The 127,118-nt window shown below is 30.4% G+C and overlaps 7 protein-coding genes and 2 pseudogenes across 12 annotated transcripts in view; 5 read left to right on the forward strand and 4 right to left on the reverse strand.

Moving 5' to 3' along the window:
- Window positions 1-1,589, forward strand: part of LOC126849129 (uncharacterized) — a 2,928-nt gene extending 1,339 nt beyond the window's left edge. The window contains exons 2-3 of the mRNA XM_050590709.1: window positions 131-301; window positions 431-1,589. Coding sequence (XP_050446666.1) covers window positions 131-301; window positions 431-540 — 281 coding nt within the window. The 3' untranslated portion in view covers window positions 541-1,589. The remainder of the gene's footprint in view (window positions 1-130; window positions 302-430) is intronic.
- Window positions 1,590-18,818: 17,229 nt separating this feature from the next.
- LOC126849294 (protein PFC0760c-like) lies at window positions 18,819-24,015 on the forward strand (annotated as a pseudogene).
- Window positions 24,016-24,492: 477 nt separating this feature from the next.
- LOC126848868 (uncharacterized) lies at window positions 24,493-28,439 on the reverse strand (annotated as a pseudogene).
- A 312-nt stretch (window positions 28,440-28,751) lies between these two features.
- LOC126849201 (actin-like protein 6B) lies at window positions 28,752-31,333 on the forward strand. Of its 5 annotated transcripts, none has more exons than XM_050590835.1 (7): window positions 28,752-28,810; window positions 29,214-29,344; window positions 29,498-29,843; window positions 29,943-30,272; window positions 30,377-30,628; window positions 30,718-30,915; window positions 30,999-31,333. In XM_050590835.1, the coding sequence occupies exons 3-7, from the start codon at window positions 29,517-29,519 to the stop codon at window positions 31,212-31,214; spliced, it is 1,323 nt and encodes a 440-aa protein (XP_050446792.1). In that variant the 5' UTR covers window positions 28,752-28,810; window positions 29,214-29,344; window positions 29,498-29,516; the 3' UTR covers window positions 31,215-31,333. The 5 variants fall into 5 exon arrangements, with proteins under 5 accessions (XP_050446792.1, XP_050446791.1, XP_050446793.1 ...); XM_050590834.1 differs by lacking the exon at window positions 28,752-28,810 and adding an exon at window positions 28,829-28,965; XM_050590836.1 differs by lacking the exon at window positions 28,752-28,810 and adding an exon at window positions 28,829-28,965 and having other exon boundaries at window positions 29,214-29,328.
- A 142-nt stretch (window positions 31,334-31,475) lies between these two features.
- LOC126849272 (odorant receptor 13a-like) lies at window positions 31,476-34,225 on the forward strand. Its single transcript, XM_050590958.1, is given in 7 exon segments — window positions 31,476-32,631; window positions 32,764-32,916; window positions 33,029-33,224; window positions 33,306-33,458; window positions 33,554-33,700; window positions 33,703-33,939; window positions 34,015-34,225. Coding segments are annotated over 7 exon segments (1,266 nt in total). The 5' UTR covers window positions 31,476-32,449; the 3' UTR covers window positions 34,213-34,225.
- A 9-nt stretch (window positions 34,226-34,234) lies between these two features.
- Window positions 34,235-47,350, reverse strand: LOC126849131 (serine/threonine-protein kinase ATR). Its single transcript, XM_050590711.1, has 41 exons — window positions 47,219-47,350; window positions 46,816-46,983; window positions 46,212-46,408; window positions 45,967-46,137; window positions 45,704-45,855; window positions 45,461-45,607; window positions 45,185-45,380; window positions 44,958-45,097; window positions 44,297-44,868; window positions 44,055-44,219; window positions 43,488-43,976; window positions 43,090-43,267; window positions 42,780-43,025; window positions 42,592-42,705; window positions 42,372-42,494; window positions 42,028-42,275; window positions 41,709-41,930; window positions 41,440-41,611; window positions 41,236-41,362; window positions 41,020-41,144; window positions 40,772-40,932; window positions 40,502-40,662; window positions 40,227-40,420; window positions 40,053-40,137; window positions 39,817-39,962; window positions 39,616-39,732; window positions 39,378-39,517; window positions 39,074-39,298; window positions 38,626-38,886; window positions 37,728-37,953; window positions 37,218-37,402; window positions 36,941-37,131; window positions 36,704-36,876; window positions 36,471-36,614; window positions 36,188-36,345; window positions 35,878-36,109; window positions 35,677-35,815; window positions 35,465-35,579; window positions 35,216-35,369; window positions 34,829-35,065; window positions 34,235-34,756 (listed from the first exon to the last, which is right to left on the reverse strand). The coding sequence occupies exons 2-41, from the start codon at window positions 46,854-46,856 to the stop codon at window positions 34,574-34,576; spliced, it is 7,452 nt and encodes a 2,483-aa protein (XP_050446668.1). The 5' UTR covers window positions 46,857-46,983; window positions 47,219-47,350; the 3' UTR covers window positions 34,235-34,573.
- Window positions 47,351-47,647: 297 nt separating this feature from the next.
- Window positions 47,648-83,551, forward strand: LOC126849137 (SUN domain-containing ossification factor). Of its 2 annotated transcripts, XM_050590716.1 has the most exons (6): window positions 47,648-47,788; window positions 48,467-48,671; window positions 48,864-48,982; window positions 78,725-79,350; window positions 79,510-81,428; window positions 81,597-83,551. In XM_050590716.1, the coding sequence occupies exons 1-6, from the start codon at window positions 47,730-47,732 to the stop codon at window positions 82,884-82,886; spliced, it is 4,218 nt and encodes a 1,405-aa protein (XP_050446673.1). In that variant the 5' UTR covers window positions 47,648-47,729; the 3' UTR covers window positions 82,887-83,551. The 2 variants fall into 2 exon arrangements, with proteins under 2 accessions (XP_050446673.1, XP_050446674.1); XM_050590717.1 differs by lacking the exons at window positions 47,648-47,788; window positions 48,467-48,671; window positions 48,864-48,982 and adding an exon at window positions 77,127-77,535.
- On the reverse strand, window positions 62,507-64,519 carry LOC126849261 (uncharacterized). Its single transcript, XM_050590942.1, has 3 exons — window positions 64,252-64,519; window positions 63,756-63,929; window positions 62,507-63,129 (listed from the first exon to the last, which is right to left on the reverse strand). The coding sequence occupies exons 1-3, from the start codon at window positions 64,339-64,341 to the stop codon at window positions 62,926-62,928; spliced, it is 468 nt and encodes a 155-aa protein (XP_050446899.1). The 5' UTR covers window positions 64,342-64,519; the 3' UTR covers window positions 62,507-62,925.
- A 4,581-nt stretch (window positions 83,552-88,132) lies between the features above and the next one.
- Window positions 88,133-90,943, reverse strand: LOC126849167 (eEF1A lysine and N-terminal methyltransferase homolog). The gene is made up of 8 exons (XM_050590774.1): window positions 90,785-90,943; window positions 90,563-90,685; window positions 90,226-90,442; window positions 89,939-90,157; window positions 89,575-89,834; window positions 89,125-89,489; window positions 88,835-89,016; window positions 88,133-88,727 (listed from the first exon to the last, which is right to left on the reverse strand). The coding sequence occupies exons 1-8, from the start codon at window positions 90,874-90,876 to the stop codon at window positions 88,179-88,181; spliced, it is 2,007 nt and encodes a 668-aa protein (XP_050446731.1). The 5' UTR covers window positions 90,877-90,943; the 3' UTR covers window positions 88,133-88,178.
- Between the last annotated feature and the right edge of the window lie 36,175 nt (window positions 90,944-127,118).

The raw sequence follows: 127,118 nt of genomic DNA on the forward strand, positions 1-127,118 counted from the left end.
GGGATAAACATGAGCTAATTGCTCGTCGAACGGGTTCGCTATGTAACCACGATCGGTTCGCAATTGGTCGCTTCGGTACGTTAGAGCCTTCCGACATTCACGCAATTATAATTGTTTTACGGATTTACAGTAATAAGATGGCTCGCATGGTCGCTCGCAGATACTGCTATACTTCGCTCGGCGGTTGGTACGACTGACGGCTCGGGGCTCGTTGTACGGGATCGTTGCTCGAGAACGATGCGTTGTCTGTTGAGGTGTCGTGGATCTGCGCTGGTCCTTGGACGCTGGAGATCCTATTCAGGTTTCAACTGCTTGGCTCTCGTCTGACTGCTTATCGTCCGTCTATGTTGCTTCCGCTGTTGTCCGTCAGTTTTATTTTATTGTTTACTGACATGCCTTGTTGTAACCCTTTTACTTTGGATTTTTTCAGATCTTCTCGGCTGTTCCTTACGGTCCTGTGGCGATCCCACCGCTGCCACCAATTTGTTGTGCCTCGCGGGGAGGCACTGGAAATTTGGGATTTCGCCACCAAGGGATTAGGAGCCGAGGACCGGGTCGGGAGCCGGTGTATTGAAAGTTCTATGACTTTTCGTACAAATAAATCAGTTTTATTCTTATATATTGAATCACTTTCTTTTCGTTCCCCTTCACAGTTGTGCGGTGTAGGGTTACGTCGGTGCGAATCGGATATCGCGGTCACGGTTGCAAGATCAGCTGTGGCTTCGTTCGCGTAATAGTTCGAGTCGCGACTAGACTTGAGTTGATCGCGGTAACTGTTCGATATTAATCGGTGATAAAACTGCCCAATATGATTTGATAGTAATGATTGTCCGAAATGAATTGATAGTTACGACTGCCCTATATGAATTGATTGGAATGACTCCCCGCCGCGTATTCGCGGTGGTATCTTTTATTGCCTCCTGTTTGGCTGATTTTTTGGAGGGGATCACTTACACGACCATATGTGGTTGTGTCGCTCGAATCGTTAGGTCGAAAATGCAATTTGAGATCGTCCGAAATTCCTTGCATTTCCGGGTGATTCGATTCTTTTCGCAATCGCTTAGCCTCGGCGCGTGGCTTGCTTCGTCAGCGTTTCATACAGCGCTGGTAATCTTACACGCCTTTCGCAATATCTTGTTACTCGTGTTAAGAAATATCTCTTTAAGCTATTTAATATTAATAATAATTCGGTTATAGCTATTTGGGCTATAACATCGTCTTGCAAATGCAGCGTGTTGCATCGTTGCGCGCTTGCACCACATTACATCTTCGGAAACACATTCATCGATAACGTTATATTTTATTTCTTTTTTTCTGTAAGGACATTCTTTCTTGCGATAGAACTGTTTATGATTCATAGAATCACTATCTCACAATGAGCTCGATTTTTGCGCGTTTTATCGATCATCATCGTTTACTTTGCATCGACTGCTGTGCCAATGTTACAAGACATACAATATCTAATTCACACATGGGTTTGGCAGTGTATTTGCAGAAGATAGGACTTGTGTTGTAATTACTTATTGATTTTTTTAATGATACAAATAGATATCGTAATATGTAAGTGTTTTCCAGTAATATTATATAGAAGTAAACAAATATTATTACAAGATATATTGAATAGAGAGAACGAGAGAGAGATTCATACAATCTTGCAGAAGAAATACTTGTGAGTGATTCTACGCAGATAAAAGTACATTAAATGTAATATGTGATATTCTTGTGCAATTCTTGCAACAAATAAGCTTATCATTTATGCAAAAAAGAAATTCCTGGTATAAACTCTTTAGATGACTAAATTGACAAAGATATTCTATTATTAAAGACATAAAAAATTTATTTTGATTTGAAAATATAATAAAATAAAATAAAAATAAATTATAAAAGTGAGATCATTTATCTCTTTAAACGATAGATATATTTTGGTTATAAATGACAAAAAAAATAAAAATAATATCATTATTCAAATAGATCAATAGAAGAAAAATAGTGTTATATTGACTATATTTTGGATTGGAATAGATTCAAAATTATACATAATGATCTTCTTGATATATACTTTGTTGATATATATTATTACATTCATATCTTGTATCTGCTAGACTCGTAAAGTTATCAAACCCAAACATTGATTTCAAAAGCAAACGCAGTTACTAACTTTTTATTCCGCGGTATGGGAGATGCACTGTATTACATCAATGAAATTGATACTAACACTAACACTAGACATTAACACGAGTGAGATGCCGCTCTATTGACAAAACAGTGAGGAATATTTGATAGCAACCGTGCAGCCGGTCGTAATTCTCTTTTATAATTCTAAACTTTTATACACTAATAAATTCTGTACACAAAGTACGTCTCTATGTTTTGAATTATTCGAATTAGATTCGCAAATCTTTATTTTGCAAGTCTCACCATCGATAATGTTCAATTTCTTTTTTCTTTTTCTCAAAAACCGGTTTTTTATGTTTCCCTAATTAATTTTTTTTTATTTTCCCATTTATTATTCCGTGCAATATACAAAACGAAACAAAGAATGCAGTTAAAAAAGAAATAAATTGTATCTACTAATTATTTATTATGCACCATTGAATATGATTTATTTTGACATTTAATCTTTTCACACACACGACTAACTATCTTAAAACAAACTGTATTTAAAAAACTTATATTCCCTCGAAAATAATACTCACTATTTCCTTTACACATAAAACTTTTCTTTATATGTAATTATATCATGAAATCGAGATAGAAATCGAAACGCCTTTGTCGCACTCGCTAGGAAATACTTTGTTCATTCATCGACATCGTTGATGAATAAGATACATCGATTCAACGAGAAAGACGTGCCTTTCGGAAGGACAGCCCTTTCGGAACGAAATACCGCTCGACTGACAGACCTGTGTTGTACCCCCATCATAAAAAAGTGACTCAGACCCTCTCAGAGGGATCGGTTAATATAAATGCGCGTATTTGGATTTCATCGACCGCAATAATAATAGTTTATAAACATATCATCGACTGCGTGCGTGAGATACCGTTTAAAAGGCATCGAGGAATCGTGTCCGGCAAGAGGGACCTTATCGATATCGCGAAGCTGCAATCTATAGGAGCCAAGGGACGGAAACAGAGTCTGTTTATTGTGTTCCAAACCCGAGACGAGTGTCGAAGAATGCGTTATCGTTCGCGCGACAACGAACGGTCGTTCAAACCTTCTTGCCGATAAAGCTAACACAATGGAATCGACAAAAATGTAATTTTTCTCAGAATTATTTGTACAATTGTTTGCTTCTTGCTCAAAAATTTTTTTTTAATAAAAATATTTAACATACAAATTTTTCATTAAAATTATTTGGATAATAGCGCAAATTTTCGAGTCGGAGATGAAAAAAAATAATATTTTTAATAATATTTTTATTTGGATAATAGCGCAAATTTTCGAGTCGGAGATGAAAAAAAATAATATTTTTTTTTATAACAAAGCTGATATGTGAATATTATTGTCTGCAACGATATAAGAAAAGAACAAGCATGCTCTTTTATATTCTGTGTGCGCTTAAGGAGATTTCCGGTAGATAGAACAATTCCGTCATTGCGAGGAACGCGGATACGCGCTGATCATACGGGAATATCGGAAGATGCTAATCATTGAATAGCTGAAACGTCGTGGTTCGAATGGATAATTGTCGCGTGCGCTAAACGATCGTAATCGACTGGTCTCTTTGATAACGTAAGAATCTTTGATGAAGAAAGACACTAATGATATTCAGGACGACCGTGAATCCGTTTGAAAAATCAAGATCTCAAGTTCGTTACAGCTTATGCGGTGTAAAAATACAAAACATTGTCATCCATATACGTTCGTTCGTGAAATAACAACGGCTCCGTGATACTCCGTGATGTAAGTTCTTTTCCATACGCACGGAAAATTTGTCGAACAGAGTAATTAAATAAATATCGCTCATATAATGGAATATTAAAAAGAAATAATTATATTGCAAATTCAAAAGAAAAAAAGATCAGTGGGAGCATTTTCGATATCGAGAAATATGCAAACGATTGTATGAATCAATACGCACTATTAAACCGTGTTATTGTAAATATCTTGAAGCAAGTCAATAAAAATTCATATTTTGTAGATCTACATTCGTGCATCACGCGTGTCACATATCACTTCGTATTAACGTGGCAATAAATTATGACAAAGCGGGAGCATCAGTGTGCCCCATTATTAATCATCGCACCGCTATAAGAATTTCAATGTACGCGCGTGTTATGAGTTGAGGAGTGGCTCATTGAAACAGGCATCACGGATACATATATACTCGTAAACATTATTGATTATATATATAACTGTGTTAAATGTTGCAAAGAAAAATCGTATGTAAGTTACATGTTCGATATCAAGTGACAAAGATAAAAATAAAATTATTAAAACATTGACAGCGACGTAATAGTTGATATGTATGATAGTTTGTTTTTTTCAATATATTATTCTGTTATATCTTTTATTTTAAATCATAATGTATAACATAATGTATAACATTGTATAACATGTTAAAATTAATTTAGAATATTACTTTAGCATACACGTAATCTTAAAGCTAATGTATGTTATTTTTTCTAATATAAAATTTATTGAATTATTTATTCAAATATTGCAAGTTTTTTTGCTATTGTATATTTATTTGTATATTAATAAATTAAAAAATTAAATTACATTCAAATACATCGTTTATAATTTTTAAGTAAGATATTATTAGACTTATTTACATTATAAAAATATAGTTGATTTTTTCAGCACGAAATATTATCATGGAACATGATTTTAGCGCGACCGGATCCCCCGCCTTATAGTATAAAACAGCGAAATCCGCGGATTTCTGTTTAGTGAATCACAGTTTTGCTAAAATTAGAATCACGAAATTCCATACACGAGTGCTGAATGTCGAGGAGAGAAAATCGATGAGATGAAACAGAGTATAATGAAAGAAAAAGATTTTTATCAAAAGAAATGACTAAGAATTTCATAGAAAAACAATGAATAAAACGTAATTATATATTTGTGTATGATGCATGTGGGCCCCTATTCTCTACAAGCTATAGTTGACGAAGTTTGTCCCACAATAGAGATGGAGCGGCTGCGAAGGGGAATTTAATAGAATTTAGCGCAACTACAATGGTTGCAAACTGACAGCTACGCAAGTAATTAAGTAAAAATAAAAAAAAACAATAACGAATATCCGCTCGACCTTAAGCGCGGAACACACACTTTTGCATAAGCGCGTAGTCATAAGCATAAAGAAATTGATTGGTCCACAAACATATGCCTAACGAAATGAACCAATCAATTTCCTTATATGGCTATGCGCTTATGCAAAAGTGTGTGTCCTTCGCTTTAATCCAATTAATACCTTCATTCTATGCGCCCGTATTTCAGCAAAAGATGCAATATCGAAACAATAAAGAAAAGAAAGAAAGACCAAAAATTCCGAACGTTATTTTTGAGACACTCGACACTACCGACTATATTTTCGCACAATATTTTCCGATTTGCATCTGCTGAAATTTTTAATCACGAAATAATACTGAATGTTAAAAACTAGAAGGGAAAAAATTGCATTGTTATTATCTAAAAATCGATTTTCTATTATAATTAAAACAATGATAATTTTCGATATTAATTAGTCTCCCTCTTATTTTTTATGAATTTCGGAAAATCAAGTGTCAAAACTATAATATAATATATATATATATAATATAAATGTAATATTATTGGGATAAACGGGCTAATTGAGAGTTTGGCGCGGAAATCAGTGCGCGAATGTAATTTTGTTTGATATATTTATTGATTGGCAATCAATAAACATATCAAACAAAATTAATATTACATATATACAAGAGCTTTACATCACCAAAATAATATAAATATTTACTATTACTTGCAATTTTGTATCATGATAATAGATTATTATAGCAATCCTAAAATATGAAACGGACCGTAAGTAGCCAAAGAAAATAAATAATTATATATTAACAATAATATAGGCCATTTATCACAATTATCTATAAATGTGATCATCGGGGTGCGTTAATTGATTCAGTCAAGCAGATGTCGAAGATCCCTTTACTCAATAGCCCGCATATATCATGTAATTGTTTTTTTTTTCGGACGAATGTAAAATTAAACGTGATTGTTATTACTATCATCTTCAAAAATACTTATTATTACTTAATATTAATCTATGTTAATTAAAACTTATACAATACTTTTTATTTAGTTTAACAAATACTATTTAAAATCTCAAGAATTCCTTCTTTTAACTCTCTGTATATTAATATTGCATGTACTCTAATTCTTTAATTTGACTCTTGTTTGTCCTTATTTATTTATTCAAGCTCTAATAGTTTGGATAGTAAACGTATAATAGAAAAGAGACGAGGAACGAGATATTAAATGGACGCACATATAAAATTACGTAAATGTCTTAAATGTTTGATCCGACTTTTTGTCTTCTTTCCTTCGTCAAGCACTAATAATTTCAACAGTAAATGTAATCCAGCGTGTGGAAATGAAAGACGAGAAACAAAGAAACGAGCAGACAAGCAAAAAAACGGCGAAATGAAACGGCAAATTGATTGAACATATCCGTGACGAAGCCTTGAAATCCGATTTCTTCGTTCAATCGATTTTGTCAAAAATCGGAATCCTTACCGCAATGCGTCTCGCACTTTTTTTGATATCCAGTGTTTCGAAATTAATAGGAAATTCTAAATTTAAAGGAATTCGAAATTTATTCTTTCTTTGTGAGAATTCCATTTCTTGTCTAAGTAAGGGTATTTAAATTAGTCATTAAATGAGTCATTAAGTTTTTATGGAAACTATTATAAAGTATACTTTTTTAATTTTACTTTCTGTAATGAAAATAATTGCAATCTTAGATCCTTAGTCAAAGATTTGCAACTCATATCTCGAATGATCTGCAAATGAAATCACATACATAAACAAAATTTATGCTTTCTACAATCAGTTGCACGAGAAATCACTGACCACTTTCGGGAGTCTTGATGTTAACATCATAAAGGGTTGTACATCACAAAGTACTATTACGTGCTTTAGGAGATCTGGGATTTTTTATCTAATTGATCCAGCTCTTATTTCTTCTAAAAAAATTGAGCTAGAATTAATTTTTTATCATATATTTTATATTTTTTATCATATATTTGCAACGATGGATGAATCGCCTAATTGATACAATGGATGTATGTAAAATTCTCATACAACACCGTATCCGCGACAAACAATCGAGCTGAAACCTTGAAGGTTCTCCACAATTAAGCATGCAAGAAGAGAACGCTGTAAAGGCGACATTTACGAGTATATATTCAGTACACGCGTATACGCAAACGTCTATTAATAATTCGATCTCACGTCAACGATGTGCGATTGTTGCGATGATCGATTGTTGCATCGCGAGAATGACGAGAGGACAGAAACGGATGACGGGAACAATGTAGAAACGTGCGAATTGAATCGCCACACGTGGCACAGCTGCAGCCCTCACAATGTGCGAATGTGCGAAAAAATGTGTGTCGCGCGCGCGTTTCGCGGAAACCTTGACGCAATCGTCGGTGCTGTAAATGTGGCGAACGATGTTGCTGAATTGAACAAGAAACATATCACGTCTGATATTCGCATGAATAATCGTGCGTACGTCGAAGCTTTTAGCGACCGCAAGGTCTCCGCGATTGAGACAGGATTCCGCTAAGCGGATGAAAAATTAAATGTCAATAGAGAGACGTACTCGTGAAGAGTTAGATAAAAGGTACATCTTGCGAATAACATTCGAGAGCTGGTCACACTCGATGCTAGAAGCTCAACGAATTTTGAATGACAAAACGCAAAAATAGCTACGGATTTTAATTTCTTTACGTAAAAAAAATTCTAGTTCCAGAATTCAAAATTGTGCAATTATTGATTTATATTAAATTTGATAAATATCTTGTTTTATTATATTTCAAAAGATATAAAAGATTGGTGCACATATATAATTTTTAGAAATTTTTTGTATTAATATCAAGTTTATATTATAAATATTAGGAAACATAAATAAATATTAATTTTTTTATATACAATTTTTAAAGAATTTATTTTTGTCGCATTGATAAGATTTCTAACAAGTGAAAAAGAAAAAAATGTTTATAAGATCGGAGATCGAGAATGTCTCTAATTAATCTTCTTTAATTGTCTTTTCTAGATGATGGATTAATTTTTTTCAGTTTCTCGCTATCATAATGAAAACATTAATTATTTATAATTCTTCGCGCGCATATCACATATAAAGAGATAGCCGAATTTAATTGAATAAAAGTGATAGATTCGCCTCACCTGATGCACAATTCACCCCGTTTTCTGCCCTATTCATCAACAAAGATGTTGCATCGCGATCATTTCGCATCGTGTATTTCTTGAAAAGGATGAACTTGTTTAACTTCTTCATCGTTTACATCGTTTATATATAATTGATTGACTCTCGCCCGAACCAAATCGATCGTTCTGATCGATCACACTATGATCCGCGTGTTATTGTGCGCAACTGTGCGAACTTCGTTTCTCGACGAGATATCTTAAGAAAGACGAAATCGACGAAACCATGCCGGTCGAACAATGATCGACAAATGAACTGATCGCGGATTAAACATCGCGTTACACGTTACACGTCTTTGCCCTCCCAAAATCACCATATCCGCACTACTTGGATCCTGAACTTTTTACACAGTGTTTGATTGGTCAACCAACACAAAAAAAACCTTTCCCCTTCAATCCTAATTGATCAACCGAACGACTTGAAGCGGAGTACGTTTCCAGTGTATGTACGAGATAAAATGAAACCGCGTGAATCATTATCTTACCGGTATACTGTAACTTCTCTCCCTCCTACCTCGCGAGGAGAAAACCTGCGCGTTTGACCTAGAAAAACATGCAGACGAATATGTAATTCTTGAATAATCACTTATCGACTGTTCTCTTTTTTCCTTATCGTCTGGACAGGAAGTGTGACAAGAGATGCAGTGAACAGCGAGAAGAAGAGGGATAGAGAATAAAAAAGCATGAGAGAGTGAAATGGGAATGCCAGAAATGGAAGAAAACCGAAGTGAGCGGATATGCTTCCGTGATAATCTTCCGCGAAAATCGTTGCGCAAATTTTTCCATTTGTAGCGATTAATTCGATTTAAAAACATGTATTACGCATCAACGACGTTTTAATTATTTTAATGGCTATAGCGATTTGTATTACAGCGGCGTAGAATTTAAGCACTTATATCTTAATGCAATCAAAACGTAAGTTCTTTGTAAAAAATTATAAAAAATTTATATTATAAAGCAAAATTATTCAATTTTATGTAATTAAAGTAACAATAAGACAGTAAATGTTAATGAAAAGATTAAAGTTTCAATTTAAAAACTCAGCGCATTTTAATTGACTATGCGACAATTTCATTAATTTCGCATAATTTTATTCAATTATTCTCTATAATGGAATTAAGTTTCATCTTTTATTTTAATCATTCATATTTCAAAGATTTCCACTCATAATAACTTAGTTGTTAATCTTCAGCTGAACAAAATTGAGATCAAAATTAGTATTGCTACAGAGAGCAATTCATTAATTCATTCGAATATTAATCGAGCTTGACTTTCGCGGCTTGCACAAATTGTTTTACTTTTTGACTATTTATATTATTGAGAAACATTTGAATATTTAAGAACCGAATACGTTGCAATTATGAGAACAAAATAAAATAAGAGCACAGGCAACATTATAAATTTTAATTTACGAAAGAGAAATAAGATTCTCTCTCTCTCTCTCTCTCTCTCTCTCTCTGTCTTGTTTTACGCAATAGTTAGTAGTACCAATGCTCACGTTCGTTAGCTGATGAAAATTATCGCAGCTTTATCAGCAATGATAATTACGCGAGGCCACGAATAATTACCAGATGCATCGAGAAACGGCACATCCGCTCTATTAATCGTTATTATAACTGTAAAATAAATATTTAAGAAAATAATATAAAATAGTATTTTAATATGAAATAATAGCATTTTAATATGAAATAATAGCAAATTTTAAATCTTTGATACACATTATTATTTATCGTTTATTTTACTTCATAACATTTTTCTTTTAACATCAATTCTTCAATAATTAATAATGAGATGTGACATGTCAATATGCAGGTATCTCAGCAATCTTTTATTAGGCATTAAATATTTTAATAAAGTAGAAATATCCTAAACAATTCCAATAATTGATATCAAATTTGATTCGATAAATAAGTAGTAAGTAAAAAAAAATCATTAAGAAATTATCTTTTTCATAATTTTTAAATTATATTCATCATTTTTTCAATCGTAATACAAAATACGTCTTGTCTAAATAGCAATTGCTAATACACAATATTTTAAGCAAAGATCAAAACAAGGTTGACATTACAATGTCAAAATATAATACAGAAATCTATACTATTTGCGTTAAGAGTTTCGCAACGCGAGAGCGCCATACCAATGTTTACATTTGTCGAATGCATTAGATGAAAGTGTTTTTATACTGAATCATAAAGTAATCGAGATTTTGTTGTATGTCATAGATGGATGAATCAAGTTGCCAAAGCGGCTCGTATGTCCCGCTCGGGCACGCAACGCCCGGTGCATAAACTTATTACTCACGCGCATGCACGTGTCCGCGGAATACATTATCGAGCATTTGTTATAATACATACTCGCGAATTTAAATCGACATATATCAGACACGGCCGAACTGATAGCCGCGTTATTCTTACTCAATATTGAGAAATCATGGATAATAGCGAATACTGTTATCGCTTCTCGCGAAAAAAAGGAAATATGCGAATATATCATGGATATTTATATAAATTACAGAATCTCATCTTTCTATCGAAAATATTTACTCGCGCATTAAATTCATTTGTGAAAGATTAGAGGATGAAAGAGATTTTGCAAGATACACACTTATTCTCGCTACGAAACATGTGTGTAACGATACGATCGCGCATTACTGATAGCGGAGCGTGTTTAAATGTGTTATCGATGCGATGAGACAGAGATTCGCGAGATGCATAATAGATCGTTTCGAAGAAAGATTTACGTTCATCATCGTTCGAGATTCATTCATCTGTACGAGAGTATGATCGCTATGCCACGAGGAGACAGCTATACACTGTCTGCGTCGAACCGTGTATAATTGCACGATAATATATACCGCCGAGTCTGACACACTCATGACTCCGTTTCTGTCCGAGTTGATTTATCTCAAACATGTCGTTAGCGTTTTTCAACACTCCTTAAACGCTCTGCGCTCGATACATTTTCATAATCTGACTCACACCTTTAGCGGGAGATCGTGCGTGACAATCTGAGAAAATACTATACACCGTACACGATCTACACGCGTGTCGGGTTACTCGAGTCTGTTTTCTAGGACTTGAGCGATTTCCGCGCTTGATATACCGTCGACGAGCGAGATAGATATATTCGGAAAAAATGTGAAACACAGATTGCTGTAATCAAAAACTAATTTCTTAAGATCCTCTTTATAAAAAGATATGAGTTCGATGAAATTAGACAAAAAATACGGAATAAGTAAAGTTTTTGGTTCATAGTAAATGAGATGTGTGGGGATGCAAAAATCTTATAAAAATGACAATTTTCATTTTTCATTTTTTGAAAAATAAATGACAAAAGTTATATAATATTATTAATGTGAACAATTTTTCTATATGTGAATCTACAAGTAGATGAATATGTTTAAAAATTTATATAAAAGTTTATTTAAAAAATTAACAATTTAAATTAGAAAAAGATATTTCTCATTTTTATTTTTATTTCAATTTAGTTATTTGACAAGTGGATTCGTAAGACATGCGTTACTTTTTGAGTTTATCATCATTATCCTAGCAAAGAGACGCGTCTTCGTGGCCTCGGAAAATTTTCACGTACTATTCGACGTGTCAGGAGAAAAGTGCGCGTCAATTTTACGAATGATTTCCTCTTTCCTCTAAAGATGGCCGCTCCAGAACGTCGCGCCGACGACGTGATCAATACTCGCAACTCGTGTACAATTTGGGGCCAGGTATGTACATTCTCTGCTACTCGCCCTCACTCGGAGGAGGGAAAGAGGGTTTGTGCACCGGGATCAGGCAAATCTATCCCGTGATATTATCGGAAAGCTTGCTAATGATTTTATCACTACTACGCAAGCATCACGCGGGTTTTCGACTAGCTTCATCGTATTATTCGCGAAACAATCGTTCGCATTATATTTATATGACAGTCCCTCACGAAATGTCTCATTATCGCCATTTCGAGATCTCCGTAGAATATTATTGAATAAAATATTCGACGCAAGAATCCGTAATTTGCAAATTTCATATTTTATATTTAAAACATAACTTATATTAAGTATGAATTCATTTCAGTTTTAACTCTTTAATGCTATGTGCCGATTCTATTTAAAAGAAAAAAAATATATATAAATTTGAATACATTTGAGTACATACAGAGCTACAAGTTTAAAAAAAAATCTGTTATAAAAAATTGTGTTCGTAGAAAAATTTTTTTGTGAAAAAGAATTAAAATAAAATTAAAATTTATGAAATGTCAAGCGGTTTTACAGAATTCGAAAAGCGCTATTGATTGCACTTTGATTTCTGAGAATGCGAAATAATCGATATTTCACGTCTCTCTGACAACGGAAATTATCGCATAAATTGTGATGCGATTTTCTGCGTAACATCAACATTGAAATCAATAGTATTGGTAAACTCGAGGGAAAAAAGGAATGTCGTCAATCAAAAAAAAATTTTTAAGACCACGTGCGTCTTTATACATGTATACGATTAATAATCGACGAATCATTAAAAGGTTCTCATATTTTTTACTTAACGTTATTTTTAAATATAAATTTAAAATTATTATTTACATAGTTTACTTATAAAAAAAATTTTCTACATTTATATTGTTCAATTATTTATTTATTTTTTAATTATTTTTATCGATATGTATGATCTATCATTTTTTAACTTCTTCGTTTAATAAAAAGCTTAATTTTTAAATTTTTCACGGAAAATTATTTATTCCTTACTTTTTTCCTTTTTCTTTTAATTGTTTATTGTTAAAATTAGTTTTCTTGACTATTTTTCTAATTTACTTGACGTTGACATTGTCGGTACAACAATGAAAATACGGCAAACAATTAACATAGGCCTTAAGGATAATTATCTACGATTAAACAATCTGTGTTTTCTCGGTCGCCAGTCCGTGAAGATAATCGGCGCGAAAAACAAATGTTTATTCGCACCATCACTGTAAACAGGCTCTCGCTGCTGCCGTTTCATGTATGCCGAAATTTATAATTTTTCTGCGTGCAAACAATCACGCGACATTTTTAACTCGATAAATGTAGCTTTCAATAGCATCATGCGGCGAATCTCTACAAGTCAAAATCGTGACCAACGAAGAACTCATGAAAATTGTTAAAAATGATAATGCTTTGTATATTCAAGTCCGAGCACACATATCTCAATCTACAAGCATAGCATTTAGTTAAAAAATAAAGTGCGTTTAGCTAGGTAAAAATTCTACTTTTGTTTTACTAAGAAAGTGAAACAGTTGGTTATATAATCGTATTAATAATTAATAATTAATAATTAATATAAAATTTTTGACATTTTCAGTTTTAAAGCGCCGAACAGCGCTTAATTTTAATGATAGATAAATTCTAAGTCAATTTTAGCATGTGATCATTTTTCATACATAAAATTGTTATTTTTAATATTTAATTTAAATTATTTTAGTAACACACTTTTTAAAAATCTACATTGCAATCAACCGTATATTGAAGAGATCTTTTATATAATTTGTAGATTTGAGATTACCTTTTATTATTTGCACTGTTGTAAAACTATTGCCGATCCCAAGCACAATCCTTTCTCAAACTTGTTAATCGCGTTCATTGAAAAATACTTCTAAATTTATTTGACAACCGATAAACAGCTGATGAGGAAACTGCACTTTTTCATTAAACATTCACATTCAAATTTCACTCACGACGAATTCTTGCAAAAGTTTCCTACATTCTTCTTCATTATAAAGACGTTTCGCTTCCGATTTATCTCAAGTAACCGGATTGTGTAATCTTCAAAAGAAAAACGCGCCAATAAAAGCGTACACTACTGACGTGAGAGAATTACAAATTTCTTCTGGCGAATCGAATGTTCGTCTTCGATTGCGCGCTCGCATCGATTTTCGAGAATGAGACGTTTTTTTAATGATGTTCCCGCACCCGAGAAAGCGGCTCGATGCGCTTTGGCCGATGACCGACCCTGCAATGAACATACAATTCGCACGAAGGAACCGATGCCCCAGGCGTATCACTGTCTATACATAGCGCGCCTCGCGCGATGCGCAGACGCCTGGTATGTCCCGACGCTTTTACACACTATGGCGGGATAAAAAAAATATTAAATGTTTTCTCCTTTTTCTTTCTCTCTCTCTCTCTCATTCTTTGTCTTTCTCTAAATAATATATAAACGAGAAATGTTTAAAAAATCACGTCTTAAAAAGTCGTTGCTCGACATTTTTCTCTCGTTTCATTCGAAGCTTCAATGACTCAAGTTAAAATCCCGTACACGAGAAGAAAGAACAGGCTCTTCTATCCAAATGCTCGTGAACTAGATAAATAAGACTCACAAAAATAGTTAAGGTGGGCTTTCCAAAATAAAGTACGACTGACTCTGACCTGCCTAATAAGCACTATACCTTCATAAAGTTAGTTTTATCGATATAGTTTCTAAATCGCAATAATAATTATAAATCTCTATTTCTGTTCCCTTGTATAATCAGATAATTATAATATTTTGCAGAAAATATAATATATATAATATTTAAAATAATTAAAATGTATATATATTTTGGAATAAAAAATTATCGTAAAATATAAATGTATTATAAAAAGATTAAATTTAAATATATATATATATATATATATATATATATAGAAATTTTATATTGTCTTGTTTCGCTTTCTAATTGTTGGAAGGTACATTGACCCGAATTATAATATCGGTGCGGGGTTGAAGGCCAATCAATTCAACGCAAATTCGCGTACCATTTTCGGTTGAACAATTGATTCATGATATCACGAACGGATCTAATAATTTGCAACACTAGCACTTTAGATCACGACAGATAACAGTATGATGTATATAAGAAGTGTTCGATAATAACGTTTGCTATTTTTCGTTGATAGTTATTAAAATTATTTTGCGAATTAAAAAATAAACAAACTTCTTTTTAAACTTTTCAGGATTTATAATTGAATTGACTCATTCGTCGCGACATTTTAAGATCCTAAGCTGATTTTAATAAAACGGATGTCGTTACATAATCACACTCGGCTTCTCAAAATGAACTTGTACGGTATTCAGAGGCACATCCGCTGCATGATAGATAAGGAAATATACGATCCAATCCGAGAAGCAATAAGAGGAGGTCAAGGGACACATAGCTTTCTAAGAAGAAACTGATAAAGTAAGGCATTATCTTCCTAACAACTTGTCGTGATTCATTCTATAAGGTATGCATATATGCTGATTACATATTTTAATGAATAGCAAAGAAAAATATCAATAACAAAGTTTAATATCTCATAAATAATATTAATATTCTATTTAATTTATTTATAATAATTTATAAACGTGATCAATGTATATAACACGTAAACTTAAATATAATAGATTAATAAAAAGAATAAGAAATAAAAAAAAGGATGATTAATCTTATTATACAAAATTCATATATTTTTAATTCAATATTTTAAAAATTATATTAATAAAAAAAACATAATTAGAAACTTCTTTTCCATCCAATCTACAAAAATATATTGTCGAATCTGCTGTCGCCTACCAACCGGGATAATATCGATTCGACAACACGCAAGCGTACAGCCCTAACAAAATTAGGTCAAGCTACGTTATCCGGTTATAGATATGGAGTCGATAATAGCCGAAAATATGAATCGCGAAAGTAGGTTGCTGGTAAAACTTCAAGCTTTGTAGGATCCAGGAATGTCTAAGAATTGCAATTTAAGGATTCATATATTGATATCGATTTAATCAAGCATTCCTCGAGAGATATAAATGTGAAACGCTAAAAATATGTATTATTGAAATATATACTTATCAAAATATTACAGCTATAATCAATCGTTGCCCAAAAACTGTACATCGCGAATGAATCCGGGCAAGTACCAAGCGAATCAAAGCGGCAAGTAGTAAGCGCCCGGCTTAATCAGACACGGCGAAAGATTTCGTCTCACCGCGATCGTTGACTCCTTATCTTACTTCTTGCGCGCGTACGCATCGATTCGTATTACATCAACAAGGTTGCTTGTACGTGACCTGATCCCTCTCGTTCATCAACCAATGGATCATGTTTCATATTAAATCCTGTTAGCAAAATCGTTATAAATATAACCAGAACTGTAACGAAACGAATGCACATGTAGACACATTGATCCGTGAGTTATCAAAGTGCAAACGCATGATTTAGAAAGGTTTAAGCACGTTAAGATGGACGATAAATAAGACAGAATATGTTCTGATTCTTTGCTAACACAAACTCTCTTTTTATCTATTGATTTATCGCAGAAGAAAGAAAAGAACTTTTGATTTATTGTACAAACACAAAAGGTATTTATTTATTTGTTTATTTTATTTATTTAGTGAGAAAGAGAGAGAAGCACATTACAATTATAATTATATATCAAACTCGAGTTTTGCTCTTTAGCTGAATGATATAATGTCGAAAGCAAAAACAATACACATATTTTTATATGGGGCTACTGTTCGCGGGGTATGCGAAATGATTCGAGACTAAACTTAATGATACGTTAGAATCTCTCGCATGTAATTGAGATGAATCGTGCTTGGTTCGACGTAATTGAATACAGCAAACGTTTAAATAATCTAGATTTTAATTATTAAATCTAAAATTATTAAGACTAAAATTACTTCTACTAAATTATTTTGACTGCTTATCATATTTTTTTATCTCTATTAAATAATATGTAATCCAAAGCACTCAAAATTCGATTATTGCATTAGAATAAACAATCTAATTGCCCGAAACAATCTAACAGACAACGCATGTTTTTTCTTAATAGAAACAAAAGCATGTAATGTAATGCATCTTATTATTTAATAATAATTAATTAATTGTATTATATTTTCTACATTTAATCTAACGATTGTTATAAAAAATGATTTTTAACAAATGCGATAATTATTTATCTAGAATATTATTAAAGAATATTATTAAATCTTAAAAAAAATAATAAGTTGCAATGTTGAAAATTATTTCACATCATACTCATTTTAATGTAAATATTATTTTTCTGAAACTTTTATTCAATCTCTCATATCGATCACTATTGCCAATCATCACTGTACACGATATTAAGTATATTGTAATTTCTAAATACTTTTCTAATAAATAGCTGCACGAAATTAGAGTCTTCTCATCATTCGAGTTTTTCGTGAACTACACGCGTATTCTTTAGCTTCGGCAGAAAACACACGCGCGTCCGCTGATAAATCAGCCAAGAAAGAAACAAATTCCTTACCTGATCAGGGACGGCCTTTCACCTTATGCAGTTACCTTATATCGCGTTTGTCTCTAATTCGTAGACGGATGATTAATGTTGATAAAAAATTACTATAATGAAGAATACAGTGTAAGATATTCCTTCTTGTTTTGCGCTTTCCCTGTAAAAAAAAAAAATAAATTAGAAGAGGAAGTTGTTTCATAATATTATACAATTCTTATAGACATATATACATATATACATATGTACATATATCTTTCAATTCTTAAAAGTATTCCACGATTTCATAAAAGTAAAATGAAAACTTTTTGAAATGAGTTGTTTTTTTCGCTAGATAACGAGTAACGATGTGATAAAAAAAAATCGCACAACGTGGGGGGCGATCGAACCCACGACCCTGGGATTAAGAGTCCCTGCTCTACCGACTGAGCTAGCCGGACTTGACGAAATATTTCTCCAAGAAAGTCTTTTGAAATCCGTAGAAATTAGTTAGATATTAATTATGAATATTACTGTATAAAATTTTCGTATATTAAATAGATTTTAATCAATGATATTCGATAAAATTCAAGACAGTACCTTATTTACAATCTCATATATCGCATTTGCTAATATATATTTGTACATATTTCAGTATATTATTTTGTATATGTAAATATGTATATAGTTTTTATTTCTTAAAATATATTTTCTGTTTAATATAACACACAAAGTTGTAAATTGAATTCTGAGTCCTGAGTTGCGAATTAAAAATCATCTAATATCGATCTTAATATCAATGATCATATCTTAATTAATACGATTATGAAAATTTACAGAGAAATTATACAGAGAAAAATCATGCAACAATATGCCTCTTATTGACATCAATTTTATTTATATTATAATGTTGGAGTATTTTAATAACTCACCGATATATTCCAATAGAAAGAGAAAATTTGCTCAAATTCTCCCATCTTTGAGTATCTTTGAGTATGTCAGCTCTGTCGCTTTTAAACTTTCGAAATTCGTGTCGGCAATAAAACACGTGGTTTCTGATAACCTTTCTTCATCGGCGCCCGCTACGTGCATATCTTTCTTACTTTCTGCGAAAGAGATTATTTTATTAGCGCGATATATATAATTACAAGGATGCCGCGCTCTACCAAAGATTCGGACGATGATGCAGAGCATAAAACAGGTTTGTATGGTTCGTTTTTTCGCACGTGCATGAGACGCGCGAGACGGTTAATTGTAATGGTCGATTCAATATCATTTCGCGCCTATCATCATTGTCATCGATCGGGATATAAACGTGATACAACTCAATTTTCTCTCCTTATTCTTCTTTTTTTTCTCTTTTAACAATTTTCCTGAATTTCTCTGCAGTTTTCCCAGAATCGCTATCATTGCTTGCTAAAATATCTTGTCGCTTTTATTGATATCGATGGCTTGTATATTTTCCCCTTTGACCTGTAACAATCATTTTATTTAATATTTGTGTGCTATCTGTTTGGATAAGCATGTAGCTTCTATATTTTAGTCTTTTTACTGATTCATTAGTGTTTTTTTTTTACATTTACAATAGTTGAAGAATCCAAATCTGAGGAAAATTTACCATCTAGTAATAGTACAACTGAAATGTCCACACAGGACAGTTTTTCAAATCTTTCAAATTCTGAAGAAGAAAAACTGGAAATAAATAAAAATTTATCAGGAATAGAAATATCATTAAAACAATCACTCACAAGGAGTTAATGATTAAGGTTGAAAACTTGAATACTTCTGTTAAAGAGCAAAAAGAAAGTCCGAGTAATAAGGAAAATCAAACTCTGAATATTATTAATGACACATTAGAAAGCAACATACATTCTAGTATTAATGTGATATCATTAAGTACGAAATTTCCGACTCCAATATTTGCGAATAAATCATCAAATGAAAAGGAAACTAAATTTACGAAAAATAAGTCAAATTTAAACAAACGACGTCACTCAAAAGAATCCACAGAAGCTACAATGAAACAATGTATTCTATCCAAAGAAGTTATTGATGATATTGAGGAAAAGATGAATATTTCTATAGACTCAAGTTCAGATTTAACATGTAAGCAAAAGTGTTTAGATAATCTTTCGGTAAATGATACGACTAAAAGACAGAGCTTGGTACATGAAGCAGAATGTAAATCAATTTTATCACGAGAGGAAAATGTAGGATCAATTAATGAAATTATTGTTAAAGATAAAATACCTGTTAAACATACAAGTAAATCTACTGACAACATAATGGAAGAGATCACTAAATCAAATAAAACAGAGCATACTATTATGGATACTGATTCTGATGTCAACAAAGATTCTAATAAGATAGAATTGAATAAAATTTCGTGTTTATCTAAGAATCAAAATAAAACAAAACAGGAAAGTGATAACAAGAAAAGTTTGAGTTCTATTTCTATAATTGATGATAATAAAATGAAATTAATGTTAGAAGAACAAAGTCTGTATCAGAATGAAAATGAAGCTTCCTCAAACATGTCTCACTTTAATTCTGATTCAACAGATTTAATAGTTATGTCATCAGTTAAAATTCAATCTAATATAATGGAGAAACAGTCAGTTATAATTCAGGATAATATTATTGATAATATTGATTTTACAGAACAAGAACGAAGAAACTCTAAGCATGCAATAGAATCAGTTCTAGAATCCTCAAATGCTGCGCTAAAGACAAGTAATTCCAAATTCAATGAATCAAATGAAGATAATGCAATAATTCAAGTTACTCAATCTTCTAATGTAACAGAAACTTCTGGAAAATTCGTAATAAATATGCCATGCGAAAAAGCAGAAACAAAAAGTAATTACAAAAATACTGTAAAACAAGAATTAAAACGGAAAAGTACAGATAATATACATTTAGAGAAAAAAAAAGAGAATTTGAAATTTGAGAATCAGAACGACACAAATATAAATATCGATCGTGATGTTATTGTTGATATTAATGTATTTCATGATATTACAACTCAAATAAAAAAAACGTTGAGGAAGAACTTGATATTGAAACCAATTCGATATACTCTAATTTATTGAAAGAACCAGAAAATGAAAGCGAAGTTGAATGTGATCTTGTTTTGGTGGATAAGAAGGCATGGTTGGATACTGAAAACATGAAAACGGCAAAAGAAACAGAATCTTTCAAATATGATCCCGATGATACCATGTTATTAAAGAACCGATATTAGATGCGAAGACAACAGATCATGAACAAATAATTGCTAAAAAATTGTCCACGATAAATGAAAATCTATTAGAGAATCGCGTAGATGCAAAGGTGGGGAATCATAATAAAAAATTCTTGATAGAAGAAGAAGAAATAGATTGTGATAATAAAATAATTAATTCAATTTCAAGAATGAAGAAGATGATAAAAAACTATAAGGATTCACTTAGCTCTACGGAAGATGAAAACGATTTAATCGCGGCTGTAAATAAATCTATAAATGAGTTTAAAACAGTTTCAAATCAAAATAATGACCGACCTGTTCCCAGATTAAATAAATCAAGGCAAACTTTTGCGAAAGATGGGGAACGATCATTTAAAATACATGATGAATCAGATGAACCAATTCAATCAGATGATATAAATGAATTAAACAAAAGCTTACAAGTAAATAAGAAAAATAAATCTTTATCAAAATCGATGGAAAGAAGAAAATCATTAAATAAATCTTTAATAAAAGATATGTCTTCAAGATAAGAAACTAAAGCTACGAAAAATATTTCTATAAATAAATCTCGAGAGGACTACTCAGAAAAAGAATCAGATAACATAGATGCAAAAAAAAACACCAAAGAAAAAGCATTCTTTGAATAAGTCACAAAATAAAGCTGCAAATACAAGCGAATCTGAAGAAAAGAACTTGTCAAACCTCAATGCCAAAACATATTTAAATGATGAAAGCGATAATGATGATAATAGCGAAATAGTTATACCAGCTATGGATTTTGAATATAGAAGTTATTCTATAATAGCATGTATGGCATCAGATCCTAACAAGGAATCGAGTGATGATGAAAATAAAAATAGCATTGGAATTCCAAGTTTTCTGTTTGCAGCAAACAGTGATAGTAATACTGATAGTAGTACTGATGTCAATACATCAATACACTCTGATATCAAGAGGGAATATAATCTAGATGGAAAAGAACAAAAATTTTCTGATGATAATGTACTCGGTGATGAGTGCCGAGCTTCAGAATCAGAAGTATCAGATCCTGATGACGACGATTCAGATCTCGAAGATTTTATAGTTAATGATGATGAAATAGAAGAAGTTAATGATGATGAAATAGAAGAAGAAGATAATAAAGATGATGATTATGACGAAGAAAAAGATGAAAGGAATAGCAAAGAAGAAAATGAGCAAAATATGGAAGAAGCTGAAGATGCAAAAGAAGAGGAAGTAGACAATGAAAGCGAAATTAAGCAAAGCGTAAGGGAAGAAAATAAAGTTGCGAAAAAGAAAGAAGTAAAAGATAAAAGTTATACACCTAACTCGTCAATTAAGAAGAAAAGGAAATCGAATGTACAATTTTCTCCGAAAGATGTAATAGAACAATTAAATAAGTCTGAAATAACATCTACAAGAAAGTTATCAAAATCGCGTCTATCAATGGTATGTAGTACTCCAAAGCTTGATACTTATATATGGAAATATGAAAAATTTAATGAAACACTTACAACACCCGAAAGAATTTCGGAAATTCAGGATATCAAGATACATAATACAAAAACAGCACAAGATACTTCGCTTAAGAAAAAGAAAAAGAAAGATTCTATATTAAAAGAAGATATTAGTTTATGGGAGTTTAATCAAAGATATGATTACAATAGATAATGAAAAAAAAAACTATTAAATAGCAGTCTTCCATCCGATCTAGCAGAAGCTGTAAAGAAAGCAGGATTCTCAAAACCGAAATTTTCCAAGATGGGTGAATTACAGAAAACAATAAATATTACTCATATTGAATCACCTACAATAAGATATCTTATAAAAGATAAATTAAGTGAAAGTATGCCAGCATTAAAATTGAACACAGAAATCGATTCAGAAAAGAAAAAATTGTCACCCATTAAAAAGGCAAAAGATATTGCGCAAACTAAAATAGAGTTGGAAAATGATGAAAAGGAAATACCTAATCTGATAACTCCGTCTAGTGATGATACCATACAGAAGCGTAGAAAGAAACAGAAGAAACGTAAGGCGTAAACAGAAGATATTTCAAGCGAAAACACCGATAAAGTCCTCTCTCAAGACATGATGGAGTCAGATGCTCCTAAAAAGAAGAAACGTATTAAATTTGCACACCTATCAATTATAGAAAATGATACTTGTAAAGATAATCAAATTAATGAAAAAGAAACGAAACAGAAGAAGAAGCAACTTAGCGTAATTGAACAAGATAAAAATGTAAACGAAGAGAATGTACCGCAAAAGAATATTCGCAAAAACAAAACGGAGTTAGCGCAACGCAAGAAAAGAAATTATGAAATTGTAGATAGTTCAGAGTTTAATTTATCCGCGGACATAGCTGTCGAAAACAAATCTAAACGGCAAAAGATAGCAGAAAGTAAAGAAATTGTGTCGGAAAAATTAATAAAGAAAAAGAAGAGAGAAGAGAAAACTTCACCGTTACAAATTGGAATTTCGAAATTAAAATCCGATAAGAGTCTAGCATCTAATAAACTAACAAAATGTTGGATCAGACACAATTAAATCCAAAAATGCTTTTGCTAAAGCACGGGATGAAGCACTAGAAGCTATTCATGCTGCAGAGATGCGCATTAGGGCTAAGAAAGAATTAAAGATGAAAAAGCGAAAAAATGAAAATACGATTCAGGAACAAAAAATTTTAAAGATTCCTGACAGAAAACAAAGAAAAAAAGTTGTCGAAAAGAACGACTTTTTATCATCGTCTACAAGTAGACTGAAACGACTTTCGGACGACGTGGTCGAAAATCTTATGGATCTCCTAACGAAAGCAAAAAAAAGACAGAAACTTTTACGAAACCAGGAACAGATTATGCCATTGTCGCACGGTTCGAAATCGAAGGCGACGATTGCGAAGGCCGATGGCTTCCTTATATCTGGTAGCACCACACACAATTCACTGTTATAAACATGCGGAAGGCTAAGAAAGAATCGTTAAAAAGTGATTCCGCAGCAGTTTCGTTCAAGCAACGTATGCTTGATAGAAACAATCGGGAATCAGTTTCGGCTTATAAGATATATCTTGAAAAGCAGCGAGCCACATCGAAAAGCTGATTTTTTAATAATGCGTTTTGAATTGTATCATTTAAGTTTCATTTCAATATTTCATATATTCAATACACACTTTTGTAATAAATTAATATAAAAATAAATTACTATATTTATGTATACTATATTATGATTTTTATCACTATTTAACATGTTTTGGGCAGTCAGTGCTATCTAGAATAAAATAATATATATGTTATCAAGAAGTAACATTGAAAATGATGCTGTATCTTTCGTTTAATTATGTTAATATAATTTTGTAATGTTCAATGTATTTATATATATGCAATAAGTATGCTTATTGCATATATTTAAATACATTGAATATATTTCTGGTTCATTTTTTCTATTTTTAACAAAAAATTCATCTTCTATATATATATATATAAGGTATATTATATAAATAAATATATTCTGCAAATAATTTCATAATTTTTTTACCAAACATCAAAATACATAAGAATACAAAATACAAAAGAAATCAAGAATATACAATAGCTATCAACGATACTTATTTGTACAATTGTATCTAAATTGATACATAACGGATTTCTTTGCATTTTTGTATCCCATATTGATAAGATCAGTTTCTTTCTTGTTTGCACAGGTTATTCAATAGAGATATATCCAAAGCAACAAAATCGTTGAGTTTTCTAAGCTCGTATAACAAGATCTTCTGTCTTGATATTCAAGAAACAGGTGCCATTCGCATTATTCTGTCCTCCAAATATCACACATACAAGGCTGTTTATCGCATTATGTTGCCAAAGTTTATAGCTCCATTTATTTACAGCGTGCAACGTTTTAGCTATCTGCTCGTCTTTCAATTGTTCTTCCTTAATTCTCACGTGACATAACACGAAAGAATGTTCCATTGCAATTTCTGTAGTTCGATCAACGGCGTTTTTATCATTATCCACTATTACGAGACGTACCTGTAGTCATTGTAATATCAATGTTAAACATATAAATAATTGACTATATGATTCTTGGTTATTTCTATCTTTTTTTAATTTGTTTTATATTTGTTTGGTACGAATACATTTGTTCTAGATAGAAATATTTAATATCATATACTAACTTGATCATTCTTTGTGAAATTTTCATCATCCATAACATTAAGAGACGAATTCGTCAGATATTTGGAATAATTCGATATTATTTCATTGCTACCTATGATGGCGGCGGTATTTTTATTTTTTGTTATATGAGTAAATATCGACGTGGCGTATTTTTTCATTTCCGTTTTCTCCAATGTCCGTTGCGATTTCTCCTTATCCATTTCTTCTTCCATTCTTATATTGCGATCACCGAGCAATACCGCGTCCCCATAATCAACACTATTCGCTAATTTTAACTGGACCAATTTCATAGAAGCCTTTGAATCTTCTGCCGAGCAATGTCCAGCTTTACTATCTTGAATACTCTCTCCAAGAAACTCGCACGCCAAAATCTGTAATTTAGTTTTCCTATACCTGTATAAAAAAAAAAAAACGAAATCAAACAAATGCACAAGAGGATATAACATTAATATTTATGATAATCCACATAGAATACCTGTCTCCTGTGAGATTAAATATTACAGAAGTATCAATGATATAAGGATGCATCATTTTTAATGTGTGCAAATCAGAATTCAAGCTTTGTCCTACAAGAATCGCATCTGCAGGAAGTATCGTTCTTAATGTTTGCTGAACATTGTGCAATGTAATTGTGACATTGTTCAACATCTCTTGGGTAATACCGCTGTACCGGGTTAAATAATTCGTTATCACGTTCTCTGGTTTTACTAAACTGTCATAAATAATCTGTGGCAAAGATTCAAACGCAAATTTATTTAATTTATATGTTTCCTTTTAATGCGCAAACATGTAATGGTACTTACTTTCATACTTTCATCCACGATGGTAATTCTAGTGAGTTCCAGATTACCGCTTGTTGTCAGACACATTTCGCAATCTAAACCGAACATTGGCGAGGTTACTGTGGTTTCTTCATAAACATCTTTTGTCAATAGATATGAACCATATCTTAAATCAAATTGTAATTATATTACAATTTTGTACAATAAAACTGTGTGTTTAATGAAAAAATCTTATTTTTCTGCTAATGTTCCTTTCAAAGAAACAGGATAATTTTCTTCCATCATCTGTGATAATGACAAAAGCAGCTTTGTTCTACAAAATTTATCAGTAAATGGTAAATTTATATTGTGTTCAAGTGCGTTCTTGACATCGTTACTTGCTGAATGCATTGGAAAAACACTTCTCAACAATTTTATGACATTTCCATTTGTTTGCAAAGCAGTTTCTACAGAGCCATATCCTGAAAAATGAGAATTATCTATTTTATTCACAAAATAAATAATATACTTTATTATATCTTATAACTTATAACTATTGTATTCTAGAAATATTTAATTAAAATTTTGTACTTTGTAGATAAAATAAATTTAAAAAGTATATAATGCAATTATACATATACACACGTTTTATTAATTTATCACTTTGAGTTCCTGTCAAAGGAACAGCCACGAGTTCTTCTGTTATGGATAAACAGCAGGTGTTATTACTTCTAAACGGTGCTTCAAATTATTTATTATGTGTGGAAACATGCTTTCATAAGCCATGAAATGATATGAAGATAATCCTTCAATTACAAAAACTACAGTATAGGTTACCTTTAAGAAAAATTATTTTGAATTACTCAAATGTATACACAATTTAGATTATCTCTAAAATAAAATACTACTTTTGGAAATATAATACTGTGATTATTACTCTGTTATAATTCAATTTTTCAAATTGACATCATCTGGCTGGTAGGTAGGGAGAATGATGTCCAAGCAATGAATACAGCAGAAGATGTTGCACATCACTGAGAAATATTGGTATTCTCCTCTTCATATTTCCAATATCTAGAGTAACATTCTCACCAACTGCTTTAAGTATAATTCTTGGAATTGCTTGAAGCTTTTTTTTATAGTTCTATAGTATTTTCTAAGTTCTTCCTTTAGTTTTATATATTCATCGCAATTGCTTAATCTGTATAAAAAACAATAAATTATTCCCAATATATATAAATACTTTGTTCATAAATTAACTAAAATACCTAAGCTTTTTATTGTTAGCCTGTGACTCTGATTCACAACAATCTTTCTTTTCCTTATAAGTTTTTGAGGATGTAGCATCTAAATCTTTATAAGATCGTTTATGATTAGAATTTTCTACCATAACATTATTATTATTTAGATTGCTAATCCTATCAGTAATGGTTGATGTCTGAAAATTATTTCAAAATATTAGTTACAAATTTTTATTTTAAATTATTTTAGATTCAGATATAAACCTGTCTCAAAGCTTGTAATTTTGCTTCCTTGTCTTTATCATTGAGTTTTGCAATTTCCAAAAACACTGCCATCTTTGCTTTTTTCTTTTCCATTCTCTGTAATTGTTTTGTGATGAGTTCCTTCATAATCATTTAGTACTTGGTTATTGAGACAATGTATAATCTGCAACAAATATATAATTAAATTTTATATTTATTTAATGATATATATTTGATATACTATCTTTTCAGAGAGAGAGAGAGAGAGAGAGAGAAATAACAGAAATATTTATATTCATATAGTGATTTTCCAATACTATGTTTAATAAATAATTTTTAGATTTTGAACAATTTTCTCAATAGATCCAATGTACCTCTATATTGTGATTTAATTTTGAATAAACTTTAAATTTGAAATAATTCATGGTTTTGCTAAAGAAATTTCATGCAATGTTGATTTGTGAGAAAAGCAATAAAATTTGTAAATCATGACAGCTGTATTAAAAAATATTGCTTCATTATTCTTTTTACAATCACTTAATAATAATAGAAATAATTTATTATTCATTAAATATTACAACAATTGCTGTACAGATTGTCATGTAATTTATAATTCTAATAAACAATTTATAGACTCATACTTTGTAAAAAAAAAAATCTAAATTTATATATATAATTATATTATTGCTATTATAATAGTTTACTGTATTAATTAAAAATAAAACAGATTATTTATCGTGAAAGAATATTTTACAATAAATGAAGTATTATATATATTGTAAAACACATTGTAATAATATTATGATTACAGAATCTCTTACATATATTGATATATTGATTTCAGTACATTAACATCACCTGTTTGAGAAGAATTCAGCATTTTTTACTCCGATTTAATAATGTATTACGTTAATAACAATATTACTATATAAACATATCTCACACGTGTAAATGCACAAAAATGAGAAACGCGAGTAAATTTGAACTAGATGTTCAGGTTAAAAAACGGTAATGTCGCATAAATATTTTGTATCAACTGAATGATAAAAATGTACCAGATTAAATTTAAATCTATTCATTTTTTATACGTTTAGATTGAGGATGCGAACCCATGCAGCGGAATAGCATAACGCGGAATGAGAGCCGAACCAATCACGAGCGTTCCGCAATTTTTGCTACGTGGATTCTAAATCCTTACATCCCCATGAAGCTTAACGAGCGCATCGCGCGGACCAATTCGCAACCAATCACAAGTCATTATTTCAAAAGGGTTAAAACCGCGTTGAAACTTATTTAATTTATTTAACATTTTTAATCAATATTTCTAATAAGAACGCATTTATTTCAATATTTATGTACATGATGATAAAAAATTATTGATAAAATCAATATTTAAAAGTCATTTTAAAGATGTTCTGTTCGTTCTGCTTGCGCTCATTCCGCTCCATGGGGATGTAGGGATTTGAAATCCACGTAACAAATAGGACGGAACTGAGTATGTATATACACATATACTTCATTAAATTTATGGCAGCGTAGGCATAGACGCCGTAGACCAACGTGGTCAGTGTATAAAAGTTAATAAAGTTAATATTGCTCATGTTGTTCATGTTACTGATATTGCCACTCGAGGTTAGCTTTTATATACGGGTATGTATATAGATATAGATGTATATATAGAGATGTGTATATGACTTTACGCGATCTGCGAAGATCCTCCGCTAAGAAATACTGAAAACAGAACGAAACTGCGGAACGCTCGTGATTGGTTCCGCTCTCGTTCCGCGTTATGCTATTCCGCTGCATGGGTTCGCACCCTCAGGCTTCTCTCTGCTGACAGTAAATTTTGAAACATAGCCAATGGAGTGTAGCTATACCGCCATTATGATTTCTTGCAGGCGGCATTGAAAGCGTCTTAGCCAAATAGAGGTTATGGTTGATACGTAAAAGTCAAGAATAAATATTCATGTAGCCGTTAAATAGACATATACTCACTTTCCTTGAGTTATTTTTGTAAGGAAATCACGGGGTGAGTATTTGCTCATTTATTGATGATGTATTTAAGATAGAAGATTTGCTGTATTAGTACTAGTTGCTGTTACAATTATCGAATAATAGTATTTAATAATATCTAGAGAAGTCATATTATAAGTTAACGCTTATAAGTGTCATTCTTTTAAAGAAATCCTACAATCTTCAAGATGTCTGGAGGTATGCTTTATGGTGGAGATGAAATAGGAGCATTAGTCTTCGATTTGGGCCATCATTCCTTAAGAGTAGGTTATGCTCAGGAAGATACCCCAAAGGCAGAAATCCCAGCTGTTGTTGGTATTGGAGAAGATGCCAATGGTACAGTCACTAAGAACGAACCTATGGATATCGATGATAAGAAGCCTGATAGTAATATCACGCAAAGCGGGACCAAATATTACATTGATACCACAATTCTTCATGTTCCACGAAAAAATATGGAGATTGCTAGTTATATGAAAGATGGTATGATTGAAGATTGGGATCATTTTGAAAAGGTAGGAAATGAATAATACTTGATGAAAAATTTAAGTGTTGTATGCATTAAATTTTTCATATTGGAGATACTTAACTGTATATATTTATCTCATTTTTAGGTTTTAGATTATACATATTCCAAAATAATCCAATCTGATGCTGAATATCATCCTGTATTGTTTTCTGAATCACCGTGGAATATGCGCAGCAAGAGGGAGAAGCTAACCGAATTAATGTTTGAAAAATATAATGTACCAGCTTATTTTCTTGTGAAAAATGCAGTTTTAGCTGCATTTGCAAATGGTAGAGCAACTGGTATTGTTGTTGATAGTGGTGCTACACATACTTCTGCAGTACCTGTGCAAGATGGATTTGTATTGACACAAGCTATTGTTAAATCTCCCCTTGGAGGAGATTACATAAGTATGCAATGCAGACAGTACTTACAGGTACATGAATATATGTAAATATATATTTAAATATGTAAATATGAATGTATGTAAATTTCAAGTTTTATTCATTTTATTTACTCATTTTATCTGATTAAATGCAGGACAATGATATTGATTTATCTCCTCCTTATATGGTGGGTAGCAAAGAGGTAGTCAAGGACCATGATAAACCACGATGGGTTAAAAAGAAAGGTTTACCTGAAGTCACTAAGTCTTGGCATAATTATATGGTGAAGAAGATAATTCAAGATTTCCAAGCCACAGTTCTCCAAGTATCAGAAACGCCATATGATGAGAAAATTGTTTCTACAATTCCTGCAGTACAATATGAATTTCCTACTGGATATCATCAGGTATATATCTTAAGTAATGTTTCTCCAACTTTATTTAAAATTATTCCTGATTAATAAAACATGAGATGACCAAAATAAAAATTTTGAAGGACTTTGGAAGTGAAAGATTTCGAATACCAGAAGCGTTATTTGATCCTAGTATGGTACAAATGCGTGGAGGTATGGTTGGTAATACTATGTTGGGAGTGGGACACATCGTCACGACGAGTGTTGGCATGTGCGACGTTGATGTACGACCGGCGCTTTATGGGAGTGTTGTGGTAACTGGTGGCAATTCGTTTATTCAGGTACAATTTTATTTTAATAAATAGCATATTATAAAAGTTATAAGTAACTTTTTGTCTTTGTATATACCAATAGATTATTGTAGGGTTTTCCGGAGCGCTTGAATAGAGACTTGTCCATGAGAATACCTTCTAGCATGCGTCTCAAATTGATTAGCGCGAATGGATGCGCGGAAAGAAGATTCGGAGCTTGGATAGGAGGTTCAATTTTAGCGTCGATCGGTACTTTCCAACAAATGTGGATCTCCAATCAGGAATATGAAGAGAGTGGAAAAAGTCAAGTAGAAAGAAAATGCCCTTAAACCGTGATACTTTGTTGTACATTTTCATCGAGTCATATTAGAGTGTCAGGTTTGTACAGACAAAGCATAGCAAAGAGAGTGAATACAATTTTCGGGACATATAAACCTACATTTTATGATATTGTGTATGCATTATTTGATTATTCATAAAGAATATGAGATCATAAAACATTTTTTTACATAAAATCACTTTTTATAATGTTATAATAATAAATATACTTGTGATGTTATATCAAATTATAATATTTAGCATTTGCGCACACAATACATATAGGTAAGTACATTATAAATGATATTACATTCTTTGTTCCAAATTATGCTATAATGAAATGGAAGAATTATTATTTACTATTTATTATCGATATGAAAAAAACGATGAAATTTTGTAAATTCTATTAAGATTTTTTTATAAAACTTACCATAGCAAAGGCTTGTCTAAACTTGTTATCTATAGTTCCATCAATTTCACCATATTTGTACAATGTTCTGTTAGTCTCACTGCCAGTAATGTTATATATGTCACATTGAAATTGTAGACATTTGATCCTGCTATAACATTATTACAAGAAAGGAAGTAAAGAGCATATGTTCACCTGAAATGCGCAACTTCCCTTCTATAATATGTACTTGTATTTTACATGAAATGTTAAATAGGTATAAGATGGAAGTACAAAGGATAAGGAATTTGTCTCTTTTCACATCCCTTAATTAGTAATTGATCAAAGAAACAGCATTATTCACTAAACTGTATAAATAAAAAGACAGACTGAATGAAAGGTCTCAAAGTACAATTTGTCTTTGTGTGTCTACACTAATGACTGATGTTGATCTGGCAAATTAGCTATTATTAGGTTTGAAGTATTAATGAACATAGGGTAGTTATAAAGCCTACATTTCATGTCTTGCATCTCTGTGTAGATCTTTAATACAGTCACCTAATAATTGACTCAGTACTAATCACTAATGCTTGTTAATTGCTTCAATAGAATGAACAATCAATTAAGAAAGCTAAATAAAATATAGAATTGCAAACTGTGAAAGCTAAATAAAATATAGAACTGCAAATTGTGAAAGGCCGATAATACATTTTCAAACATCAAAAAATTTATAATGTTTATTTGTAGATCTCTCTAATATTGTTTTTATCTATATTAGTTAGCGTAGATCTTTGATATATAAAGTTCGTGAATATTAGTGTCTGCCAAAACTTTATTTCTGATTATATATCAAGTAAAATGGAAAGAAATATCAATAATTATATATTTATTAATAGAAAGGTTTTAAAGTTTGTTGGCCTTTATCCAACGAGTATTGTAAGATATATCATGTGTTGTGTGTGTATGTTTGCCATTGTTGTACCACAAGTAATGCAAATTTATCAAAATTGGAACGATTTGGCCATAGTATTGGAAACGAGGTATGATGTGTTCACGATTTTCTATTATTGACATAAACCAAATTCTACACACAAATCACTATATTGCGATTTGATTATGGTTTGAAGAGGAAGATTCAAATCATTTTATTTAATTCATGTACATTTTTACAGTTCAGTATTGCTCACTATCTTACTTACTATATTAAAATCGCTGGTTTGGGTAAGCAACAGAAGGAAAATGGATTTTTTTATAGAATATATGTTAACAGATTATTGGGAAATAATGACGGCACATGTTTCGAAACATGCAAATGTATATGCAATGTAAATAAAATTTTTTCCAAATTATATATATAACAGATGTATTTAAGTACAAAATATGTATTATTTATACATGCGCGCATACTAGTTATTCGTTATTATTTATTATTGATAGATATGTGAAAAAAGGATCTTTATATACTAAAGGATATTTATTCTTAATTTGTAATTCTTTAGTATTCTTCTTCAGTCTACCTATAATTGAAATATTTATTACTATGATCAAAAATACCAATGATAATAATAGTACAAAGCATTTTCCATTCATAGCTTTATATCCAGAAAATTATTATAATTTTCCAATATATGAGGTAAGAGTTTTACTTTTCCGTTTTTTATCGAACTATTCAAAATGTATGATAATATCTTGTGCACATATCTTGTTTACATAGATTATTTATCTTTCACAAATGGTAGCAACAAGCTTATGTGGCCTTGTTATTCTGGGAACTGATACTTTAATTGCAACAGCCATATTTCACACATGTGGACATTTTAAAATAATTCATGAAAAAATAGAAAATATAGACACTGAAATTGATCTTGTTAGTATCTATTTTAAAAACCTTTCACATCATTATATTATAAATAAACATGTTAGGAACAGTTATGAATTAATAGCTTTTTCTTTTATTTCCAGATGCAACATGTATATATAGAAAATAGTATTGTACAAAAAATTAAATTACAAATAATAGACTTGATTAAACATCATCACGTAGTCCTTTGGTATGATAATTTTAAACGAACCATAAATGTTTTCCTGATATGCAATATGATTAAAAAGTAAAATATCTTAATGCTATATCTAGGTTTTGTGATTATATGGAAACAATTTTTAGTCCAATGTTATTTCTACAAACACTAGCTAGCAGTCTCATAATTTGTTTAGTAGGTCTTCAAATTGCAACTGCAAATATAACTGCAAGTATAATTTCTAAATCGATTAAATATATCTCGTATTTAATCATGGCACTTTTTCAATTGCTGCTTTTTTGTATTCCTGGTGATGCTTTGATATATGAGGTATGGTGGTGAGTGAAATAAAATTAGTATTTTATAAAAATGATATATGTAGATATTTTTTTTTATTTACCACAGAGTTCGATGGTCAGTAGAACTATATATACAATAGCTTGGTATGAATTGCCGATTTCATTTATAACTGAAATATGTTTACTTATGTTGCGTAGTCAAAAATCTAGTAAGATTACTGCAGGAAAATTTTATGTGATGCATTTAGAAAATTTTAATGCGGTAAATAGAAATTACCACATTGTTATATTAAGAAATGTATGAGAATTGTGCGATTTCTATGTAATAAACTTCTATAAACAAAAAAATATTTTAATTCTTTCTCTGATTTATAGGTGTTGAGCACTGCTGTCTCATACTTTATGCTGCTTCGAAGTTTTAGTGCAGATGAAACTAATGTCAAATTATAATTGAATAAAATTGAATAAAATAGATTATTGATTAAGAATTAAAATATTTAGAAAGATAGCAATAATAATAATTTAAAATTGTATGTAAAAGTTCTGACAATGTAGCACGTGACTAGTACAATACTGTACATTATTATATTATTGTATATTATTCTATCCTATTTGTATAAAATGCTGTAAGTATTTTTGTCATTCTTGATATTCTATATTACTTGTTATAAGTATGCACCCCAGCCAATATACATTTGGCATAGATTATCTATATTTGTTGCTTCCAAAATCAAATGATTAGTTTGGCCTTCAACACTAAGGTGTAATGCAATATTTTCTGCCTTCCTTCCAGGATAACGAATCAAGCCTTTTAAGCGTTGTTCGATGTTTTTTATATGTTCTACAGCCTAAAACACAAAAATAATTGTATTGTTCTTATTCCTTACACGATTTGACATAAGAGAATAGTATTTTTATACTTTTTCATTTGTTTTTTCAGCCGCATCACCAGGTTGATTCTTATTCCAACTAACAAGAGGATCATAGACGAAAGGTGTAAGTACACTCAGTAATGTGCTCGATTCTTGCCGAAGTACTCGCATGGTAATTTGGCAAGCGCGTCTGAATGGTCCTTCAATTTTAAGGGGACCCATAGCGTTTACCATATTATGTGTCAAGCGAAATGGTACACGTTCAGGCCATTCGAAAAGTTCGCCCTAAGAATAATAATGTGTTACTTGATAGGACGAAATGCAAAGTCACATATTGATATATGTAATAATAGAAATATAATATATGAGAGACTTATAAGTTGAACATATCATGATTTGTTCTCCAAATTTCTATTAATTATGAGAACTATTTACCCTATTGAATAAGCAGTTGAAATCAACATGTACGCAATCTCCGCATTTAGAATCGAATAATATATTTTCTCCGTGACGATCTCCAAGTCCAAGTATGTAACCCACCATGGACATAACAGCGGTTGTCCTAATATAAGCAGTACGCGCTTCGTACCTTTTTTAAAAGTGATATAATTAATATTTACATATGTAAAAAATTACAAGAGCAAAATGTATTAGGTAGTAATAGAATATATTTTATTGATGTACCATCCATATGGATCAGGAAACATTATGCGAAACCAATCAGCAAACACAGGAGGATGCCGCAACAAAAGTTTGTCTAGAAATATTTGCTTTTTCTTCTCTAATGGATCTTTCAAAGCTAATAAAAAGGTTTAGATACGAGATAAGATATTGTTTTTGAAATTGAATTTTAAATGCTCTTAGTAATTAAAGGGATCCATCATATTACCACTTACAGCATAACATCGTTTTATATTCCTTATTTGTATATACAATGCCTCTTTCCCTATACAAATTCATAATAGTAGGTCGAAGACCAACTAAATTTGGCACCCATTCTATTAAACCACATTCTTCGTTTAATGGCACCACGCTCTGCAATTCGAGAATAATTAATGATTTATTGAAATCGAATATGTATCAGGGACAGGTCTTACATATGTTCGTATGTAGAGCCTCCTTTGTCGCGATTCTCGGTCATTTTGAAGATACTTATTTACGATATCATTGAATTCCATCAATCTGAAATCTTTGCGTAAATCGTCTTTTGGTTTGCACATAAACAGATATTCTTTACCATCCGATCCTTTCAACGTAATTCGTCGCGGCCGTTGAAGCGACGGCATTATTAGCACGTTTTCTTCTATTTTCGTGATATGTACCCATCTCCTATACATGATGATTATAAAAAAATGTAAAATATAGCGTATTATAAAATAAAAGTAATATTTTGATTGTGATATATACAATAGGAATGGATTATGATTTTCAATTGAAGTATTCTTAGATGGAAGATGTAGTTGCCTAAACTTTGTTGTTGGCATCATGATTGGACTGAAATCTTTACTTGCGAGTAACCTCGGCAAATTTTTTGATAAGTTATTCACCGTAGTATTTAACATTCCCTATTGTAAAATAATAAGAAGTATATTAGTAGATTATACATTATTAATTCATGACACATCCTATCGTATTTTACTACTTTCATTATGATTCTTGCACATATTACAATCGAATTAACGAAACTTACGTCTGGTATTGTTTTATTAGATAATTCGATCAATCTTTCCCAAAGTCTGTGAAAGTCTTTGATAAGTTTAGACATTGCCAGTGTTTTCAATTGTGCATGATTTAAGATTTCCTGACATCGTTTCTGTCGCGCTGGATACGAAGACTACAAAATTAGCAGAGCAGATTCTATATATTTCTATTTATCTTATAAAATAGTATTTATGTAATATTACTAATATTTATAAAATATACATTAAAAACTGATGCCATCATCCATAAGCAATGCTGAGGATATGCAGAAATTAATTTCACCAGAATTGTGCAAAGAGTATTTTGCACTTGCAAACATGGATGACAAATTCGTGATACAAGCTGGCTGAATGCTGTCAGCCACATGAACGTCGGTAATCTATGATGATAGACATCTGTAGAATAAAAACGAATTATTATCGTAAATCGATCTTTTATTATTAATCCTTAAATAGATACCCATAATCTGAGTCATCTTTATTAGACGATCTTGACGGAGTCTAACAATATCTGCTGGGTCGGAAGTAATCGTAGCACGAGAAGCATGATCCAACCAGATGGTCAACATCTTAGGCATTGAATGATGAATGTACTTGCAACCATATTGAAGCGATTTGCCATAAAAGTTCATCATGTGCACTTGCAGATCTCTGTTAATAATAAGTATAATTTCAATCATAATTCTAATTTTAATCATATTATTAGACAAAATGAAATTATATTGAAACAAACTTACTGTCTGTTTCTATCTTTGTCTTCTTCAGACATTCTTTCAACAATAGTGTCGTAATATTGAGCGCATGATACCCAACTTTTTTCCCATCCTCTCCATACTTCTATCGCTTCTTTGTAATTAATGATACAACCATCTGTATCAACATTGAGAGTTTCATCATTATATTTTGCAAAAAGAAGTTTTGCCTGTGAAACACACAAACATAAATATAAAATAATTATAAATACAAAAGCCAGTTCATAATGCACATTGTGATAATGTCGCGGACTGGTGCAATCTCAATGAAATTTTTGAACAGTTGTAGTGGAGAACATGAGAAATATGTGGTTTTATAAACTTCCATAGTATGTGTCATTGTGAGTTGATGAGTTACAATCATTACAACTGTCCAAAAATTTCGTTGAAATTGCGCCATCCGTGGCATTACCACAATATGCATTATTTATGAAGTGGCCCACATATTGGCACACTTCTTGATAATTAATAATTTTGTGTTTTAGCATTACAAACTTTTGCATATTGTTTTCTTTCTTCATTACAATCCCCTAAAGATAATTGCTTGTAATATTGTGCTGGTTTGAAATAATTTAAGAAACTACGATTTAAAGTAATGAAAGCATCCTCTTGACAACCCTTTTGCCAATATAATTGAGCTTGTTCTATATACAATGGCTGTGGTGGACATGTATCACTAGCTGATAAAATATGCATATATGCTTGTTGATGCAAGCCAGCCCTAATATAAAAAAATTTATTTAATATAAACATTATATTTAAAGCTGATAATAATACCTATACATATACATATATACATATATGCATATCTATATTTATATACGAGGGTTATTGGAAAAGTTTATGGCCTGGCCAGTAGAGATTAGTACTGTGCTTAAAATTTTTATCAAATAGTATTTGTCTTATGAACAACTGCAAAGTTTAAAGTTTTATTCTGTAGCCCATCCCGGAAATACGATCCTCATATCCATTACAGGGATCATCTCACGAACTTGTATGACCACATCTAAATTGTGCAGCATATTTTTTTACTATTGCGAATGAAGGAATAGTATCACCCAATACATTTTTCATCTCATTAAAAATTTCTGTTGTTATTAAGTCTTTTTTAACGAAAAACTTTATTAAGGCATGATATTCAATTTTATTCATTTTTAAAAATACAGTAAAATAATTTTATTTAAATAACTATTTACCAAAAGATTGTTTGACAGATTGTTTTAAAACTTTACAATTATTCATAAAAAAAATGTGACTTCATCATCTGACAAAAATTTTAAACGCATCACTTTTCTCTACTGATCAGGTCGCGAACATTTTAAATGACCCTCGTATAAAATATATATATATATATATATATATATATATATATATATATATATAAAATACATACTTTCTAGCAATTTTGGCACTTTTCAACCAAATTTTACCAATTTCTTGTTTAAGCATCGAATTTTCTGTATTGTGAATTTTTTGTTGTAACTGCACAGCTAAATCCAAAGTAGCTCTACGCATACTCAGGACAAACTCTAGACCACGAGATGCTCTCAATAATTGTCCACGTTTTTCCCACTCCTCCAGTATTGCTGGAAGACCTTCTGCATTATTTAGCATCATTGAAACTGCTTTGTCAAATTCATTTAGTATATGTAATCTGAAAATAGTAACACATATATTTTGGAAAATTATAACATATGCATGTGTATGTGTGTGTAAAAAAGAAATAATAATAACAATAATAAAAACAATAACAAAAACAATAACAAAAACAATAGCAAAAAACAAAACAATTATATATATATATATATATATATATATATATATATATATATATGACTTACTTCATGATATATGAGTAACTCTGTTGATAAACTCCAGGTCGGGAAGCATCTTCCAATAGCGACACTAAATTTTGTTTTAATGATAGCAAATCCGGTTTGATTCCTTTTATAAGATCATCTAGTAGTACATATTTTATATTTTTTTGTGAAGTTTCCTCAAATCGAGAAAAATGACCAAGCCTCCAAAAAAGTTCATGTTCAGTTATGAGAGGCTCAAGTTCTGGTCTATTATAACGTAATTTAAAAAATATTTGAGTTAATTTATTATTTAATTGTACATTTAGTTTTATTGTGGTAGTATTACCTGTTGCTCAATAGACCCTCAGATATATGTTTGGCAGTAAATGGATGATCTAAATCAAGATAACATTGAATCATACCTTGCAAGTATGTATGTTTTAAGTCTTTTTTCTGCGCGAGTCTTTCATAACATGTAGCTGCATCCTAAATAAATTGACATAGTATTTATGATGTAAGCTAATAGAGTAAAAATTAATGTAATTTTAACAAAATATAAAATTACTTAAATTTTTTAAAATTACCTGAAGTTGTCCATTGACTTCATGAGCTAGAACTAGTTGTTGCAATGTAGGAAATTGTTCTTGAGTCGCTAGAATACCAGATACTCCATCTGGATCATCAAGTTGTGCATAAATTTTCTGTAATAAAGCATATCTTGTTGAGAACAAAAGAATATGAAAAAAGAAATATATATATTAAATTACACAAAGAGTATTACTTACAGCAAGTAAACCACCTTCTGTTAATTCTGATAAACCTTTGTTAGAAAAATCCATATGTTGCTCTAGATACATTAATGCCCGATGATATTCCCGTGATTCATAACAACCTTTTGCTACAATTAGGCTATCCAATCCATCGCAAAACTCTAAAAATATTAATAAAACAATAATCATATTACAATTAACTTATATAGAAATTAAAATAATATGTAAAATAGACACTTTTAATTACGCACTTTTTATCGCTTTATATCTGTCATCTTGTAGTGATCTTCGTTCTCTAAGCCATCTTTGCAAATGATCTAATACACAAAAAACTACCTGTTCCAATCATATAACAACATTAAATGATAGTAAGTCAAGTTAATGTAGCTAAAGATGTAAAAAAAAAGAAAAAAAAATTTGCCAACCCGTGAGCAGCGTGTACGTCTAGTTTCTTCCGAGATTCTTTTATCATCGGCTTTTACACTCTGTCCATACCGGAGTGGTAAATGACGCATAAGTTCAGAATCTAGTATAGGTTTCTCTCCAACGTTAATCACGGCCATCATCTCTTGTTTAAGCTTAACATGTATCTCTTCTTCATTACTTGCAATTATATATGCTAATAAAAGAAAATGTAATATATACACATATAGTAAATACATATATTATCATTGCTTTTTAAATTTGTGCTTGAACCTACATATGACATATGGTAGACAAAATATCAATGTTTTTATATCTCGCTTGAATGCCAATTTGCATGTTTGTAATATATTCCTGAGCATTGTATCATGTACAGTATTCGATATACTGCAAAGCCAATTATAAGCCCAGCTTTCGACTGAAGAACCAGCTTCAGAACTATGAAAGTGTTTACAATCAATTACCATGTTGAAATAGTAGCACAAATATGAAAAAATTGAAAACATAAAATGCATCCACTCATACTAATCTCTTTTACAAAACATACCCATAAATAGGATGTGGTAATTCATTATCATCACTAACAGTTGCTATCTTGTAATGTGATGTCAAAAAAGGGATAATAATCTGTTGTGCTGTGAATGGCAAATTATTCCATAATTCATTATTTCGACCTTGTGGAGAAATATCGTATGCTCTTAATATTTCCTGGAGATATTGATTATATTTAAAAAAGATTTTTTTGTAAACTTATAAATGTATATGTGTGTAAAATGTATGCAGGGAATTACATACTTGTATAGCAAGCGAAAAACAATCCATACTTTGACTATTTTTTTGCATTTGAAAAGCCCGTACAAGTTCAACAAGTAATACACAGGCAAATTCTTCATTCATATCTGATATAAATTTACTGTCTTCTGTAATACAACAAAATTTTTTAATATGGATTTCAAAAAAGTTTGCTTAAGAATAAAAAAATAAGAACTATGCATTAAAAAAATTAAATACCTCTAGAAATAATTCTTCGTGGAATAAGACTCGGTTCAATAGCTCCCAATTCTCCAAGGCATTCTCCATAACATAAACGAATAGATTCATCTTTCTCTTGACATCCAATTAGCAAAGTATCTAACAGCTTTAAAATAAATACCAAATATTCTAATAAATAATTAATATACATGTAATATTTATATATAATAATAATAAACATACTTCAACTATTAATGGATGAATATCAGTTTCGCTTAATATCATTTTGTTAAGCTCGCTGCGATGCTTTTCTAAAAACGTTTGTAAATGTTTCAAAGCTCTAATTCGTACCTCATCAGTTTCGTGTGTAATTCGTTTTAACCATAATTCTAAATTAGCATTAAACCCTTCGGGTCTAGAATTAAGAATTTTTATAATTTTTATAAATTTTTATAAATTTTTATAAAATCTCGTTAAAAAAATAAATTATAAATTTAAATTGTTAAAATTACTTTGCTTGCAAAATATGTGCCTTGACTATATTAGATATGTGGGTGGGAACTTCCATGTCGTTTATAAAAAATAATTCTGCAATATGATTGTTATGTTCTTCACTATTTTGAACAATCAGAAACTCTAACATACTATTGACTTTTTCTGGAAATATTTTCTGCAACGACATTAATGATACGCATATTGTTGGAAATAGCGATCCTAAATCTTCGATAGCTATACTGAAAATTGTTTTTATGAAAATTATTAATTAAAAACATAATTATTATTTAAAATATTATACATTGTATTAATTTTTTCGATATTTTTTTAACGTACTTGTGAATAAACGCGTCCCATGCATCGCAAACTAAGCGTGGAAAACCAGGTCTTTTAAATCCAAGTGAAGTTCTTAATGTGGCTAAAATTTTGTATCTAAGTGGAGTTAGGTATGTAGCACCCATATACCGAATTAAAACAGCTAATGAAGCAAGTGCGGATTGCTGTGTATATTCATCTGACTTGGGACCCAGTTTTATATCAAAGTTCACCAGTATGCCATGTAATCGAAGATTCAAATAAGATGCCTGTGTGTATATGTATATATATATGCTATTTAGAATATATTTTTGACATTGTGCTTTGTGTTAAAAAAGTAATATACTTATTAAACAAATACTTACAACTTGTTCTTGTGTACCAAAATTTCCTTTTTGATTACTATCATATTCTGAAATAATTTCTAAAAAGCCTATTATTCCATTGGGGGATTCATGAAAATTTAACATAAGTTCCTCAAAAATTCCCTATAAAAGGATATATATATATATATATATATGCATATTTTTAATATTGTATAATAAAAATTAAATCTATTGAATAATAAAAGATTTTGGTCTTTACCATAAATGATTGTTTTGTAAGGAGTTCAAGATTAGTTTTTGTTATACTCATTACTAGTCTCAAACATTCTGCTATTCGTAGAGGTATATTTAAAAACACATAACTATAAATATACTAAAAAGAAGGAAAAAAAGATCGATTAAATTATACATTATATTATTTCGATTAAATTATATCATTTTACATACTGGAAAATATTCTTCAAGCATTTGCTTTATATCCATATTTATTAATTCAGCTATATCGTCTAAAAGTGCTCTTGCTTTTGGAACTTCAACAATAAGAGCAATCAGAAAGCAGATCGCATAGTGACCATCCTTGCGCAGCAATTGACGTGATCCTTCATAGCCAATACATTTAGCGAGGCGATGTACCGTAGTTGCCATATTATATGAGTAATATATATAATTATTTACTGCACTTTTCATTATAAGCTGCAAGAAGATAAAATGCAAAAATTTCAAAAAAAAAATAATGCTATTTATAAAAAGTAATTACCTCCAAAAAGTCCTTTCGATATCGAATATACAAAGTCTTTGGAGAAACATTTAGAAAATTAGCAACATCCTGATATGTGACTATAGCAGATGCTATAACTGTAGGTAACGAATTTGGATGTAATATTGTGATTAAGAACACATCCAGAATTCTTCTTTCTGTCAGATGTAATGGGACACTGAAATTTTTGTCATTATATTAATAGGAAGGTAGTATAACATTTATGCAAATTTTACTATCAAATGTGTATGTAAATGTAATAATCTTTCCCTCTCTCTCTCTCTCTCTCTCTCTCTCTCTATATATATATATATATATATATGTCAAATGTAATAATTTCTTTTCTCTCTCTCTCTCTCTCTCTCTCATATATATATATATATATATATATATATTACCATACAAAATTCCTCGCAGTATCGAGTAATGTATCATGTAAAGAATGATTGGAGGTATTCAATGCAGTCATAAGGGCATTGGTTATAACATTGATTACTAAATCAACATATTTCTCCAAATCATCTGGTACAGTATCCGGCAAACATTCATTGTTACGCTTCACTATAGAGATTTTATTACTCAATAATCGCCCGATTACTGATGCAATATTCGATCGGATTTCAACATTATCGTCATGTATATAAGAAAGCCACTTCTTTGTTATTTCATTTGAGTTAAATAATTCTATATGATTCGAAAAAGAAAGAATACTTTTAGAAATTTGCAAACGTATAAAAATGTTAGTTGACGAAAGTAGATCAAAGTATGTATTAAAAATATGATTATAGGTTCTTGGTAGATAGTTCATATTAGATTCGATATTTTCTTTCATATTCTCTGTGCAGCATTTACAATATATTGTCCATTTTCTGCTGTTCGATGATTCACTAAAAATAAATGTGGTAGTTTATTATTGCAATATTTCACAAATGTTATTATATTCAACCAAAATATCAATAAAATACCTGATAATTCTTCCCTTTCCTGATGAAACACAAACTACCAGGCCTAAAACATTTGCAAAAGCCTCTTGTATTTCTATTTTCGTCGAAGACAAAGCAGTATTTAGAACATGTTTGCAAATGTCTTCCAGTTTTATGTCTGCATCATTCAGTAATAATACACTGTTCCTAAATTGCAATATAATTTTTGTTGTTAATAAATAGATATATACAAAAATTTATGAAAAGTATGTAAAAATACTTACAACACTGCTGTAACAGCTATTTGTGTCTCACCATTTAATATACATACACGTAATAATTTTAATCTTTCTTTTCCAGTGCCATGTGTACATAAAGTTTCAAGACACTCTGACATTATTTTAATATCAAGAGATTTCGCTCTCTGTACCATTTTTTGACTAATGTCCATAGAACCTTTGAAAGTTTGAGTAAATGGCAATGCTAATATTGATTGTAATAAAACTTTATTTGATTCATTGTGAGCCATTAAATTTATTAAAATTTGAAAGCTAATTTGCTCATTTTGACATTTATCAGAATTTAAGTTCTGTATAAGAATTTTTAATATAATGTTCAAGTAATTTTCATATAATTTTATTTGAAATTTCTGTTCTTCCAGCCACAATTGTAATAAAGATGAAGCTTTGATAATGTATAGTACTTCTGTGAATTTCTCAGCTTGTACAAAACTTATCAACTCTTGTCTTAATAATTTCCATTTCTCACTTATTTCTGTTGCAAGAATAACTTCATTTGGTATAGCAGCTCGTTTAATATCGATAAAAACAAATCGCATAAAAATATCGATAATAGCCTAAAATAGACACAAATTATTTTAAAATATAGAAAATATATAAACATTATATAAATATATTAATTATATATGTTGATAATTATATAAACCGGGCAATGTACGAAGTAAGCCAATAACTTCTTAGCTTTTAAAATAGTACAGGGCTTTGGTTCTTTAATTAAATATTGTTTAATTTTACAACAGGCTGCTTCCATCAATTTTTTTATTGCCTTAGTTTTTGCGTTGTATGCTGAAAAACAGATGTAATAACAGTTTATAATAATCTATTTAAATATGTGTAAATATAAATTTAAATAAAATAGAAGAAAATACTCACTAACAAATTCAGAAGCTATAAAATCAATAATTTGAAAACACAATTCCATAACATTAAATGAAACAGGTAATAATTTTATCAAATGAACCCATGTTTCTACCAATTGAGACAAGTGTATTACTAATTGATTTGAATTAATCCAAGTTGGAAGACTTTTCACTATTTCTAAGCTATATGTAATTTTAGCCATAAGTTCCTATATATAAAAAATAAAAAGCCTCAATATAATATTTCAACATATAATACAAATTTTATTTTTAAATTTTATTTACTTGCCCAATCATGAACAGTACAATTCTTCATTATTTCTATGCATAGCCGTAAAATTTCCACCTGTAAATCTGGAGATTTAACAATCATTGATGTAGTTTTGTCCCACAGTTTTACTTGATCCCAAACTGATACACCAGTCTTCATAATTATCTATCAATACAAATATTGTTATTATTAAAAATTATCAAAAACAATTTCATCAGAGAAATGTTTAATTAGAAAAGTGAAGAATTAAAAAAATAAAACCTGCAATAAAGATATATATATTGATGGCACATTTGACAATTTAATTTTTGCAGGAAATGGTGTCAAGTCCAAATCTTGTATAATATCCTTTTCTGTATAAAACATTGAAAGAGTTATTTCTTCCGTTTCTCTGGTATAAAACTCTGATATCTCTATAAAAAAAGTATATTCATAATTATCAATAAATATTTATATTATGTCAATATAATTATATCTGCATCATATATTTAACTATCTCTTATTCTACTTTCACTATTACATACCATCAAATATATTTAAATATTCTGAACTAATAGTCTGAAACATTGTTCTGTGATGCCTTGATAATATTCTAAGCATACAAGCTTGTACTTCAATACTATTTGAAAGCACAACAGTGCTTGATGGCATACATGTCAAATAAAACATTGTACCGAACAACCATGTTGTAAATGCTAAAAATATATAATTAACATTATGGAATATAATTTTTTATGTATCATATATTGCTCAAATGCAAAAATATTACCTGCATATTTCTCTAGAATTTCATTTGTTGTATCATTGCTGAATGGTGGAATTAATACAGGTATTAAGGTAGAGGATCTTTTCAATAAAGATTCCAAAAGAGAACAAAGCATCTGCTCTGTTACAGGATTTTCCAGGTCAGAAAAAATTGCTATTATTGGACGATTGATAAATTGTCGCAACGATTCCACTGCTATCCTATAACAAAAAATATTAATCATCAAAAGCTATGTATTACATATTTAAGATATTATATATTTATATCATATAAAGAGAATGTACAAAATCCTTTAAATTCAAAATTAATAAATTATTTTGATATATAAAATATCTTATTGTTACAATAATGCTAGCATATTTATCTAAAAGCATAATATAATGATAGCATATTTATCTATAAGCATAATATATAAAATATTTATCTATAAGCATAATATATAAAATATTTATCGATAAGCATAATAAATCTTTTCTCATTATAGTACAAAATTATTTTTATTATTATTCAGAGATTGTTATGCTTTATATTTCAATCACACAATGTGCCAACAATATTGTTCATAATTTAACATGCAATAATCAATAAATTTAATTGAAATATTTACGCATTATCTGTGGAAGTCGCCAAATCATTATTCACTTCCATTATTGCGTATAAATTGTTGTAAATAAACAAAATGTAACTCTGTCATCCAATTTGCGGTTAAAAGCCCGCGTAGCAAAAATGGATAAATTTGTACTTTTGTACTTTAAGCTGGTACTTTGAAGCAGAACTAAAATGAAATAAAATGAAATAGATATATATTTTGACGTTAGAGAGAAAAAGAGAAAAAAAAGTGCAAGAAGTTCAACTAGAAAGAACAAATCTTATGTAAAAAAAAAAAAAGAATGCAAATAAAGGTGCGTTCAAAATTTCATTTGTAAGGTAGAGTAACTTTTAATCGATCAATCAAGATAAAAGGAGCAAAGATTTTTTTGTTCTGGTTGGTTAATTAAACGCTATTTTACCCTCCGGGTAAAATTTCCGAATGTCTTCGAAAGCAAGCAGTTCAGACGATTCGCGACGCTCATGCGCTAAAGCTATCAGCTGTTCTTGTCTAGTCACGAGCAGTTACGACTCTTTTTGCGTGTGGAGCGCGTATCTTGCTAAGTCCGTAATGTCGTTTTTTCACGTGAAAATTTGCATGTATATCTGTAAAGATCTGCATAAACGTAACGCATTTTCGATTCGTTAAACTTTTTCATTCGCGCCTTCGATAAGCGAATTGCAATTTCGTTGGGTGTCGGAAGTTTTCCGTTAATACACCACGTCAGTTTTTCGCGGTACCGGTGGTGGTAGTGATGATGGTAATAGTGGTGATTGGTAGCGATGGTGGTGTTGGTCGTCAATGGTGTTCAGGGCATCGGCGGTAATAAGTTTCGTGTTCGTTTCCGCGCGTTTAATAACAACGACGTGTGTGAAAAAAAAGTCACTCCTAATGCGGTGGATAATAACGTCGGTGTGCCATAAAAGAAGAGAATGAAGTCGCACATGTTGTACGTTTACTGGGCGCTGCTCCTAATATCGATGGTGTCCAGGTGAATATACATCTTTATGTTTAAACGTAACTAGAGTTTCGTAGATTGAATTTCGATTACATAGAATAATAAATTGCGAGTCACGATAAATTTTAGTTTATGATCTCGTTTATGATCGTGATCGGAATGTGAAAATAATTTTTTGCACATCTCTTTAATTCTTCTTTATATGTTACACAGTTTGCAGAGTTTTAAATTTCAAATTTCTTATAGACGTCCGCTAAATTAATCGTTAATATTTCGTAAGCGTTTTCTAAAATATTTTTCAATAAGAAATCATGATATTAACGCGATAATACAAAATTAATTATATAAATTTATATAGGATGTATTAAAGAATTTTTTTGATAATTTTGTTTTGATATTTTGACAAAATTAGAATTGAGTTTTATTTATCACAAATACATTGAGTATAGTCTTTTAAATAAATTAATATTAAATATATATGTTGACAATTTAATCAACTCTTGTGCGAATTAGATTTCTGTCGTAACTTAATTTTAATTAATTAATATCAATTTTGATTAAATTATAATAAAAATTTATAATTTATAATAGAATTAATTACCTTTACAAAATGAAATATTTTATAAAAGATAGTGATTTATATTGGAATTACATAAAATTAATATTTAAATAAAACAATTTTAATAATAAAGTAACTTCTTTTTGTTACAGTGGACTTTTGTTCTTGATAGTAGCTTCGGAAGGCGCACAAACCAAAGATTCTTCTTTTCATCCTGAAAAGAATGAGACTTACGAGACATACAGTAATATTACACTTAATTATGATAACCATGAAAGTTTTGAGTCATCTATATTGGATATCAAAACTCGAACTACAATGACATTCAAGACTAATCAGAATGATCAATATCATCAGGTAAGATAATTACATGATTTAATTTTAAAAAAAGGAAAATATCCATTATCAGACATATACAATAAATAATATATGTACTATTGTCAAATGATAATAATAAAATATACTACATAAAATGATAATAATAAAATATAATACATAAAATATATATACATGCAAAATCTACTTTATGTATTTTACATTATATTACAGGAAAAAGCTACTACAGTCTCTGCTAGCATTAAAAAAGTCACCAATGACAATGCGCAGATGGGAAAGGATGTGGACATTTTAGCAGAGATCCTTACGCAGCAACCTAATCTCTCCCAAGAGTGAGTTTACATATAAATCATTATTTTACTTTATCTTATTGTATAAATTATAATATAAATTCTAACACTTTCAAAAATAACAGATATGTAGGAATATGCACATGAATTATAGCAACTTATCAATGTTATGAGCTTATATTATTGTTATTTTTAGATAGAAAATTGATTTAAATTGCTACATACTACATACTACATACAATATAAATTATATGTTTATTATACTGTTTTATATATACGCATAATATCTTTTCTTTTCCATTGCTCCAAAGTATTTGTTTAACCGTAGATTTATTTTTGTGCACGATAAATATGATAGTTATTATTACAATATAATGACTTAAATATCTTTGAAAATATTAAGATATACTTAATAAAAGAAACTTCTTTATTTTATTATTATTGTATTAATATGAATTATTTTATTTATTATTGTATTAATATGGTAAAAAAAATTATTCTCTTGATAGTTAATATATATTTACTATAAAAAATTTAACAATAAGTCTCTTGAGATTGTAATAAAAGGGACGATTAAAAAATACATGTGATCTTATCTTATCTTGAAAAAAATTGACATCAATTTTACAGAAATTGAAAAACTGAGTTTTATATCAAATATATATACATTACGATATTAGAATGATATTGCAATTATTTGAAAAGCTCAGCAATCTTTTGATAAAAGCTTATTGATGTTTACATGATAATATAAATCATATAACTGCTATCTGTTATTGTGTCTTGCAAAATCTGGCAAGATACGATATAATATGAAACTTGTCAATTAATAGCAGACACGTGTAACTGCTTGAATATCTGACTTGGTGACGTTTTAGGACGCGATAACATGCGATGGATATGCGCCAAGCTGGCGACAAGAATGACGCAAAATGTTAATCATAGATTATCGCGACAAGTTTCTGACCTATATTATCTTTTCATTATGTATATACATTTGTTTTTTACTTGACATTGCTATAAGATTATCAAGATCGTTAAAAGAACAATGGTATAAACATATTATAATGAACATTAACAATAATGCCGCAAATTTTTTTATTAAACAAAATTATTTTTCAATAAAATGAAAGACCTAATTAAACTGTATAATTAGAATTTTAATCTATAATTTTTTTATCTATAATTTAATTACCTTTTTTAATTATAAATTTTACAAATCTTTCTTACGAACACTTATTTATATATTGATCGTGATATTTCAGAGAAAATACTTACAATTCTGTTTTGACTTTTAATGAATCTCGCATTATATCGAGTAATAACAAACACTATGTGTTTGTTTTGATATGATATCACGCACACGGGGACTGATTCTATTGTGACTTCTATTGTGATTTTCGTTAACATTATCTATACATATGTATATATGTATAGATAATGTATATATGTATATATGTATAATACAACATGGTAAACTTTTTTATTCTAAGATTATATCATTATTATCGTCGAGAAATGCTATCATAATCATAAACGACTTCTACAAACGTTTGCATATTAACTGTCATTTTTCTATCATTTTTTGGTGTTACATCTTTTTATCATTTCCATCAATATCATTTTTTGTAGATTTTAACACAATTAAAATTTTAATTTGCGATTATTTTTCTGAAACGTTGGTATGATAATAATCTATTTTAATTTTAGATAATTATTCAGCTTTTTATACATGCAATTATATAATAAAAAGTAAATTTTGCACATATTTTCACACGAATACATACACATATATTTTTTCAAGTATTTCTAAAAATTTTATTTCTAATGACTGTGGGAAAAAGTAATTTATTTATCTCATCATGCTATATCTCGAATCAATATCTTATACATTGAGAAACTACTTTTTCAAAATATAATATGTCTCTTAATATTCACGAATAGTAATTATGTGAACGACAGACAATTAATTTTATATTGGGCAATTAAGTACATAATACGTGAAATTTTATATATATATATATATATATATATATATATATATATATATATTTCTTTCATTAAAATTGTTATGTCTGTATTCAATTTTATCATTTCTTTTGGTCATTGTGATTGTGTTTTGTATCTTGTTAGGTATGCTTTTGTACTAATGAGGCAATACGAGCTGCATTATATTGTAACCTGAGCTTTTAGCTGAAGGTTTATGTTTAGAATATTTTCCTCTTTGTTTCATGTTTGGATAATTTGCAAGAAGTCTTTTTACATAAAATTACGCACTAGTTTGCAAGAAGATTTTTTACATAAAGTCATTAATTAGTTTACAAGAAGACTTTTTAAATAAAGCTATGCATTATAATGAAAACCCATTGCATTATAATAATGAAAACGTCTATATGACGGATATACTTTGACACATTCTTTTATATTATTATACAAAGAAATATCACGAAATTTATATTTTATCACGAAAATACAAAGAATAAATAAATATTTTTGTATTGCCGTGCAATTTTATACAGTTTACATTTTATGTATCATAATTTGCTTAGATATATAAATTTCTACAAAATGTTCATATATGAGATATAAAATCTAATGAAATATATATAATACTGAAATAATGAAATATTCCTGGGATTATTTGGAATATTTTATATTATTTCGAGCTTTTAATTACTCGAATGCTCATATTTATTCTCTTAACTATTATCACTGGCGCCTGTGATACGGAAATCTCGTCACGACAACTTGATTCATTGTATGACAATTTGTCTGTTGATAAATTGCTTCATACCGATTACATTGCGAGCATTTACATCAAGACGATCCATATCAAATTATCATGACTATTGTTATTATAGTTCTATGTACATACGCATATACATTGCAGAAAGCGATTTTCTTTGACTTAATCATATAGACAATGCTCCATTATCGATGCATTTTGCCACACATCATTGTATTTATTTGACAATGGCTTTAACGAATCTTATGTGGAAAAATATATTAGTTATGTCGGGAATATTACAAAGAGAGTTTAAGAATTATTGTTATCTTCAAGGAACAACATCGCACAAAGATTTTACACATAAATTAAAATTTATTATTTTTTTAATGATGTTTTTATTATGGCCAATACGGTAATCACTTTTTTCGCATTAACAAAGCAGGCTATTTATATAATAGCATTGTAATAGATTCAACATTATATCATTTTTGTTGTCACATTTATGTAGTAACCTCAAAGATTAAATAAATTTTATTTATTATGAATTTTTGTATGCTTCTTTGCATGCAATATAAGGTTTATAATAATAAGTAGTGTAATTTTCCGATAATTACATTTTGCGAGTATAAAATTTTTGAAGTGCCATAAATGCATATATGCACTCAATTAAAACAATTTTATATTAGTTTACATTTTATGTATTATTTAAATACATAAATTTCTACAACATATATATATATATATATATATATATATATATATATATATATATGATATGCTCTGCGCTGATTAATTATGTTTATTATATCTACCAAATTCTATAGTGAAATTTATTAAACATAATGTGATATTTACTATACTGAAATTTAAATATAACTGTGATAATAACTTTATGAAGAATATAAAACTTTGCATAAATAATTTTATAAAATTATTTTCAAAAAAACATATTTACATTCTTTTCTTATACATCGAAATATTTGCATCTATCTGCCATATTCGCATGTGTGTAATAAAAGAATATTTTAGTAGATAATATTTATTGGCACTTTGTTTTACATTCAATTTGTGAAACTTATACTTTTTTAACATGTTACATAACTAATGCATTAAATAAAGAAAACCTATTAGATAAATCTAAATATATGTAAGATATATAACGTATAGGATTTATATAACGATTCTAAATATTTGTTTATTGCTATTTTAAGATAAGTTAATTCTACAATTGAAATAAAATCAATTATCTGTGTGATAAATTAATCGGTATAAGAATGACAGCAATATTTATAAAATAAAACTTTGGAAAAATAATCAAAGATTTCTGTTCGTTTAAGTTTAAATGCAAATTGCAAAGAACTATTTAAATGTGCGAAGATTAATAAGTGTCGTGATTTCATGCGTTGTCATGTACGTCATTTTGCACGCCCACTTTCGCATGTTTGAAAATTTAAAATTGTTGGGTGTAGTTCACGGAATACCTAAACACCTTTTATCAACTTATACTCTAATCGAGCACCTGGTATTCGTTCTGACATTTTCTCACATCTTACTTTTTATTCATTATCTGCGATCATTGCCTAACTGATTTGGAATATAAGCGATGTGATTTTAAGACACCCGGTACAAGTCATACTTATGTACACGGACATCGTATTAGAATGCGTGTATGTTTATATAAATAAAATGTTTGCTTTATGTATACATTGTATATACACACACATACATATTTCTGTATGTATGTATCTATATGTATCTATATGACGGTAGGGCTTCTCGACTTAGACATTAAAATATATATATATACAACTTTTTACTTAATCATCGTCAAAAGGCTTCCCGACGGTATTTTTATATATATGACAATATTTTAGCGAAACATAAAGCGTCCACGCATGCATATGGTATATAAGTGATTTAAGTACTTTTTAAGTACTTTAATAACAAATTCGATGGCTCATACATATTAAAAGTAGATTGATTTTAGAGATACCGGGATAAAAGATGCGCAGTCATAAAGCATTTATTTCGTTTTTTATCGAGGAAATCTATTGAGCACGAGGGATGGTGTTGCATGGGGGATACTTTTGGCGAACATCCAACTCGACCATGTAACTGATCTCGATCGGGTGGAGTTTCATGCAAATCCTCTTGCCATCGGGTTACTTCCTTGCCCACTTTGAGAAAAGCTCGTGCATTCATTACTCGCGTGTCACTGGAGTCACGAAAATGTCGTTTGCCGGAAGCAACTTGCGCGGGATCAGGAATCGTTCTATGTGTGTCTGTGTGCTACAATTGCAGTTGCATCGTGTCCTCTTTAATGATCGCATCCACATTCCTCTTCACGAATTGTCTTATCGATAAATATGCAGAAATGTATTTTGCAACTATAAAATAGTTTAATATGCGCTAAGATATTATGTGATAGATGCTGAGAATGTTATAATTAAACAAATTTAATGTATCGTAAAAGTCGAACATATTTTTTAACAAAAGCTTAAGTTTTTATAAAATTTAAATTATGTGTATGTATGTGTTTTATTTTATTTATGTTTTTTAGCTTTTGAATGGCAAATGAGGAGAGTTTCCTGTTTTATACGAAAACTAAATAATCATATGTTTATAAATGCCGTGTGATTGCGCGTACTACAGTTGCAGTTATTGCAACAGTATTTTTTGGCATTCTTTTTCCCGCATGAGTTACATTATTTGCATGTATACAAAAAAAAATAAATACATATGTTTAACACATGAAACATGATAAGATAGTTTAATTTTATACATATATTTTTCAATGCACTTGAATATACAATAGTAGTTATCATTAGCTTATCACACATTTCAATGTTTCTTAAAAGTCTTTATTTGTACGGGAATCAGAAAATATTTTATATATTTCATTTTGTGTATGTATATTGTTTTTGTATTCTATATTTGATATAATTTTTATCGTTTTTATATCATATCTAATTCTTAAGGGTTAGTTATATCGCAAAGTTTATTTCAGGAGTTTATTATTTTCTTAAAAAATATAATTGTGTGTTTTTAATCTTACGATACATTGATCGTGCGACTTTTTTTCGCGATACATCATAGCAGTCATTTATTTCTAGCAGAGAGAGATTTGAAAAAATGTTTTGTGCTAAAAAGATTAACAATAAGATTCTAATAATTTTCTTAAAATTTAAAAAAGTAGAGCTACCTATAGGTCAATCGATATCATAAATATTTTTTTTTTTTTTTTTAATATTACTGCGTGTATCAGAAAACGAATAAAACGTAAAATTTCCATTATCGGTATAGGCAAGTATTTTTGCAACAAAAAAGGCACGATAAACTTGAAAAATTATTATTGAAAGTACGTGAGAAGAGAGCTTTTCTGCCTTGGTCTCCATTTAAATTTCAAGATGTACAAGATCGATAAATCACTGCGCTTTCTAACTGCAACGACCAGCGAACGATCTTGAATTCTACGTATGGAGCATTGAAATTTATCTTCGATCGTCTTATGCATGCAATTTTTTTTATCCAAATAAATTTTAACATCTCGAGGACATGCATATGCTTTTAAAGTTACATATTCCAGGAATTTTAAATAATGTGAACATGAAACAAAATGCACAGATTATACTATATTTTGCTACAGAATTTTTAATCGATAATCGAATAATTTATACAGATAATATAAAAAGTAGGCTATTATAAAGATTATATGTGAAACTGTTGTGCACAATAAAAAAATTAAATGAAGTGTTATAGAAATGTATTAGTGAATAACTTATATTTTGAATAATTATGCCAATAATTTCTAATTTCGCAACTTTAATTACTGTCACTTAGTGTCACTATGCTGTTATGTGCACACAGAGTACTTTGTATTACTTGATTTTTTTGGATAGTTTTTTCTTCACTTATAGACACCGTAAAAGTTTAATATAGATCATTTTTTCTCTCTCATGTTTTTTATTTTATTACATATTGAATATCTTTACAACTAAATTTTGAAATAAACAAATTTTAAAGAATCAGAAAGAGAGATATCCTGATTAATGTTTCGAAAAGAGATTACTTATCACGAGGATTCTCTCATGCATCGCGATCTGGAAAATGCAAAACGTTAAAAATTTACGAATATTTTTTATTCGAAGCGCACGAGCCACTCTTTTACACGCGCGCGTGAATACTTTATAGGGCATAAAAAGTACCGCAGTGCACTTGGTTGCAAATCGTTGAAATCGTATGAGGTAAGTGGGTCCCCTTCCAGGCGGATGAGGCAAGAGGGGACTCCTGGAGAAAAAGGGCGGATTAGAAAGGATGCGAAGAAGAGGAAAGTCACGGTTCTCGAGCGACGTGACACTAGGGGAAACACGAAGGAAAGGAAGGGTGCTAAAGAGGAAGTGGGCGATGGTGCGGTGGGGGTCGGGGTGGTGGCGCGGAAGGGTCGCGCTGCGACGTCGCACGAGGGCGGATCATCAGTTCGCGTTCGAGCGGCCGCCGATATGGGTGTATGGATGGATGATCGGTCGATCGAACCGCATTATTTCATCATTCTCCGCGATTCCGCGGTCTCGCGATAGAAACCGTGTTGAAGAGACGCGTGTCGCGAAGTGATCGAAAGGAAGGGAGTGCGGTATGTGTGTGCGTGCGTGCGTGATATGACGTGCAAAGTTGCCGGTCGGCCAACAGGATGATCATTGATGCAATATACGCGAAATGTAGCTAAGAACTTGAACATCAATCAATATTTATTGCAATGCCGATCTTTTTCGTTATATATGTTATATTGACAGACTGTGATATCCATTGTGTAAAACTAATTTTATATTTAGCTCATATATAATTTCGAATGTGAAAGAAGATTAGTTAATAGTCTTTATATATAAATACAGCGGCTAAATTCACCGTCATATTATATTAATTAAAATTTATCGGTGAAAGTACAAATATGACAAGTAATAAATATTTTTCAAATATTCAATGATATTAAAAATTTTTATTAATATTATTGGGGGGAGAGAGCATGGTTAATAAATATTGATTATTTGAGGGTTTCTTAAAGGGTGAGTATGTGATAACTAATCTGTTAATGTGTATATTTATTTTGCGTTTGAATTGAAATATTGTGATAAGGAAGTTTTTAGAAATGTGCATAGTTTACTAAATATCGTGATTAATTCTTATTATGAAAGAAGTAAGAAAGTATTTTACAAATTTGTTTTCAATTTTATATAGCATGTATATAATGTTTAGAATGATTTCATGCATTTAAAGTTGTTCTTGTTAAGCTTACATGTTGGTATATGATATTCCGTGATCGTGGTTTCTTTGCAGTATTTTAACCTTGGTCTTTTAAATATATTCATGCTTCGATAATATATCTGATTGTGAAATTGTGAAAAATCAAATTGTATGCGAGTTATTTTTTCTTTTTTCTTATCTTTTATCTATTTGAAAATAAAGTTTTCTTTTGTGAAGTATACACTCACATACAGAACTCATTAGAATTTATGCAGAATAAAATGTAGAATAATTTTCCAAAAAATTTTAATGATAGAATTTAAATAAAAAAATAGTAAATTATTTTAATTTAAGTTAAATCATTTAAAAAGAGTACAAACTATCAGTCATTTATTACTGATAAATGCTTGAAAATTAACAGATTTTTGTCAATGATATTTAAAAAAAATATATACATGAATATATATTGTATATGATTTTTCATCTAAAATTACTGTATTTCAACAGAATTCTTATTTGTAATTCAGACAAATATTGATTTTTTTCTAACTTTTTCTCACGAAGAAAACAATTCCAAATTTATCAAAGAATTTATTCTTTAGCGATGATATTCTTTAGCTATTTTCAGTTAATTTCTTGAAATTATTACGGCTGAAGTATAAACGAAATCATGCTAATGATAGTAAGTAAATGATCTAAATTATAAACAGTTTAGATTAACTGAGAGAACATTATTTAGTAATTGTACTTTCTTTCAATATTAGTAGAGACAGAAAATTTAAACTAACAAGATCAACTAGAAATTACATTAATACTATTAAATGTAGCATTCATAGAAATAAACTTACTTAGTATATCGCATAACATTGCGATATTTACAGCATTTTCTACTAAAAAAAATTCATGTACGCAATGCTTGCACGTGCCAAGTTTGCCTTTGTTTCTAGATAATTATTTTGAAATTAATCGGACAATTATTATTCAATTCTTTTATTCAATTCATGATTCTTTCCGGTCAATTTGCTGATATTGAACTATTGTTGATATATTTTATTAGAAATTGAAGGTATAATTGCGTAAAATATATAAAAGCAAAATACTCATATATTTTTAATTTGATGCCTTGTAGTTTATAAACAATGATTTTGTTAAACTTTATTTTATTTCGCTGCCATATTACATGCGTAAAATGTTACTTACCCATATATTCGCAATGTCATGCTATTTAATTTTAGAATCTTCTTTGCAATTCTAAGCCATTCAATGAACTTTTATTCATTTTGATTTATTACATACAATTTAAATAATGAGGAGCTAAAAAAATTCAGCAGTTTAAACGAATAATTGCGATGGAAGTCGAGAAAAGAGCAATCGAGTAATAAAATAACAAAATTTATTTTATTGAAAATTTATTTGAACAGATATCCATAGCGAATATACATGTATTTGCATATATACAATATATTTGCAATAGCAGTATATTGAATAAATTGTAATACATGTATGGATACGATGTAACAAAATTACAAATATTAGTGTCCATGATATAAACGAATATATCGCGCTTTAATATAATATAGGATAATATAAATATATTCTAGACGGAATTTATGTGCTCAAATATTTTCACACATTAAATAAAAGAAAGAAAAACATTTATAAATTTAACGGATATATCTTAGCGGAATAAAATGTACTCGTGATTCATGAAATTCTTTCGAAATTATGCTATTTCGGTTATAATTTTAATGGGACGTTAATTGCCGTTATTTCGACGTGCAAAGTCAAAGTTAATTCTTTTGGTCTTTTCTGCTCTATTCATTGTTTTTGCAAACAGCTATTCGCTCTCCTTGACAAACCGACACGTTCGTCCCGATATAAAACACTCGTTGTTGACCCGAAAATGTACTATTTTAATTGCATTTTAATCTGCGCTACCCGTGTTGGACGTTCCGTACTTTTCGCAACTAATTACCAGCGCGGGCATAATAGTATGAATGCTAAGGCGCTCACCTAATTATAACAGTCGGTCATATGCACGTATATATGTATACATGAGGCAAGTACTTATCAAGAATGGATTAGAAAGAAACTTTTTTTCATTTATAAAATAGGTTATTTGAAATTATTTACTATAGAATTAATATACATTGATTGTGCACTCGTACTAAAGTTTGTTATTGATCAACTTATTTAATTTTTTTTTTATTTTACATAAAACACTGTTTTATCTCCTTAAATACTCAAATTAATGAAGATACCATTATGCATATATTTATATACTTCTCCATTTCCGATCATACTCAGATTTTTTCTACTGTCAGTTTTGGATTTACTGAATGATAAACATATCAAAATTGTTTTTCATTCTAGAAAAGATTATTATTTAAATTAAATAATGCCTCTTCCTCTCTCTTATTTGATTAAATTTTGTTTCAATAATTCATATAAAATTTCCAATATTTTGTTGTACTAAAATTTACATACAGAGAGAGAGAGAGAGAGAGAGAGAGAGAGAGAGAGAGTACATCGTTATTAAATGTAAATTAAAATTGTTCTGAAAATGACAAATCACTATTGTTTTTCGTTTTATTAATTATATTTAATAAAATTAAATCTCTGTTAATTAATTAATTTTAAAATTTTTATTAGTTTTTCTCTCTAGTATAAAATAATTTCATTTTTAGTTTATATTTAATTGAACATTTCATACATTCTCTATCATAATTTTATGAAGAGAATTAATATTTTTTTAGGTATGTTTTTGTACAATGATTTGTGCAGACTTGAATTCTTTTTGTGTTGCGAGACAAAAAATAGGAAATATTTTTATTAGTGCAATAAAATAGGAAATATTGTAATTTACATCTGATTATACTGTATAACAATTCCTCCTGATAAAAATATCAAATCAATGTCTCGAAGTGCGTTATCATATTAGGGTACGCGTGATTCATTGACGAGCGATGACGAGCGTCTAAACATCAAGATCTCAAACAATCTAGATCTCAAACAATAAACTCTTATATTTTAAAATAATGTAAAGTGAGTCCTCGCGCGAAGATAGCACAAGCAAATAATAAATTAGCAAAATATAAACATTATATAAATTATTTATCTTCCATGATTGCCATGCCTTATCACCTGATGCCTTCCCGGATATTCTTCTCTTCTTTTGATTGCTGTTTCTTTAGCTGGTGTGAAGTTAGCACCGCATATTCAAAAATCGAAGGTTTTATACAGAGTTCTATTTGCACCCCAAATAGTTCTATAGTTCTTGATAGGTTTTAGAAATAGTTCCGGCGAAAAACCTAAAAAAGTTGCATTTTGAAAATATGAGGTGCCAACTTCCCGTGGCACCGCAAAATGCGAAAAATGCCATTTAAGTCATCGTATCCTATAGTTCTCGAAGAGTTCTACAGTTCCTGATAGGTTTTAGTAATAGTTCGGGCCTCTAAATATTTTTAAACAATTTTTGAATCTCAGAGCTGGCACCTCATCTTTCGCTAAAAGTGGCCAGAACTTTTTCATCTTTGATTTTACAGCTTCGGACGTTGATAATAATCGATAGAACTCTTCGGGGTGCAAACGGAACTGTCATCAGAACTCCGAAATTTCGAAAAAAATTTTACCCCCTCAGGACTTAGAAATTTTCTAAGAGCGTATAACTAAAAGTGGCCAGAACTTTTTCATCTTTGGTTTTACAGCTTCGGACGTTAATAATAATCGATAGAAGCTGTAAAACCAAAGATGAAAAAGTTCTGGCCACTTTTAGTTATACGCTCTTAGAAAATTTCTAAGTCCTGAAGGGATAAAATTTTTTTCGAAATTTCGGCGTTCTGAAGAGAGTTCTGTTTGCACCCCGAAGAGTTTTATCGATTATTGTCAACGTCCGAAGCTGTAAAACCAAAGATGAAAAAGTTCTGGCCACTTTTAGCGGAAGATGAGGTGTCAGCTCTGAGATTCAAAAATTGTTTAAAAATATTTAGAGGCCGAAACTATTACTAAAACCTATCAGGAACTGTAGAACTCTTCGAGAACTATAGGATACGACGACTTAAATGGCATTTTTCGCATTTTGCGGTGCCACGGGAAGTTGGCACCTCATATTTTCAAAATGCAATTTTTTAAGGTTTTTCGCCGGAACTATTTCTAGAGCCTATCAGGAACTGTAGAACTATTTGGGGTGCAAATAGAATTCTGTATAAAACCTTCGATTTTTGAATATGCGGTGCTAACTTCACACCGGCGTTTCTTTACTCGCTTGCGAAAACACGATAATTGTTAATTTATTTGTTGGTTCTAAAATTTATTGTTGATGCCATAATGCTTTATTGAAACGAAGAGATGTCTACAAATACGAAAGCTCAGATGAAAGAAGATCTGTTTAATTCTTTGTATTTGAGTTTAATGAATATTGAAGAAGCTCACTTTTAAAGTGAATTATATCTATCTTTAAGAAATCTTCGTATTGCTAATATAGACAAGATAATAAAAGAAATAATTAGTGTACATGTGCATTTTTGAACTTCTTTCCACTCTGTTATGGAGAGTGGAATTTCTTTCATCAAACTTTTCTTTGTAGTCGGCGAATGAACTTTCGCGTTTTCCTCGCACTTTTGAGAACACTGAACGGAATTTGTTGAATTTGTTATACGCTTTCGCGCGCGCGGAGGAAATACGAAAAAGCCACGATGCTCGGAAGAAACTGCATTTTTCTGGGGGTCGTTTTTTAGGTTTCGACAAATAGACAGGAACCAAATGACGACTTTCTTGTGGAAATAAGGCAGATAGAAACTTTTTACTGTGATTCACTGTCAGACATAAGAAGCACGACTATGTAGATTTTTCTTGAAGATTTAGTTTTATGGAGCTTGGAAAGCGGTTTCATCTCCGGAAAAAGCTCTTTCGACAAAAAACTTTGTCGATTTGTGATTTTGCCTCATGTAAAAAGAGGAAATTTCTGATCTTTACATAAAGTAAAATTTTAAACATGTATATGAGTATGTATAAATGAACAAATCGGTTATTAATTATATTATAATATCGGTTATTAATTATATTATATTATAATATATTAACATATATATTATAATTTTTACAGATGTGATATTTTTGCTTCGCATATAAGATCAATAAATAAAATAATAGATGTAGATTTTTTTCATATAGGTATATAAAATAAGAAATAATCTTATATGATAGAGATATGTAAAGCTTAATTCTTTAATCATAAATTTTATTCCATGAAATACTTTTCTACAGATAACTTGTAAAGAAAAATTATTTAAATTTGAAAATATATGCTTTTTCTTTTTTTTTTGCCTATGTTAAAAAAATTACTATTTTTTCTTGCTTTTCTTTATGGTAGAACAATTGTTGACATCATTTTGATTATCAACCACAATTTGAATTTACAACACATTTTCGTGGAATCTAGCTAGAGAAATTTTTATGAAAAAATTTTATTTCTTTATACATACGTTGTTTAAAATTTTTTTATTTGAAATTATATTAGAAATTTATATTACTTTATAAACTATATATTAGTTTATAAACTTTAATATCATAAACTTAAAATATAAGAAGTACAACTGGGATAGCATTGTAATATATAATTATTTATTGTAAGCATTGTTCCATATAAAATAATATAAATACATATATAATTATAAATAATATATAATTATAATAATATACTTGATAAGGAGTAGTTACATTGTATAATTAGAATCATACAGTTATTCTAAAACAATTACATTTCTGAATATTTATACTTAATATTTTAACTCAACATTATATGTTTGGTATTTATTTCAATATGTTATTATATTTGTGATATAACAATAATATGTAAGTAAAGACATGCACGAAGCCAAGAACATTTTTCGCAAAAATTTATATAAAACATTTAAAAATTACTAATGAAGTAATATATTTTTGTGAAAATGGAATAGGAAACGATTGACTTTATTTCTCGCTTTTATAATACTCGTAATAATCCAAATTTTCCTGATGATCAATCATATTTATTAGTAAAGTACGTATCTATAGCGAATACTAGGGCAGCTAGAATTGCGAAAGAACCGGCCGCAACCATTTGATCGCTATATTCCTCCAGATACGCATGAATTAGATTAGTCGAGAAATTGTCCCAGTCGCGAATTAAAATGAGGCCGGCGGTGCAACACAGAATCGCCCCCATTGCCGTAAAAATAAGAGCCTGTAAAAGAATAGTATTTGCTATTTGTCAAAAAGAAGAAATAAATCCATTTTTCATAATTCGTTATGCATTGTTATAGCTACGTGCATATTGAAATTTATTAAATCGGATAAGAATACAATAAAATTAGTAGAAAGATAAGACGTTAGATTTTAAAATGGAATTATTTTTTTCAAGGGGATATGAAAGAGAATATAGTGAAATAAAGCTCAGATCTCTTCATATTTGATTTTTTTTGCATTCAAAGTTTAAAACAATGTAATTTTTAGACAGCATGATGTCAACTTAGATCGAATTTAAATAATTCAAATATATAGAAAGTAGACGAGAAATAGAAGCAGCGACGACAGAATTTTGTTTCGTGCATCTTAATATTTTGCTAAATTGAAGAAAAAACAAATAAATTCTTTGATTTTCGATACACATATAATTTAAAGTTTTTCATACAAAAACAAAACACGATTTATATCCAAAAAAATATGTTCTCAAAATGTCTTCTCTGTCTTCGTTTCTGAACAAAAACATCTTTTTTGTTAATAATTATCTATATTATAGATTGTATTTACCATCGAATGAACTGTTTTTATTTTTAAATGATAGTAGCAATATTTTGTATTTTAACTTACTGTTTTTTTCGGCAATCGTTCGCCTAATAAATGGCTCATGATAAGAATTGCGTTTATAAGAATATAACCGCATACTGCCACATGAAATATCGCTATATGGTGTATATCAGTCGGCCGTATTTGATTCTGTTGAAATGGTCCTGCCACCAATCCCGTTGCAATGACGCAGAAAATCTACAACATTTAATATGTGATTTTTCTTAAAAATTTTTGTTATATAAATTATTTGTAGAATCTCACAATTTAAAATTTTATAAAAGTATTTGTTAAAAATAATGATAATTCATATATATAATAAAATAATTACATAATTTATGGCTATTTTTTAGGAATTTTGAAGTTTACATTATTGCCAAAATATGAAGAAGGATATTTAAATATTAAAAGAAATTTTTAAATTCTATTTTTTATCCAAGATTAAGATTAAGAAGATTATATTTTCGTCGTGTGTAAATCAGATATCGTTATTTAAAATCTCAATAATATATATTTTCACCAGTTCGATAATTTTGCAGAAAAACGGCGCTTCTTTAAAATATCCCTTCAATCTCATCAAGAAGGTGGATGCAGTAGTCTCTTCAGCCATTTTTGAATCACTTTTTGTGTTATATTACACTTTTTCAATTTAGTAGACACATTCACACTTTATAATCACTGGGAAGAAATATTCGGCGACATACATTTAAAGTATAACGATGACTGTTTCCAGCTATGCTGAAACGCTCCACCCAACTGTTGACCTGTCAGTAGCCAGTAGTCACACTGGCTAACATTAAATCGACTAACTCCCCACTTCCTTGCTACTTAAATGCAGTTAATACGTTATTGTAACAGTTCTTGGTACTCAACCTTGGCGGAGGGTCTGAGATGATCTGTGTTCTACATAATTCTCTTTCTCTCTCTCTCTGAAGATAGACTTTATCGTTGCAAATATCAGTAAATACAGATGAGCCGCATGAATAAAGAGGATTTCTTAATATCAAGTTGATTAAAAATAATTTTAAATAATGTTATATATATATATATATATATATATATATATATATATATATATACATAATTTATTAATTTAATAAAAACTTTTGCTCTTTATAATCTCTCTTATATAGCGATTATATTAATAGCTATATTAATAGATTATATTGATAAACTGTTATTTGGAATTATTAAAATTGATTTCAGAATTTGATATAAAAATGTGCATTTTTGTGTGAAAATTGCTATGATATGGTAATGATAACAGTGAAAAAAAGTATAATAAATTTAGGAGTAGTCCGATTGAGAATTACATTTGTAGAGAATGTGTATTTTTCGTTGAAAATTTAGCCGAACAAACTGTCAAAGATCGCAAGCAAACAATCTGCTAAATTTTATGACGATGCAAGAGATAAAGATAACAATTATCTAAAGTGACTAATCGAGAAATGCAGTGAATAATTTTGCATCTCGTTGCATTCTATTCGGATTGTTGCGAACGATTTCTTATTGAGGTCGAGTTCTTTATTATTAAACCGTTTTTTAGGATCATATATTTTAATTAAGATATTTTAATTTAATAAAATTTATGGAAAAAAATAAACATGTAAAAACGTACCTCATTTCCAAATGGAAACCAGACACGAAAATACATGCACAGTATATGCTTATAGTATCTACCATCTACCCACATTCATCTCATCGCCACGCTCGATTACTCGCTTAATTTATCATAGCTTCTTCCGACTTCTTTCCCGCCTCATCCTCTTGCCCTAATCACTTTTCTCTGTCTTTTCATCATTAACGGATTCCCTTCTTGCTTCTACTCTTTTGAACTATATAACATAAAAGATATAACATACTCTGGAATTATATAACATATTGGAATGGCCTGCAAATAGTGAGAATGACCGAAGGGGATAGCTGAAGAATGTTTATGCTTGTTGCAATGTTTCCGAGTGTCTAACAATGATTATCTCCAGTGAATTCGTTAAATGTAAAAGAGAAATAGAAGATCTTTTTTATTAGACCTTTTTTATTAGGTCCTTTTTTAAACCGCGATCGCAAATCACTATAGTTTATTATAAAGAAAGCCCCAATATGTTATGCTTCCATTATGCTTCATCGTGTGTCTTTTCAATTTGATCTTTAATATGTTTTAGGATTTTATATGTTTTTATTAAGTTAGTACACTGTTGAGATGTATCGCAAAAGATCCTTTATATGAAATAAATTTCTGCGAACTGCGCAATTTAAAAAAAAATTATAGAATCTTTTCTTTAGTAGAAAATAATTTAATAATTTAATTATTTATTAATTTAATTTGTTATTTCCGTAAACGTTACAAACTTTTATTCTAAATGTTTAAATACTTGTGAGTTTATTCAATATTATAATCTCTTGCAATGTAATTTTATTTTACTTTTTCCTCATTGTTTGCTTTTACTAATTTTTGCTTAGCTTAATTTTGCTATTTGCAATGCATTTTGCAAAATTAAATGTAGGAGATATATCATGTGTTAAAAAAAATTCAATAACTATTGCGCCTTGTATTTTGTTAATTGAATATATGCAGCAAAACACCAATGTAAAATATATGTTATAATAAAATATTCACGATTTCCGATTAATGAAAATATATATTTTAAAAAGAATTCAGGATGAAAAAAAGAAAAATTTATATCTAATTAAAGATTTAAAAATGGAATCCATAAAAGTATATTGTTTTTAATTGAATATCATATATTTTATATTCGTGGATATTATATTTAGGTAAATTGAAAGCTTTTGACAATTAAATTTATATTTTTATAGAATTGAGATAAGAAATTTAAATAACATTTTTTCTTTGTAAGATTCGATATTTTGATTGTATTATTATATATCTTCTATATAGCTTTACTATACATATATACTTTTGAGGAAAATGATTTTAGTGTTAATAAAAACTACACGCTAATAAAAATCAATTTTGTTGTAATATGACTCACGTCCTTTCATAAACTACTTTAATTAAATGCCGATTACCTATTATCGTGCTCGTGGAGAATGTAATCACGTATCTCTGCGGTATCTCTCTTGCAGTTTAATAACACTAAGATAACGTCAGTAATTTTTGACAACATTCAATTATTTAACATTTGTTACAACAGGCGAAATGTATTGTCGGTCGATTACACGGCAAAGTTGATTTCTGAAAAGCAGGCAGGTGAAAGCTTTTCGCCCGCTAATTAGAGCTTTCACTCCGTTTACGGTTGACCAACCTATATATTTCCGTGGCACAAAATCGATGATCGCAATTTTCTCCGTCAAATCTCGTTCTTGGAGCAGATCGGCAAGTAACATGTGATGTGGAATTTTACAAGTTTTTTACGAACTGCGTGGCTTTGAATACACGAGATAAGAATCGCCGACTTATCGGTGAAAACATATTCTTGCAATGCGGGACCGCATTGCGTCCACAATACGCTATTGCCTGCATATTTATCTGCGAGAAAGCACGGGATCTCCATTGCAACACATTTCGAAAATTTATTTCAGAGATTTTGCGTTATCCAGCAACCCAAGATGTCAGTTTTGCCTATGTGAAAATTGCTTGTTCTGAAAAAAGTTATGCGTATTATTATGTATTTTCAATAATTATTATGTATTTTCAAAGATAGATATGTGCTCGTTTTTAATCTTAACTTATCTTAATCTTAACGCTGTTCCTAAAAAGAGAAAGAACAACAAACTTTTCTAAATAAAAAAAAATGACATAATTTTAATTTTAACATTTTACACATTGGAAGCAGAATTAAAGCGACTCTTGTACATGAATGAGGTTTATTACCACAAAGAAAACTATACATAATGCAATAAACATCATTTATATTTTTTATATTTATATGATGGAACTGATTATATTGCTTTGACATACTTTACACTGATTAACACGTTAGTAAAAATCAAGGGAGCATAAACTGATTATGGGAACATTAAGAGAGAAAAAAAAATTAAAATAATTAACTTTTTCAACATTTGAAAGATGAATATTATTTCTATCGTTTGATTAATTCTTCATGTCGGCTCTGATTTCTAGAAAAAAACCGGTTTTATTTAATGACATTTACTTTTCTCGGTCTACTCATCTTGTTTTGCACGTACAGATGACCCATGTTAATCAGTTGTATGAACGCATGTGACACTTTATCCGTGTGCGATCTTCGCTTTCATCCGATTGAGTATATATTTGAACGGCAACCTAGATCTTTGCGCTCGTGTTAATACAATATATTATTATGTATAACAAGATAATTTCTCTCAAATGATGAGACTGGCAATTTTCCATAATATTTATATTTGTCCACGCGTAATCTTATTTATTGCTTGCCATTATATCAATAATGGCAATTGGCACTTTCATATTACCCTGCATTATCCTCTTGATTTTTAATAGAATAATCAACATTTACTTTTACTCTCGTACACACTTTTCTATTTCGATAAAAGAAGCAGATATGATACAATATCTACATTTTCGCATTTGAGATTAGTCGCAGCATACAATTTTCTCTAGAGAAAGGCTAATATTTCAAAAATGTTTATATTATCTCACATTCTTGTTGCGTTTATTAATACTTTATAATTTATTAATGTACATACGTCCGATATTTGAAATAGCCAAATAATTCTCATGAAATAATTATAAATATGCCATTAAATATATTTATTATACGGTCAATATAAAATAATTAAAATATAATGATAATAGATGATTTAATAGAAAACGCGTTATAATTTTTGCAGTCTCTCCACGTAGGAAAGTTTATATTCTCATATCTTTTTCTATTTCTCGCTACCTCTCACCCTACTAGATATCGGTTATCGATCGATCACTGAACTGCTGATGTAGCGTGCGTGGTGGATGCAGGTGTAGCCGCAAATCCTCTCTCGACAAAGCAGTCTTAATCGCGCATTTCCTCCTTTTTGAAAAGTACTTTGATGAGCACGTTTGCGATATCCGTGTAAACCCATATAAACCCGTGTACTTGCTATAATTTAGTGAAGAAAATTCGTGGTTTCTTGATTTCATTACTCAATGTCGACACAAGTTTTCACTCTATCGACCATGCTGACCACATCAGTTCACTAAGAGAATGTTCCGACGTCTATTAAATCATGATTTATGTTATAAAGTGGGTAATAATGGTTCGTTTAATAAAATCACGTTATAAGATATGGAGATTGTCGAAAACTAGAATAAACGGGCGTATATACACTTTATTATATTATACAATAAATGCAAACACGAATAACAAAAATCCAACTAAATTCCACTTTTTTTCTTTCTCATTAAAAAACTATGTTATTTTGTGCGAAGCTAATTAATGCGGTAATTTTATTTTTTTAATGTAATTATAATATCCCCATTTTCAACATTATTGAGAAGAAACTTTGTTATTTTTGCAATGATTTTTATATTTACTTTTTTTAATCTCTTGCTATTTGATTTATATAATTTTGTACGAATTTTGGGCTATTGAAATATTTGAGTAATAGTTATTATTACGTTAAATGGTACGAAAATCGTTCAAATGATACTTGTTGGGATTGTTTCTATAATATGCAACATTTTCTTGGCAACTTTATTGCGAATCCTCGTTTTGTTACTCGGCAAATTCTACATATCGACTTTGGCGTCAGGACTGACTCCTGGCGAAACCGCATCTAACAATGCAAAGCACATCCAATTTCTGGGATGCACGCGAAGTTATACTGCACCAAAACTTTTGACGATGACAGGGAAGTTTCTAGTGCGCATACATTTATCATCGCGTTGTGATCAAAAAAACAAATCGTGAAATCTATATGAATTTAACACTTTATTTTTAACGAATTAAATTTTTGAAATACAAAAACTGATGTCTTTTATAGTTGTTTAATAATAATAATAATAATTTTCTTATTAACAAAATGTGATAAATATAATATATTTTTTTTTTTAAATTGCTTTACATGCGAGAGAAAATAGAGAGAGAAGAGTCAAACAGAATACACAGCATAAGCTTGCATATTGCGATTCCGAATCATTAAAATTATATGCAATCGAATAAGTGTTGGCTGATTAGCTAAATCTACTCTACAAGCGCATATATTTATTATTTTCTGTTGTGACTATGATGTGATCGGTCGTTTGCATCTGACTGCAATCATTACAGTTAACGTCCTTCAACTCAGAATTCCGATTCAAGTGGGTCATCGAGCAAACGAGAACGGTTTGCATAATAATAGAGATGATTATTCTGACAACGGACGTTAAAATTTCATTGTCATGAGATATCATTTGTCTGACATGAATTAATCATTACATAGCACGAATTAGCTAAACTTTGATAAAATCTTTGATCAAACTATTTAAATATTAGACGGAAATGTAATTGAAACAGTTGGAAATTAGTAGTAATATTCAATGTATCACAATTTTCATTGCTATAGTTGTTTGAATTGGTCAACTCAAAGTAGCACTGATAGCACTGATAGCACTGATAGCACTGATTACTCAATATATAGTTATATCACGCAAAATGTATCGAGATATTCAATAAATTTCACTTGACACCTAAATTATCTTTAAATTGCAGAAGTGGAATGAAAAAAATGATATTTTTTGATCTAACATAAATAAAATATATAATCAGTCTCAGATACTTGATAAATAAATCTTGGTGAATATAAATGGTCTGAGAAATTTTTTATAAATGATATCATCAGGGAGATTTATGAGATTTATTTTCTTTTCAAAAAAATATATTATGAGAAAATAAATATACATTTATGTATATACATATAGATAAGTATTCTTTCAATTTTGATTTTTTGCAGAATTTATTTCTATATATTTTGTATGTGTGTGTAATATAAAAGATATAAAAGATATAAAATGTTAAAATATTCGCTTTATTCTTTTTTTTTAGAGATGAAATAAAAAAAATGTGCTTTATACCCAAACATAATACAATATCTGAGAATCCTCCTTGTGGCGAAAATTCATTGATATTTTAAAGTTTTTTACGACTAGCACGATCTTTCCGAAATATGTACTTTGTCCGATTCTTTTTTATACAGTGCCAAGTTTCTAATTAGATTTGCCATCAGTTTTCATATTATAGATATACGTGCGATTCAGCATCGTGAACATATATGTATTTGTAATATTATTTAGCACATGAAATAACGATCTGCTGAATGTAATAATAATGCCACCGAGATTGGTAACATCTCACGATATATCATGGCCCAATTTCGCTCCGAGGTCAAGCGAGAAAGAATTTCTGCAATCGTTTGGAGCACGTAGACGGTTAACATTGTAAGACGAAAATAGCAATCAAGGCTAATTTTATTTTTTTTTGCAGATTATATTAAAAATTAGACTTGCTTCAATAGCGAATTAAATCAGTTAAAAACACATGTTTTGACTTGTCCAAAATTTGAAAAAAAAAAAATTTAATTTTTACTTTCCTTTTTGAAGAAATGTAACTTCTTCAGGGAGGAATATAGGAATATGTTCATATGAAAGACCTTTCTTAATTTTAAAGAATCATTTTCTAAAATTTTTTGCACTTATTTAGAAACATCCTGTATATATATATATATATATATATATATATATATATATATATATTTGTTATTAATACATTATATATTACTGTACATTATATATTATATATATTATTATACATATATATTTAAGCATATTAATTAGTTTTTTGTATCGCACATTTAATTTTATTTTGTTGTTTCTAAGAGAACGTAATTAATTTATAATATAATTAATTTATATACATATAGGGTTTATACTTATCGGTTTAGGTCAACAATGTATTGTGAGATATAATATTGAAGTGTCAATACATTGATTTCACGACAAGTGTTTCTGTTTTGAGTTCGTTTGTTGCACGTTTACGCGTTGCACATGCATTTTAACGACTTCGTCACGCCAACTAATCATAAGACGATCGATCGACCTTATAAAAGTGGCAAAGGCACGTGGAAGCCAATACCCACACAACGCATTGACTGGACACACCTTGGAACGTGTCTAACTATAGAGAATTCCATTTTTTGTACAATGACAATTGTTGAATTTCGCGTGGGTCTCGACCATACTTCCAAACAAGAAAGCAGGAAGAAAAGCCAATCCGACACGCGATCAAGCGGCTTTATGAGATTTTTTTCTTTTCCTAGAGCAAGATTTAATGCTAATCAAGGTATCGTTTACGATTATGTCTCGAATATGTGCGTGACACATAAATTTGAGCAACATAAAAATTGTTGTAATAAAACCGCGATGACAGCGCAATTTTGCAGCCGCATGCATCTATTAAAACATTTTATTCTAAATAATGTACGATAATAAATAATGATGACTGTGTATGATTTGTCAAAAGCGAATATTTACAGAACAAAATATTTTGCAGCGAAATTTGCCTTTAAAAATTATTTTTGCGCAATACAAAATAAATTCAAGCTATTTAAATTTTCATAATTTCTAATTCTTGATATAGCATGCAGGTATCTTTTAGAAACTATTTTGTGTACTAAACATAATGATAGAATAGGAAAGCTAACATTGATAATTAATAATAAATTCGTTCTTTTATTTACCAATCATGTACAGAAAGTTTTGAAATAGTGATGTGTTTTGATTTCTCTAATACGCAATATGTGTGAGTTATGAATTTCTGTATCAGTTTTCTCTAGCGATTAAAAAACAGATGAATTTCAACTTGATAAATGGTTGATATTCAATTTTGAGTACTTGAACTATTATTACGATCTGTCAGTCAAGAGAAATCGGATTTTATATATCAAAACAAAAAGACATTTAATAACCAACATCCAATTAATCCTATATCTTTATTCTTTATCTAATTCGATTCTTTCATTCAATTTTCCGCATTAATTTTCATTATTGGATATCAATTTATATGCCTGCTATGTGTATAAATATCACGAATGATTTTTGAATGAAGAAGATATTTATAATTCTTGATGTATCGAGAAAGGGGCATGATCAATTCTCATCGATCTCTTATGTCAGCTTCCTTCATTATAATCGTCGATCATACGACTTTCTTTAATGAATAATAACAGTTAATGGTTCCTCGTTTGTTAGCCTTAACTCTAGCCTTGACTGACACATAAAGAACTGCTGGTTAAATTTATTAATTGATTAGATCGTAACACTGTTTGATAAATTATCAAACACGAATATTCTTCTTTGATAATCGCGATACAATGTTATGAGATATACGCTGTATTATTAAGTAAATGATTATTATTAAAAGCTAAACTGCAAAAATGAAATGTTTTGTCAGAGAGACGAATAGAAAGTCACAAATATTATTTTTATCAGATTTTAATCAGTCTTTATTGCAACGATAGAGTCGGGGGTGTAACGTTAGAAAGGATCAATGCCCAAGAGCAGTTTTATATTTTTACACGTCTTACGAGAAAACGCTACTTAGAAAGCCGTTAAGTCGATAGAATTTCCAAGCTACTTTCGTGTGTAGTCACTTCATGATTTCGCTGTCACTTGAGATTTATCGATCGCCTAAGTACACGCAATGGAGGACGCGCGTGTTAATATGAACAGGAACATTATTTAGTGCCTCTACAAAGTGCCATCGATATTCGATTGAGAAAGCGTGCTCCTTCAAAGATTTCCAAGTGAAGTTAATTATGCATGTACAATCCAATTGTCTGATTACATACATATTGATATGTTGATGTATATTTTCTTAACATTGCAACGTGATACATGTTACTTTAAAGAAAATTTCAGTATTATTAAAATCCTCATTATTTAATGATTTATTGGGACGATACAACTATTATAAATAATTCCCTTTTTTAAATTAGTTTTTGTTAATTTTTGTAAACAACTACATTTAATAATTCGATGGAAATTTTAGTAAATATGCCTTTAATTTTATGGATTTTTTTTATAGCGCAGTAGTTTATAATTAGCGTAGCTGCAACAATTTATTTTCTAACTTTATTTTCTTTGCTCTCTTTAAATTTTTAATATTTTTTTCATTTTTATCTAATACTATTTGCTAATTCCATATTCTCTCGCTTATCAAAATTTGTGGTCTTAATCTCGCGAGTTAATTTTTCCATGCTTATATTACCTTAATTATAACTCGCGATAATTAACCTAATTAAGTGGTAATTATAACTCTTGGTGTATAAACGTTTATCAACTATGTTGCACTGATGCTTCGTACAACGTATCGCGATGATATAATTTTAAATTTAATGCATACATATGTTTACATAACAATGTATATAACACGATATATTATATGTATATTTAACTATAATGTCTTTATATATAACGCGAGTAAGAGACATCTGAAGAGGAAAACCTAGTCCGGATTATTTCAAGAGTCGTTCTAGTTCCACGATTGACAAGTTGATGGACCAGATACATAAGGCTTCGTTTTCTAACGAATAAATTTCTCTAGTTGATTGTGTTTTCACCATTAACTGCCATTTATCGCGGGTCGTCATAACATAAATCTCCTCTCTTTGATTTTTCTCGCCAATTTATATTATATGTATTGTGAAATAGCAGTATCGTATTTTCTTCGCTACTTCAATTGCATTTAATAGCATAGCTATTTTCATTTCATCCGTGCGATGTCGGAATATTTATAAGAATTATGGAAATATTTATTTTATTCATATAATCGATTTGTGTATTTATTTTATATTTTATTTTGAATTAGTTTCTCTTATTTTTCTTATTTTTCAAGTCATTTGTTAAAATTGAATCTCTTTTCATCTTTTAAAAATAAAAAGTCTATTTTTATTTTTCTAAATATTACGTGCTTTTATCTTTTCTTTCGCATATTCTAATATTTTGATCTACGTAGTTTGTATTATAATAATGCTACAATACGTACATGCATAACAGCGTTACGTAACAATTCGTATGACTGACTTTTGAATCAGGAAGCGTTATTAAGTCTATTGAAGAGAGAGAAACGCATTGCTGATCTAGCCTGCCTACTTAAATTGATTGTAACTTGTGAATGAAATCTACAACACTTGCAGCAAGACTACCAGTCGACATGACAAAAAAAAATTTTGTAGGCGTTGTCAGTAACATGCTACATTTGCAATCATGCTAAGTATTTTCCGGGTTGTTTACACGCGCGACAATTGGTGTTCTGATCAAGACAAGAAACCCAAGATTATTTTCATAATCGAATTAATATTAAGTAAGTCAAAATGTGTAATATATTTTATTAGTCTAGAAAAATTTTGATCTGATGAATAATTGATAAATAATACATTAATAATACGTTATTTTTTTGTAAATTTCTATATAAATTTTTTTTTATAATAATAATATATATATATATATATATATATATATGTATATTATTTTTTGAATTATGTATTATTTTTATTTTTAATCGGTGATTAATGTTTTTTTATCGCTCTGCAACAACTCTGTTTGAATTTCTAATGATTATTTTACCGAACCGATTACTATCGCGTTAGTTTACCTAGATTCTCTATATTGCATTCGAGATCGATGTCTGTGAGTTGCAGTCTGAACAGATAGTAGACAGGATTGCGGTTTCTCAGTGGCAAACTCGTCATTCTCACAAACCGGCTCTGCTCATTGATCGATGTTCGCCAGACCGTGAAACGATCTCGACGAGGCTTTTACCATTCGCGGTGACATCGTCTCTCCGTCTGAGGGTTTGTTCACAATGCGCCATTCGTTCCGATTAAATGCACACGCGATAAGTCGATCGTTCGAGCCCATTGTCATAATTGAGATATGATCATCTTTTTTAACGAAAGAGCACGGAAATCGATTTTTTTCGTTGCTGTGTGGTGCATAAACATAATGCACTTTGTGACTGTTATACGAGCTAGCTTAAAATGTTGACTACAATAACATCAGATTTTGACTTTTCCACTGTCGCGTATGTTACATATATCAAGAATGCTTTTGTTGAATTATAAACAATTTTTTGTGTTTGATTGAATGGAAAAAGAGTACATACTAACCAATCAAAATGCGAAAATATTAAAATATTAAAAAATTAATTTGTATTATATGACATAATTGGTAATTACTTATATAAGACAGGTTTTGCGTATACTGAATACACTGATTTTGTGAATCATTAACGAGAGCTGTGTCACCGATCTTTAATCATAATCGATCAATCAATTTATGTTAGATTAAAAAAAACTTTTCCGTCATACAATGCTTAAATGCGGGTGTGTTGATACTTTGTAATTATATAATTATATAAAAACCATTAGCTAGCCGGTTCTCCTAATATACAGTTTTCGCTTCAAGTTTGATTTTCAGCGTGATATTGGAAATATATTACCAGCCACAGTTGTGCGCGAGCTGTCAAATCATGTTGGTTCATGAAAAGATTTATATTACTGCGATATGAAAAAGATATTTTGCAAATTCCATTCTATATGAGCGCTCGCGCGATAAATATTTTAATATTGAATATAAATAAGTCTTCTCCGTAGTTTCACCTGTTAAAACGTGAATTTTTTTGTTTTTCAAAGATTGAATTAGCAAATAAGGATCACTTGGCTACTAGAATTCTATTCACACTAGAATCATTATTGTCAACGTTGACAGTGATCAAACTGCGATGTGATATGACAGAGTGATGTTAGCTCGATCCTCTCTGTGTTCTCGAACTACATAATTCTGGATATTGAATATGCATGTCAACACCAATAGCATTCCAAGCATATATACAGGCATCAATAAATGTCGCATGCTTCGTGTCTCTTAATTGTATATGTACCATATAGATAATTCGGGATTAAATAGCACGTTAAAATATTTTTGATAAAGCGAAAATTTATCACAATGCCATATATATATATATATATATATATATATATATATATATATATATATATATCACAATACCAATCTCAAATTATCAAATATGTCAATGTTTTACTAACAATCAAATACTACTTTTTATTGCTACTAAACTAGTAAATGCTATAAACAGCTAATTCATGGTATGATTTCATTTATTCTAAAACTATTGCAATTTATAGAAATATGTATAGAATTTATTCGATTTCTTGAGATGAAATATATTTTTGCTTAGCACATATTGTAGATGCGAAGTATTTTTTTTCAATTTTTGTTTTTGCTATATATTGATATTTTTCATACTTTATTTAAAATTTGTTTGGGGTGGTAAAATGATAAATTATCCTGCGATAAAATTGGATGTTTTTACAAATCAAAAGGAAATAGTTGTAATGACAGGATTCTTCAAATTTTTTTCAAAAAGAGGACAATTGTATGATGTATCTTAGACACTGTTATCGTAGTTTTCCAAGAACTGAAAATCGATTCGATGATGAGGAATTTATAATATATATAATAGATATTATATAGCGTGTGATGTTTTACCTAATATCATTATAAAGTGACTGCGAGCAACTTTAGGCATATGAAAGTGTGAGAAATGGTGAATAAGTTTGAAAGAAAAATTGCAACAACAAAACGGAGCAAGGTAATGGTGAAGTCGTGGTGTCACATTACTTCATGGTGTGAAGTAACCTGCGTGCCTGAGCCTAAAGTCATGGCCAAGAGTATCGTCAAGAATAGCGATGGTGGATGTCCCTTGCATTGGGTTGACAATCCCACCGGACAGTCCAGACATCTTCTTCGAGTGGTTATCTTCTACTTAACTATATTGGCAGTATTATGGTGCATCCCTACTTGTCTTTATCATCGGTGAGAAAGCTTTATTAGGGATGTTTTTGTTGGTCATTTTCTCCGAAATGGACTTCTATTAAAATATTGACAAACATTTATTCAACAATCATTGTTTATTTTGTAAATTAATAAATTAATTAAATTAATTAATTTTTCTAGAAAAAATGCAATCTTAGAATTAAGATTCTTTTATAAATCTTTCATCTCGATTCATATATTTAATTGAATGGAAAGCGGAGAGAAAAATATTTTAAAAAATTATAAAAACAATAATCTGTGTATCAAATTTTGTTCATAGTTCTAGAAAAACTGCAAAAAAATTATAATATAATAATATAGAATGATTTGAATAGATATTTATATAAAAAATTTACATATGATATCAGATATATTTATATTTTAAAACCGATTTTTTTTTTACATAAAATTGGTTGCAGCAGTTACGTATTTTCTATAATTATAAATAATTACTCTATATTCATGCATATATTTTTTCGATGTTAATTCAATTCATCATCGTATCTCATATTTTCAATATACATGATTATGATTTTGAAAAATTTTATTTATCTGAAAGTGATCGCCGCACATTCTATTCTAGTATTTAAAAGAATTATATTTGTCGCATATCATGCATATCACAAAGCATAATGTATTATCTTTAACTTTCTTTCAAAATTACAATATTTATCATTGCAATATATTAATTTTTCTTTAGTAATAGATGTGATATTATTCTTCTTTTTAATAGCGAATTTTTTAACATAATTATATTAATTATAAACATTTTACTTTAAAAACATGGGATATCTGTAAGATATAGAAGTATCTCACAATGTACGTATGTAAATTTTTTTTTATTAAAGTTATATTTATTAATGAATTTTATTATTTGATTATTATAGTAATAATATAATATGCACGAATTATTTAATGACAAAATTACGTAATTTGTTAAATTCTACCATATCGATCTTGCATGTAAAAAATATATTGAGAGATAAGTTTAGAGATGGTATTTAATAGATAAGCCGTTCTCCAAAATTTCAAATTAAACAAATCAAAATATAATAAATATAATACAGTAAAGTATTAAAGTTATGATTTTTATAAGGCAATATCACATTGTTCGGCAATAGAATACGATTTGTATATATATTATATATAACGAGATATTAATATGACTCGATGATTATTGTGTTGGCAGGATTTCCGAGACCGGCCAAGCTGTAGTGTTGACGTTGGTGGACACTGCGGCGGCGGAATTGCAGAATCTGGCCGAGCCGAAGATCGACCGTGAGTTTTCCTCGAGATCGTCCATCAAGAATTCCTCGATTTTGAGCGATGACCAAATCAGACAAACCGAGCACATAAAGGAGATCGTTGTGCCGACGACGCAGATCCAACCACCGCTGATTGTTGATGAGACGACGGCGACGACGGAGCGACCGAATGACACGGAGGCCTTCGAGGACGGCGAGGAAGTGCTTTTGTTGAAAAAGATATCCACCGAGGAGGCTCCGGAGGTCGTGGTAATCGTTAGAGCAGAGCAGAAAGTCAATATGGATGAGTTGGAATTGAGAATCGAAGAGGAGGTTGGGCAAGTTCAGATGTCCGAAGAGTTGTCCTCAAAGGTCGACGACACATTTACTACAGCATCGGAATTGAATGATACGGCGGCCAGAGCACAATTGATTAGTGGTAGTAGAGATGAAACTGTAGCGGTGATCTTAGACGGGCTTGTTACTTCAGGTCCTTCCGATCCGCATGAGGATATACCATCCTTCAGCGAATGGGCACAGAAACGTTTGGAGGAGGTCGAGAAGAAGAAAAGTGAGTATATATTTTTCTTTATCAAAAAATTGATAAATGTTTATTATAAAATATTTATTATAATGCATTGCATTAAATTAAATACAATTGTAGCAGGCAATACAATTGCATTACATTCAGTTGCACATTTTATTTACGATTATTTTACTTATTTTACAGCTCATCCAAATGCTTCCGTGCAGACTCCGGGTAGTCCAGGACGAAGTGTAAGCGGCATGAAGATTCGTTCCAAAAATTACGCCTCTCCCGACTGTGGTGCCAAAATCGTGGCAGCCAATCCCGAAGCGAATAGCGCCAAAAATGTTTTGGTGTCCACGCGGGACGAGTACATGCTGAACGCCTGTACATCGCGCATCTGGTTCGTTGTTGAACTTTGCGAGGCAATCCAGGCGAAAAAAATTGAGCTGGCAAATTTCGAGCTCTTCAGTTCGTCGCCGAAAGAATTCTCCGTGTATGTGAGCGATCGTTTTCCCACTAAAGATTGGAGTCCAGTCGGTCATTTCACTGCTAAGGACGTGAAGGACATTCAGAGTTTTGTTCTGCATTCTCACTTCTTTGGTAAATTCATCAAGGTTGAGCTACAATCGCATTATGGTTCGGAACATTTCTGTCCCATCTCGTTGTTTCGCGCTTACGGTACCAGTGAGTTCGAAGTATTGGAAACCGAGACGGAGAATCAGATTCTACAAGAAACGAGCACAGAGAACGACGATGACGAGGATAGCGACGAGGAGGAGCTATTGGATAGTGAAGGCGATGAGCCTTCCAAGCCACCAAGAAATCTCTTTGGCAGCGCGCGCGATGCTGTACTAAGTATTGTGAAAAAGGCTGCAGAGGTTTTAGTGAAATCCAGTGATCTCACTGGAAATAACATCACGGAAATACAGCAGAGTATCGATGAAGACAATATCTTGGACAATTCATACACGAGCTGCATGACGCCTAGATACACGATTCTCTGCGGTAATTGTACTGATCAAAAGTTTGCCAGCGTTTTTCAGCTGGTTAGTTGTAGAGATCGGCAATTGAACGATTTGCTTAAGATTGATTTGGTGAATAGAACTCTGAGACGAGGACGATTGTGTAGTTTTCATGGTGTGAAGATCGAGTCTTGGCGAGAAAAAGAGGAAGAAATGAATTGCAATAATACGACGCGTTTCGATTTGGTGGATCTTCAAGCGATTTTTTTAACTTCTGTCTTTAAACCCGAATACATTGTAGCATTATGTAATGTTCTTGCAACAAGGGACCGTAAGGTGGTGATGAACACAAGTTATGAGATTCCCATGAACAGTTCTGAGAAAGACAGAGAAAATATTTTATCTACCAAGATTACCGATCATAGTGGCGAGATAACTTTTCATCATCAAGTTTCTGTCACGTGTACTTTAGATTCGAATTCTCCTGCTTGCAAGTCTGGAACGTTTTCTGACAAGGAGTTCCGACAACAACGTTTAGTTCAGGATACCGAGGAAATCGGGGATATCAGCTCTGCCTCCATAAAGACTTCTGACAGTTTGGCATCGCAGATCAAACCCACGAAAACACTTAGTAAGGAAGATATGAAGAAAGAGTCTTCTGTACCGATTTTAGAACCTAGTAAGGAGCTCACGGAGGAAACGTTGCAGCCAGAATTGCTGACGACTGTTCCGCCACCATCTAATCCAACGCCAACATTGAAAATCGTTGAAGAATTATCGGTTCTAGGAACTTCTGTCGAGTTAACATCAAAAACTATAAGTAGCAGTCCGTCGATGAATTCGCTTGACAATCAAGAAACGAGTGATACTCTTGTGCCTGATACGGAAAATTCCGAAACTATTGTGCAAATCAAAACAAATAAATCGGAAAATGGCGAGCAAGATGGGAAACAGGTGAAAGATTTGAACGAGCAAGAAGTCGTTCGATTGTCATCTCAAGATTCTCTTTCGTTAGATACATTATTTTCCGATTTGAAAGATTTGGAGGGTGATACAGTTAACATGCAGAATGGGGCATCTTCATCAATGGCTCAACCTATAGCAAGTGCTGCGCCTCAGAAGGAGTCGGTTTTTCTTCGACTGTCTAACAGAATCAAGGTAACAAAGAACACTCTTCAGAAAAATTTAAGAAAGATATTTATTACAACGCGATTATTTTTTAAAAATATTGAAAAACTTGTGAAAAAATAAAAGAAAAAAGAAGTAATTGTTTATTTATTAAAACAGTTATATTTATTTATATGCATTTTTATATGAATTTTTCAGGCTTTAGAAAGGAATATGTCACTAAGTGGACAATATCTGGAAGAATTGAGTCGTCGTTACAAAAAGCAAGTAGAAGAAATGCAGCGCTCACTGGAGCGCGCGGTAGCCGCTATGAACGAGGAGTCTCGAAAGGGTGAAGAGCGCGAAGCGAAGAGAATGGACGAGATCGCTATTTTGAGGGAAGAAATCGCTATACTCTCGAAATCAGTCGAAACTCTTCTTTATGATCGCGACAGCTGGCGCAATCGAATATCCGCAATTGTTCAGCACGCCTTGCTGATTTGTTTGGAAGTTATCGTTATCATTGTGATTTTCTCTTATTGCCGTAGAGGAGATTTTGGAGAAGAGAAATTTCAATCAGAGACAAAGAAGGAGAAAGAGACGCGTCGAAAGAGTGCGGAGAACTTTAGCACTCATGCCGCGACGAAAAAAACGAGGAAACGGCGACCTAGCGAGATCGCTTCTCACATTAGCGGCACGTATCATGAGCTGATGATCGATGATCGATCTCATGAGACAAAGAAGGAGCGAAAAAGGAAACGCAAGAAGGAAATAATCGCCACCGGAACTTACCCTAGAGTAGGAGTTAATCTCGACGTGAAAGAAGCAATTCGTTATAAGAGTATATTGAATGTTATCCCTGACGGTACGACATCAAGAAGAGCATCGTCTATAGAACCTCTACATTCTAAAGAGTCGCAAAACTTGCTTAACAAGAGGCCAGAATCTGCGCCCGAGGTTGCTATTGGTTGGTTCGATGATCAAACAGAGAAAAGAGAACGAATCGTGCAACCTGCATTGCCGAAAAATAAAGTCTTCAAGATAGAATTAGATTCCGAACTGATTCGTCAAGATGATGAACTCAGCGAATCTAATTCGTCAGTAATTGTGCATAAATCTGTTGAAAAATCGCCCTCAATTGAACGGAAGATTGGGGAATCAAAGAACGGCTCATTCAGAACCAGTGGTATCCTTAAAAACGCAAAATTAAGTTCGCCTTCTTTCATGAAGACTGCTTTAGGCACGAGAAGAAAAAGAAAGTCCTCTTCAAGTTCTATCGAGAAATGGGAATGGTGCCAGGACTCAGAGCATTCAAATAACAGGTCTTTCCCGTCCAGTCCCATAGGTTTGAAGACATTATCACAAACCATCGACAGCATCAATGGTGAAGCTGCGAATGGCTTGATCGAGGAAAGCGATGAATTGAGGAGTAGTAATGTTACACCTACGTCGAGCAAAAAAGAAAAAAGAAGCGCTGGTCTAAAAAAAATGGTAAGAAAGTTTTTCTGATTGAAATAGATCAACACACAGACTGAACTGAAACATCGATCTTTGCGTCGAATTGCCATATAAACTGCAGGTAGGCTTTACTCGTGTGATAAATTGAAGTAATCGATTTAAATGAGGAATGAGACTAAGATGAAAGTACGAAGCAAGATTGAAAAATTTCACGAATTTATATAATTAAATATAAATTAGATACTCTTACATCTTTTAGAGGATCGAAGATAAATGAATGAACTAAAAACTTTTCAAATTACAATATGTAAATAAGTTTTCGTCTGAGCACGATTTTATCCATCTTAATTGTGTATAGACTAGCAAGCGGTGTGTTAATTATTTGAATTTATTAATGCTGAATTCTTTTTTTGCTCAAAGTTACATGTAACTTGGAGAATATATCATAACTTTAAAAGAGGCAAATTTGAAACAGCTTACATAAAATTTCTAAGATAAAAATTGAGGCAGAAAATCATTAAGCATGACTGCCTAAATTTTGAAAGATTCCTCCATCACTACATCATTTACTATGATATATGTATTTTTTGTTTATATGTGATAATACGCGGTTTCATGCACCACGATCACAGTTGTGCTTTACTTATTAGCAATAATTGTATCATACGTAATTAGTATGCTTGCACTCGTTATAAAATACAAAGAAATACATAGAAGTTTGCTACGAGGCATATGTATTTTAACTGCGTCATTGTCGTAAACATAAGATTACCCCACCGTTGCGAAAGATAAAATGAGAGAGAAATTTATAAACATATATATTATTTTACGTAGAATATATATTATACTGATTGGTTTTAATCGCTGCAACAAGAAACTACAACGATATAGAAAACATTTCTAACGCTTTTGTTTTAGATTGCATTCGAATTATTTAATAATTTTTCCTTATTAATCATCGCCAGAGAGAGAGAGAGGGAGAGAGAGAGGGTGAGAGGGAGAGAGAGAGGAAGAGAGAGAGGAGAGAGAGAGGGAGAGAGGAGAGAGAGGAGTGGAGAGAGGGAGGAGGGAGTATGGGGAGAGAGTGAGAGTGAGTGGAGATGTGTGTGGAGAGTGTGTGTGAGTGGTGTGTGTGTGAGTGTGAGTGTGTATGGAGTGTGGAGTGCGTGTAGAGGTGCGTGTACGTGTGAGCGTGTGAGTGTGTGAGCGTGGCGCGTGCGTGTGTGTGTATGTGTAGCGCATGTGCGTGCATGCGTGCGTGCGTGCGTGCGTGCGTGCGTGCGTGCGTGCGTGCGTGTGTGTGTGTGTCTGTGTGTGTGTGTGTATGAAATAAGGATCAAATAGTAGAAAATAAGAAAAATCTCTTAAGTTTGCCAATGTCATTAAATTATAAAAGCAGAAGAAATGTTTATATATAGTTTTAAGTAAGATAATTCAAAATAATTTGAGTTAGTCATTTTTAGTTATGCATATCAAAGGAATTAGTTGGCCGAAAAATTTCGTATGACTTAACAATTAAATTTTAGCTTTCCATGTACAAAGAATCGATTTGCTTTTATTAATTTGTTTCTAATTGGTAGAGTTTTGGCATGGTACTTTTTAGAAATATGCTATACATTGATTTTCAAACGAGTGTGTAATTTATATGTACGTATTTGGGTTACATAAAGTTTTAAATTTTGATCTCTGCCTTGTCTCTTCAAGGCAATTTTTATATTTTTACTGCGAAATCTGTAGATCAATGTTTAAAATTTTATAAGAAATTTCAAGAGATTTAGCCGCAAGGAATCGGAAATAAACTTTGTTTTTATTACAAACAAATTACTTAATTTGCGGCATATTTACTGGAGTAATTAATATATAGATTTTTCAATTTTATGTTTGTTAATATGTGAATTATAAAAGTCGTATTTTTCGCATGATAACAGTATAGTTTTTGTAATAAATGAAAGATATTGAAATCACAAAAAAGAGATAATTATAATTATAAAAATATGTAATAGCTTTCAATTCGTTTCTTTATTAAATGGCATGATATTTTTGATAAAATATTAAACTATTTTAATTTTTTTCTTTACTCTAAAAATAAAAGATGTAGTAAATTTGATTATTCTTTCCACTCAAATCTTCGATTGTTATCATTGTTGATGACAACATTGCAATAGATTTACGAATGAAAATCTGCAGAAAAGCACACCTTCAAAACCTTCGAATAGTTTTTGTTTGCTTGATACATCTTTCATATGTGTTATTTATTTTGTTTTTCTGATAGTCTGCCGTTCTCGTCTTCCAATAATGTATTGTAAGTAAACTTTGTTCTCTGAAAAAAAGAAAAATTCTATAGATATATTAGATAACGATTTTAACATCATTCATGTTTTTTCTCTCTTTTAGAGTTTTAGACATTTGCATTACGAATTTAGTGCTAAATGTAACCGTGTAATTCGCATAAACATATAAATATACATAAATATATAATTCAGTAATACATAATAGCATATGTATGATTATTTGTACATATACGATTGTATCATGTAATTAAATATATGGCTAACATTTAGCGCTAAATGTGTAAAATGTAAAACGTTTCTTCTGTCGATATCTCAATTTTATTAAATATCTATCGACAAGATATTTCAAAGATTAACAATGATTGTGCCAGCATTTTTTGTATTTGATAAAGAAATGCGCTGTGATAAATTCTCTTGAGATTTGCAAAAAGACAGAGACGAATATAAAGAAGTATAGAAAAAGAGGAAAAGAGAAGAATACAAAATGAGAAAGGACTTAATAAGGAGGAGTAATGAATCCATGAATTACTTAAACTTTAATTAAACTTGTGTCCTATTACTTTTTTAACGTGCATTTAGATATTAAAAATACCGATAGATGAAAAACTATATATATATATATATATATATATATATATATATATATATATATATATATATATATATATATATATTTGGTATGCTTGTATGATGTGAGAGCTTTTAGCAAATATATTTTCTATATACGCGTATATCATTAATCTAGTGACTATTTATATGCGATATTATATTGAGTAAAATATTTTAGCAATTTTTCATAATTTCCATTTTTGAATGAAATCATCGTCATAATAATAATCGCAAGTTTTATATAGATTTTATGGTATGAATGTGAATGTAAATGGAATAATTAACGAAAATACGGAGCTCGATTTCAAGAATAACGTGTTACTCTTTTTTCATAGCATAATATATATTTATTCTTTTCTTAATTTAGTGCAAAAGTACCGCAATCTAATATATATTATAACAAAATACAACATATATATATATATATATATATATATATATATATATATATATATATAATATACTTGATAATACTTAAAATTATCTATAATATTTAGAAATATATTTATTTTTTAATATTTGTTATATATTGATCTGATAATTGTAAAAAAACACGAAACTAAATTTCTAATACAATAAGATGGTATTTCGAAATTAAACTGTAAAACTAATTTTTAAGCAATTTATCAATTTTTTATGTTTTTATGCATTCTATAATGAATATTTAAATATCAAGAAATAGGAACATTACATATCATTTATCAACAATTAGTAAAATATATAAAATAACATATTTTGCGTTCACGTGCTATTTATATATATCTGTATTTTACGGCAAGAATTATTTATAATTTATAAATAATTCTTTATAATTATATTTATATTTATTTATATACATATAATTTAATCAATAAATATAATACTAATTGATAATGAAAACTTTTTATAGTTCTACTACGTACATTATAGATCATACTGCTAGTAATGTAAGAATGATTAAAAAATCGAGCTGCGTTATTTTCGTGCAGTTATCTTATGCTAGTCTATAACTGCGAAGTGTTCTATCAGTTATATCCTAATAAGACATTAGTTTTCTTCAGAAAGAAAATCTGTAGAGGGGATGTTTTAATTCTTTTATTAATGTATGAATGATTAAAAATTTGATGCCACAGATGTTCGAACGGATTTCTAGATAGGCGCGTATAAGAAAATGTGTAAATACATTGTAGAATAAATAAAATCATCGCGATACACATATATGTAATTATATTATACATGTAATTACCTATATACACCTATGTAATTATTAGAGACTTGTTCCTATATATATATATATATATATATATATATATATATATATATATATATATATATATATATAAATTAATGAAAGTTATTTTAACTGTGTGTGGTGCTCTATCTGTCTAAAAATTTTGATATTGTAGAAAGGCAGAAAATATGCATTAAACTTTATTTCCATTATTTGTAAAACAGTCATATATGAAACAATAAAAATATTAAATAACATTATTGATGCATTGAAAAGAATACTAGTCACTCAGACTAATATTTTTCGTATCTACATATATTTTCATTATTAATTTATTCATCGCAATTGATATATGAAAAAAAGAATAACCAAATTTTATTAAATTTAGATCTTTTAATTGTATGTGATAAATACATCTTTATATGTATATCAATGTGCAAAGAAAATTCATGAATATTTCTTTTTATTTATTTAAATATTTATGTGCTATATACACGTTTCTACATTTTAGCATAAATTTCTAATATATTAAAATGAATATTTGAATGAGTACTATTAAAATGATTTATTATATATTAGAGAAAGATATGTATGAAAGATGGAAAAGTATATATATATGTGTATGTATGTGCGTGTGTAGGAAAGAAATAATATATATATAAAATTGTTTGCCTATTGTTGAATGTTTAGTCAATTATTATGACTGTTATTCATGCGCCTAAATTTTAATTGCTTGTAATTAAACTGTATGTCTGTAAATACAAAAGTAATGCACATTGCATATAATGAATTAATGGAAGAATAAAGTTGCCAAAAAATTCATCGTATATACATCATATATACATATGTATAATAACTTTTCCTTAACTCAATTAATATATTGTTTAGAAATAATCTGTAAGCATTATGCATCGAAAAAATCATAGAACTTTTTACATGAAAAAAATAATAAATTAACTTATGATTTAAATGCCGACATTTTATGTGTGCGTGAATATATCTGAATAAAATTATTTTAATGAATTGTACATAGAAAATATATTAAAGTAAAATAAATGTTTTAAAAGATATATAAATAGGTGATATATAAAAATATGAAAGATATATATATATATATATATATATATATATATATATATATATATATATAATTTACAGTATTAAACAAAAGTATTAACAAAATCGTATTTTTAATTTTATTTATTATGAGGAAAATATATTTATATAAAATGATTAGGATTCCATTGATAAGCTTTCTAAAAGTGTAGAGACATCAAATGCTTCCTTAAAAGAGGATAACTTTCTTGCAGCCGCTTGCTTATTTAAGCTCATAGCGGCGAGTTTAAGTTTGTTTCTCCATTCTTTTGAATCATGTTTTTCTATGGAGCACATAACGATCTCGTTTACTTCATCTTGAATGGCGTAACAGGCGAGCGATTGAAATACTGAGTTTAGGTCATCCTTTGCTTTCTGTTTTAAATTCTTATCTCTGCTGACCAGATTCAAAATAAAAAGACCATCCTTCGTTAAGCATGCTGCAACTGCTTTCAATACTGATAGTTCGAGAAATTGTTTAGGTGGACAGCTCATTCCGACAGTAGTATCTTTACTATCAATATCAAAGAGTATTGCTTTATATTTTTTTTCACATGCTGCGGCATCTTTAATAAATCGAATTCCATCCGCTATTTCTACTTTCATCCTGTCATCAAGAATAAGGTTGAAATATTCGGTGGCCATTTTTAGCATCGCATTGTCGATTTCAACTGCAGTAATTTTTAACTAAAAAAAAAAAAAATTGATTTATTTTCGATTTACGAAAAAAATACACTCAGATTTCTTTAATGAATAACGCTTGACAATAATAAATTTCACGTGTGAATACATACTTTGGGGAAACAATGATGTAAGAACATGCAAAGACCACCACCACCAAGTCCTATAATCATAATCTCCTGTTGTTCTTTTATATCTATTACTGCATTTACGCCAGCGCTCATATGAATGTGATGTTCACAAGCTAGAAATCCAGGATCGGCAATTTTTTTCGTTTTACCACGTCTAGACTTTGCTAAAAATAATTTTGTTAGAGTGTATACACTATACACAATAATTGTGTTATATATAATTATTAATGTAATTATAGAATTTTTGAATTTATTTATGAGAATCATAATACCTTCTTTCAGTCTAGCCTCACTTTGAATAACATATGGATTGTTCAGGAATACAAGACGTCTGAATTCGTGACCGTCCTTTTCCACTTCTTCGACTACGAATGGCCCACTAATGTCGCTCTTCCCTTCGTAACAAATGGTTCGAGCTCCGACATCGGAACCCAACGACAAAAAGGGAATATCATTTTTACCACACAATCCGGCCGGTGCTAGATTGCGTACGCAGTCTTCTAATTCGGTTTTTACAGCGTCCCAACTTTCGAATTTATGTTCTCTGCGTAAAGTAACTATCGCAAGTCTATCACGTTGCGCGCTTTTTAGAACTTGCTGTCGCCCTTCCTTGGTACTGAACAACCAGTCCATTTCTCTGTTAAGTACAAAAAGGATGAGTCAATATGATATATTTATAATTTACAGTCGACAAGTTTACATTTGAAAAGTGTCGAACGTACTTTCCTTGTGGAACGATGAAAGCCGCATACGTTTTCGCTCCGCGTATACAAGGTTGATCTAGAACATAAACGGTATATCGCGGATGCTTGTCTCCCGGACGATGTAAATCCAATGATATTTCTCCTACATCGGCAACACTTCTCTTATAAAGACTACTGCACACTAATGCCGATTGTTGTGCGGACAATATCGCAGATACCATATCATCTATTGAAGATAATCGTTCAGGTGGACCATCGACCAGAGCTAATTCAAGGACCTATCGGGATTACAATCTACAAAAATAAGTTCGACAAACTGCTCACCCAGCTAAAGCTAAGATGACAATGTGACAAATTTCAATGTTTTTATATTACAACGTACGGTCTGGGATAATTTAATAAACTTTGTAGCAATGATCACAAAGATTGGTACCAAACTGCCTTCCTCTAAACGTGCTTTTGATTCAGCTTCATGGCATCGTGATATGCGGAACATGAAACCCGAAGCAGGAAAATAAGATAAGAGCTTTCGCAAGATGTGCTCCTGCAGTAATGATATACAGATATATCTTCCACCATTTCGTAACACTCGTGTGATTTCCTAAAATAAGTTTTACTTGTAAAAATAAAAATTATAAAATGTTTTTTCTACAGTAATTAGAAACTCACTTTAAAATATTTATCAATTGTAGATATAGTTGTCTCTTTGGCATCTGGCATTAAAGCATCTAATGTACCTTTATCGAGAATCACACTGAACTTTTCATCAGGATATGTCATTTTTGTGGCATCCATATGTTCATATAATAAATCTGATCTTGTACTTTTATTTATATCACGCATTTGTTTGATAACAATATGTGATATATCAATATTAATGATATTTCTATGAAAACCAATTTTAACATTTACAATATAAATTTTAATTTATATGAATCAATATATATATATATATAGGATCACAATATTTGATTAAATTAATTGATATATATACAAGAAGATTTACCTATAACCAACATCGTACAGGGACATGCTCAGTGTAGAATTTCCGCAACCAACAATCAAAATATCATCCTTCACTTTGACATATTTTAAAAGTATCTCGCATAATTCTGGATATTCACCATACCTAAAACCAAACAGAAATGCTCAGAGAGAGTGTAACAAGTTATAATTATATATTCAAAAAATTGTCAACATTATACTGCCATAATTATAGAACTTGTACCATTCAAACACTTTTTTGCCACGTTTTTTGAAAAATGTGTTCCAATAATCTGCATGACTGAACTCTTCGTGCGTTTTTGGTAAGAGATTCATGTTTTATATTAGTAGTTAACGCAATTATGTGTATATATATATATATATATATATATATATATATATATATATATATATATATATATATTCCGTGTTTAGACGTAAAAATATAATTCGGGGTTATATTTTCATATAATATAGATTAAATTTTAATGTACATAGAGTATATATTATTACGCTCTACAATTTTGAATATATAGAGAAATGACTATAGATTAAATCATACTGTAAACTTGCACAAACTCGAAAACACTATCACATTTATTTTTTATAACGTTTTCTGTTCGTTTGTTTGGAGAGATACATCACGTGTACTTCCTATATGCATTATGCATTTTTCATTCCCCAAGAATTAGGAATACAATAATTACGACATCTCTGTAAGATAATGCAATTACTTATTGACGATTGTTTATCGACAAAATCAACGATTTATTTCTCCGCTAGATGGCCTTGCACTTCCATTAAGAAAATGTGCATTTCCGATTTCCCGAGAATCGAGTCTGGGCGAGTTTTCGTCGAGCGGGATTTGAATCTCCACTAATCTTCATCAAATAAGTAAATTTTTTCTTTCTTATCACGATCTATTGTCGATAATTCGATATTTCTCTATTATTTTTGTGTATATTATAAATTCCGCCACGCGAATAGCTACTATTTCTTTTTTAGGCGAAGACGCGAATATGTGGCGAGTTTATGGCGCCAACGGTAATTCAAATGGATCACATCAAAGTAAGTGCTATAATATTAACATCATTAAACAGGATTATGTCTAATCCCATCTATTTTTCGTCTGATGAAACGATATGTAGCTTAACAATATGTTTTTACATTTATTATTTATATTTTGTGTATTAAATACAGGTTAATATAGTATATATTGATTAAATATAAAAACTATTATATTTTATTTTATGCTTGAACACGCATATAATTTACAAGTAATTGCTCTCTTTGTAGATTATCTTGATTATTTTTCGTTAGAATATATATCTTGATTAGAAATGACGTTTAATTTATGAACTTGATTTGAATTATGCTATGGCAAAATACTCATTGAAATCTAATAAGAAATAACGCTAATTTTACCTACTTACATTCAACTTTTGAGCGTTTTTTTGTCTTTTATACTTTCACCACCATGTTAGTCGAATCTACCTTGATGTTCTTGCGACAGATCGTGATGCGATTTGTAAGAATACCAAGTATCTTTCAACTGCGGTGAAAGCGTTAATCATTCGGATATCATTCGGCATCACGATTTTTCTTTTGAGATTTCAAAGTTTTGTTAATATAAAGTCTAGAGTAGAATAAGTGATTTTTATGTATAAAAACTGCATATTATACAAGTGTATACAATATAAATGTTTATTTATTTAATATTATCTAAATTTATTAACCAACAGGAAATTTTCATATAGGAATGTAATAACACTGTTGGTTAATAAATTTAGATAATATTTTTGTTGGTTAATAAAATGGTTAATAAATATTAAATTTAGATAAATTCTGTTGGTTAATAAATTTAGATAATATATTAAATAAATAAACATTTATATTGTATACACTTGTATAATATGCATTTTATATATATATATATATATATATATATATATATATATATATATATAATACACATTTTTTTTAAATTCTCTAGCATGATTTTTACTTTCAACATTCCATCGAATTAAAGAAGTTGCATTACGCAAATTCAGAGCAATGGCCACGATAAAAAAATATAATATCTTTAAGGAAAAAGGAACAAAAGTATTTCCGTGAAGAAAAAACAATAAAGGTAAAACTTTGTATCGTTATCTACATCGGTCGAACTCGATAATTTTTCCGCTATGACAAACGCGCGCAAACGCATATCCAAGGCAAAAGATATATAACAATGCATATCGTCGTTTCAGCTTTTATATCGAAATAACTCGATCGTATAAGTCTTCCTCGGAACACGTGTACGCATAGCACACAGGCGCTCTTCGTTAATACGTGGTCGACGACGTGCGATAAAGCGATGCCACCGTACATTGTCGTCTTCGTCGTCGTACCTGAAAAGCGTTTGTGAAACATTAAAAGCCGCGATATGCGACGTTGTCGCCTAATGACGCCCCTCGAGACGCTGCCGGCAAACGATAATTATTGCGCGACGGCTTTATTGACTGTACACCGGAGAATACACTCTCCTCGTTTCTTGCCACGTAGTATGTTATAATTCTGCGCGATGCGACGTCACTTTGTTAATGTCGCATAGGGAATACGCGATAATGTGCGCGACGAGGACGACGGAACACGGTTCAACGGAACCATTGCTCGTTTATATACCGCATATTATAATCTAGTATTTAGATACATCAATATCTCGCATTTATAATATCCGGTTTGCCTTTCAATTTTATCAATTTTTATATAATGATGGTTTCAAGTTTCATATTTTGTTTACCACTATATTCTCCAATATCAATATAATATACTCTGCTTAATAATTGGATGTAAAGTTACAATATAATATCTTCCAATATTAGTGACATTAAATTCTGAATTAATGTCAGATATAAGGCTATCAACAGCACAGCGGAAAATACCAAGATATTTTTTGTAACTACAATTAAGAAAAAATAAGGGATCATTTCGTATAAAAGTTCAGTTGTATTTAAATTTTTAATTATCAACAGTTTGTGAGAGAATATTTCGGTACTGCTTATAGTAGAATTATTAAAGGAGAGAATAATTATATTATTTTTAATTTTTCTTTTATTTAAACAAAATAAAGAAATTTGATATAAATCAAAATATATTTATAATTGTACAATTATATATAATTATATTTTATATCATTTAGTATAAAATTAATTAATCCTTAGCTTGAAAGCTATAATTCTTCCGATTTCGATTTTCTAATGACTATGACGCAAATTTTTTAACACATCAATATACTCTCAAAAAATTCAGAAGAAGCTTGAATATGTTTGAATAATTTAGAACTCTCTGAACAGAATAAACAAGAATGATGGTGCAAATTGATAAGATCGCAGCCATCGTAAAGTAATCGCGTTATAAGTGTGTTTTTATTAAAACCGCCATATCGATCTTATATCCTTCTTAACTCATTTATATCATTGCCCCATTTAGAATGTTTCATATCATTAAGAGTTTGTATACTTTACTGTAGTCGCTTATTTTCGTGTAGTTTCATATTTCTTCATCTCTCTCTCTCTTTCTCTCTCTCTCTCTCTCTCTCTCTCTCTCTCTCTCTCTCTCTCTCTCTCTAAAACAATCAAAATTATCATATTTATCTTTAAAAAAAACCATCTTAAAATCTTTTAAAAGAAAAACAAAGCGCATGAAGAACGAACGTCACAAAAATCTATGTGTACTCCTTAAGTGATTAATGCAGAAAATGCATGTATGATCTCAATGTATTGGATTACAATTTACAATTAATTAAGCTTCACAGCGTTCTATCATGAGAGCTATCGTCGGAAGTATCAGAAATTGCCCCACAGGTGTTGCCATTGATTCCCGTTGGGAAATTAACTGCAACGCGAGCAATTTGCATCACGCAGAAGTCAGGTGCTCATTGACGTTTCGCGCGATATATTGTAATTCATACGCGTTTTAGCCATCACTTTTCGAAAGAGACATAAACAAATGGGCGCGCAGGTAAAGTAAATGTAAAAATTTCACGAAAATTTCACGATAATTGCAGCGAAAGTGTTATCCATAGGTTGCGTGCAATTTTGCACGTATTTTTGTAAGCCAGAAATTGTGATGCTATTTAAAGGCACGGAGTCTATCATTATTTTGTATGTCGGGTTTGCGAATTAAATTCAATAATATTGCGTGTTGCATGAATCATGTTTCAAAATTAAATGGCATGGCTTTGACTTTTTATTTGATTTGTTATACACACATGCTTGTTGCCACATGTCAAATATTTCTCAATTTTAATAATATTCGTGAAAAATACAACAATCTAATTAATAGATATTTTTTGATATCAACATGTCGGCCAATATTTTATAATTTACATTAAACCGTTCGATTGTATTATAATTATGTAGTTGAAGATATTTTATAAAATACTATGATAGAGAGTAAGTCAAGATCGAGTTTTTACGACTGTATATTATTTTTTTTTTTTTTTTATTGACGTGGAAAATATTTTTTCTTCTTCTCTATGATAACTTTATCATTATTACATAGTACTCTGAAAAAATAATGAGAAGTGACTTCAAGAGAAAACTATCAACAGCTCGATAACGTTTACATCGGTCATTATATTGCACAATATATCAGATATTTATCATAACATATAAATTCATCGATTATACAAATAATTATATAAATATATTAATTCCAGTATTCCAAACATAGTGGTTGACACAATGTCAGTTTGACATTTCGATTTTTCTCTTTCTACTTTTTAATTATAACTTTCACTTGATAAGGACCAAAACCATATGTTCGAAACGTCGTGATTTAATAATCAAACAATAAATTGCCAGTTTGGTCGTATAACACTTGTTTTTTAAATATATTAATTTTTAACTATTAAAAGAATTAATTCAAATAAAATTCTAAAAACTAATGTTTTACCGAATCATCATTAAGCTATTGCAAAGTCATCATACACAAATATAATTTATACAATATTCCGCGCTTTTTATGAACTATAATAATCTAATAACCGCCTAGTTTTCACGAAGCAATGATAAAAGTTTTTCCTCGTTCCGTATTATTGGTATAATTGTTTAGGCAAATTCGTTAAGCTACTAAAGAACGTAGTCGATAAATAACTCAATCGTTACGATACATTATATTCAATTTTACAATATATGTCGATATTAAATGTCGCCAAGTTATTTTGATTGGCACCAGAATGTTTTCGAGGAAACATTAATACTTTAATGTTTATTTGGTATTGTTTCAATAGAAATATGTTTTTGATAAAGGAGAATATACATTTGTTTGTGTGAAAATTTATTCAGAGAAACTTGCTTCATATATGTGTATAAATTTAGTATTTTTTGTATAAATTCTCGATTTTTAAACAAAAATTATAATAGATTTTAAAAAATTTTTATACTTTATTAAAAAATATTTTTTTGTTATGTTATTCTCAAATGTATACACGAAATAGGAGGAAAACAAACTAAAATAACAATTATATTAACTTCATAAAATAAAATAATATATATTTACCCAATGAGACAATATTTTTGAAAATGTTTTTAAAAGCAATGGTAATGGAAATTTAATTTTAGAATCATTATGAAATTATTTTGAGGTCTGCGGCAATTTGGTTACCTGGGACATTTCCGAGGAAGCGTATCATTCTCATGATTTTCCCCCTGTTACGCTGCTTATAAAAACGTTGTGATGAATTTCTCGTATGTCATAAAAAAAGCAACATTCTCGACGTGATATGGATTAAGTTACCAGATCGTGAATTTAAGTTTTGTTACAGAATTTTCGTGGACATTTCCCGCATGTAATATAACGACATAATCTAATCTATATGTGTATATATATTTAATATAAATTAAGCATATTTGCGCAAAATTGCGCGTATAAAATCATTTACTGCATTGTTCACTATACGGAAGCAAAAGATACATCAGGTAAGACATTTAAGCAAAAAATTTTTAAATCTATTAATAAATTTAAATATTTTCAATATTTAAATTTACTTAAATCAGTTTTCCAATGTTAATTTTTTTGTATTAATTATATGCAATTAAAGTGCACATTTATATCTGACATACAAATGCAATTAGTAAATGGTTTGATACATCTCATAATTTTATACAGGTAATCTTCTTTTTGAGAATATGCTTGATTCACATCTCGAAACACAGATATGTCAATGCACCGTGTAATTTTGCGAGGTTTAAACGCGGTTAGTGGGTTTTCGCGGCGAATCTGTTCGAGGACAAACATCATTTGCATTTTTCATGAGAATTATTATTTGCTCAAAAGTCGCCATCGAGATTAAAACGAAGAGAGAAAAAGAGAAAAGAGGAGAGAAAGTATATATGGTCGAAAATGTTGATGTCGAATTTTTGATAATCATAAAAGGCTCAGTAAATCGTTCAGATTTGCTAAACTTTTCGAGCTCTGCTCATGGACGCGACTTGAATGACTTTATGTCTTTCTAGAAAGACACACATACATACAAACTGATCGAAGAATTAATGGAGTGGCAATTAAGGCGAGACTTTTCGTATACTTATAATATACCTCGTGTTATTTATTATGTCGCAAGCTTGTGCTTTGATAGATGCGAGAAAAAATTTACTACAACACTCTTGTTTATTAATTTTAATATCAATGAATTTTAATCATGCAATCCTTTATTTGCGCACTGATTTATATAATTAATGACCTGCAATTAACACATTTTATTAATTTTTTGAAATTATTGTTATTAACACATAGTTTTATTCAAAAATTATTATTAACTATCAAAATCTATAGGACCCAAATAATCTTTATAATTATGTAATCTATGAATCTATTTAATATTTTTTTAATAACTTTTTTTAATAACAATTTTATATTGGTTTTTTTCTATTCTTTTAATTTTTTTGACCCTAAACATTTGCTCTAACAAAGCTTTAAGTAATCTGTTAAGATTAATTGTAATTCAAGAAGGTAAATAAGGAAAAAATATTTTTATTTATAACGTTTGCATAAATTTTTAGAGACATTTATAAACAACAAGACATTTTTACTTTGCAATTGTCAAAAAATCTACAAAGTATGATATAAAATCACAGATATTCCAACAAATATCGTTAACTATATTAATGCACGATGCCACAAATAACTTAAAAAACGATCAATTCTCATTATCACTCGGATATATTTTTGATACTTCCGCACACACACACACACACACACACACACACACGCACACGCACACGCACACACATATTATATTTCCGCAAAATACATGAAACGCGAGTAATAATCGTGTGTCGCTCGCTCGTATTATTATTTATATACATATACGTATTACTTTCACGTGATATATAATTTTATTTACGAGGCGCGCACCTGTACATCGTGCGTAAGCTCATCAACGCGAAAGTGATCCTGGTGATGAGCTTCGATTGAAATTTTTCTTGGAAATCGCTGTATGTGAGGAGGGAAACCCCGTCACAAAGTTTCGCGAATAACGATAATGGAGATTACAAACGCCGTTCGTCAGTTTCTCATTCTGGGAGCGACGTGTGCTTGCGCAATATGATTAAAAGAGGCAGATTATCGTTGACGAGGGACGGCCGGGTGACGAGGGGTGTCGAGATGAGCTAGTATCGAGCGTAGTATAGACACGAGAACGATCACTTATCGGGCTTTATTAATTTCCTTGATGGGGCGTACTACGTGTGACGGATTGTACGTCGCTGGAATAAAGCGAAATATTGCTAGTCTGATAGTGTGTAGCGTTACGGATATCGAATCAATTGCTCGGAGATAGCATTTGCCTGCTTTTTAACTGCAACTCGAGAATAAAGATTAATTATTTGAAAGAGATAAATATTAGATAGATTAATGCATAATACCAATATGAAATAATACTGATAATAATAAATCTTAAATTTAGTAACTCTGACGCTAGTATTAATAAAATTATAAAATTATATTTATTGTATTGTAATAATATTTAATTAATTTGAAGTGATATACTTAATTATTATTTTAATATTATCACATCTTCTTATTATACAGAAACTGCTATATTTTTGTTAAACATAATAATTTCTCGTCTAACAATTTAAAGGAATAATTATTTTATATTATTAATTTTTGTAATTTGTTATATGGAAAATGTAGATAAGATTGTTGAACATATTATAAGATATATTTTTAAGAGAAATGTGTTTGCTTTTGATTGTCTTTATGATAAGTCGGAAGTACTTTTTGCATGTCTCGAGTAATTAACATTTTTATCACAGCAGGGGAAAAAGTCATCTTATTTTTATCTTGGATCATTGGCGCGAACGTAAAATGCGGTACATACAATCATGCAGTACAGGTGCAAAGAAATGATTCCTATAAGATATACGCATATAAAACAAACGCGATTAAAATAATAACGGAACATTATTCCGTTATATATGAATTTATAAATAACGTAATACATATTAGCTATTTTGTATTTGTGTATGTGTGTGATCATTTGTTAACTATTCTTGTAACAGATAAATATTTATGTTTATAAAGATATGATCCAACTTTATATAAATTTTATTTTGTTGTATCTATTTTATAATACATATTTTATAATGCTAATAACATGGGAGAATATCGACGACACGATAAGGTTGAATCGAGGTTTAATTTTAATAAAAGGGGCTGACACACATTGCGCTAGGATATCCCGTCTCACGAGTCCCACGAGTCTCTCTATGACAAATCAAATAATTGATGTGTACACAGCGTACTGTGAAAACAGTACGTCAGCTTGTCACAAAGAAATCGAAAATCGAGGGTGATATGAGTGGCGAATGTAATACGACAATCAATTGCAACTTTCTATTGAGATGGAAAATTTGAGCTTCAAAGTCATTTCGAGCATTGAATTACTAATTGTAATTAGCTTTAATTTTTATTATGATTTTATTCTCTTTTTACTTAAAAGAATATAAAATATTTATTTATAAAATAACAGTTTTATTATCGTAATATTTCTAATATTTCTGTGAGAAAAAGTAAGATATAAAATTTTGGTCAAATCAGTAAATAATTTTTAATAAATAATTATTATATTTGCAAGTTATATGGCTGTATGTTTCTTTTTTATTTTTTTATTTTTTTTTATAATAATAGAATTCTATTTTTATAAAAAAGTCGGTTGCTTTTACAACGGTTAGTTATTTCGTATTACTAATGTAGAACACGAATATTATGCATCACGGTAATCGCAGTGCGCATCATACTTTTCGCCCGTTTCGTGCGCAAATATTGCGAACCATACTGCTTCTTGATTTCTAATCAAATGCATCCGTGCTGGAAGGAATTGTCGTGCCGCTGTTTACTCTGCTTTACACGCGGTTTGCGTGATTGTGAAAAAAATGGTAAAGCGGAGTAAAGCAGGAATGAAGCAGTAACGAGTGCTTATTTAATGACAGCGATATAATAGGGCTAGATTGTTATCTAATATATAGACTGTACCAAGCGCGTTATATTCCATTAATGACAGATTCTATAGCGAATACAGATGGTTATTTTTTTATGAGAATTAAATACTTTCCCGAAATTCAATATCGCTTTATTTATTATTAAATATTAAGATATTTTAGCGAAATTGCAAATGTATAAATGACTGGACAAAAAAGCTTGTTCTTTCATCAATAGTTATAAAATGATTAATAATTATACATCTTCTCGAAACGATGTTCAAGAAAAATAATCAAACATTTTATCATATTCGAAGTTTTTGTATTTTTGTACCAATTGCTCTTCCTATCAAACGTTAAAAGAATAAAGCCAAACGAATAAGAAACGAGATCATTTGTAGATCGAATGCAAATTTCTCGCCAAGATCCGATATGAAAAATGTTAGCTCAACATCGCTTAAAATTTCCTCACTTGGTCATACGTTATATACGCAAGTAACATAGGCGAGTGACACGGCCGTTGGTTGCTTTTTGAGTTGTCTCCTGATTCCTAATCGAACCACGAAGAGCGCGGCGACTGTTTACCCTTGTTCTGTCTGATATATCGGCTCTTTCGTGTGTACCTAACTGCGGTGCGCGGCATTCGGAGTATATCTGCCTGGCACCACGAACGATTATTTGCCGTGTCATATAGTCGTGGCCGCGCCAACACATTATGCGGGATACATCGCCGCTGTTGGCGGCGATGTGTGCTTGCGATCAGTATCGGCTTTGGCCGGCGGCGGGTTGTGTAGCCTCCACCTCTTCGTCCAGGCGCGATCACGCTCCTGTGGCGGCGGCGGCAGGATAATGAAAATAAAGTGGCAGATAAAGAAGCGTGGACGAGAGCGCGATCGATATGAATGAGTGGTCTTACGCGAGCGAGCCCTTCGGCGACGCTGGGTGGTTCGAAAATCGAAAGGGCTCGCACGATGAAAAGATAACAGATATGCCTCGCGGGAGGATGAGCATACCAAGACGATGGTCATGCTATTTGATAAAAAAAAAAGGAAAGAAGAAATATTCTTTTCTTTTAAAGGAACAATTTATATTTCTATGCTAAATCTTTTGTATAACAATTGTATTGTCATCTAAAAATGAAATGTTTTTAAATCGAAAAAATCAAGCGCATGATATTACTTTGCTTACAATATTTTTTATTTTTTTTTTAATCTAAAGTAGTATTAACTTCTTGAATTATATAACAATTTTTGTCAATACATTCGTATTAGAACATATATCAAATAATTGCTAAAATAACTCACACATACACATAAAGATACAAGCTTTATTTTAATCTCCCACAGTATGAAAAATGACAATTTACGAGGTCAGAGAAGCCAGCTGATCTTGAATGATGAAACCGGGAATGCAAGATTGTGTAACAGGTGTTTGCTTGCTGATACATGTAATATTTCGTTGGCTGTGTTGAACTGACAGACAGTTATGAATTATAAAAGTTTCATACAATGACTTATTAAAAAACTTTGCATTTGTATTATGTAGTTACCTTGCAATCAGCGGATCTAAAACAAAAAGCTTCAAAGTAATGTTATGTTCAAAGAGAAAAAATATTGTTAAATTAAATATCCCTTTTAATATCTTTTTATTAAATTTTGTTATATTTTTAATTTTTATATTTATATATATATATATATATATATATATATATATATATATAAAATAAAAAATCAAAATAATAACAGTTTAATGTTTAGTAAAATTCGGTGAATTGCATCATTTGTAATCAGTTTCTCTTAGATATTAAAATGAAAAAAATCTTGATTTTCCTTTTGCATGTTAATTTTCTATCTTGCTCGGAAAAATTGATATATTTTTTGAATGACAAACTATGACTTTTGTGTTTTTATTTATGAAGAGAAAAAGATTACGCAAACGCCCGGATATCATTTCCGAAACACAAATTTCATTTAGCATCACGTGCTTGCCAGCGGTGGCTCGCCGCAGTGTTCGCGCGAGAGCACGTGCACCGTTGGCATCTATTGGTTGCATCAGCAGGTGCATCGGCAGCAACGATGCAACGGGCGGGAGTTAGCGTTTTGAACGGCGGGCGATGTAGCGTTCTGTAGCACGCGAATCCGGGGCTCCGTAACAAACCGGGTATTTCCTTCGTCGTTTTTGCGCTCGGAGAGTGACTTTTATGTCCATCTGCTACCGCACCGATATGAGTACTCGGCTCCTATCTCCCTCGGTCTCCTCTTGGATGATAATCCTGACTGAATACAACGATTAGTAACCATGCCATTGATCTTTAAACGGTGCAGCGGGCTAACGGAACGGAATTAACGGAAATGAGGCACGCGTAATTTGCATAAACGAATATCGTGCGAAAGTCGTGAATAAGTTTTTTTTTTCCAGCACAGAAATTAGTGCATCAATTAATTAATTAATTAATTCCCGATCAATGATCTGATTTGAATTTACTCGATTAACGTACCAGTCTGCTTGGAGTCCATCTGCTCTTGCCGAATTATCGTGATTCTCTCTTCGTATTTTTCCTTACGATCGAGTAGAGTTTTTAATACGGATATTTATCAGGATATTATTTTAAGATCGCAGTTTTAGTTTAAGAGAGATAAAATTTTATTTATTTTTATTATAATTTATACGTATAAAGATGAAAAATTCTAGTAATATGAAAAGAAATCTCTTAGAAAGATTTATTGAAACATATATTCTCTTTTTCTATTTATTCTTAATTAATAAGATTAAATCTAATATTATATTTTCTTTTATCTTAATTTCTGTCAATAATTTTTTTTATAAGAATAAGTGAATAACAAAACAGTTTCAATCTTCAAAATCTTTTTCATAATATTTTTCATATAAATATAATAATCAATTTTACGTCATAAAATTTTGATTAAAGATTATTATTGAATTGAAGATTATATTAAGATTAATTATTCATAAGATAAGATTTATTATTCAATATAGCAAATTGATATTTATTATATGATAGAGGAGTATAATTATATATTGCATCTATTACACGTATTTATATACGTGTTAGCGAACACACGTGTAGCGAATATTCGCTGTAGAAAACTTGTTTCACGCTAATCATGCTAATATCGTGAATAAATGTCACAGGAAATTTTGTTAATAGCGTAGAAGAAGATACATTAAAAGCATATCAGATAGCTAAGTAAAATTCTAAGAGATTAAGTGAGAAAAAAAAGAGAGAGAGAGAGAGAGAGAGAAATATTGCTCCAAACATCTTCGAGAGGCGCCGCTAATTGCCTTGGTGCTGATACGAGCCTGTCATTATGCAATCTTGTAAACTGTTCCTTTCACGTTCGTCATCATTAGCCGTCCAACTTTGTGCACTCGCAATATCGCAAAAATTCCCGCATCGCAACATTTCCACTTTACCGCTGCATCGTCATTACTCCACTTATCATTACTGTCGTTATCTCGCGAATCTGCGTTTTTTATAATAGCGGAAGCAACTACGTGGTAAATCTGTCGAGCGGGATTGGGCGCCAACGAGAGGAGAGAGTGAAGTTAATAAAGCCATATATAAGAGCTACATCGGGTAGGGGGAGCAAAATTACTTTAATCGTGGGCACACGACGTTGTTAAAGAGATTAATAAAAGGGCACCGTAATATTTTGCGTGCATCGTCGTTGTCGGCTTTTTTTCTTCGCAATTGTCGTTTTTCTACCAGTCCATATTTTTTCTTGCTTATACGAAGAAGAACGTGTAACGACTTGTCATTAAGCGATTACAAAACATAGCCGAAAAGTATCTTATAAGTGTCTCAGTTATATACGATGCTAGGAAGCTGCTATCTTTGCTCTCGCATAATGTGTTCTAATATATAAGCAAGTTGCTTCCGCATCAAGATGTATTCTTAATTATTGATCTTTTTTTTATTTTACTGAATATTGAAAGAAACGTATCGTTAGTATTATTATTTAGCATTGTAAAATTTTATATAAAAGAAATTAATCGCGCGCGACATCTCTCTCTCTTTCTCTCGGTTGGTTTCCTTATACAAAATTTCCAACATAAATAGTTTTAATTTTTTTAAATCGAAATTACATATATTTTGAAATTAATTGTCAAAACATTAAATTCCAGCGCAAACTTTTTTAAATTTTGTTTGATAAATCACGGACAAAAATTTACAATACGTGCGATTCGAATAAACTACACAAACATTATGAATGATTGAGTATTTTCAATATGACATATACGAAGATGAGCGATATAATCTTACGATATGCACAATACTAAGTGAGAAAACAGGCTTTTCGTACTTAGTATTATTAATACTCTAAGTCTACTGCTGTTATTAATGGACTTACAATATGCGTAAATGCATTGCTGCAATATACATGGCATATTCATCGAATTTGTGACAGTGTGATATGTATGTCCGAGGATATAATTAAGCTGTCAATGCATTATCGATTTAGTCTTTGGCTAATTGAGAAATTCATCTGATCTGCAATTAGCATACTAGCGGTATGCTAATAAAAAACGGTAACCTTCTTTTCTACGAACTGCAAAGTCATTTTTGTATTAAATCATTCAAGCGAACGCGTACAATACATATTAAAAAAGTAAAATGAAAAGAGTTGAATTTGCAAAATGATATGATAATTTTATCTAAAAATTTTACGCTTTTAGAGAAATTTTTATTCAAGAAGATAGAAAACGCAAAATATAAAGAGATAAAATATGTTCTTTATTAAGCTAAATTATTATAAGATATTTGATAAATAGAAATATTTATAATAATAAATTTCTAAATTTATTTTATCTCATCAATAAATTTATTAAAGAATCTTAAAATATTAACCAATCAGAGATAGATTATTATGCATAAAATTATCGAGCAAAATTAAAATTGTATGTACGCTTCTGTTCATTATTATTATACAAATGCTACAAATTATATTAATATTAAAATTTATCTTTGAAAAATTAATTTTTCAAAACTATTAATTTTTTAAATATGAAATATGATAATAAAAAATAATTTTAAGTTAGTAACTAGTGATGATCATCACACACATTTATTTACAATACCTTTTTTGTTGCCGTGTTCGTGCTTGGTAAAACACAAAAGAAACCATGAAAAATGTATTGCAATCGCTCCGAGCGAGCGGACCAAATGACGGGACAATTTGGGTTGAGAAAATCACTGCTAAGAACGCATCGGTGTCATGCTCGCATGAAATGTGGGCCCTTAGGGCTTTTAGCAAAGGGTTCCTTGACCGCGGTAGGAAGCTCGTGAGAGATCTGTATCGCCACGGCTAAAAATATGGCGGGCGCAGGAGGGAACGCGAGGAACGTGCAAAAAAAAAAAACAAAAAGGATGGTAGATCAAAGTTAGAAGGAAGTGGAATATCAGACCTATGTCTTTAACCCCGAGTGCATCGAACGTAGAACATTTTTGCGTGTTATATCTTGGCGGCCGATTATTTCGTCGGTGATTATATAACGGATCTTTTTTCCTCTTTTGCGCACGTCCAATAGTCGAAGTAGTCAGCTGTGATGTGCCGGCCAACAGTCGCATTCGTTAACGCCACTCTCTTACGGGATATTTACGATACTATCAATCACCGTGATCTTGATTTACTAATTGCTTATTAAAATATAACGTAAGTGCAGATGTAAACGCGTGTCTCTTCAAAGGGTTCACCGATCGGGCTTCGATATTATTTCTGCTTCTTTTCGATTATTTTGCTTTGTTTTAAAGAATAAATTTTATGCGGAAAGGCAACCTGTTGGACAGAGAAAGTATTATTTGAAAACATTAATTTAACAATTTTTATCAAATTATATTCTATTTTTTGCTATTTTATTAACTCTAGTATATTTATCTTAGGATTTTCAAAATTAAATATAGAGAAAAGTTTTTTGTGTTATTTCTGCTTACTTAAGTTAGTTTGTGAAAATCTATAGATAGATATACTTTTAAAAGCTATTTAAAAATTATTTTTGACATTTTTGTTAACAAAAAAATCACTTTTATTATAATTTAAGAATTCAAAATTGAAAAAGAACGAGTAATAATTGACATTTTGCATGCACATATGTAAGAATTGTATGAATATATTGATACATAAGATAATGAAAAAGATATATTAATACAATAGATAATGAAAAAGAATCAGCTATTTATAATAAGTTCTAATATAATAATGTATTTATAAGACTCATCAGAGAATCATCAAGTTGAAGAAAGACATTTTTCGTCATCCGCGAATCTCATAAAAATCAGCGCAATTAGTCCTACGGACGTCCCTTTCAACCCGCTGCGGCCCAGAGTTCGCCGACCGGCGGTGGCGGGCTCCTTTTTCTTTCTCTCTTTTTCCCTCTCTCTCTCTCTCTCTCTTTCTTTCTTTCTTTCTTTTTTTTCCGATTTTTTTTCTCATCCTACTCCCTGCCATGCTGTGCTTTGCGGAAGATCGGATTTGTCAGATACTCGAGAATGAAGGGCGGAGAGGCAGGAAGGGAGCGAATCTTAAGTGGAGGGCATCCGGCTGCCAAAGGGCCCTGAGGGCCCCGGCCGGTCGGAGCAGCTGTTTTCGGGTGCGATGACACTTGCCGCCCCGCGCGCTCTCAGGATGCCCGCAGGAACGACAACAGCATTGCAACATCGGCGCGCGATGCGCCGACCCATAGGGCCCCGCAAAAACCGCAGAAGGGCGAACCTCAATGGGGCACGTGCCCTTACGAGTCAATTCACTCGAGAGGTTTATTTTTGGATCTTCTCTTGCGCACTTCTACTCTCTCTCTCTCTCTCTCTCTCTCTCTCTCTCTCTCTCTCTCTTTTTCCTTTTTCTTTGTTTTCTTTACCAAGTTTGAATATGCGGATAATCTCGAACTATAATTTACTAGGGTTTTATATCTTTCGCGAGAAAAACATGTTGTAAACATAATAAAGACAACTTATAAAGTTGTCATTGTGAATTAGAGATTTTATAAAAGTTTTTAATGAATTGATTTTTTAAATACTCACTACTAACAATATACGTTACGTAATATTACTATATCTTAACTTCAAATTCAATCATTAATTTGCATTAATTATATAAAATAATTTTTTTTTCTGATTTTTGCAAAATAAACTCTCAGCAGAGGTATTACTTTCGGTATATATATCATAAATACGATTATATCATATTAAGACTCCCTTCCTACCCCTCCATCCTTCATTCTCGAGTATATCGTAAATATTTTTTACATGAAATTGAATATTTCTTATTTTTCTTTCCATATTGTTTTGACGGAGTTTACTATTCTTATTAACGAATTATAATTACGAGAATAAATAATTTCTAAATAATTTTTTTATAATATTATATATTATGGTTCTTAATTTTTTTATATATTATTATTTTAATAAAGAAAGAAGAGAAAGAAAAAGATGTATGTAAAAAATCTAATTTATTTTGATTAAAAAAAATGAAATCAAAATTGCACTTCCTGAAAAATTATTGGATTCTACAAAAAGATTCTTATTATTCAATTTGTGTATTTTATTGTGTATAAGTAGAAATAAAAATTTTCTCACGGTTAAATTAACGGTTTTGATAAAATCATACTTTCGCAAGGAGCAATCACTTATATTGATATTCGTGAAACTGAAGCTATAATATCTAATGGAATACTTTTATAACGATCGACATAACTTTCCGACGTGATAGCCCGAATGAATTCTAAGAATTTTTCCGCACGCAAGAACGTCGCCGTTGCCGCCTCCGCATTTGCGGGGGTTGTCTCATCTCCCACCCTTTTTTATACAGTTCACAGTGTCTTCGTGTACTGTACATCAGCCCCGACTGACATTTTTATTTGCTCTGGGTGTCGTGTTACGCGCTCGTGTTCGCGCGCGAAAAGCGCTACTTATCTTTACAGCTCCTACAGTACATACGATCGCACATACGATCGCTTTTAGCCTTGTATGGTTGGCAGATCATTATCGTTAGCGAGCCGACGCGAATTACTCTCTTCCCGGCTAATCAGCGATGACCCACTTCATTATAACGCTGTTAAATAATTTTTATCGAATACGAGTCCTCGGCCATCTTCTCTCTCTCTCTCTCTGCTTTCTTTTTTTGCCTTTTGCAAAGAACCGCGCTTTTTTTTAGCATGATCACATATATCATTAAGTAACTGAATTTTAAATTTTGAATCCCTCGCTTTTTAAGTAAATTTATGTTTTTCTTTGTTACTTGACGCAAGAAGGGATGAGTTAATTGCATGCTACTTAAATTTCTGATTAATTCACAAAAATTAAAATAACGGAAAGGGAAAGATAAAATCCGTAAAAGGTTTATTAGTTCCCGATGTCATGTTTTTCATACCCGCGGGTGTATCGGTTCGTTGAACAGCACGCAAGCTTGCAAATGAAACGCAAAATTTATGTGTTCAAAGTAGCACGAGAAGAACGATTCGAAGTAGCACGAGAGAAGTACGATTCGAAGTAGAACGAGAAGATTATTATCGACAGCGAAAAAAGTGGCAAATTTAAGATGAAATTTTCATTGAATTGAAGATTCATTTGGCTTGATGATAAGATTTGCAATAATGAGAACGAGTATTTCTCTGATGTAATAGAAAAGAATCGTGCGAGATGTAAGAATAGGTGTCTATTTGTGATTTATTCTCTTAATATTTATTCAAGATCATTGTGATGAACGAATTTTTTATTGCAAAATATTGTATCAATAATGATATTTTGCCAATATTAGTACATTTTAAAAACAAATACACCTATGAAATCATTATCGGCTAGTTTTAAATTATGTAAGATTGTGAGGGTAACGATAGACTAGCTCTCTCGCTGCTACGCGCGGCTGCAAGATCTTTGGATCCTCTGGATCCGAGTAACCCAAACCTCGGCAGGTTTTTCGGGTGCAGGTGGTTTGCCAGCATGCGAACGTATGACTAGAAGACGAACGGGTGTGTATCCACTCATTGTGAACATGCAGGGATGCCTCTGCACAGGTATACGTTTACGCGATGCAGAAAAGGAGGATTTTTCTTTTCTTACATATATCTACAAAGAATATATAGCGTGTTAGTAAAAGCGATTATGCAACAGAAATTATATTTCTCCTTTCCATCTAAATAGTAATAGTTTACATGTAGTTGATAAGAAAAAAAAAGAACGTAAAATACTATTTTTTTATATATGTATACAATCTATAAATAAATCACTTTATCGATAAAACCGAGAATACGAGAAGTTCATCTTTTTTTTTTTAATTTTAAAAATTCACGGAATAATAAGAATCGTGTAGGAGAAATGTATAAGATGCGATACATAGCCTCATTATAACGCTGTTAAATAATTTTTATCGAATACGAGTCCTCGGCCAAAAAAAATGGAAAAAAAGTAAGCGACATCTGAGATATCCTATATAATAATTATACTTATTCGATATTCCTTGCCCCGATCATCGCGGTAATTCTGTCGATTATTAACACATGCCTAGGATCAATATCTTACATATCCTTCTTCCACTCCCTTGTGTGCACCGCGCCTTATGTCAGGGCCCGTCGTCGAGGGCCCGTGGGCCAACTGCTGCACTTCGAGGCTGCACTTTTGACCAATGCGGACGACTCGGCGGGAGCCACGCGCCGAGCCTTATGGGCCTCATGGGGTAATTAATACCCCAGACGGGGTGTAACCGATATCGTACGCCCCCGCCGTCCATATCCTCTTTGTTTTTCTTTCCTCTTTCCCTCCTCGCCAGTTCTCCTTTTTCTTTTTTTTTTTTTGTTGCGAATATTAGAGGCTCTTCTCTACGGAGGCCGTATGGGCCCCATAATAATTGGCACGTGCAAAAAGGGGACGGGCCGTCCTGCTAGCACGCTGCCTTTAATATTCGACATTAGGTCAGTGATGCGCAAAATTGATCCGGTAGATCGACACATTAGATTAATTCGTCTATCTAGCAGGAGTATTCAGACGGCAGGTTATATATCTTTTCTCAAAAAAACGACAAGGTGTGCTCGTCGCGATGGCATGTTAAGATTTATGAACAAAAATTGATGACCGCATGTGTTAATGAAAAAAATCTTTATTCCTGTAATATAAGAGTAACAATTGTAAAAATTATTGTATTGATTCAGCTTTACATGTGAATTGAAGCAAAAATGATGAAAATAACAACAATTTGTTATAAAAAATTACATGTGGAAAAAATTAATATGATAATAATCCTGACATTAATTATACTAAAAAGAGTTTTAAATTGTTCATATATTTATAAAATGTTATGATTTACAACTCTAAATATTTTTTACAAGACATAAATATAGATAAGTTTGAGATAAATAAATAGCATTTTTTTTTAATTAAATTGATATTATTAATTCACTCAATATTTTTTATATAAAAATGATATTATTGCGTTATTTGAGAGTGATATTCGTATGAGAAAATGGACTGAGAACCGCTGCTACGTGCACCACGAGAATTTAAGACGAGGATTTAAGACTCGAAAAACGCTGAGGATATTATTAAACGGTGGTAATGGCGGTAATAAACACAATTACAATAATCTTGATACTCACGGGGTAATGGCTGACCTCAGTAGCAAAGGTATAAAGTGATTTAGGTATGATGTACCGCTTTTGAGAGACGATGTCTTTATTGACATCAAATTGCAAGAATTGCTCTCGAAAATTATGAAGAAGGGGATGAAACATTTTGTTAATCGTGTAATTAATTATTAACGTGTAATTTATATTTAACAATATTTATGCTTTTTCCGAACAAAGTAAGAGATGTATAACATATAAATGCATTAAATCATTAATCGGACAATTGTACATAAGTAATATGCAAATGCAGATTTTATTCGATTTTATTCCGCCCATAGGCGATCTCGCGTAATTCAAAAGTCACGCATGAGATTAATTGAATCGATTACTTAAGTCCAGCGAGTAAAAAAAACGCGGAGATAACGCCAATCAATGAGATCCAATGCGTGCAAGCCCTGGCGATCTGGAAATATGCCCGAGTGCATTAAACGGTGAATTCTCGATTCCTGCCACTCTTGTCCCCAACATTGTTATTATAAACTTATTTGACAAAATAACGGCATCGATTACTGTATTTATTCACTTTGCATACCGAAAATTTCTGTGTATTTGCCAAATATATAAATACTGGTTTACAGTACATTTATTAGACGTTATTATTGAACAGATAGATTTAATTTCTACGAATGTAATTAACCTTTATGCATTACAAGTTATTTTATTTTCCAATTCTTAAATGCATATTATTATTATAAAAAGATTTCATATAACTCATATAATTTATATATTAAAATTTTTATTATATAATGTTAATAAATTATAATTATTAATTTGCATATATATATATATATATATATATATATATATATATAGACACACACACACACACATACACACACATTTGAGTTACACGTTATATTTATTGTCACCATGATAGTGTCTCATTAATGCAATGAGCTGAATTAACGAAGATAAATGATTCGGTGTTGATTGACAAGCTCACTCAAGGAGGCATAATGAAGCATAAGTTAATTGAAGTATCAAAATTTGAATATCAAATCTCTTTTTCTCTCTCTCTCTCTCTTTCTCTATTACTCTCTCTTTCTCTCTGTCTTTCTCTCTCTCTCTCTCTCTCTCTCTCTCTCTCTCTCTCTTTCTCTCTCTTTCTCTCTCTTTTTGATTGAGCATTGATTACTTTAGGATTAATAATGTTTGCAAATATATTTTTTTTTCTGTATCTCATTCTTTATTCTAATACATTTTTATAATAAAAGAAATTATAATTTTTTTTACTGATTATAAGTTTGCATCAAGAAAATGTGAAAAACATTATTTGAATTTTACACAACTTCTTGAATAGTTTCGCTTTTGATAAAATAATTTTAAACGCCTGCGCATACTTATGTTGCCTACCTGTCTGCGGTTTTTACTTACGATGATCGCGGTGTATGCAAGAATTTTTCTCCATAGCCGGCAGACAATACGCGTTGCACCGGCGGCGATGGCCAATCAAGTATTATAATTCGTCGTTCGCCTCGAAGCGACGCATAATTTAATGCAAACAAGACCCTTAAGTATCTAGCCAGCAGTCGCTTTAAAAGTCACTGTTCACGCCTGTCACAATATTTTACGTACGAATGAACGCTCGAGCCTGCGGGGGTTGCCTTTTGTGTCGCCACATCGCCCGTAATTTACGCCCTTTTAAATAGGATGAACTCTGAGGAAGACGACGCACGAGGTTGGTTGTATATATAACTATTAAAAAAATCCACGGAAAATCGTTGAATGCATTTATCTTCTTTTCTCCGGGTCCTCCTTCTCCCGAAACTTGTCGCGGGAGTAAATCACATGTGACATTCTTTTCGTTCATTTCGAAGGGTGGGAGCGAGCTCGATCGAGTGAAAATTAGGATGAGAATTATGCATTTTCGCGCTTTATCGGTGATCATCCTTCGAGATCTTCGTTGAATTCAACCTTTCTCGAAAAGGTTCTTTCAATTTTATAGGGGAGAAGGTGTTGCGACTTGACAGGGGTTGGATTACGCGGATAAACATACTGAAGGATTAAAGAACGTAAGGGAAAACTGGTAGTTAAGAATCGTGGAATATTCAGAATTATGATGCGTTCGTATCATACATTTTTGATAGATAGTTCATTGCATGAATTAGATAGTTTATTGGAATTTAATACACAAAATTTAAATAATTTTGGAACAAACCCGTTACATGACAATTGATAAAAATCGCGAGATATATATATATATATATATATATATATATATATATATATATAAACATTATTATTTTATATAAAATATAATGCCTGAGATAAATTAATAATATTTTATAAACAATACGATAAATGTATAAACACAGTCGTTAATTATTCACAATTTTAAATGTACTCATTTGTAAACACTCTGCCATCTTGTTTTGCATAAGAGACTCGACTCGATTGATACCGAATTGGCTAATTGATTCGTTTAATTAAAGTTTGAAGCGCAATCAAGTTTTGAATGTTATGGCTAAGACTTTGCACAAAATAATTTTTATGCCGCCGTACCAATAGCGTGAATTCTGTGAGCACATGTGTGTAGATGAATTCGGTAATGAGGAACGAAAATCGGAAATAACTGAAATAAATTGTAATTACTATTGCCCCAACCGCAGACGCATGCCACGACATGCTATATCTTCGTTCTTAAAGATGCAATTAACCTTTTCGAAGATAGTGGGTCGTAACGCTCGTGATTATAAAAGATATCCTGCCATGGAATGCCTGTTTTGGAATAAATATTCCAAAGCTGATAACGCTGATGTACTTTCTTATCATTTATTATATATTGATACAGCAACTTAATTGTATCTTCTATCTTTTAATATGCTTTTTTCTTTCACAAAGCTTGATGTTACGTTATGAATATTAATCGATTTGATTGAAAGCAGAATATTAAATCTAAAATAATAGAATTATGTTTTTATTATATAAAATAAAAAATTATTATTCTATTAATATAAAAAAGACGTAGATAAGATAGAAAGAATATATATAATAATATTGCAGTTAATAATCAATTTAGACTCTTGTCATAAAAACTTTCATAGATTTTAATAAAAATTTAAAACTAAACTAAAAACAGACTATTATATAATTAACTATTTATTAATTATTAATTTATTATTAATCAATATCTCACTTATGCACTTTTGAATCCGGAATTAATTTAATCTCATAACATATAATATTATATGTGTGTGTTAAGATGCGAATAAAATTAAATAAAGAATATTGTATTATCAGAATCTCTTGCAAATAAAAAATTTGTTAAAATTATATAAGATATAAAACAAGATATAATCATATCAAAATTATTTGAAGTTGGTGCAAAAGTGAATTGTTTATTTTCGGTTGCGTTGTAAAAGTGAAATTTAAAAAAAGCCGGTACATAAGTTTTTTCTCAGTGTCAATGAGTTTGATTTTTTGTACTCTGTTAAAGCGGTAGCGTAGGGCGTGGGTGATAAAAGATAGAATGAGAAAGAGAAAGAGAAAAATGTCGTACCTGATCAAACGCACAGCGCGTGGCATCAAATCGAATCCCGTAAATTATTGTCGCTTGTCTCTCTTTTTTGCTGTATCTGCAATATTTTTAATCGCTCGCATATACAAGATTCGCGCAACAGGTTGTCTGTGGACCGTTATCGGAAATCACGCAACCAAAATTATACTTGTGAGAGATATCTGATCGAATAAAACTGGTTCCTTCGCGGGAGAGTCTTTTCAAGAGAACATTGTAAGATCAAAGAGAAAGAATAATTATTTCGAATACAATCAATTATTATTTTCAAATCATGTCATTTTCATTCTAGATTTGTAAAGTGTCTCGATATTTGTCATTGATTCTACTTCACATTTATATTTGAATGAATAGATAATTTAAAATGCGAATATATAAAGACAGAATTTAAATCTATGTATAATACATTATTAACTTATTTTGTTGCATTCGAAATGTAGCTAAAATACAAAAAGAGAAAGAGAAAGAAAGAGAGAAAAAGAATATAAGATGATGACTAAAATTTTTTTAACTTGTTAATTTTTATAAAGAAAGAAGAGTAATTATTTCACACATATACAGAAAAGCACATTTGCAACACTCATGTTTACTAATTTATTATGTATTGCAAGATATATGCAATAATGTTTCTCTTTTTTAAATTCCATATTAAAAAGGGAATTAATAGTTTGTTGATCGCAAGGAAGGAGAGCAGCTGGTATCGCATTCGGTGAAGATCAATGTATAACACAGTACTTTCACTGGCTAATGAGATGTGTAACCAGTGCCATATTCAATTTAAATTCTAGTAACGGAGACAAAAATATCTCTTTTTTTTTCTCCTTCCTACACGTGTATTAATCTTAAAGAACGATTAATAATTAATTAAATATATTGCATGTACTTTCGCTGCGGCATTTTATTGCACTTTGCGAAGTAACATAGTCTGCGACGTTTATACAATTAATTGATTGACTGTTTCATATATGATTTTGTTCTCTCTTTCTGTACAATTATTTCATTAATAAGAGAATATATATACATTTAAAGTATATATGCTATTTTTACAATTATCGTATTTTTTAAGTAAAATAAATTCAATGATTTTAATGACGTCTATTTAATAATATAGAAAATTCTATTTTTTATAAAAAGATTAAATATTTTATTCAATAGTGTGACACACAATTTTCTGATAAAATAGAGCATAAATTTAATCTAATCTCATCTTATGATTCTGAGAAATTATACTCATATATTACATATTTTAATGAAAGTCACATAATTATAAATTATGATCACAAAAAGAAAAAAATACTGATGAAAAAGAAAAAGAAAGAAAAAAAAAGAAATATTGAATACATCATTATACATCATAGCTTATGAATAAATAATATTTGCTATGATAATAAATGATTGTAATTAGAGTACTTTAATTTATATTATATCCTAAAATTAAAATAAATAATAATAGATTTTACAAACTTTTGTGTAGAAACGTACACGCATGTATAAGTTTGAAGAACAAATAGAAAAGAAAATCTATAACGGCACTCGAGAATTCTTCCGAATGCGCGATATGTCATCGTAGTTGATTTTTTATTATAACAACGTGAGATTAATGTAGCGGCAAATCGGAGCGGCGAGACAGTGCGGCGTGAATGCGATGGTGGGTAATGAAGGTAATAAATGAGGGAAGCCACACGTACATATGCAGAGCAAGGAAAAGGCAGGTGTGAGCGCGTGCCCTGTGATAAGGCGGATTCTTAAGGAGCTACCAACAAGAAAGGAACGTCGTCCGTGTACGCCTCTTACATGTGTCGTGCAGAAGCACTACGTGCATGTTTCGCTCTTTGTTTTACAACCACATTGTTGACTTTTGTTATATGTATGCCTTTTGTGAATAATTTTGGAAGGCATGACGACGTCCTATAAATTTAAAGTGTGATTGCCGTATCTATAGTTTAATTTAATAATAAGACATTTCTTGAATTATAAAAAAAAGAAACTTCCTGACTCAACTATCAGCAGTAGATATCTTTTGCAGTATGGCTCGTGACGATAATTTTTCTTTTATTTTTAGAAAAAAAAATAATTTTTTTTTTATATTGCATCAATTTCATTTTATTTGCATAAAAATGTTTCTTGACAAGCCCCTCTTGACAAAACAGAGAGCAAATTACACGCATCACGCGTCGCGAACAAAGTCGATTCGAGAATCGACACACATAGTATACGTGCGATTTATTAAATTATATAGATCAAACGCGATGCACGCGCGAGATAACGACTGTGTGAGATTATGTTGCTTCCCATTTCCTTGCTTCTCCGTTTATTCTGGTGCGCGCGGTATCTCTTTGGCGTGGGCAAGTCTTGGCTGCCTTCTCATCCCTCGGCTGTCAGTGAGATGAGCGTTTATCGGGATACGATCGACGAAAGAATCCTTCTACCTTGCGATTTTACGCTTCGATTTCACGAAACAGACGGCGGAAGTGGCGTTAATTATCAGCCAGCTTTCAAATTGAGACACGCATCGACATCAGCGAGCACTTCAATCTGCACATACTCTCGAATCTCATCATGCATTATTTTTGTTAAATATAAGCAGCACCATTAATATTTAGCATAACTCATTTTATTAGTAAAAATATTTAATGCATTCAAAAATGAAAATCTTTTTGAATGCATTAATAATACTGGAAAAAGCAGATTATATTTTATTGTCGAGTCTCTTGTTGAGAGAGTATATCTTACTATGTATTACATACATATAATTTAAAAAGTTTTACTAAATTTATATAATTAGTACAGAAAGACATAAAAATGTAATATATGCAATATGCATTATAAAATTATTTATGCACAAAAATTAAATAAAAATATATTATATGCACACAAATATTATATTTACTTACATTTAAATAAATTTAAAATTAATCTATTTATTTTATCATTTTGTTAGTAAACAATGTTCACTCAAGCTCATCGAATTGCCAATGACGATAAAATTTCTCTCATGCCAACCTCATGTGTCTCTCATTACCCCGAATGTCAGAAAATTGGCAGGTATTACCATGAAAGAGGGAATGGCACGACGTATCAATTTAGGCCAACGATAGGGAAGAGTGCATAAATAAGCTCTTATTCGTTGTACTGATCGGCCAATCTGCACGTAAGTAATCCGAAAACCTTTGAAGAGATACCTGCCCGCATCCCTTTTAGTTCTTTCCTCTTTGATCGGAGTCTTGCGAAGGCGCGCGGCCTTCTACAGGTGTTTTCTATTGACGTATCACTGTATATACATATTTAATACAACGTGGATTTTGCACGCGCCTCGGATTGGAACGCGTAATTTATTCGATGCTGCCTGCCTGCTGCTGAAAACCGTTTCGGCAGGTCCTTACCCTCGTAGAGAGGACCGCGGCTTGTTGTGAGTAAATCGACCAGTATGCATGAGGAATTATCGAACTGGGACAAACTGTTTTGACAAAACTTAAATACTTGAATTTTTAATTACGTACATATACGATAGTGTGTAGAAAAGAGCTAATCATATTTGATATCATATTTGATGTCTTATTATGCGATATCTTCGTAATTATTGCGTGAATACTCTGAACATTCAAAAAATATTATTTTACGTTATCAAAAAAATCGATTTTTATAAAAAATTTTTATTTATAATATGATCTCTCTCTTTCTCTCTATTTACCTCTTTCTTTGATTTCTAATGGAGTTTTTATTTTATTTTTATTTTATTTCATTTTAAATTAAGTCATCGGCATTTTATTTTTGTAGAATTTTTTTATAATTTTGCTTTGAAAAGATAAATTTTATTTTATAGAAGAATTCTCTGTGATTTATAATGTAAAAATTATTTGTATATAAATTTTTTAAAGGGCGCTTTTGTATCTACTTTTTCACATTATTTGTCATATTAATTATATTTGTGAAATTGGCATCAGAAATCTTGCATGTAATAATCGTTAAAAGTTAAGAAGATATGTATAATCGGTCGCGTCGAGAAAATCGGTGCACGGCCTCTGCTTTCGAAGAATAAGTGAAATGGGAAAATGTATGTGATACTTAACAACCGAGAGAGATTGATTAAATTATCGGAGGTATACGCTTGTTTGGCAGCAATAATAAATTAAAAAAAAAATAAAATATTTTAAGTAAAGAAGGAAATTGAAGATACTTACAAAACGAATTATGATGTGATGAGTAAAACAATTTTTATCCGTTAAGTCAAAATGTGCGTAGCCATTAAGAGCAAATGAAACCGCGATTGTATAACAAAACCAAATTAAAAAGTTAATTACTATTGACTAATAAAATTAGCATCGTATTTCAATGAGGTGACAAAAAAATAATCTTATGCATTTCGTGAAAAGAAATTCCATCTTTTTCTATCATTTTTCTCTCACTTTGTGAGGTACGACGGCTTAATTTATTCACGCTCGTAAAAATTCTGCAGATGTCATAGAAGCATAAAATCTTGTTAAGTGCACGTGAAATTAGCTAACCCTGTCGAAAAGGATATAGGAATATAGGACAATATATCATTACAACTCGCATTCAAAAGGATATCGCCTTATATTCATTCAATGAAAGTTAAAGAAAAGAAAGACAATGAAAGAGACAGATAGATAGATAGATAGATAGAGAGAGAGAGAGAGAGAGAGAGAGAGAGAGAGAGAGAGACGGCAGGAATAAAAGAAGAAAAGAGAAAAAATAAAGATTGAAACAAAAGGGAGCAATGGGATTGTGACGCTTGGAAAGAATCACTCAAATGGCGCCGCAGTTGCAAGTAGAATAATCCGCATAAGTATACACGCAGTCAGTTTAATTATCACCGAAAAGCGTTTAACTATCCCGCTTAATTATCGTGTTGTTCTTCCTTTAAATTACGAACGGCAGGTGCGTGGCGGTGGCAGCGGCGGGCGTGCTCTTTACGTTTTCTCAAGATTTAGAAACTTTTCTGAGAGAGCGGGTTCATTAAAGTTTATGTGGACGGTAATACACGATAAATTATATCCTTCGTTCTTAACGCGGCCGGGAATCCGAGATGATGATCGAAGGCGCTACTACGGAGAATAATATTGAAATTGCAGACCTCGGTACAATTTATTAACTTGTAGCATGTCGCACGAGTCAGTTAACTTTTTTTCACTTTACGAAAGCAGAATTAATTATAATTATAATATTATATTACATTAACTCTTTACGTATTCTTATTTTTCATGAATAATGTGTAAATTTCTCCATAGCTGGTGAGAAGTTTATTACTCACGTACAAAGCATGCACAATAATCTACTTTATTTTATAATGAGATTTACAAAGATGTTGCTTTGATAAAGAGATTTGCAAAAACACTGAATACTATACATATGTGCCTAATAACTGCTTTAATTGTGTGTATATAATGTTATGTTGGATTGATATGTCTACAAAATTCTCTATTACATATTTAATATTAATGTAAAACAAATTAAACATATGTGATGTGTTCTATTATATAAAAATATACATATGTGTAAATTATAAATTAATAGAAAGGATAAAAGTTTTTTTACAATGTCATTTCATAACATTCAAATCATTCCGATAATTCAAAGGAGATAAAGAAATAAAAACGATATGAAGGAGAAAAGAAATGAGATGCAGTTAGTTCTAGCTATTTGTTTGGAATGATTTATTAACATCACAAGAGCCAATCAGATTGTTGGATTTATACTCCATATCATCTGAATAGGAATGACGGCCCTTTACATATCACTAGACGATAGTGGATCGAATCTTCCTTTAGACGCGAGACACATTTTTCGCTCGGCTGCTTCGAAATCTGCATGAAAAGCATTGTGTTTTGGGGAAACTTTCTTTTTATGCTAAGCAAAAGTCTGAACATAATACGCATTTACTTTTGGAAAAACGAGCACATAATGTGAATAGTATCTCTCTCAAAATATAATATGCAACTTGAATGATACTTTTAAATTAAGCTATATATGCGAAATATTCTATAACTTAATTTTATATATATATATATATATATAATTTATAAGCGTGCAATTTATTTTATTAATTTAGAAAATTTTTATATTATGTTTTGATGACAAAAACATTTTTTATAAATAATATGTTGAGAAGAATAATTCACACAAATTTAAATCTTTGATAATTTATATAGAATTACTTACATATTAATTTACATAATAATTTAGATAGACGTTTAAGTAACTATTATTTTTTTTTATATTGGGAGAGATTTTATTAATATTGTTATATTAGATAGATATTTTAAATACTACTCCTCCATCTATTTTTGTTTTTACATATTTAAGAAATTAATATATTTTTGCTTCGTCCAAAATATTTAAAGAAAACGTATGAGAATCTGCATTAAACAAATACGCAAGATTCGATCTATTCTTTCACAGTTATCAGACCTTTATTCTGCTAACAATAGCATGACACTTTTGAATCGGACAACGGTCTACAATACGTCTCGTTAAGCATGGAAATTTAAATTATTCACAAAAGAAACATTAAGTTTCTCCCTTTTTCTCTCTCTCTCTCTCTCTCTCTCTCTCTTCTTCTCTCTCTTGCAAATGGTATCTCTTTTAATAAACAAAATATTCCGATTGATCTGGCTATCAAACTGCACTGATAGATCCAATTCAAAATCGAGTAAAGGAGTGCCGATGATATAATAATGATATACAACATGCATAAAAAAAAATGGAAAAAATGAAAAAAAATAGAGAAAGATAGAATTCCTTTATTCGTTTCAGTTGATATATTTATTAATAAATAATTATATTGCATGCGTGGCGCGTGTTATGAATAATTTCTAACAATGAAAGATACGGGTTTACGGAAAAATAATGTCCCCAGGGATACTGATGCGCTATTCCATATTTGTTGTATTAACAGATCGGAGCGTGACGGTTTTGTTTTCTCGTGGGGAATGAATTAATCGTTTGCATAATCGTAACGCGCGTTGCGTTTTATGTTATATTTTATAAAAGCCCAATGGGATATTCATGCATATGAGATGCATTTGTGATGGGATCATATCTCGGCTGTGACACGTCGCTAATATTTATTACACTCTAATTTCCTGCAAAACTTCAAATATACTATTCCTTCCTGCTGAATGATATAAAGTATGCAAAAATTAATGATTGGATATGATGTTCGAGATTATGCGAAGGATACTCGCAGAAACAGCACTTATATAATACTTATAATGTTATAAAATAAATAAGTACGAAAAGGCTGCTTAATCGTTTAAATAAAAGTGATAAAGAATGTAAAACATGAAATATTTATAATAAATGAATTTTATAATAAAAGAAGTGAATATTTTAACGTAAAAATAGAATATTACAAAAATTCGTCAAAGTACATAAATAATATAATCGAATATTAAGATAAAATAATAATAAATGTTTGACTTTCTGATTATCTTTATCGATCCAGCTTTTGTCATTTAAAAGATTCAATTGAATTATATTCAATTGATGGTCTTTTCTAGTTGAAATCGATCGAAGTAACATGAAAGAAACACGCGAGACATCCACAGTCCACGCGGAATCATAGAATTAATGTCACTAAAATATTTATGAATGCTTCGTGATCGTATTTCGGATTGGGGTTCGATTCTTTGAAATCCTGTCTTTGTACGCATTTTCATCATAAAAAGATTACTAAATAGAAACAATATTTATTTATACAGCAAAAAGTTAAAGGCACGTATTAATGAAGGAGCGATTAATTACTAGTTAATAATATATGCTAGATTTTTTTATAAAAGTCAACCATTCACAGAAGCATATCGGTTATGCATCAAGAAGTAGTCCAATCAAATTGCATAAAATATATGAATGATTCAACCGGAAAGCGCAGTCGAGCAGTGATGCGAAGGAAACGTCGAGGCTTTTTAAAAGCCTGCGTTGTAGGACGGATTTATTGCCTATTCATAATTAGCGGTAATAAACTCAGAGATGTGGAAAAACCAGAGCGAAGTATCGGGCAACAATACCGAAATACATTCGAGAGCACGGTAAGAAACACATTCATGAACCGGATATGATTTTCTATATAGCAAATCTAACTTAATTTTAACGATTTTGCATACGTAAGCTACTCTATTGAGTCTGTATAACAATGAAAGTATTAAAAATATTTATATTAAAATTTATCTAGAAGAAAGTTTTATTTATTATACGCAAAGAGTATGTATGGGTTTCAAACATTTAATTCATCATAAATTATATTGGATAAATCTTGCAAAAATTAAATGAAAAGTGAAGAAACGAAGAGATTGTAATACTATTTTATGAAAAATATCCTTACACACACATACGCGATAACCGGTATATAGATAGTATAGCTTTTTTTATATTCTTCTGTAGATAAAACGTGAGAGTGATCACGTTAATTTATGAACTGATGTAAATACGCTATTAAATTACCGTGCAGAATACGAGTAGAAGGAAAACGTTGGCCTCTTGCTCGATTTTGATTAATTTGCAATCGCGTTCGATTTACGCGGCTTGCCGCGTGAAAAAATTCAATTTCAGCGCCTCAAACGTGTCATCGACTAATGACTCGATTGCCGATGATTATAATGTATAGGCTCATAAAGAGCGCCACAAAGTTGCAACCGATCGCAGTCGATTATGACAAATTTTCCATTTGCGGTTGACGCGATCTGCGGCTTCATTGAACGGGGAGAAGTTAATTAAGGACTAATGACGGTTAAAATACTGCTTGAAGCGTACAATATATATATATATATATATATATATATATATATATATATATATAAAATATGTTCCCACGACGATAAAGCGGAAAACGAAGAAAGTTAAATAATAGGTTTGCAAGTATGAGAGATAGCTACCTGTTAAAATTAACGATTTTTATGTACTTGTTGAGTAAAGATAAATCATATACTCCTGTGTTATCAGATACTTATTAATATATTATAAAAAGAAATATTTAATTAATTTCTTTAAAATGTTTGTAGAAAAATATTATTCTTGTACGTTTTATTCTCATTTAGAAATTTCGCATTTAATTCTGTAGAATGTAAGTAAATTCTATAGAGTATAATATAAAATTTTTTAATTTTTATATTATAATGAAAGTATAATTTGTTACAGTTTGAAACTTTTTTTACTTAGTAAATAAAAATCAAGAATTTGCTAATATGTATCATGTCTATGTGACCAAAGTCACACATAAATAAACATCGCTGTAAGATGGTCGCGTTGTATTGACATAGTGTCCTCATACGAGGACAACCCAGCGAGCAAGTAATAGTTAGCAGTGAATCGTTCTGTATCATTGAAATATAATCATAATAGATATCAAGAATTGCTAACGCGTTCTCTATGGAATTAATACAACTGTGATAATTAACTCATACGACTAATTATTTTTCGAGATTAATGACTTGTAAATATATTGGAACAATGATTATGTATTGAGAAACAAATATATACATATTTTGTGTGATTTATTCATTTGATGTACGATTACAAACGATAGAGAACAAAAGTTACAAATTTATAAATTATCTGTTTCGATATATAGCTATCGTTTTAATAAGCTTACGAGTCATTAATCTCAAAAATTATTTAGTCGCGCTACTTAATTATTGCTAATTACAATAATCGCGTAGGAAGTAATTATATAAAATCAAGATTTATTATTGCATGTGCAATACATTTTGAGAATATTAAATTCTGCGAAATAAACATATTATTAACAAATGAATATGTTAATTTATTACGATTTCTTGCTATTTGAATTATACGTAATTGTACTCCTGTCAAAATATAATAAAGTGCGCGTCATGTGCAATTACTTCGGGAGTGCCGTGTTAAATGCCGCGCGTAATTAATTGTACTCTCGTGAAAGAGTGTTTTGAGTGTCATAAAAGTGAGAATGAGGAGACCCAGAGAGGTATTGGCCGACGATAAAGCAACTATAAGGTAAATTATAGTAATATAGAATAAATTATAATTTTATTTATTATTATGTTATTAAAATATATTATTAGTATTGTTTACGATCTCTCAATCAGTTTATTCCATTGACACGTTTTATATTTTTACATAATAAAACATACGTATATAATACACATATATTTACATGTATATATTATATATGTATATATATATATATATATATATATATATATATATATAATATGCATTACATATTTTGTGTTAATTCAGGAGGTGATCTATTTCGCAAAGACTCGATTAAGAATTATGTTCATACTAGTTAATGTTCTTGCTTTCGTTCTCGAATTTACCCGTTTATATAAGAATAAAATAAAAATTTAAGATGATAAAATTATGAATCTTATTAATAATAAAATCTGAATTAATAAAGTATTAATAAAAGTATTTTTTAATTTTAATTAATAAAAGTATTTCAATTAATAACGCATATCTTAGAAATAATTATAAAATAATTTTTTAGAATAACTATTTTTTTTTTAAATAAGAAAAGAGCGAACACAATAAAGAAATCGTACGATTTAAACTAAAAAATTTCTCGACACGCCAATATGAGGCTCATGCAGCACGCGTACGAGCACGCGTTTGGTCGAAACTGTGCATCAAATTCACGCAGGTGAATCGATGAGAAAGCAAGCGGAGAATCTTACGGGGTAAGATGATGGCTTATCGTCTTGATCGTATAAATTGCCGCATTCCGATAGAAATCGGGAAGTGGCCCGATTATCTCGCATCCTTCGTTATCGCGCAAATCGCGGCTCAGCCTTTCGCTCCGGATCGCGCAATTCAAATTAGGCAATTACGTGCGCAACGTCGACATTGTGCATATTATTTTATTTTGTTTTTTAAATTACTTAATTTACTGTCTGAGACAGTATATCTTTATGTTTAAATTCTTAAAAATATATGATGAGAAGTAATAATTGATTTGGAAAATAATTTATATTACTTATATTATATATATATATATATATATATATATATATATATATATATATATATATGTAAGATTGTTTAAGAATATAAAATATATTAAACATAAAGAAATATTTTTTATAAAATTGTTATAAGGAATAGATTTTTTACAAATTTATTAACCATAACTATTAATATATATATAACTATTAATATATATATAACTGTATCTGCGATGTAATTGTCCAATTGTATAAAATAATATTAGTTACGGTGATGTGTTATGCGCAGGAAATACTTTTTTACATAATTGCATATTAAAATAAATTGTGGCTTTTTTATTTTCTCAAATGGCATTGATTGACGTTTATTCGGTAAACGGGAATAATTGAACTTTTCCGTAAATGATTGTACCGCTAATTGCTCAAGCAAACGTAAAAGCAAAATTATCTTATCACGATAATAACCGACCTTCGAACGACAAATGAATGTAATGATAGATTGCACTAGCAAGAAACCAATATATGAAAATCAAAGTAAAAATTTTTATGTAAAGCAAAATTATATATTTTGCAGATCAGATAATTATATAAAATAATTTAAATGATTTTTAAACAGATAATTTTCTAGTAAATCTGTTTTGAAATATTAAAAATGCATTTAATAATTATAACAAAATATTATCGCATGTGTAAAATGTAGATATAAAATTATTTGAAAAATTAAATGCGATAGAAATGAAGAGGATTTGCGAATGGAAAAATTATGATGTGAAATAATGTAGAGAATTATATGAAAAACAATTTATTCGATCAATATTCTCTTCAGTAATAATAAACATATTTTTGGTTTTACCGATTAACACGAATCGCTCATTCGTGCTCGCAAAATCTCTCTTATCACTACAGACACTCTTACTTTTATTCTTTCTCTCTCTCTCAGATATATTCACGCGCGCTTTTTCATTTCCCATATTAATATGGACATGTACACAAACATCTTAAAAGATTTCTACTTACTGATCTATCGATCACGATCTTTACACATAAGTTTATATAATCTTAATACATACAGCACAAAATTGCTCAACGCGCGAGTCTAGTGTCGCACAATATTCTAACTAATTAATTATTCCATGAGAATAATTTTCTTGTCAATCGTAAACTTCATCGCAAAATCTTTATTGAAAACAAATTTTCGTTAACGATACGTCATACGTCAGACGATTAGTCTAAACGCACTTAAACTAATTAATTCTAATGGTATGTTACAATCTGTACGTATGTACGAGGGACCAGAATCTCTGGTAAGTTACGAGTTTTCGCGAATTATCTCGTCGTACTTGTTTTGCGCTTGACGATATAATTCGTTTCGCGTTTCCGTTTTATAGACTTTGCAGAAAAGAAAACCCGATTACGCTACCAATCGATCAGGTCCGGCTTACACTATCTTTGGTCCTCTAGCCGCTATGATTGCCGGATATGCGAATTTCGTGCGAAAATTTTATCTTCGTCGCTTTTCTCAATTTATTTGCTATAATTCATACAGGGACGGATAATCTTTTGGAGATTTTGAAAAATTGAAAATTTATTTGCATAAAACTTTCGCAAAAGTTTAAAAATTAATTCCGGTTACTCGGAATTATTTCGTTTCGGAGACATTGGTTTCCGATTGTATATTAAAACATTGATTGTTTTTCTGTGCAGATAAAATACAGCGTGCTTATGATTAAGCTACATATTTCGCTTCTCCGCTTTTTTAGCGCTAATATAAAAATAATAGCTTCCACTCACGCTTTTTTTTCACAGCAATGACTTCCCACCTCGGAAGTATACTTTAATTTTCTGACGATTAAATATTAGTAAAAAGTATGTCCGTCAAGATAATATATTCATATATCGATAATTACAAAAATATAATAAAATGTGCGAAAGCAAGGCGTGAAAATATTAGAGTCACAAGTAACGTACAAAACAATTTGAAAAATTATTTGCCATGAAATATTTTATTAAATTGATAATATTTGT

The sequence above is a fragment of the Cataglyphis hispanica genome, chromosome 4, assembly GCF_021464435.1.
Source record: "Cataglyphis hispanica isolate Lineage 1 chromosome 4, ULB_Chis1_1.0, whole genome shotgun sequence".
Classification (NCBI taxonomy): domain Eukaryota; kingdom Metazoa; phylum Arthropoda; class Insecta; order Hymenoptera; family Formicidae; genus Cataglyphis; species Cataglyphis hispanica.

Coding starts and splice junctions, on each gene's coding strand:
- LOC126849261 (XM_050590942.1), bottom strand. CDS start 64,341: ATGGCTGAAGAGACTACTGCATCCACCTTCTTGATGAGATTGAAGGGA. Junction 63,930..64,251: donor TCTGCAAAATTATCGAACTG/GTGAAAATATAT, acceptor TAAATGTTGTAG/ATTTTCTGCGTCATTGCAAC. Junction 63,130..63,755: donor AACGATTGCCGAAAAAAACA/GTAAGTTAAAAT, acceptor ATTCTTTTACAG/GCTCTTATTTTTACGGCAAT.
- LOC126849131 (XM_050590711.1), bottom strand. CDS start 46,856: ATGGAAGTGAATAATGATTTGGCGACTTCCACAGATAATGC. Junction 41,612..41,708: donor GCACATATTTTGCAAGCAAA/GTAATTTTAACA, acceptor TCTTAATTCTAG/ACCCGAAGGGTTTAATGCTA. Junction 34,757..34,828: donor CTGAAAAAACAAATGAAAAA/GTATAAAAATAC, acceptor TTTGTGTTTTAG/GCTGTAGAACATATAAAAAA.
- LOC126849137 (XM_050590716.1), top strand. CDS start 47,730: ATGAAGTCGCACATGTTGTACGTTTACTGGGCGCTGCTCCTAATATCG. Junction 47,789..48,466: donor CTAATATCGATGGTGTCCAG/GTGAATATACAT, acceptor TTTTTGTTACAG/TGGACTTTTGTTCTTGATAG. Junction 81,429..81,596: donor GACTGTCTAACAGAATCAAG/GTAACAAAGAAC, acceptor TGAATTTTTCAG/GCTTTAGAAAGGAATATGTC.
- LOC126849201 (XM_050590835.1), top strand. CDS start 29,517: ATGTCTGGAGGTATGCTTTATGGTGGAGATGAAATAGGAGCATTAGTC. Junction 30,273..30,376: donor AATGCAGACAGTACTTACAG/GTACATGAATAT, acceptor GATTAAATGCAG/GACAATGATATTGATTTATC. Junction 30,629..30,717: donor TTCCTACTGGATATCATCAG/GTATATATCTTA, acceptor AAAATTTTGAAG/GACTTTGGAAGTGAAAGATT.
- LOC126849167 (XM_050590774.1), bottom strand. CDS start 90,876: ATGAATCTCTTACCAAAAACGCACGAAGAGTTCAGTCATGCAGATTAT. Junction 90,443..90,562: donor CTGTACGATGTTGGTTATAG/GTAAATCTTCTT, acceptor TGGTTTTCATAG/AAATATCATTAATATTGATA. Junction 89,017..89,124: donor TGAGGCTAGACTGAAAGAAG/GTATTATGATTC, acceptor AATTATTTTTAG/CAAAGTCTAGACGTGGTAAA.